General features: G+C 46.7%; 2 protein-coding genes across 2 annotated transcripts; both read right to left on the bottom strand.

Annotated features, from left to right (window-relative positions):
• Positions 1–36187: 36187 nt before the first annotated feature.
• Positions 36188–64513, bottom strand: LOC144124938 (glucose dehydrogenase [FAD, quinone]-like). Its single transcript, XM_077657903.1, has 11 exons — positions 64284–64513; positions 53900–54102; positions 50434–50620; positions 47885–48016; positions 47385–47509; positions 46480–46647; positions 43323–43470; positions 41672–41832; positions 41172–41349; positions 39408–39630; positions 36188–37986 (listed from the first exon to the last, which is right to left on the bottom strand). Exons 1-11 carry the CDS (start codon positions 64435–64437, stop codon positions 37848–37850), a joined length of 1818 nt encoding a protein of 605 aa, XP_077514029.1. The 5' UTR covers positions 64438–64513; the 3' UTR covers positions 36188–37847.
• An 8279-nt stretch (positions 64514–72792) lies between these two features.
• LOC144124133 (glucose dehydrogenase [FAD, quinone]-like) lies at positions 72793–109418 on the bottom strand. Its single transcript, XM_077656795.1, has 11 exons — positions 109277–109418; positions 102702–102904; positions 99054–99240; positions 84044–84175; positions 83795–83919; positions 82116–82283; positions 80310–80457; positions 79833–79993; positions 78451–78628; positions 74057–74279; positions 72793–72952 (listed from the first exon to the last, which is right to left on the bottom strand). Exons 1-11 carry the CDS (start codon positions 109416–109418, stop codon positions 72793–72795), a joined length of 1827 nt encoding a protein of 608 aa, XP_077512921.1.
• Between the last annotated feature and the right edge of the window lie 23335 nt (positions 109419–132753).

The following is a 132753-nucleotide window of genomic DNA, read 5'->3' as shown; positions in this document are numbered from 1 at the left end:
GCGCACGATAGAGCTAACTGGAGAGAAAATGCGGGGCTTTTCTCCTGAAATGGACGCAGTTATATTGATGATGCTGATGGTAATGATCACTTAAGCCTATACAGACGCTTTCTTCCAATATGACTTGTTTCACGTTCTGACAGACTTAATTCACAACCCAAAGACGCTGATATATGATCACACAGTTCGGGAAAGAAGCTGCTTTGATCGGTACATTTAACCCCTGAAAAATCTTCAAAATTAAGTGTCTGCTCATTGTTTTGCTCCTGCATAATGAGGTACCTTCTCACGATAAACCGCAAGGGTATCTGTTACTCAATGCGGTTTTCTGTATTCGTTTTGCTTTTGTATCGTTTCCACATCAAAACACAACTTCCCCAGTGTGTCCCGCACTGATTCTCCAGACTGAACAAATTCTAAATACGGGGCCATAAAGCATAGCAACTGTGGATGCAGTCCACTGCACGCCTAATGACATACTTCACATGACTAAGGCTAATCTTAACAGAAGGCACCAGTATCTCCTCCGAAGTCATCAGTGAGTGATAAACATATACAATTTGGTCAGTTTTAATGCTTTGTTCATCTGAATAAGGCGCTGAGAGTGACACACTATGGTTTCACTACAGAAGAATAAGACAGTTGTCTATTTCGTAGAATGGATTTTTATAATGCGGATCTATCTGAATTGTTATAACTTATCTACATCAAATAGAGCCGATTAGCATCGCTCATCCCAGCACATTGTCCGTTTAGTCCACGATGTCACTGTGTAATCCCAGAAACACTTTGTTGTAAATCCGATTAGATACTTTAATAGAATAGCCACATTTTTATCGCATCATTGCAGAATAGACGGTGTTACAAATCCGTGAGGAGGAGGTAATACTATATTTGTACGAGATATCCAAACATTTTCGCGTACTTCACCTATTGTGCCACATCCTCTGTGCCTTTATTGTCCCTGCGCTATCCTTGATGTATTGGCTTGCATGTATTATGTACTCGGTGTTGCAGGTTTACGCTGCACACTACCATAAAACTTAAATCATAAATAATTCGCTCTCAATGCCCAACCGAACACAACAGAATATTTCTTTTTCACTTATGTCCAATTTCATTACGATGCTTAGCAGAATTGTATTTCTGATATGACTGGTAATCGCGTTTTGCGCGCGCACTTACCGACTATCTCCTCTTCAGACAAGCCATCGAATGTGTTCAACCTTGGAAGTGCGAAAACTGTGGGTGAGAGGCCAGCTTTGCTCAGCTGGGGTGCCTTGTAGCGGATCTGCTGTCTATTGTCTTTCATGTAGTAGCTCTTCGCAATGAACTCAAGGAGCGGCTGCGCACAATATACAGAATTCGTTAACATCAAAACTGCCAATCAACGAAGGATGGGTCATTAGCGCTGTGAATTAAGCTTTGATACCAGGTTTCCTCGAATGAATTGTCCTGAGCCCAGCACAGGTTACGGCAGCAGGTTATAGAAGAATCTGTTGCATCGTGCCTTTCTTATCCCTTTGACACGCAATGTACGCAGTTGTATAGAAAGCGAACTCGCAGCTTTTTCTAAGAGGAAGCTTCCCCTAACAGCGGTTTATTTGTTTCGGCTGAATCTCTTATCCTTCCTCCTGCGAGTAAGCTGATCTTGTAAGCGTAATAGCGAAAGCAGTAAATCACTTTCGCGAAACAGTCAGCCGGATAGCACGGCGTACGCCATTTTTGTGCAGTCATCTTTTGTCACCAGTAGTGCCATCATTTCTTTCTCCTAATTTCTAGCTCAATGTGCACCATCGAAACAAAAATCCCTTCTTTCGGGTATTCATTTGGTAATTTAGTCACGGCAATTTCATACTGTTGTCTTTATCAATTAAGAAAAGTGTGCGAAAATAAAAAAAAAATTCCTGCAAAAAATTAACCACTAGTTTTTTGCACTGGAAAATTGAGAACTGATCTTTCTTAAAAATTTAATATATTTTTTTAGCTGGAAAAACGTTTGATTTCAGCAGAAACAAAAAATGGTGAGTCAAAGGGTTAAGGGGCGATCAATCCCCCCCCCCCCCCCTTTCTACCTCCTGCAGCTATGAGACAGGTAATATTGTCCTTGGCGCCAAGCGAAAAAAGACTGTTACATAAAATTGCGAACCTTTGTGTCTCGCCACCTTTGCTCCCTTTCTATGTAGTAAAGCACACGATGGCTACCATAAGCTGACTGCAGAGAATTGTTTTAATGCTGCCCTAGATTACGATTATAGTTTTACCATTGGGCGGTGACTGATCAACTATAACATTGTTTTTTTTTAAAGAGCGACTGCTAATGAAGGATATACGGGTTTACGGTGCCGTAGTTGTCGAGATCTGTAACCGTGTTTTCGGACATCTTTGAGTCGTTCATCCCACATAAGAAGGGGGTCAGGCGGAAGCAGCGTTTGTGTGATGGCGTCACAAAATCACGCGATCACCTGCGCATCAAGAGAGGTCGTCTGCCCCTGCCAATCATTCAGTGAGCTCACGGTGGCGAGCAAGTCGCGACTCGCGACAGTCCTTGAACTATCATGACTTATAAAACAACTCCGCGATTTACCTCGGAATACCTTGCCTAGCGATCTATCCTGGCCAGGAGACTCCAAACAACGGCAGGCTGGTGTGGTGCTGGGAACAGCAGAAGGCATTCTCCGCCTGTTGTGAGAAACCTGGATATGTTTTTCAGTGCAGCAGCTTTATCCTTCAGCCACTGAAGACAGTAAAAAAAGTAAGCCAGATCGAACTGGCCGAAGACATGGATAAAATCGCTGACGTCACGGCCAATGTCGAGTACATAGTGTTCGACCTTCTCGTGAGCGAAGTGTTGCTTCGCATGCTGTATCATCTCCTGGGAACAGTCAGTGGCGACAATCCTCCGGCATGGAAGGCATCGTGGAAGAAGGCAGTCACGCGTGAAGTTGCCGGTACCGCACCCAACATCCAGGAACTGCATGGTGGCCTTAGGCTCAGTGAAGAAGGATGGTTGGCAGAAGTCAAGTGCGGTGCTGCTGTGGTTTCTTTAGGGGCTGTTACTGGCGAGCGCTTAAACGGAGTGGATCCATCTTGAAAGGCCTTGAAGGCAATTGGCGGCCCTCTGGAATATCACTGCGCCGCACCTCCATAATTACTCGCGTTGCTTTTTTGGGACAGGGGACGATTTAATAGGTATGGAGAAAGAAATAAGAATATTTGAATGAATATCGCATCATGATGCATGTATGCTTTTCAGCAAAGAGGACAAGAGCCAACTGGTGGCCGTCAGCCGCGAAGGCCAGCCACAGCCGCCAGTATGGAAGTCAAAGTTTGTGCTAATGGGCTAAGCTAGTCGAAGTAAAGTAAAGATGGTGGTCGCAGCAAACAGTTAATTGAAAATAAGTTGGCGAACCATTTGTCTAACAGTAGATGCAACATAATTGGAAATTATTAGGGTTGTTGTGATGCATGTGCACCAGCAGCGCGAACACAAACAGGAAAAAGATGCAGATAGGACACAGCGCTGAACTTCCAACTTTATTTAAATAAGCTTAACCCGCAGTTATATACACACGCCAGGTAAACGCCCGTCAGGGGGAATAATCAAGGTTACGTGACAGTCAGGACACGCGAACGAACTGGGACCCACACGTTGTCCTGGGTATTAAAAGGTAACAAGATGAGCGTCATTGCTAAAAACCACACTATACGATAAGTTCCATGAAATGAAGCACAAATGACATGTTGAAAAAGAAAGGAGAAAAACGAATGGAAAAACAGAGTTGAGGGCGCACGAATGACAACGAAAATGCAAAAAAAAACAACGAAAAAAAACATAGTTTAGGGCGCGATTTCGCTAAAAAAAAAACATGGCAGGGCGAGAAAACGGTGAAAAGATTAGCGATACGAAGGATGAGCGCCAACAATTAACACGCCTAGAACAAAAAAGCAACATGTGAAGTGTGCCTCTGAAATTCAGGTAAAATCAGCTAAAACCAGAGATAGAATTGATTTCTTTTTCAGATAATGAGATAGATGGAGTGCTTACGCAACCTTCCCTAAACCCTGAGATGTAGGCGGCATCAACGATTTCGCGCGAAAGTTCATTTTTATGTTTCTTCAAGATATTCCTTTTCTTAAGACGAGGAATGCATTTCTTTTTGCGGTCACATATTCGGCACTGGGCGGGCCAATTCCTCAATGGCGCCCCAGATAAATCTTTCTTATGTTTTTATTAGCCTTTCATTTAAACATCTTCCTGTTTGGTCAATGTAAGCCTTACCGCAAGTTAAAGGAATGGAATATAGAACGCCCTTCTCAGAAGTCACAATAGGGTCTTGGTAGCGGCGGTGGTGATCCTGGCTGTGATGGTGAGGCTGATTTTCCTCTCGAGCACAATTCAGCGTCAATTCGTCCAACGCGTAGAGATTATCACAGTCCAAGTATCATGTAGGAAGCTATCAGGTTTAAAGTCCGCATCTCGCTGGTTCGCGGTCTTCAGAAAGAGAACCGCGATTTCCGAGGCCGTCGGAATGCAAGGTTCTAAACAATGTCACGGCCAGTTCTTGGCAGCACAGTGAACAAAACAGCATCAAGCAAATCGTCCTGAATTTAAGTACCGAATCAGTGCTAGAGGTGAGAGACGAATCTAACAACAAACCACCGGACGGTACGTTTTTCGCTTTGCTTATACCTGACCGTGCTGATATTGCTAATATTACTGTTGCAGTTGCTACCACGAAGAACACAAAAAGACCAGAAATGAAGAATGACGGAGTCTTGTTAATCTAGAGGAGCACAACGTCCGTCTGCAATAATATACAAAATGCTATTAGCAAATGTGAAGAGGGGTTCTGTGAAAGTATACCACACCAATTCCTGCCGTGTACTAATTTTTCACCAGGTACTTTCAAGCAGTCTATTCCGTGCTTTTCGAGTTGTGACCCACATTTAAATAAGGTTGCTTCAAAAGAAACATTGCTCCGTCTATCAATCCCTCCCCATCAGTAAAGCGGTTATAACTGCAAAAAATAATGCTGACATCTTTACGTAACACGTGCGAGACGAGGATGAAGCCTTCGACGCAGTTGTGTGCGCTTACCGAAATGCCAACAGTCTGAATCACTGTCAGGAACTTCAAATACAGTTTGAGCCGGTTGAGTTGGAATAGAAAGAGTACAGCGTCCGCGTCTGTCAACGGCAGTGTCCTCTTAAGCTGAGTGTATAAAGTACGAAAATGAGTCATTTAGGGTGATGGCCAACGAGGATCTTTCTTCTCAGATTAACTCTAAGCTTTACGCAGGCTCGTTACTTTATTTCTCCTATATTTTCGGTCCGCTATTCTCGCCTAATAGAATTTCTTGTTTGAATCCTTACCCTGAGGAAGGGAATAAACAAAGGGTACCGTAACCGCTGTCATTACGAACTGCAGCTCCAAGAGCTGCTTTTTAGTTATAGCAAAGCAGCAAAGATTGCTAAAAAAAAAACGTGACAGAGATGTCAAGGCCCGCGATATCCAAGAATTTCGGATACGAACCCCATTTTTCCAGTTTCCACCATCTGCCGGACAGCGCTTTGTAATAGGCATGCTCTTCAGTCAAGCGGGGCTAATTCTTAGGAAAGAAATTTAATAAAAGCTCAAGTTGTGCTCCGCAATGCTTCTCACTGCATTGATTGTGCTGCACCCTGTAGCGCTCCGATGATTCATTGATTTTTCTTTTTTTTTTCTAACGTCACGCCCGGATGCGCCAGTCACGCTTAGAGCAAGTTCAATGTACACCAGAGTTGGACTGTGTTTCGGCCTACTAAATCAATGCAGGGCAGACATTTAATGATTATTCCACGTTTTTGTCAGAAATAGGTCCGGAACGGACGAAAATATCGACCAAGGTTACTGCTATGTAAAGTGTATATCCAGTTTATTTTTTTACTTCTCTGCTCATGGCTTTTAACTGGTCATTTAAGGTGGCAGCCACCTGGTAAGATATTTCACCTTGTTTTCTTTGTTTCCTCACAAGAATATTATTAACCTTGTTTTGCCCTGCTCAGTCCCGAATTGTTCATATCGTTTTGAACGCCCGAAAAACAGTGCAAATGCTATGTACTGCGAAGCGGTCGAACAAAGTACAGCTCTATTTGCTCTTTTATTTCTACGCCATCCTTGCGCTGCATTCCCGGTGGCCACGAATAAACCAGATCCCAACACAACTCTCCTTTGGTCCTCCGCTGGTTAGAAAAGGTATCCAACATACACCAGATTATTTGCACCGCAACAGATGAACATTATTCAAGAGCAGTTGTTTTGGTCATCTTTTTAAGGGTACGTATACATGCGCAAGGAAGAGGGGGCAAACGAAGTAACGCGTAAAAGATATTTAGACTCTTTGAAGAAATAAACCAACTCGCACAAGTAAAAGTACTAATTGGGTGATCCCTACTTAAAATGGACTTGGAGGAGATAGTAAGCTTATTCATAACCCTCATCATAGTGAGGCGGATAATGACGGGTTGGTATTTTTTGTTTTGTGGCGCGCTCCAATATTAAGAAACTCTCTAGCTCTCTTTCTTCAATAACCGCGCCTTGTTGGCGCACTTGCTCTGGCGTTCGGCTGCTGAGAACGAATTCGGTGTTCTTGACCGCGGCTACAATAGCCACATTTCAATTTAGGCCAATATATAGAAACACACTTGTAATGACCCCTTCGCGCACATTAAGGAGCCCTGGATAGGGCAGCATTGCTCTAACGGGGCATCAATGCCAGAGGCGGCATAACTAGAAGTCGGACGGGTTGGTGAAATTGCATCTTGGAAATGCGCAGTGCATCATATGGCAAATAGATTTAAAGAATTCATGGAGCTAGGTGCTATGTCAAACGGGAGAGGTCTTAGTCCTCCAATGAACGTGACCCGCAGAGCTCATGCGCACGAGTGTAAGCCTTTAATTCAAGACTTAGATCCGAATCTAATCTTATTGCAAACATAAAACAGGACTGCACTTCCCAGCTGACGTATTGCGTGTGCACGAACCAATCAGATTGAATGACACTCCAGACTTATTGAAGATTATAGGCATTGTTGGTACCAAGCGAGAACTGTATGCACAAACTACCAGAGTGTTGCGAGAGGTATTAAGCGCAACTTGCTTTATTAATTTTGCCAAGCGTTAGCTCTGTGCACCCGCACAGTGCACCTCCGCGTTTCTTTCGGCTTACTTTTACTGCGCTAACAGCTGCAGCTGATAATGTTAGAGTTGTATCGATTGAATCGTTAACCACTCAACCACTCTGCCACCCCTACTAAGAGAGTTGTTCCTAACAGAGTCGCGAATGCCTCGCGGCATCAAATTTCGGACGCGCCGCGCTCTAAGCATGCACTCTCTTACTCTGGGAATCTCCCCACACCCACATGACAATGATCTAGCGACGCCCAGCCGCACGCGGCTGTGACAGCGAGCATGGGGGAACCCAACACGCTCTTTCATTGTTCTGACTGGGGCGAGCGGGGTTGGCTTTGTCGCACGCCGACTATAAGCGTCGATGCATGAAGCGTGTGTGGAGAGAAAAGAGAGAAATAAGTCTGCGGCATGGACGGTCTTCATGGCTACCAAGCATCAGAAGAACCCGTCGCCGACTCCTCGACTGTCCTCAAAATGCAGCCATAGAAGGACAGCGGCGTACCGACCTCTCAACTTCAAAATAAGTAGGCTTGCCCACAGAAGCCTCCTTTCGTTCTTTACCGTTATCGTGGCCCCCGCCCCACTCCACCTCTTCCACAGTTCTCCTCTGGTGAGCTAGAGCTCTGGCGTCTATGGCTGCCCTCTCTCGATGTTCCTCGCTCTGCATGTCTACTACTTCTGCAGCTTATCATGCCTGTGGTGTCTCTTAAAATCAAAATCAAAATCAAAGCATTTTATTTTCAGGGCGCGTCTTGCAGAGACAGACTAAAGGCTGATACAGCCTGACAAGATTTCTGCCCCCGTTTTGTTCGTACAGAGTATCAAAAAGGTGCACTTAACAGACTGATTTCAGGTTTCCATTCGAAATCCAAAAAAACTAACTTACAATATACCAGGAAAAGAAAACAAGCCGTACAACACTTATACACAGTTGACAAAAATCATGTGCCCAGGCAAACTTCTTAAAAATTTTAACGCGTTACAGGCATTAAGTGAGCACTGACACAGCAGTACACACTGCGCATAAAAACAAAAAAAATTAATCAGAAAGAAAATGCTCATATTATAATAAAACCATCTACATAACGCATGTGGTTGTCACAAGAAAAGTATACATTCTTTTTAAGTTAGCAGGGCTATCTGTCCACTTTATTATGCCTTCATGTTTACTTTGAATATTGATTATCTGGTAGGTCAATGACTGTTTACCGCAATTTCTTCTAACCTTCGGAAGCCTTCTTGTGTGATGTCTGAAACCGTACTGGTGATCAACTGTTACGCCCAGATCTTTGTATATGTGTGTACCGTGTATGTGTTGAATTATTTTATATAAGTATATTTGGCTGGCCATGATCATGTCGTGCTTTACAAATAGGTCCCTAGTGCGTAAATAGCAGATGTATTCTATATAATTTTCAAAAATGCGTAGCATTCGTTTTTGTAATACCATCAACTTATTAAAGGTATGTTGAGTAGGGGTGCCCCAAACCAGCGAACAATAGAAAACCTTTCAATAACTTAAAGTGTAATAAAGAAAAAAATTAACGAGAAAGATATCATTGTCGAAATTTTCCTAATGCATCAGATCGATCGGGCTATATCGGTGACCAAGTGCTTTACATGGCATGTCCATGTCAAAGTTTCCTGGAACCAAACTCCTAGAAATTTCTTCTCGGGTGTTTGCTGAATGTTCGTTGTTCTTTACATAATTTGCGTCACGTGTTGATAACATTTATTTTTAAGAGAAAATATGATATATTTAGTTTTAAAGCCGTTTAATTGTAGACAGTTTCGATTTAGCCACTCAAACAGTGTGTAGATAGCCATTTGTCATTTCTTCTATTTCACGTTTCGTACGTGCAGGAAAGAACACGTTGGCGTCGTCCGCAAACATAGCTATATCGGGAGTGTTGGAAATTGCAATAATGTCATTGGTGTATAACAAAAACAGCGTAGGCTCTAATATTGATTCTTGCGGTACTCCATTTGTTAGGCTCAAACAAGTAGACGTCTAATTATTCACATTCGTAATTTGGAAGCGTGTGTCAAGATAATCTTTTATTAATTTTAGTGAAGCGGCAAGTGGTCCATGGCATTCCAGCTTATGAAGTAGAATGCTGTGATTAAATGAGTCAAAGGCTTTTTGCAGGTCAAGAGACAGCCCTAATGTATAATGCTTATTTTCTATACCCTATATGATATTCTCCTTTACGTGAAATAGTGCTTGTTCAGTGGATTTCGATTTTTGAAATCCGAACTGGGAGCTAGATATAATACTATATTTCTCTAAGAACTTTGTTCTACAGTCAATAATAGCCCACTCAAAAACTTTCGATAAACAGGTAATACTGATATTGATCGGTAGTTTGTAAGGGCGTTTCTTTCTTCTGACTGGCATATCGGCACAACCTTTGCAATTCGCAATTGGTCAGGAAAGATACCAGTGTCGACCATTAAGTTAATAATATGTGGGAGAACATATTTGAACAACTGGGACACATACTTATGGGTTCGGCCTTAATTTCACCATATCCAGCAGCCGCATCACTTTTTATTTTACTAAGTAAATGTTCAGTGTCTTCCGGTGAAATATAGTGGGAAACAAGCGAATTCAGCACGGGACTAATGTGCCTTGCCGATTGTCTACTGCCTGCGGTTGAGTTATTTATCCTCCCTGATCTAGCATTCCTTGCAGCCGACATACAGCCGTGAAGTCAACACAAGCGCACATGTCTTAATGCTGATTGTCCTCTTGCATCATGGCTGCAGCCTTGCTGCCAAGCATCATGGCCGGAGCGTGAGTATGGCTGCTGACAATGTCGGGCATAATGGAGGCGTCGGCCACTCGTAGGCCTGTCACGTTCTCCTGAACACTGCAGAGACGAAAGGTAGGGAACTTATGTGATTCTATAGGAAAGCATGTCCAAAGATTATGACAAGGACCTCGCGTCTGTCGGATGCTTACAGCTTCATAATGTCAGGTCATTTTCGTCGTGAACACATAGAAAATGCTAGACTCTTCACTCCGGAGGCTGTCAGAGTACAAGGCTCATCAAAGGTCAAAATATGAGGCGTGTGTCCTCAATAGAAAGCATTGGTAAAAGCACATGAAGGAAAATAAAGGCGCCACACTTCGCTGACACGTAGTGCTAAGTCAGCAGGGCATGATCTTTCTCGCGTTGGTTTGTGCCCTTTCCTGTGCGGCTCAGTGGTCATCAGAAAAGTAGTACATCAGCTGCTGTAGCGGTACTCTCCACACCACAAAGCGGACGAAAAACTATTCGTTCGTTCAATAAAACCACCCCAGTTTCTGACAAAGCGAGAATTTATTTGCTGATGCAACACGGTTCTCGTCTTTTCGTGCTTTCTAACTTCCATTGTGCTGAGTGCTTCTAACAGGTAAAATCGCACTAGTTACATTTGTAAAGAAGGCATACTATGTTTAAGCTTCGCCAGATTACATGCGGTGTCTATTTGTCATGCTAGGAGGAAATGCGCTTCAGCTAGCTGCGGGAACTTCCGATTGTTAGTCCAAGCGTAAAGCCATCGGCAGGTAAATGCGCTGTGATGCTTGAAGAAAGATAAATTTCATAACATGTCTGGCTTTTCCCAAGACTATTAACGTTTCACCTTAAAGAGTTTACAAGCGTTATTTCAAGCGTACGGCCTCGCTGAAAATTTCCCGACACAGATAGTTTCTTGTTGAGCCGTGCAGTGAGGCACTTGCGACACCACTGAGGGTCCTTATCACTGACGATTGTCTGAAGAGCTCTCGTTCTAAACGCGCTCTCAAGTCTTGGAGATTCAGCGGAACTTTAAATCGCCCACTATAATTCACAACCCCGGGTCTTCTGACAAAGGCTCTACATGTTTCCATGAAGGCAGTGTTCAACTAAAGCGGAGCAATAAAGGAAAGTAGTCATGGTTTTTGAAACTATATCTTAAATGGACACGGCAAAAAAAAATGAGTTCGCCTGTTTTGATAGATCACCGATTGTAACAACAGAGGCGCTAGTTTTACTGAAAAGGAGAAGTTAATAACTAGAATAGGATAAAAAAATATTTGATTTATGTGTTGCCATTACCGGCCAATTTCACAAATAAACTTCGGTGCCTCGATGTAGTTCTTTAGTGGCGGATCCCAGACACTAAGCCACACCACCATTTACTGCGAAACGGTTATCACGGAGTCATTCTCAGTGTAGACATCACGAATTTGAATTTAGGGGCTAGAAAATTTGTAAATTCGATTATTTCAACAATTAGTATGCCTTTGACAGCCAGTAAAACATCAACGTCTCCAGAAAGGTCCATATTGTCAACTTTTACACAACAAAAATTCGATGGTGCTGTCCCTAGAGATTCTTCAAAAAAGCATACTCGGGAACACGATCTTAGTTTAAAGCGTAGAAACTTATACCCCTATCACACGGGCATTTCAAAGGCCCTCGGACCGATAGCCTATCGAATCAAAGGCGATCGAGCGCTGCAACACGGGCAGTTTCAATGGCCATCGAGTCAATAGTCTATCGAGTCAACGGAGCAGCGCGGAACTCCATCGAGATTTCGAGGGCCTTCGAACGCTGCCCAAGCGGCGCCAAGCGCACTTTCGCGCACGATACGTTCGCGGTACAAAAGCATGAACGACCATTATCCGCCTAAACTTTAATGTAGGCACACTGTACAATAACATTAAAATTGTATCATACTGGTTTTAAGCGCATTAATTTCGCGTTGCGGTCTTTGCGTTGCTTGCGTACATTGCGTTGGCAACATGGCGGCGCACTGCCCTCCCGCTTCACGGCGATAACAGCTTCGTCGCTAATCCCTCAAAGCAAGATCGTGTTCTAAGCAGTTGTATTCGCCTTCGATTTTCCCATTCTTACCCTCGCACAAAGTTTCAAGAGACAAATAGCTCCTGTTTTTCAGATATCAAGGCGATTTCCCAGGTATTAAGCCTGGCGAAGCAGCGCTCCGACGCAGTTAGACTGGCTTGGTTTTGGCTCGTCTTGTATTAAAGTGGCTAAAGCAGTTTTTTTTTAAACGGGAAGATGCTTGCTTTCGTGTTCATTCCTCGCCGCGCTAAATGTCGACAGGCTCTAGACCTCCCGCAAGGTGATAGCTGTGTGTGTGTGTTCTATTTACTCTATTCACAAAAAGAAGTAACAAAAAATTTTCATTTGCGCTCCTTACGCGCAGCACTTAAACGATGTAACCCCAGTCAAATGTTTGTATTTGTTAGTCTTCATGATTTATTATTGTCACTCCGAGCTTTCTGTTCTACTGAACATTCGCTTGAAAATGCCGCAGGCTAGATATGCTCCGTGTAAGCGCGCTACCGGGCTGACTCATGTGGACCATACCTTGAGGGAGCGCCTTGACATCGTCGGGGTGCTCAAAGATACGAGTATTGAGGCTTCGGTAATCATTGACGTTCCAAGTCCGCAACCTGAAGGTGCCGCTGGACTTGGGTAGGTGGTTGATAGCTGCCACTCGAAGCCTGGTTGGCCTGTTCCGGGCCCAAGGTAGTCGTCGTATGCCTGCAAACACCGATCCTCTTCGAAATCACTACAATAACTTGGCGGGAGACCTAAGCTCCGCCTTAAGAGTATCACACATAGCGTTAATGGGTTAATGTCCACTTATGCGAAATTAGTAACCCTCTACTTCACACTCAGAGATCTCTGGGGCTCCTATACCACTTCTGGCGCACTGGGGGAGAGGTTAAGCGATGCGCCACTGCCCTGCGATGCGGTCGCAGGCGCAGCTACCGGTGGGGCATGTGCCACTCAGGTTGCACTTTACGAGCAACCTCTCGTGACCAATCATCAATTTTGATCAAGGTCGCGCGACCTTGGTGGCTCACCTATGTTGCCGGAGTGGCCGGTTGCGAGGCTTCAAACGGTCGACGCCAGCACCGAAAGATTTTTTTCAGACAAGGGGCTACTAATGTTGTCGTGTTAAAACATCTCGTCGAGGTCAAGGTCCGGATGTTGCCGCGTTCGTGAATGCGCAATACATACTGTCGGAGAATTGCTCATCATACTTCTGGCGTGAAGCCCAAGCTTAACAGCTGCTTCTGGCCAAATCGTTTGCAGGCAGTGTTGAAACTAGAAGAATCTCGACATCCGGGATGTCTGGAACCGAAGCATAGTCACTGGTCACGAACTGGAGTGCTTCGGTGCCTAATGGAATTGCGACAAAACCTGGAACAATAGAAGGAAATAAACAAAAGTAACTGATATAGCAAGAGGAAAAAATATCAGGCTGAAAAATATCCCTATTTGACGTTTTTCTTTTTTTCGCGTCTACTTCATTTGGCTGTAAAAAGATGTTAAGGACACGCGCATGTTTAGGGACTTAAAACGCAGAACGAGGATAGGCAGCGAGACAGATATGCGTGAAATAGACACCGGTATAATAAACCAAGTTATTTGACTATACGGGGCTCAACGGCCCCTTTTTATTAATGTAAACTGCTCGCGCTCTATGTCCGTCATCTAGGTGCGTGCGACCAATCGACCAATCTGGATTTTTCTCTCACAGCCACATAGAAAGCCGTGAGATTTTCTGCAGAGCGCTTTAATATCAGCGTGAAAGGATATCGTGGACAAAAGAAAATAAGGGGCATCTATGCAGCAGTTAACGGCATGAGTATATACTGGATAAAAGCGAAGTGTGATAATTTAAAATTGTTTGAGGTTGATTTGAAAAACAATTACAGCTGAGAATCACGCACCAAAGATAATATATTGTTACGGTGTGGGATGCCACGGGGTGGCCACGGGCCCGCCCAGAGAAATATAGCAGCAGTACGGAGGAGAGCCGGCGAAGCACGACCGGCGGCGGCCAAGCTTTCTCGTTCTATCTCCCTCGTGCTAGAGCCGCGCGCTCGCCGCTCGCGCTCGCTCTCCGCCTCTTCTTTTATTCCCGTATCACCTTTCCACCGGGGGGGGGGGGGGGGGGGGGGGGGCGGAGAAGTCAGGCCGTGCTTTGATGCAGGGTTTCCTGGGGCGATGCAATGTGGGCTCGCAGATAGGAAACGGTCACACTCTTCGTTGAATTCGAAGTGTGTGAGCTGGGCGAAGGTGTCTGCAGTCGCCGAAGAGGGTCCCACACCGGTTAGGCTAACTTCAGGGAGTTTTATGCATATTGAGCGGCGATCCGTTTATGGGACTGCATTGCGTGGGGAAGGCATGGAGCCAGCAGGCGACGACGGCACTGATGAGGACCCGGTAGCTAAGTCGGAGTCACCGCAGGCGCCGTACTGCACACGGGGTTGGACCAAAATATCTCAATTTTGCGGTTGGACCAATTCAGTGTTTTTGAAAATGACACCTAAAACGCTGCAAAGGTATGGAACTTTCCAACAAAACAGGCAGGCTTTAAATGAAAATTTGCATACTGTTGCAGACTGGAGAAGCAATCTAAACACATTTAACAGTTGCGGTAGCAAGGCTCCCAGGAAGAGTGACAGCAATGGTGGCATTAACCTAACATGTCAAATCCTGTGGATCAATGCAGGCAATCAACAGTTCCCACAGCTACCAACACTACTTAATTTTTAACATAACTGAAAAAAACAGCCATCCCATCAACGAACACTCCACGACAGCTTTTGCATGTTTACAGGGTTACAGATGTGTCTGTCTTGCATAACTAAAAATGTTGCAAAGCTGCCAAACTGAACATCAAACGTGTTTTTTTTTTCTGGAAAATTCATCACCCCAAGCTTTTGATATTGTGAATGCCAATATTATGACAATATATGAATCCTTCTCCTAAATCATGCAGTAGCATAACATTAGGTGATACGGTAATAAAAGACGAGGCGGAGAGCGAGCGCGAGCGGCGAGCGCGCGGCTCTAGCACGAGGGAGATAGAACGAGAAAGCTTGGCCGCCGCCGGTCGTGCTTCGCCGGCTCTCCTCCGTACTGCTGCTATATTTCTCTGGGCGGGCCAGTGGCCACCCCGTGGCATCCCACACCGTAACATTTTGGTGGCAGCGGTGGGATCATGCCGCTCACCCGCTCCCAGAATCAAGCACCCGACGTGCCAGACGACAGGAGTCCACCACCAGCCGATAGCGCCGATGACGCGGCGGCCGGCGCCGCTAGACCTAGGCGCTCGGAGAGGCTCGGCTCTTCGCAGCAGCCGGACTCCGGTGTTGAGCGCCTCCTGGATACAGTCACCCAACGGATGGACGCATGGGAGGCCCGTCTGACTGCCCAGGCTGAGGAGATGGAAGCTCTCCGGCGCGAACTCCGTCGCCTGGTGCCAGCCCAGCCGAGCACAGGTCAGGTGCCTTTGGGCGTCCCCGCCGCCGCTGTTTACGGCTTTGCCGTCGCTGGGCCTGCGGTCGTGGCCGCCAATGGCGTGCTCGGCGCGGGTGCGTCCTCGCCGCAGTGTTCGTTGGACGTTGTGGAATTGCCCACATTTGACGGCACCATCTCGTGGGATGCTTACCGCATCCAGCTGGACGGTATTGCGGCGGCGAGAGGCTGGGACGAGCAAATGAAGGCATGGATGCTCGTTGCAAAACTGAGGGGCCGCGCCACCGAGCTGCTGCAGAACGTGCCGCCCGACCAGCTCGGCTCTTACACTGTTCTGGCGGGCTTCCTCGCCGACCACTATGGTGCCTCAGGTCAACCCCGATGATGCGGAAAAGACGGCTTTCGTGACTCCCGACGGCCTTTACCAGTTCAACCGTATGCCCTTCGGTCTCTCGAACGCTCCAGCCACCTTCCAGCGTCTCATGGACCGAGTCTTAGGCCATTTGAAGTGGACTATGGCGTTGGTCTACCTGGATGACGTAATTGTCTACGCGGCTACATTTGAAGAATACCAGAGACGCCTCAAACTCGTCCTCGAAGCCCTTACCTCTGCTGGGCTTCGCTTAAAACCAAAACAAATGTTTCTTCGGTTTCGCGGAGGTGACGTACTTGGGTCACGTTGTGAGCCGGCATGGCATCCGTCCCGACCCTGAAAAGCTAAAAGCGCTTACAGCTTACGAAGCTCCCACCACCGCCAAGGAGCTCAAAAGTTTCCTTGGATTTGCTTCGTATTTCCGTCGTTTCATTCCGGACTTTGCCAAGCGCAGCGCTCCATTGACCGCCCTGCTGAAGAAGAATGCACCGTGGAGTTGGACGCAGGCCCAACAGCTCGCGTTTCTTGACGTCAAGCACGCCCTCCTCGAGCCTCCTACATTGGCCCATTACGACGAATCGGCCGCCATCGTCCTCCACACGGATGCCAGCCAAGATGGGCTCGGCGCTGTCCTCCTGCAAGAAGACGAGTCTGGTGACCACAAAGTCCTAGCTTATGCCAGCCGCCAGCTTTCCGACGTTGAGCGCCGCCGCCACTCTTCAGAACTCGAGTGCCTCGCCGTTGTCTGGGCCGTCGAGAAGTTCCGTCCCTACCTGTACGGCCGTCACTTCACCATAGTCACGGACAATAGCGCTCTCACTTGGCTGCAGTCCGCCAAACATTTGAATGCCAAGATTGCACGCTGGTCCCTGCAACTTCAAGAGTACAATTTCACAATAGTGCATCGGCGCGGCTCTGCCCATCAAGATGCCGATTTCCTTTCTCGCCACCCTTGTTCCGTGACGGCTTTGACGGACCTGAGGACTGCACAAACGCAAGATCCCGCCATTGCTGCCATAATCCACTCCCTTGGCACCGCCGCCGGCGCAGGCCTCCGCCAACTACGCCGGGTCTATCGAATGAAGGACGACCTCTTGTGTCATGTGAAGCGGCTCCGTGGTCGACCACCCGTCTGGTTGCCAGTTGTGCCGGCAACACTGCGGTCGCAAATCTTGCGCGGCTTACACGACGCTCCCACGGCTGGTCACCTTGGTCGCGGCAAGACCTACGCACGAGTGTCGGAGCGGTTTTGGTGGCCTAATATGTCCAGAGATGTCAAGGAACACGTGGCGTCCTGCCAGACATGCCAGTACAGAAAACCGTCCACAGGTGTAACCAAGCCACCCCCGCAGGCTTTTTTGCCACCAAGTTCACCTTTCGAGCTGGTTGGACTGGATCATTTGGGCCCGTTTCCGAAGACGCGTGCTGGCAACCGGTATGTTCTGGTTGCGATCGACTACTTCTCCAAGTGGGTCGAAGCACTGCCCGTTCCAGACACGTCGTCCGCTCATGCCGTCGCGTTTGTGGAACAGCATCTCGTTCTTCGGCACGGTGTTCCCCGGCGCCTCATCACGGACCGTGGGAGCTGCTTTATGTCCCATGAATTCGAGCGAGCCCTCCGCTCCTTCGGCATTGCGCATTCCACTACATCCGTCAATCATCTGCAGTGCAATGGCCTCGTGGAGCGTGTTAACCGTACCCTCACGGATATACTCGCATCCTACGTCGCTCCGTCCCACACAAACTGGGATCGTTTTGTTTCTGCTGAAGCTTTTGCAGTCAACACTGCAGCGCAAGAAACAACGCATGTGACGCCGTTCTCAGTCGTCTATGGCAGAACGCCCTCCATCCCTCTCGACGCGCAGTTGGGCCTTCCCCATCCTACTGCGTCACCAGCTGAATCTGCTCAACGACTTCATTCCGCTCGCTCTCCGCCTCTTCTTTTATTCCCGTATCAATATGTATCCCGAAAAATAACAAAAATACATATTGAGCGGAACATTTAGCTATGGGTACGTGTGTATTAACACTGGAGCACCTGAAAATAAATGACAAACGATTTAGCATCCTTAAGCTAAATGCGAATTAGGTGCCCTAGGACTTCAATTTTCACTTATATAACGATGTATTGGTTTCATTCGTTCTTTCGCTTAATGTTCGCCTGAAAGGTATGACACGACGCCAATAATAGATTAATGCATGCCCGTATATGCGGAAATCATAGACCCCCCTGGGAGTCCCCATACCGCTCCTGGCGCAGTGGTGCAAAGGTTAACCGATGTGCCACTGCGCTGTGATCCCCTAGCGAAAAAAAGGCTGTGCTAAAAATGCATTTCCAATACATTCCAATACACTGTATTAATTTCGTATTAATTTTGCATTTTTGTCCCCATGCTTAAACTGCCACACGAATGCTTTCTAAGTATGCTAGGAGTACTATTCTGAACATTTTTACAAATGCATCAAAAATGCAATTTCTGGCCGCTTAGTACATTTATTACGCTATAAAAATATACTAAAATACACATAAATACATTAAAAATATACTAAAACTCTTTAAATACATTAAAATATACTAAAAATATGCAATTCATACATTAAAAATATGCTAAAAATATATAATAAAAGTATAATATAAATACACATTAAATGCATTACACAACATTAAAAATGCACTAAAATATACAAGTAATGCATAAAAATATATTCACTTCGACTCGGCTTACAAAAGGTGTGCTAGTCGGATTCACCGGATAATACTGATCAATAATGTCAACAGCAGAAGTAATGACTGAACTGAAAGAAAGACATTTGTAAGGTGGGGCAACCTAAAAACAAAAGAAAGCCGTTGACAAACCCAGATAAACCGCGTTGTCATAAGGCAGTCAATGCTAATGCAAGTTCACGTAACTGGACCTGAACGTGAAAGATCGCGCCATGCAGGAAATGCCGACGGAAAGGGACGTCAGCAAACACGAACTCTTCCGACCCGCCTTCTTCTTCTTCAGTGATTGTTGGGAAGGATAAAAAGGAGGGAGACACGGGCTTGTCTACTGGAGGACTAGCCTCCACGCCCACTGCCGGCGTGTCGTAGAAAGAGGAGGGGAGGGGAAAAAGATTGAAAGGAAAGGGTAGGCGCGCAGCCGCAATGATAATGTCGAATGACATACGCAGTCCCCTGTGGCCTATAGGCGGCCAGAGAGGCCGGAGGCCTCCAGGAAGTTGAGGAGGTGCCGGAGGGCTTTGGCAGGATTTTGACAGCCGGGGAAGAGAAGGTGGTCCGCTGATGTGCAGGGGAGGCCCAGGGAGCGGTAGCCAGCCTCCATGATAGTCCTTGCGGAGACAAGGGCAGGGCATACACACAGGAGGTGTTGGGCAGTCTCTTCCGGGTAAGTGCAGAAGGAGCAACCCGGGGAGTCAGAGAGGCCGATGCGGAAAAGGCGGGAGCCGGTGTTGGCGCAGCCTACCCTGAGTCTCAGTAGGAGGCTGCGCTCTTTGCAGTCCATGCCTCGGGTTGGGAGTGGATGGGGGGATGGCCGTTTGCCACCCTGGGATCAGGGTGATCTAGGAGGAGGAGGCGGTCCACTGTGTTCCTTGCCAGATCCAAGGGGCACAGGTTCCTGGAGAGCGGAGTACCCGGAGAGTGGGCAGATTTGGCAAGGGAGTCCGCTTCTTCATTGCCCTGGACACCGATATGGGCCGGGACCCAGGTGAGACGGATGCGGGTTCCCCTGGAGCACAGTGCGTCGAGCCGCCAAGCAAGCCTGCGGGCGATGGGAGGACCCTTGAATGGCCTCAGGAGGAGCTGGAGGGCTGCCCTGGAGTCGGTGTAGATGGCTGGCTCCTTGATCTCAGGGCGTTGGTTTAGGATGTCAGCGGCCAAGTGTATGGCGGCAAGTTCTGCGGTTGTGGACGATGCCACAAAAGGAAGCCTGGCCTGTCTGCTCAAGTGGAGCGATGGGGCTGTGCAGGCTGCAGCCGCAGATGAGCATGGTCCTGGGAGGACGGAGCCATCCGTGAAAATTGTGACGGTGCCAGGGGGTTCAGCATGAAGAACCGCAGCGACCTCCTGACGTAAGCCCACAGCGGGAGTGTCCCGCCTCGTCCGGGAGCCAGGTAGAGAGAGGTTGACCTCGTAGAGGTGTCCAAGGCCCGGGCGAGGAGGTAGGGGGAAGGACTCAGGCTGTCCCCCCACGAGGTCTTCGAAGAACTGGGCCATCTGACCCATTTTAGAGTTGGGCCTCGTGAGAAGGCGGTCCACAAGGGGGCGGCCATCGGGCGCGTTGTGGAGGCGCTCGATGTGGCGGAGAGAGGTGCGCCTGGATAGCAGCTCCAGAGGCCATGTACCTGCTTCTGCCAGGGTGGCGGCTACGGGAGAGGAGCGGGGAAGTCGAAGGCATAGTCGTATTGCCGCCCGCTCTTTCCGCTCGATGGCCAGGTATTGGCTCACAGTGAGCCGGATGAGCGGTAGTGCGTAGGTGAACTGCAGGACGGCCATGCCTTGGTATAGCTGGAGTCCCAGCCTGGGGGTGATGCCATTGTCCTTGGCTAGGAGGCTACGTATAGCCCCCTGGATCCTGGAGGACTGGGCCAGGAAGTGGCTTACTGCCGGGTTCCAGGTGAGCCGAACGTCGATGAGCAGGCCCAGGTATTTCACTTGGCGGCTCCAGGCTAGGTGACGGCCACCAACGTGGAGGAAGGTCCGGCCAGGGCGGGCGCCAACCCTTGTGTTGAGAAGCATCGCCTGTGTTTTGGAGGGAGAGATGCTGAGGCCTGCACGTTCCAAGAAGACGGCGACAGCATCGATGGCCCGCTGCACGTTTCTGATGGTTTGGACCCTGGATCTGCGGGGCCCACGGCACCAGATGGCGATATCATCCGCGTAGATGGCCACGTGGATGGGTAGACGGAGATCCTTGGGCAGGAAGTTGGGCAGGAGGGCCAAGACGGCGTTGAAGAGTAGGGGGCTGAGGACGCTTCCCTGAGGTACGCCACGGAAGATATGCCGGGGGGAGCTGGTGGCATTGCCCAGACGGACGCACCCTCGGCGGTCAGCAAGGAAGCCCCGGACATACTGGAGGAGGTTGTTGGAGATTCTCATGATGTTGAAAGCCTCCAGTATGGCCTCGTGGCGGATGTTGTCGAAGGCGCCTCGTATGTCCAGTAGAGCCTGGCATACTATATGGCGACTGTGCTTCGCGTCCTCCAGGGTTGACACCTGGTCCGCGATGGAGTCAGCGGTACAGCGATGGTGACGGAAACCCGATTGCTGTTCCGGGAAGTGGCAGGTGACGTTGCCCACCCAAGACAAGCGCTCCAGGGCCATGGCCTCCATGACCTTTCCGGGAACAGAGGTGAGGGAGACAGGCCGGTAGGAGCTGATGGCAGATGGGGGCTTGCCTGTCTTCAGGACGGGAACGACCAGGGCAGTTCTCCACGCATCGGGGAAGATACCTGTCCGCCACACCTCGTTGAAGGAGGACAGCAGACTGGTCAGGTGGTCCTTGCCGAGGTTACGTAGCATCTGGTAGGTGATGCCGTCTATGCCGGGTGCAGTGCGACGCCTGGAGCGGTTCAGCACTGCCGAGAGCTCCCGGAGGGTGAAGGGCGCAGTGCAGGTGGAGATTATGCCAGCTTCCTGAGGTGAAGGACCTTCGGGTGGCGCAGGTAGGGCAGGAGCCTGGGTTGGTGGCCGGGAGTCCCCGGAGGGGAAAAAGGCATCAGCCAGCCGTTCCGCCAGCTCCTGGCAGGTGATTCCCAAGGAGACAGCAATGGCCAGGTGGGGGTGGAGTTGGGTCCGAGGGGCGAGGAGGGAGCGGAAGAGACGCCAAGCCCTGGCTGGGGTGCGGGCAGAAACGAGGGAGGCACAAATGCCTTCCCAGGATTCGTTTCGGCGCCTGTTGTGCTCGCGTCTGCAGGTGGCGTCAAGACTTGTACGCCGTCCAGTCTTCGGCTCTGTCAGTACGGAGGGCCCTTCTCTCTATCTGCCGTAGTTGGGCCCTTAGGTGGAGCAACATGAGATCAGGGACGGGCTGAAGAGGGGGGACTTCGCAGGTGATGGTTGCTGCTGCCGCGCACCTTGCCACATGTGCCAAGAGATCGCCCTGGAGCGGTAGGCTGCCAATAAGGTCCCGGAAGCGGTCCGAATGGGTCACTTTGTAGATGCGTCCGTCCGCCCTTCTTCCAGGCTTGGGGCTGAGGACGATGGGGTAGTGGTCAGATCCCCATGTATCCGGGGTAGGGGCACCACTCATAGACGCACCGTTGAGACACGATGCTCAGATCGATGCACGAGCGAACACCTCCCCTCCGACGAAAGTGGGAACACCAGAGTTGAGGATGTGGAGGGAGGTACCACGCAGGGCAGCGGTAAGGTCACGGCCGCGGCGATCAGCTCTGCGGGAGCCCCACCTCGGATGCGCCTGACACTAGGCTGGGCTTATATATACCCCTCCACAGTGGCACATTATCTTACCCGGTGAGACGCTTTTTGCGCAAATACTGTGGGCCCCCAAATTGTTGCACAAGCGTCGGGGTGGTCGCGTTCGAATCTTCGGTCTATCTAGAACCCAATTGTTAGTCGCAACTTGAGTCAGGCATCGGTCAGGAGTCGAACTGTCAACCAACAATTACATGGGCGTCTAAGGGAGCCGGTCGGCATTGCCAGTCGGGGTCCTTTTCGCTGGCATGTTCGGGAACGGAGATGCGCATGGCGCCATTGCCGGTGCAATGATATCACGCTGTCCACACGTAATTTCAATAAGTGGTGATTGCCTTTCTGCAAGGAGTTAACATACACGAATGGAAGAAAAGGGAGAGTTTTCACTTCCTGTAAACGTGATTTTGAGCACTAGGTTGTTCCACGTCAGCTTGAAGTGTGCTGCAAATATGCTGACGCGGGCTACCCATTGTTTAGAGTTTAAATATACTACGCACGAATTAATTTCGTATTTACGAAAGTACACTGTAAATGCATTGCCAGCATGTTATTTTTCGAAACGCGATTTCGAGCATTAACTGTTCAACGGCAGCTTGAAGTTTGCTTCAAATATGTTTAAAAGGACTGCCCGTTTGTTAAAATTGAAGTATACTTGAGATGAATTATTTCATATTTACGAAAGTAAACTTTTAATACATTGACAAGATGCTAAAACCGCAAACATATTTTTTTCACGTCTTTGAAACGTGCTCGAAACATGCTATAATGACGTATACTTCTAATGTATTAATTTTATATTTACGAAAGCACACTTTTATTATATCGGCAAGATGGTAAAACCACATTCATATTTTTTCAAGTATTTGAGATGCTTTAAATGACGTATTTAGGCAAATATTATGAATATATTTCGAATACCAAGCATCAAATTTCAGGAACCTATTTCCGGCATATTTTTAGTGCATTCAAGAATACAAAATATTGTTGCTTGGTCCAAGGCGGGAAAGACGCTAGAACACCCCGAGCTCAGCACACAGGCCGAGAGCTCAGGACCCGCACAGAGTACAGAACACAGAGCACCCAAACCCAGAACTCGCGCACCTTTGAGACACTTCGTTCACCTTGTTTTCACCAAGAATATCCGTTGCAATATGTTTAAAATACATTATAAATATCCCGAAGTATATTCCAAACGTATTAGTTTTCGCTAGGGATGGCAGGTGCTGCCACCGGTGGAGCTTCTGAGACTCATGTTGCTCTTCCCGAGCAACCTCTCGCGACCAATCATTAAAGAAATTGAATCCTGCCAAGGAGGGTAGTTTGCTGACAGTGCGGTGGACAGGTTGTGATGACGTCACAACGTGACCTGGGCGCCCCACCTTTGTTCGCAGATCGGACGGAGCTCCGACTGCGACGGTTCGATTGCCGACGCCGAAGCCAGACAAAGCTTTGGTGCGAACGCACTACTAGGCGCCTTTTTCGATTTCGTGCATACGTACTACGTCGTGTCTGAAGCCGGCTTTGTGGCAGACAGCCCACCCGCCCACCAGGTTGTGGACAACCTGACAGCCCTTCACCTGGGCGAAGGCCTTTAGAAGAAGAGTTTTATTTCAGCAGCATGGGAGGAGCTGATAGAAGAGAATTTTTTTGTGGTTATAGATCTGCTGAGGTACCACAGGCGGAAGGCGTCCATACGACGCCTGACATGGCATCATGACCTTCGCAAATCAAGATAACTGACTTTATGGTAAAGGCCTTTACGTCAAAGGCCTGTAGCTCAAATTCAGCACGTAAGGACGTTGCGTGTCCACCGCAACAAGTGCTACCGCGCGATATCGCGCGCTTAGCCGTGCTAAATCATCTGCTATTTTGTTCTGACATTGAGGTACTAACGCTGTCGCGTTAAAACTGGACGGGACAATAAAGTTGGGCCTTGAGTGTATGGCGCGATCGCGTTAATGGAATAATGCCCATGCATGCGGAATTGGACATTCTAGGCTTTATATTGATACATGCCTGGGAGTCTCGACATCAATCCTGGCGCCGTGGTGCAGCGGTTACGCGGTGCTTCAATGCCATGCCATGACAGGTGCTGCCAGAGGTGGGACCTGTGTGACCTAGGTTGCTCTTCCCGAACCTCTCGCTACCAATCATTAACTTAACTCCCACCTGCCATGGTGGCCAGCTTGCTCACAATCCGGTGGGCAGGTTGTGATGACGCGAAAAAGACTCATGACCTATCTGGCCTACCTACCTCCTAGGTTGCTTCACTGGGAATTTTTCGCTCAAATCGGCGACGATGGCGGCGGATTTTCTGCAGAACAGGAGCCTTAACACTTTCGCGTTAATACGTGCTACTCATTCGGACATTCACCGTACGCTGCCGTAGTTTATTGCGTGGTATGCGCAGTAAGGAACCAATGTGTTAATTTGCATACGCGGCAACTGGCAGAGCCGCATTGCTATAAATAAATCAAAGCTTGTGCGGCAAATCAACGAAACAAATGATACGCAAGTAGACTTGCCGAACTTCCCGACCACCTGAATGCATTTCGACCGCTCTTTTTCCTGTGGCGATGGCAGAAGAAAGTATATAGAAACACTTAACGTAGCCCTCTTCAGTGTGCCACTTACTGACTGTGCGATATGCCGACGGTTTCAACGTTTTTCGTTCACCCTCCGCACTTGCAGCTATGATAGTAAACTTCGTCCTACACAGTAGGTGCGCGAATAGCCGCTAAGCAGCGCTAGTTTTTTCCCGGGAAACTCCGGTGCAAATTCTTTATACGCGCAGTCTAGGCGACGTTCATTATGAACCTAACTCTTTCCTTAAATCAGAAATAGGAACAGGGTCTAGAGCCTTCAACGTGGATCGTCAAGCTGAACTGTAAGCATACATCCGTAGTGCATCTTTCAGCTAATCAATGTGACCCATATAAGCGGAAACTATGTGAGCAATCCGTGCCTTGCGCACAAAACTTCGCAGATATTTGTCGCTTTTTGTGCGCGGAGTTTCAACTCTGTTATGCCAAATGTAAACTTTAGTCAAGAAGCAAACCAGGAAACCTTTGTTGTTTCCACAGTGATGATTTTCTCCTTTGGGCTAATGGATGATTACGAAAGCAGGCCTCGCTTGCGTGAAAAACAAGCTCGAACGATTTTTTTTGTAAAGAACATGAACCTGTTCTTTTCTAATTGGTTTTTGGGGAAGGGAAATGGCGCATTATCTGTGTCACATGTATCGGCGGACACCTTAAACGCGACGTAAGGGAAAGCTTAAGGGAGGGAGTGAGAGAAGAAATGACAGAGGCGCCGTAGTGGAGAGCTCCGGAATAATTTCGACCACCTGGGGATCTTTAACGTGTACTGACATCGCACAGCACACGGGCGCCTTTGCGTTTCACCTCCATCGAAACGCTGCCCCCGCAGTCAGGTTCGAACCCGGGCGCTCCGGATCAGTAGCCGTGCGCTTTAACCCGTTTTCATCAGCCCATTTTGTAAGGTGGTGTAAAGTTACAACATATGAAACTTACTTGAAAATCGTCTACGTACAACGAGTACTGCACGGTAAGCGGGATGATGTTAGGTACTGAATTTATTTACAGAGAAAAGGGCGTCTCAATTAACACACTGCCTTGGCAACTCACTTTCCTGCAAATTTGCTGAAGTAATCTGCGAGGCTTCAGAAAAATATCGCCATTTTTAAGGATTGCTAGTGTAGTAATGCTTTCGCAATAAAAGAATATTAAATATTAGAAATGTCAGCACCATCACAGCTAGGCGAATACAGCTAGCAGTCCGAATATGGCGGTTCGTGGACAGACCATTGCAAAGAAACTGACTCAAACACACACAGAAGTTGAAACAGAAGCTGCGACAAACCTGAAATGGGATGCTATCGCATTCCGTTGTTAATATGACTTAAATACCGCTTAGATTTATAAGTAAATTTTAAAACTATCCGAATGCACAACAAGTTAGATACTGGCTTAAATGAAGCCTTGTGCGTTATAAACAATTAAAAGCCGCAGACTGAAAGCAACATATGCGCCACACACAAAGGGCAAAAATGTTTAATTTTTACTGATAAAACAACCGCTGTATCTGAAGCCAAAAGCACCCCGTCACCCTTACCACTCCTATTGCTTTCGTACTGGGCGATGTCGCCCAACGTGAAAGGCGGAACAGCGAGGTGCTGTTCCGTGCTGACTGGCGCAGCGGTGAGTAAAATCGCTTGATCCTGGAGGCTTTCACCGACTGGGAGGTCAGCTACCACAGGAATCTGTGCAGGAGGAGAGCGTATTCACCTGTTTGTCAAAACTGGTGCTAGAACTCAGGTCTCGCAACTAACAAGAAACGGATCACGGTGGCCGTGAATACCTTTACGAAATTACGATGAAATACTTTCGAGCATTGTATGAACGTACAGGTTTGGTCACAAGTCTTCAGGCCCTATGATAGCACTTTTCGGCAGTACCGCAGGGAATGTATCGCAGATCTGAAGGTGTGCATCTCTACCAGGTTAGAAAAAACCCTGACTTTCACCTTTCGATGTCTTTTATTACTCGTTACAGCACCGTTATTTGGCTCTGGTCAAATGTTTAGGGGAATCCCCAATGTGGAGTAGGCTTGTAATAAGGGAGTAATTACTCATTGGCATTCTTCCCAAGCGCAGCCATATGGCTACAAAGGAGAGGTATACAGCTTTCTCAGAAACTTCGTAGTTGAAGAAAATTTCGTCCTGGTCCGGTGCTCGAACCCGGGACCACCGCTTCATCGGAGCAGTTTCTGAGAAATCTGTATAGCTTTCCTTTGTAGCCATATTGCTGCGCTTGGGTGGATGCCAGTGATTAATTACACCCTTATTATTTGGCTCTAAACACGTCATGTGGCCCGAAGAACTCTTTATCATTGTTGTTCATAAGAAACGCAAAAAAATGAGGCAGGCATGCCTTTTTTTGTAGCACACCCTCGCCCCAGACCCTACGCTCATCTGGGACACTCCCTTTTCTGCTGCCCCGTCGCCATTCAATCCCCCATATCCGTCTGCACTAACGTGGCGAGCCTAGCTAGCCACGGACCAGCTGACGGGCTGTGTTGTCACTAGCGCAAGATGTACTTGTCGGCTAATGCTTCGTAGTAACTAAATTGTGTCTCTATCTTTCTGCCTTTTTCCTTCTATTTTTTACTCAATGCCTATATTTACAAAACGGCTAAATGTGGATGTAAATCCATTAACGCTGCAAGCATAATGCGGCAAGCTCGATACGAATACCATTTAGCATGAGTGCACATGCTTCAGTCGACAAGGAAGCCCTTACGAAAATTCTGATTGACTTCAAGAGCACAATGCAGTTAACAAATTGTTTGGCTAAAGGAACACGATAATCTTTAATTTATAAGGGGGATGCTAAAACGCTGTTCTGAACTTGAACCTGAACGTAGTGTTGCTATTAAGTTACCGGGTTTTGAAAATCATGGTAAAATTATAGCAAAATTATTAGGCCTACCGCGAGATACAAACATCAAGCTTTAAAATTTAGCGGAAACGACTTTTCAGGAAACGGTCGAATATTTCTGTCACTTAAGTGCGTCACATCAGGCTCACCTAGCTGACATTTCACAGACTTAATAACGCCTATTGAACGGGAAACATTTCTGCAAACATAGTCTATATATTGTGTCCAGAGAAGTTCTTCTAAAATTATTGCTCGAAATTGCATGCAGCTTTCCTGAATAAGACATGCATCTTCAGAAACGAGGCGGAAGGTTCTGTCAACGTTTTTGCTTTTGGTTCTGAATAAAACGTATTTAGTTTTCTCCACATTTAAAACAACCTCATCTGAGTTAGCCATCGAGAGAGTTCTTTTAACAAAGAACTTTCAGCATGCTCAAGGACTAGGAGGTAATAATAATAATAATAATAATAATAATAATAATAATAATAATAATTGGTTTTTAGGGAAAGGAAATGGCGCAGTATCTGTCTCATATATCGTTGGACACCTGAACCGCGCCGTAAGGGAAGGGATAAAGGAGGGAGTGAAAGAAGAAAGGAAGAAGAGGTGCCGTAGTGGAGGGCTCCGGAATAATTTCGACCACATGGGGATCTTTAACGTGCACTGACATCGCTCAGCACACGGGCGCCTTAGCGTTTTTCCTCCATAAAAACGCAGCCGCTAGAAGGTCCGATCCCGTAAAAAACACATTCGTCTCATCGGTGTAGATAACTGCGGAAGTTGTATAAGGAATAATGAGAATGTCTCTTATGCATATGAAAAAGAAAACTGGGTCTAAAACTAAGCCCTGCGGCACACCTGCAGTTATGAATCTCATTTTAGAGTGAATGTAATTTGCCCTAGTGCACTGTTGCCAATGACTAAAATAATTTTCGACCAGTTTCAAAGCTATATCTCGTAATCCATAGAATTCCAGCTTTTTAGTAATATTTTATGCCTAAAAGAATCAAAAGCTTTGAGTACTTCCAAGAAAATACCTGTCGTTAACAATTTTTGCTCTATGTTATCTATTTTTTTTTATCTGAAACATTGCTTATTCGGTGGTGCAATATTTCTGAAAGCCATATTGGTATGGAGCAACTATTTTTTTTCAAGGTAATTAATGAGTCGAGTATTAATTACCTGTTCTGCCGGTTTAGAGAACACTCTGAGTACGAAAATTGGGTGCAATTTTTTGAGGTGTTAGAACTCGCCCCCTTTATGATTGGTGCTCACACGGCCTATTTTCATTTCATCGGGAAGCCATCCTGTGTTTATTATGCTATTGCATACATGAGCAAGTGGCTTAGAAATCATGTGAACAACAGCCTTAACAGGTCGCATTGCAATGCCATCTATACCTGGAGATGTTTCGTTGTGGAAAGATTCTATTATAAAAATTATATCAATTTCTGTACATGGCGCTAGAAAAATCGAATTTGAATATGCCCCAGATAAGTATTTTACGAGAACTAAGCAAAAGTTTTTGTATTCAGTAGGACATGATAACAAGTGCTCATTGAACTTGTTATCACGGCCCACTTTTTCATATCCGAGACCATCAACAATAAATGTAGCCATTACACACGTCCGAAAAGGTCGTTTAATAAAGCCAATATTCCGGTTGTACTGACAAGGGCAAAGCATTTCCTCCTGTAGTACTCTGTCCGTGCTTGCTTAATGGCTCTCAACTTGTTACGGTTTTATTTAACTTCTGCAACACACTTAAATCTTTACTTTTAATAAATCTTGTAAACATTGTTTCTAAACTTGAACCTATTAAGAGATATTCAGTGATCCATGGTTTTCTCGATCGTTTGTGTATCCTAAGAAGTCTTGGACATGAGGATGGTTGGACAATAGGTTTATATTTAGGTCCCCTATCAATACGGCTTTCTTTATGATCGCCGTAATATATTCCAAGATTCTTTAGCGAAAGCTTCTCAAGTTATCAACGGTGCCGGCTGGAGGGCGATAGGTGGGTGCAAGAATAACATCAGCGAATCCGGCAATTATAACGTCGTAGTCTGGGTTTATACGACTAAAGTCTGATAAAGAGTAAAATGAAATTGCTTTTTCACGTATAGTGTGCTTTCGCCTCCTCTTTTGTTGGCCCGAAACAGAGACGAACGTGTGTAATTTGTAAAGAAATAAGACCTCAGATACGCAGTTATAGCAGGTTCCAGGGAAAACCAGGATGTCAAACTGCACATTTCGGAAATCCTGATTATGACCACTTGATCATATCTGTATGTAAGCTGCAGGAGTTCAAGTGAAACATGGAGGAGTAACTTTATATAGTTGTGCCCAACCCATTAGCACGAGGAGCAAAAGAATCTATATCATAATGACAGGACATACTTACGACAACGATGTTGTCATTGCAAACAGTAGGCCTAAGAAATTCTTAGATGCAAAAGGCATCGCGAATGTCCAGCACAGCCTTATACAAATTTCAACAGTTCTGAAGAAGCAGTTTCTCATCTTAGCAAAATTACATGCTTTAAACGGTGGGCAACGTTGCAGAAAGATATGTGGAAGCGGAAATAACGCAACTGTAACAACAGGCGCCTGGTAGTAATAGAATTTCTTTTCCAGAACCTTATTCCTGGAGGGCGTGTGAGCAGCAAAGCAGAAACGATTTTGTGTGGTTTCCATTTTACATGGTATGCAAGTGCTGAAAGGCCAACATGTGTAAAGGAACGATCCCATATAGTGAAATGTAGATAGCGCCAGCATCTTTGCATAAAAACTCACCTAGAACAACGGTGGTGCACAAATGTGGGCTGGCCGGTAACATGCGGTCAACGTCATGCAATAAGGGTATCCACAAGATCGGTGATGACCCAGACTCGCTTCTGTAATGAAGGCCTCGCCTTCTAGGAAACGGGGTTCGCGAGCCATGGTCTCGCCGGACGACTGACACTCCCACAGCAGCATAAAAGACACCGATTCAACGAGGCACAACCGCGAGCGCAGCAGAGCATGCGGTCTAGGTTCTCGAAAGCGCAATGCTCGGACAACAACAAAACGGGCGGTAAGGCCTGAGCGCGGCAAAACACGCCCAGGTGTGAATGGGACCAAGCGACAAGGTTAAAGGGGTGTTCGAAGCGGTATAAAAAACCAGGCTTCTTTGCATATCAGACATTCACGTCGAACGGGAACCACGCGACAAGGGACGATAGTAAATGAGGAGAAGGAGGGTTACCTTAAAAGGAGGGCATGGAGAGAGCGGAGGAATTAGCGAGCAGAAGGTGGCAGCCACGGGGATAGGATGGATTTGAAGAAATTAGAGGTATATCATCTGTCTCAATTCTCGGTGGACACCTCAGCCGCCTCATGAGAGAAGGGAGGAAGATTGTAGTCAATGAAGGGGAAAGAGGTGCCATAGTGCAGAGCACCGGACTAATTTCGACCACTTCGTGCACTAACGTCGACCAGCCCACGGCCGACTTCTACGTGTCGCTTCCATAACCCAGAAGGTGGTTACCGTGGAATACAGGAGGAGGGTTGCCGTAGAAGTAGGGGGTAAAGTGAGAGCTAAGGAATGCGCAGTCGTAGGGTCGTTGCTGCTGCAACCACACGCGCACGGCGGTTACCGCGAAAAGAGGAGGAAGGGGGTTACCATGAAAGGTTGGGTTTTGGTTTTATAGGGATTTAACGTCCCAAGGCGATTCAGGCTATGAGGGACGCCGTAGTGAAGGGCTCCAGAAATTTCGACCACCTGGGGTTCTTTAACATGCACTGACATCGCATAGTACACGGGCCTCTAGAATTTCGCCTCCATCGGAATTCGACCGCCGCGGCCGGGATCGAACCCGCGTCTTTCGGGCCAGCAGCCGAGCGCCGTAACCACACAGCCACCGCGGCGGCTGGTTACCATGAAAGGAGGAGTGTATGGTGAGGTCGGAGGAACGCGCAACAGTAGAGTGCTTGCTATGGGAACCATCCGGATTGCGGTTTCCGCGGAAGGAAGCGGAACAGCATGGTGAGAGGAGAAGAATGTGCACGCTCCTTCTGTGGCGGCTGCTGCGAAACGAACTGACGGGGTAAAGGCTCAGCGGTGGTTGCGCCGCCCGCAGAGTGCAGTAAACTGGAAAGGAGTGCTAGTCGAAGAACAAGTCTGTATGGAAAACTAAACAGAGGGTTCTGCAGCTATGCTGTATGCATGTAGCTCTGAGGTTATTTACCTCTACTTTGTCAGTACCCTAGGAGCCGTACAGGCAGGCGTAGGGGAGAACCCAAGAATGAGGTCTGCTTTGATCACCGAGCCAAGACTAGCCCGAGCGCTGCGCTCCTCAAGCGCTAACAGCCGTTTTGTCGTCATTACGGCGAAGCGCGGAGGCCGCCCGTTTCTGGACACGTGGCATTATTCCCCTCTCCAAAAGGAAAGCGCCGTCATGATGCGAAACGAGCTATGCGCAAATAAAGAAAAAAAAGGAAGAGGAAAACAGTGGCGAGCTGAACCATGCAATCTGGGCTAGCAAGGAAGCCGGGAAAGATATGTCCAGTCCGCTCTTGTGGCTAGGTGATAAGAGTGCAAAGCACAGCATAGATAGCTCTAAATCACACGAAAAGTAAGGCTTTCAACGAACCACGTGCACTATTTCGGGCCGCAGACGCCGATGGTAGACGGTCACGGTTCTATCAGGAACAACTTCGTAGCTCACGCTGCCGGTGCGGCGCAGGACTTAGTGCGGTCCGAAATAATGATGGAAGAGTTTTTCACACAACCCCTTGCGGCGCACCGGGATCACGTGGTTCCTCACTTCGTCGCCCGGTTCGTAATGCACTTCCCTGTGCCGAAGTTTATAGGGCCTGGCATCGGCGGACTGCTGTTCCATAATGTGCAAGTGGGCCAGCTGACGGGCTTGCTCTGCTTGTTCGACGAAGTGCCTGCATCCAGTGGGGACGCGCGTTCCCCACACGGGAGCACCTCGTCCAACACCATGCGGACCTCCCTGCCATAGACGGTACGGAACGGGGTGAGCTAGGTGGTTTCTTACTGGACTAGACGCAAGCAGAGAGAGAAGCTCTTAAGCTGAAAAACAGACAATTTAAACGGCGTTTAAATTCGTTCTCTTGGGAAGCAAGGACCAAAATACATGCTGATACAAATAACAACAACACCGGCTACCAAGAAAGCGCGCTGAGTAATTGAGGTCATCCGGCTTACCAGTAGGGGACACAGTCTGGGCCAGAGGGTGCAGCGCTGCGCATCTGTCAGCGCTCTCTGATGAGAGAGCCGGATAGCCGTATCGCGGCGAGCTGCTGCGTCGTCTGCTACGCGCAGGATTTCGGTGTTTTTGTGCGCAGGCCCCCGCCGCTCCAGTCCGCTCGTGCCCTTTCTTCCTCGATGCTTGCGGAGTCTTTAAAAAATGCTACCATGATCAAATTACATGTGCGGAAACATTTAGTTCCGTTGACCTTTTCGGGGCTGCTACAAAACATCTGTCATGATAGAGATTGTAAGTAGGCCCTCTCCAGCACCCACCGTTGTGGCGAACACACACATCAAAGGGTCGTCTGCGAGTAAAGACTGGACAATTCCCTAACGCTGAGCAGTAGGAACAGGGATTCCACCGCTGCTTCGGCATAACAGGAAACGGTGCCTGGCTGTCACAATTTGTTGTTCCTCCGCCACCTTGACAACACATGAGATGACACCTCGAATTCCCTTAGCAGCCAAAAGGTCTATAACCGTTATCACGACGACACGCCGTCCCGTGTTCATCACTCTGTGTGTGTACATTCCGCTATCATTCTTGTAACTAGGTGCCAACACGCCCAGCTCTCTACTCTACCGAGTCTCGAACTTTGTCTCCAGTATTAAGCGGAATACTACCTAAAACACAAAAAATTAATGTGGATTCAATTAGAGTAAAACTTTCTGTATGAGTTTAATTAAATTTCAAGAAATTTTTTGCCAAATTTTACAAGTCTGTGTTCATTCCGGTAGAAGCATAATATGTCCCTTAATACAGTGTTACTTAAGGGGACAGACTAAGGTAAGCTAGCTGAAAAAATAAATAATTTTTAGTTTTGTTGCATTTCTGAAAGTACGTTAATTTCCGCATTTCTAGTATTACATTTCATGGTACGCAATATGTTTCTCTTTATGAATAGATTTGAAAAGCAGAAACCAAGTGGCCGGTCTCGCTTTTTTTTTTTTGTGGAGGCAATGTGCAACCTGACGAAGAGTACTGGTCACTGGCCAAAGTCAATAAAGATGGAAATACGTTTCGGGAGCACAACGGCTCCCTTGTTCACAATGAAGCAACCGGCGCACGAATCGGTTCTTTTGTATCACCCAGCTGCGTTTTTAGTGATTTAGCATAGATATAGGATGTAGAGTTCCGTCGTTCCTGTTTAGTGTGTTAGACGATGTCTGTATGATAAGGGACTCAAGATTCTGCCGTGCTGATGTGTTCTTTTCTGTTGTCAATATTTTTACTTGATCCCAGTTAATCTCGTGGCCGGTTTCTTTACATATTACATATTACGTATTTTACATATAATGGAAACTTTTACCAACAGTCTTTCGGCGCAGCAATGGGAGCAGCAATATCGGTCACAGCAGCGAACATCACGACGGAAGGCATCAAAAACAAAACCGTAACCACTGCCCAGCCACAACCAAAAATATTTCTAAGGTACGTGGACGACTTTGTCTGTGTACTAGAGCGCAAGCACATGGTCCTTTTTCTGGACCACTTGAACGTCATTGAACCCTCAGTCAAGTTCCCTGTTGAGGAAGAAACCGACGGCTGCCTCCCATTCCTGGACACCACGGTAACCCGTACTCCGACTGGCCTTATACTTAATATTTACCGCAAACCTACGCACTCTGCAAGATGCTTACATTTCAGTTCTGTTCACCTAGTCGCTCACAAACGGTCTGTGGTTGTCTCCCTGATCAGCCGTGCCAGACAAATCTGCAGTCAAGACTCCAATCTAAAAAGCGAAATGAAAAGAATAGAGTCCGAGCTGCGAAGAAACGGCTACCTTATTTCCTTCATCAGGAACACCGAAAGAAGAATGCCAGCAAAACAACCTGCCTCCTAAGAAAGCGAGAGCACGCGAAAACCGAAAGAAAAACGAGCTCCTGTCCCGTACGTAGCGAGAATTAGCGAAGTGCTTGCACTTATTTTCTGCAAGCATAGCGTCAACATTGCGCACGTCCCTGCTTGCAAGGTGCGAACAGAACTGGTGAACGTGAAGGACAAGCTCCCTCGTGAAAGATTTTCAGGTGTTGTGTACGAAATTGGCTGCGCAGATTGCTCATCAATGTATATTGGTGAAACAAAGAAGTTCAGGAGACGCCTGAGAGAGCACCAGAACGACGTCGGAAACCAAGGATAAACAACTAACGCCATCGCCGAGCCTATGCAAGAAATCAGCCACGAGATTAACTGTGATCAAGTAAAGGTATTGACAACAAGAAAGAACGCATCAGCACAGCATAATCTTGTGTCTCTTATCATACAGACATCGTCTTACACACTAAACAGGAACGACGGAACTCTACATTCAATGTATGATGAATCATAAAAAACGCTGCTGGGTGCTACAAAATAACGGATCCGTGCGCCGATAGCTTCATAGTGAACAAGAGAGCCGTAGTGCTCCTAAAGCGTCTTTTCATCTTTATTGATTTTGGCCAGTGACCAGTACTCCCCATCACCATGATTCCTAACCAGGTGGTATGCCGTCAAACCCTCGACTAAATTTGCAACCTCCCATTTGACACACAATTTATAGATTAGAACAGAGTTTTCAAGTTCAATTGGAGCAAGAATCCTTACAGCTCTTAGACTCCACGTTTGCTTCTTGGGCCTTCAGTTGCTTCTTCTGGAAGAAACTCCAAGAAATGCCTCTCTACTATTGCATATATATGAAGGAAGCCAAAGTCATGGAAACCAAGTAGGAGAGGGGTATATTTTTGTCTTATTTTATCTTTTGCGGGCTTAATCAGTGGGATAATAATCGAGTAATTATTTCATCGTTTCGAGATAACTGCTTAGAAAGCGGAATAAAAATAATCACATGCCGCTGGTGGGATCCGAACCTACGGCCTCTAAATTTCGTTTCGGGTGCTCTACCAACTGATCTACGGCGGCAGCTGTCCCGTGCTCTGCTCACGGGGATATTCATGTTGTATGTAGCCTAACCTTGAAAGTGTTCACGAACGCGCCCTCGGCCATAGCTGCGGACGTAGTACGTCCTGTATTGCCTCGAGCGTCACATTGAACGTGATCGAAAAGAGCGGCCGGAAGCTGTGCGAGAAGCCTCTTGTACTACCTATGGCATCACCACTGCCACAACCAAATCCCTCGTCGAGCTATTAAAGGAACTAAGGATATCAACATTAGATAATGTCATAACATTTTAATGGCAGCAACATGGTAAAAGAGGCAAGGTTCTAACACCTTTGGGATAAGCTGAATCCCTAACATTCTCCGCCGACTGAGAAAGAAAGGAATGGCCATCTCGACCGAGCAGTCCAGGAAGCTGAGCTACTGGTAAAGAAACGCAATGACGAGATGGATGATTACCATAGGCATGGTGGCTATGAAATATGTCGACCGGCAAATGTTTTCAGAGAGGAAAACATCGCGACTAAGTAACTTTTTGCTTTAAACTCTCAAAACAAGGTTTTTTGCTTACAACGGTACCATTGTTATGAAATTTAGAATAGACTGAAGGCCAGTTGTTTGCCTGTACTTCATACGAACCTGTGGAAATATACGGCACCAAAACTAAGTATGTGCTAGAAGCGGTTATGATTTTATCGAGTGAGACAACTACAAAAGGAAGCGTAAATCTACTCACGGAGAGAAAAAAATTGTAAAATAATAATGTTTTTATTTTGACATATAGTTTTGCTTCAGTAAAAAGATAAATTGTTGATAATTGTGAAAATAAGTGGCGGCTATCTCTATTGGGTATTGAGAAAACTGCACCGAAACATGGCCTAAAATACACGGGAAAAAATAGGGTTTACCGTTTGCCCTTAAGAAGTCTATCGTTTTATAACAATACCTAAATTTCTGCGTATTCTGTGTAATGTAGTAGTAGAATTTCCAACAGCAAGGAGGTTGCGCAGTCACGTTCCCACGTTTGAGTTTCTGCAAAAAGAACGCTCTTTGAACATGGGTGGTGCTGCCCTTGCTTCCTTTTTTTCAGTGGTCTCGGAAATTTGAAGTTTTCTCTGTAATTTGTGATAAATATCAAATAACACAGGTTATAGCCTCCTTGCTTATAAAGTTTCAAAGAAGAGGTCCACTGAGGGCAGGTTGCTGCTTGATATGAGATCATTTTGCTGCAGGCACAGTTTCCTAGAAGAACAGGAAATAAGAAAGCGAATCCCTCAAAGCTAACTAATTATGTCACCGTTTTTTTCCCTCTTGGGGCCAAATTAATGAAGGAATCAAACTTTAGTTACGCAAAAGAAGGAGAAAGAAGTGATGGCGCTCTGAAACGTCCGAGCCTGAGGAGCCTGTCCCCCTAGCGCCCGAAACGGTCGAGCCGTTCATGGCGCTAGTGCTGCTTTATTGCTGCTGCGGTGCCGGCGACCTCCATTGATAGTCACGTGACTCGGAAGGATGCGACCTCACGGGAAACGAACCCAAGGGTACAGAGCAAGGCAAGTCCCCATAAACCGTAACCTCAAACTGACCAACGCGCCTGCCAGTGCATGCAATAAAGGCGTCTTCATGAACTTGTGGCAAGTCTTGCAACACAGGTCACGCCGATGATGAACATGGACTCCAGTGCAATGCGCGCCATCTGAAGGCTGGTCCACGCTGACTTCCTCGCCGGCGTTATCTCGAAAGCAGATGCTGACGGTGATCGGCACTTTTATTCTGAAGGTTCATGACATATCGGGAAGATTTTGATAGATCGATCTAGAATTCTTTTCGCCTCATCAGGCTGCGCTTGTTTCTTCAGAAGATCATCTCTTGCCAGAAAGTGACAGCAGTACGCCGTTGTACTGAATCTTGAAGCCGTGGTCGTTGGTTTTCATGAAACGCTAGCTATTTGTTTCGCCCCCACATACAGCCGTGAAGTCAACATAAGCGCGCATGTCCTAATGCTGATAGTCCTCTATTATCATGGATGCGGCCTTGCTGCCAATCATCATGGCCGGAGCGTGCGTGTGGCCGCTGACAATGTCAGGCATCACGGAGGCGTCGGCCACTCGTAGGCCTGTCATGTTGCCCCGAACCCTGCAGAGGTGAAAGGTAGGAAAGGTAAGTGATTCTTTCGGAAGGCATGTCCAAAGAATGTCACAGCCACCAGCTAAGTTCAAGCGGACAATGATATCGCACCTGTTGCGAGCGTACAACTTCGTATCATGAGGTTACTATGTTCAAAACCACAACGACAATTCTAGATTCTTGTGCAGAGGGCTCTCAGTACACGGCGTGTCAAAGGTCACATATGAGGCGCATGCCATCAATAGCAAACATCGCAAAAAAAATAATAATAACCACACACTTCGCTAACACGTAGTGCTAAATAAGCGCTGTATGATTTCTCTATATTGTTCCGTGTCCTTTTCTGTACCCTACAGTCATGATCAAAAACGTTGTAGCACATCGTCTGCTATTGCGATAATTTCCACACAGTTCGGACGAATAATAGAGTAACTTCATTGACTGAATAAAAAAAACAGCAGTTGCCTACAAATGAGCAATTTCTTTGCAGACCTTCAATGCTGTTCTTGTGCTTTCGTGATTTCTAACTTGTGCTGTGCTGGAGAGTTCACTGAAGGATAATCGCACGAGTATTTATGCAGAAGACATAAATAAAACTACTTAAGGTTGCGTTAGATGAAGAGATGTGCTTCAGTTAGTAGCAAAACTACTTTCCCTTGTGCTGCCAAGTGCACAGTCATCTGCAGAGTCATGCGCTGTGACGATGTCTGATTAAAGGTAAATATAGTAATATGTAGCCGTGTATCTGTGTAGTGAGACACTTATGGCCCCGCTGAAGGTCTCAATTTCTGATGGTTACGTGAAGTACTGTGCACGGTTCTATACGCGCTCTCAAGCCTTGGAGACTCAACGTTACTGTAAGTGCACGATTACACTGCACAAATTGGGAAAAAGGCTGAACATAGTCCCATCGAGGACATTTATTTTATGAAAGAAGAAAAAGAAAGGAAAAGAGCCTTGTTTTTAAACCATGCCTTAAAAGAACCCTGCGAAGCAATGAGTTCGCCTCTATAAATAGGTTACCAGATTGTAACGACAAACGCGGTTTTATAATAAACTTTATTAAACTAGAAAAAAGAAAACGTCGCCATTACTGTCAAATTTGACTAGTAAATTTAGGTGCGCTGACGTGGTTCTTTGCGCACCGATCCCAGAGAATAGTTTACACGATTCACTGCGAAACGGTGATTACGGAGTTGTTTTCGGTGTAGACGTCACGACTTTGAATCCAGTGGCTGGAAAAGTTGTAAATGCAAATCTTTCACCAATTAACATCTTTTTGGCTGCCAGACAAACATCAACGTCTCCAGAAAAGCCCATACAGTCAATTTTTACAAACCAGAAAAATTGGGTGGTGTTGTCCCTAGAGTCCCTTCAAGAAAGCACGGCGGGCAACACGATCTTGGTTAAAAGCGCCGCATCTTACAAACCTTAAGCGCTCGTCCACTACTGCTCCTGGATGAGAGCCCATGGGTGCAGTGCAACACAGATGCATGGCCGGCTGCGACAAGTGCCGGAACAGGCACTCGGTGTACTTCAGGCTCCACAGGGGTCCTGCTGTAGCACACGGGGGAAATGTCACATTCCAGGCCTCGGCGCCGATCTTCTTCATGGCTGGGGTATCCAGCATCCTGTCGATGAACACCTTCGCGCCTGCGATGACGCACATCAATATAAAATCCACTGTGGATTTAAGTATATACAATGAAAGAGGACACAGTAAACTGGATGCCAATTTTTCGTTCTTATTCAAAACAGATAGCGGTGGTATTTGGTTTTGGCTCAGCAGAGAAGTCATATTGAATACGATAAAAGTACGACACGGATGAGAGGACAGCGCAGTATCAACACTAGCAAATGCAAGGTCTACCATAGGAAACATATCCTTACCAAGCGCATTCGCCGCAGAGAGAAAGAGACCACAGCGGTCTGAATGAATTGAGCAACCTAACATCACGAACATATTGTTTTGTTGGCATCAACAGGAGAAAGAAAAATGATGGTCGATTTGCACAGTTAGGCCAAATGCGAATTAGGTGCGCTAGCAGTTCGGTTTTCACTTCACACCCAGTGTTGAGATCCAAAATTCACGGATGGCAGTTGTTCGGATAGCGATAATGAGTTAATATTCGTGTAAGCCGAATTGGTCATTCTCTCTATTTATAGATCCCTGGGAGTCCCCCGCCGTGGTGCAGCGCTCAAGCGATGCGCCACTGCCCTTCTGTGGCAGGTGCTGCCATCGGTGGGACTTGGGTTGCTTGGGTTGGGCATGCGATTCAGGTTACTCTTTCTGAGCAGCCTCTCACGATTAATTGATCTGGCTCCTGATACGATGGGCAGGCTGCTCACCACTCCAACTCACCACCAGGCTGCTCACCTGCCCACCACTCGGTAGGCAGGTGAGCAGCCTGCCATAAAACTTGCTTCAGACAAACCAGCACAAAAAGTCTAAATGCGGGGAATGGCCACTATAAGTGCTAGTGCACTAAAATAAATCTCTTCTTTAGTCAATAGAGAGAGAGAGAGTGAATTTGAATGAGTGAGCATGAGTGAGTGTGTAAATGAGTAAGTGAGCATGAGCGAGTGTGTAAATGTGTAAGTGAGCTTGAGTGAGTGTGTAAATGAGTAAGTGAGCATGAGAGTGTAAATGAGTGAGTGAGTGAGAATGAGAGTGTAAATGAGTGAGTGAGTGAGCATGAGAGTGTAAATTAGTGAGTGAGCATGATAGTGTAAATGAGTGAGTGAGCATGAAAGTGTAAATGAGTGAGTGAGCATGAGTGAGTGTGAATGAGTGAGCATGAGTGAGTGTGAATGTGCGAGCATGAGTGAGTGTGAATGAGTGAGCATGAGTGAGTGAGCTGAGTGTGTGAATGAGTAAGTCAGCATGAGAGTGTAAATGAGTGAGCATGAGTGCGTGTGAATGAGTGAGCATGAGTGAGCGTGAATGAGTGAGTGAGAGTAATAGCTCTCTGAGTGCCCAATTTAACCTATTCACACCAGAAAGAACCAAAATATTTTGCTCCTTACGCCTAGCCTTCGGACGATATATAACCCCATTAGTATGTTCCTATTTGTTAGTCTTGATGATTTATTCTCGTGACTGTGGATTTCCTTCTGCTGCACATACGCTTGCTAATGTCGCAGGCTGTCATAAGTTGCACGCGCGCCACTATTCTGTCACATGTGGGCCATACCCTGGGCAAGTGCTTTCACATCGTCCGGGTGCTCAAGGAGACGTGGGTTTATGCTCGGGTAATCATTGATGTTCCCAGTTCGCAGCTTGAGGGTGCCCCTAGACTTCGGTCGGTTGTTGATAGCTGCCACTCGGAAGCCTGGTTGGTCTGTTCCGGGCCCAAGGTAGTTGTCGTATGCCTGCAAACGACGAACAATTTGCGTATCACTAAAGAACACCCCATCGAGATCATGGTCCAGTTGTAGCCGCGTTCGCGCATGCGCTATTCATTCCGCTGGAGAATAACACCTGCAAGTAAAAATGACAATACTTGTCTTTATATCACCACGCAACACTATCTGCCAGCAATGTATGGTTTCTGCACATACGGTGCTAATTTATGTACCGCTGCGGCGTTTATCACGTGAGTTTCATCACATGCGTTATACGCCCCGTCCATGTTATTAGGTTAAACTTTTAAGCCCTGATGCGCTCTTCCCTCGCACCAACGGCTGATCGTACCTCTGGCAAGAATCCTGAGCTTAACAGTTCGGTCCTGGCCAACTGGCTAGCAGGCGCCGACGAAACTAGAATGATTTCGACGTCCGGAATGTCTGTAGCAGGGGCATACTCAGTGCTCACGAACTGGATGGCTTCGACGCCTGCAGGAATTGAGACAGGCCCTGAAAGAAATGAAGAAAATGAGCAAAAGTAGCTGATCTGACTTAAGGAAATAATATCAAGCTTAAAATGTTTAACTACTTCACGTTTCTTTTTCTTCCCCCGTTCATTATGTTCTAATTTATTGCAAGGGCACCCACTGTTTTGAGTATTTCGAGTTATACACAGGGTAAAACTTGAACAGGAACAGATAGGTATGCACGAAATAGCAACTGGTATAATAAAACAAAGTATTTGATTTTTAGAATCCTACCACATGACCTGCATTGTGGCGTTCAGTGCTGGAAAGAAAAAAAAGAGCAGGAAGTCGCAATTCACAATTGTTGACCTTTATACAGGCTATTTGCGAACAGTGCATTCTTTTGAACGGCTCCCCCGCAGACATTCCCACCATAATCGATACCGGTGCAATGGGCGAAATGCGAGAGTCTTCGTCGGCGTGTGCATGCGCTATTATGAATGTGTCAAATGTTTGTCGTTCACTCATATCCCAGAGGTTTCCGAATATGGCAGTGTCTTCTGAATCCAAGTATTGTTACCATACAGCATGTTCCCTTGAAATCGTGGATGACTATAGCCATCCCCTTCATTTCATTCCTATAGACACCTTTTGAGAGCTGAACTTCTCCCGATTTCACAACCGACAATATTTTCGTAATAATTATAGCTCACAGGTAATTTGGCTACGTGGCTGAAACAGAATGGTTGATAATTACAGGAAGTTCAAGCGGTTGAGCTGAAAAAGGCGGGTGCAATGAGCTAAGCTAGTCTCTGCTATATCTTTTCCAAAATCGCTTGGTTCTGAAAGGCGTGGAGATATTTAAAGCATCTTGTGCGTTTCTTGGTTATAGTGTACGATCGTACCAGAAAAACCCAGCAAATAAACATCCATTTTGGCTTTACTATTCTTTCAAGAATTTTTACATTAGGAGCTACGTTTTTATACCGTCAAAGGAAAAACCTCAGAATGCGTCGTTTAGCAAATATCTATGGACGGATGTCAAAGGAATTATAGCTCTTTGGAAGCCCCCGCGGTGGCTCAGTCGTTATGGTGCTCGGCTGCTGGCCCGAAGGATGAAGGTTCGATCCCGGCGACGGCGGTCGCATTTCGATAGAGGCGAATTGCTCGAGGCCAGTGTTCCTTGTTTTGTCAGTGCCAGTTAAAAAAACCCAAATGGTCGAAATTATCCCACGCTCTTCACTACGGCGTCCCTCGTAGCCTGAGCCGCTTTGGTACGTTAAACCTCATTAACTACCACCATATTTTATTTTTTTACAGCACGAAGTATTTAGATGACAACTATTCTGCAAACTTGTAAGCGCATCTGAATATCCGATAAGTTCCTTGCGAAGAATTACTGTGCGCTATAAGCGATTACAAGGGCATATTGATGAAACGTTTTTCAGCACATACAAATCGCAAGCGTGTTTATTCTATACTCATCAAACATCCGCAGTTTTTAAAGCTAGACAACACTATCGCCGCGCTTACCTGTTCTATTGCTTGCGTGCTGGGCGATGTCGGCAAGCGTGAAAGACGGAATTGCGACGTAATCAGTTGTGGTGACTGGCACTGCAGTGATTAAGAGCACGTGCTCCTGAAGATTTCGCCCAACCGGGAGGTCGGCTACCACAGGAATCTGCGTAGAAGAAGAATGCATTCTCACGTCCGTCAAAACTAGTGCTAGAATTCCAAGGTTCACAATTTAGAAGAGGTGGACAATGCAGGCGTGTATATCCTTACAAAATCGTGATGATACGTGTGAATGCATAGTGCGAACTTACAGCCTATAGATTAGAAGTTTTCGGGCCATACGATTCGCTTTTCGGCATTTTAGTCTGGATCCTATCGCAGCCCTGAAGCTCTACGTTTCTGCAAGAGTGCAGAGAAAGCCTCATCTTTTCATTACTCTTGGTCTTAACCACATCACTAATGGGCGCTAAAGCAAGCGGCGTGGCCTGGAGACTTTCGAACAAGGTCGTTCATGTGGAATGTAGGAATAAAAAAAGTGGTAGGGTTTTTACGTAGTTAAACTGAGAAGACATGCGAAAACATGTATTTAGCCTGGTTGGCTCATGGTTTTGTTTGCTGGGTCGTCGGCACGTCTGGCGACATTATCGTAGGCTAGGGTTAAGCTCTTATCGAGGTTAAGTTGATCTGAGCTGTTCGCGCCGCAGATGGAAGTTGATGAAGACGACCATGGGCAGTCCAGAGCGCGAGAGGGTGTTGCAGTTTATCGTGAATCCTGGTGTGGCGAAAGCATAGTCTTGTCGACGCAGGCAATAAAGAAAAAAAATTGCGCCGATAGCACAGTGCTTTCGTGGAGTGGCCAGCGTAGGTGATCTGTCCGCACCGCCGCCAGTTCAAAACCAAGTAGCGGCAATAATTATTTTATTTCTGAATGTGCTGTTGCTATGCTACGTTTGGCCAAGGTCACCCTCAAGCTAATCCTCCCATTGGCTACAGATCATGCGACAATACTCCGAACTTACCCGAGCTTCCTCCACTTGGCGGCAGCTTGCTTGTCGCTCCTCCGAACTGACCCGAGCTTAGCCGAGTTGCTCCGAGGCTTCAAACAAGATTCTTGGTTGGAACCGCGTTAAGTAATTCTTTCGCACTAAAATCAGGCTGGCACGTCTCATTTGCAGCAGGCCCTGCGTCGGTCCACTTATTCGACACCTATCTTTTTAAAACCGTCAACATCTCTTTACTGCTGAAGCAGGAGACCTTGTGGAAGTTTCATAGAAGACACTGCGCTGCCACGTTTCGACATTCAATTGTAACCTTCCTAGGTTTGGTTCAACACGCGTTTAATCGTACCTACTTTCTCAAGAAACTAAATTTGTCGCGCATTGTCTGCTGTTTTGTCGCCGCTTGTTTTCATGCGGGGATCCCATATTTCTTTATTCGAAGCTGCCATGGTTATGCCCACCCACAGCGCGGTTACCGGGCCATTAAAAAACTTCAGGTTGGAATTGTGTTAGTTCGGACGGTAAAACAAAAAATAATGGTTTTGTTTTACCTGAAAAATTAAAATAAACGAGTGTATCAGGACACAGACTGGAGCTAATTATGTCATGTCGGAAATCAGGATGAGCAATCGGGTTTGATCGGGGAATATAATGTGCACAACCATTAAGTTATCGCTCCTCAATGTGAAGGAGTGTGCCACATGGGGTGAGAGACGCAGGCGAATGCGGCTGAGAGTCAGGTAATAAAGTGTGATAAAAAAGATTGCAAGAATGGAGGGTCGCGGCAGGAGCTAGATACTAGATATCGATGGAAGAGGTCATTGCCTAGGAATAGAAAGCTTTTTTTTGACTGCCTTGATGGTGACGCCTGATTCGTGGCCGATCTCTAGGAGTCAGTTTGTACCATTGCATCTTTAGACTAGAAAAACAAAAGTAGTGTGGCTAGCCAAGAAGCAATAGTTATAACGCTCAGGCTGCCGGCTAGAGAACTCCTATGCTTCTTTCAAAGCTTCATCAATTTATGTAGTTTCGCTTCTGGAAAACATGTCATCCAGTGACTACCGACTGAAAATTCCACAGCTCCTCTAGCATAATATATGTATTGTACCCTCCGTATATTTGTTAGTCTAAGCCTTTCCTGAAAAATCACACAGTAGTGAATGTGAAACCATCACTATTACTCTCAAAACAATGCCTCGAGGAAGATACGAATATCATTTAGGCGCATTTCGATAAGCGAGTCATTATACAACAGTCCCTCACATGGATTTTTCGAGCCTATAGAAGTGAATAAAATGTGTGGTCAAAAAAAAAAAACCTTAAGCTCCAGGAAATTTAACTTAAACTCCTCCTTAAGACTATGAAGCGATAGTGTTAATGGATCCCTTGAACAGCTTAAGGTCTTCTGTGCACATCCCTTCGCAGACACGGACACTTAAGAACAAGAAACTCAAGGCCTTCTTTAACGAAATCAATCGAACGTGCCTTAGGGGCCTAGATGTCGCGTGTCAGACTTGAGAGCCATCTTGCCTCAATTTTCTTTTCAGCGAAATTAATTTACTTAACATTTTTACATGTCATAATGACGTTTTAGTGATGTTGCGACCTTATGGTCACAATGTCTATGATGTTTTCATCACTTTTCAAAATCTGCTGCTCCACGTGTGACGTCAGCACCAATCCGCATATCTCTATTTTCTGGCACGCCGGGTTCTCCGCAGAACTGGAGCATTAACGCTATCACGTTAAAGCAACACTGCAATTACTGCTACAGAACGCGACCCATACTGAGGTGCAAACTTCTAGCTTTTAATTTAGTTGAAATGACTCTGCAGTATAAATAATCGAACATATCGATGCCACTTTCAGGCGAAACATTTAGCTGGCCCTCCTGACAGCTGACAAGGCTTACAAAGGCGACAGATGCGAACACGAAAGCCCGTTCTTTAGCTGGATCATGACAGGGATCGAGTACATATATTAGTGTGGGCAAAAGAAAAAGAACGAAAAATAATGTTGCCCAGCCTGCATCGCCTAGGAGAGACCGAGTACAGGCAGGTCGTTCTGCATCAGAGAGATGTGTACTGTGAACACGAAACAAATCAGTGTGCAAGCTTTCAGCGCGGAAAACACAAGATGGCAAGGAAGAATATAGTGCTAATTTCAGCCGTGGATACTTGTAATCGTTCGAGGTCCTCTCTCGGTCCCACACCGGAAAGCATCAGAATCTGGGCCGATCCCACGGTCCCCGCTGACAGGATCACCTCGCGCCGGGCGTTGACTTTATGGGTTTCTCCATACATTGTGTAGGTCACGCCCACAGCACGGCCTCCTACGAAGTTCACCTGCGTCAAGGGTAATCAAAATTTTGAAGGAAAGACCATTTTTGTGCCAGGCAGTAATCGTCGAAAGGCTTAAAACAACGATATGTCCAACCAAGGGTCGCCGCGGTGGCTCAGTGGTTGTGGTGCTCTATTGCTGAGGCGAAAGGCGCGGGTTCGATCCCGTCCGAGGCAGTCGAATTTCGATGGAGGAGAAATTCTAGAGGCCCGTGTACTGTACGATGCCAGTGCCCGTTAAAGGGCTCCAGATGGTCGAAATTTTCGGAGCCCTTGACTACGGCGTCCCTCATAGCCTGAGTCGCTTTGGGACGTTAACCCCTTATAAACCATAAACCGTGTCATACCAAGGAGGTAAAAATAACCTCAAGCATAACATTTAGTGCTGAGAAAGAGGTTATGGAAAACTGTAGTAGACCTTGTGCAAACGTACACGGATGCACTATTACGAAAATATGTAAGGTGGAGATGAGTACTTGAGATAGCGACGAGGCCTAAGTTTCTTGAGCGTCACAGCTGTCTGCAAGCTCCGAAAGATCCCGTGCAAGAGTTAATGCAATGCACAGCTGGTGCTTCTTTTTCATTCCTCCCCTACACATTGTAATCAAACTCGAATTACTAAAGTACTCGGCTTTTCAACCACGGACGCATTCATGTCACAGTTTCTCAGCGCTGCCATTGTAGAGAATATTCACCACTTTGGGAGCAACTAAATGGGCCTGAGTTCATTGTTGTGTGCGTACCTTGGTGGCCACGCTGAAGAGAGCCACGTGGAGGTTTTTGCGACTCCGCAGGATTGGTTGAATGAAAGCCTTGCTGGCGCTGACGCGGGTGCCATCCCTCAGGTTCCCCTGCACACGAGAACAGCCTGCAGAATACGGATTACAAAGAGCTTTATGAAGTAGATGCGTACAAAGCATATGAAATCCCGTGACAGGATATCGCCTGTGCGGTCGATTATATCAGCTTTCTACTTCATTTTAGTTTTTATCACCATTATATCATATACCAATGGTATTAGTGAGCAGAATAAAAAGCGTCGAAAGTAGATCTTGCACATGGTACTGATGGTGATTGTTTTTTTCTTCGCTAAGGTCCAAATTAAGAACAGTTTGACCGTCCTGTAAACGGTCTTGCTTGTGTTGCTTCGTTTTATATTCTTAAGCATTGAGGTTTCGTAAACAAACAAATACTAGGCTTCTGAGTTTGTGCCGGTGAACGCGCATAACACCGCGTTAGTCACCTGACTGTGATGCGCCATTGTAGTCGACGAGTGGATAGCCGGATTCGCTGCACGCTTCCAGGAATATCTGGCTCACAGGTGCGCTGCCGTTGGCGTAGTCCACTGGCACCTCGCCACCAACGCCATGGTACTCTGCCGAAACAAGACAATGATGGTTGATTCGCGCAGTTAAGCCAAATGCGAATTAAGTGAGCTAACAGTTCTGTTCTCGCTTTGGTTCCGATGGTCAGATCCCATGTTAACGGATGGCAGTTGTTCCGATAGCGATAATGAGTTAATGACCCTATATGCGGTCATTCTCTGCATTCACAGAACACTGGGAGTCTTCCTACCACTCCTAGCGCAGTGGTGCAGCGGTCAAGTGGTGCGCCATCAGTGGGGCTTGGATAACTTGGATTGGGTTGCGATCCAGGTTGCTTTTCCAAGCAGCCTCTCAAGAATAATTGAGCAGCCGCCTGACATGGTGGGCAGGTGAGAAATCTGCCACAAAACCAGCTTTAGAGAAACAGACAGACAAACGGACCAACACACAACGGCTAAATACGCTATAAGTGATAGCGCACTAAAAAGGAAAGCACAAGCGTGATATTATGCACGACCATTATATTGTATACGGTCAACAATTTGTGCTTACAAGGACCAACGCCGGGACAAACAATGCCTGGCGTGGCGTCCCATGGCGTCCGGCTGGTAATGAATTCATGATTCCACGTCCTTCGGGGCCTTCCCTTTGCCGCCGCACCTCGCGTCCTCGCGATCTCCACATCGCTGTTATGTGTTCGATATATGGCATACCTTAGGAAGGCCACACAGAGTTTGGAGCCCCTTTAAAGAGACGCAGAGGGTAAATTGTAGTTAGCGTGCATGTATCGATAAAGCACCGCTTTCTAATCACAGACAACTCCCCTCGATAACGGAGGTTACGTGTGCTGGAAAAAAACAAACTAAAAACTAAATACAGGTGCCGACATCACCGGCCTATTCGTAAGTAAAATGCGTACGACGACACCGTTGTTCAGACGCGGATCCCGGAGGACACACTACACCGCCATTCACTTCAAAGCAATCGCATTTGGTTCTCTTCGGTAAGGACGTTATGAGTTGGAATCGATTGGACACAATATCTATAAAAAAATTGTTTTTCGGCGATAAATTCGTCTATTGCTGCCGGAAAAAGGTGAACATGGTTGTCCTAAGCAGTACAAATCAATTTATAAAAAAAGAAGACAGAATTTGGTAACAATAGGTGATATTTACGCGGCGTTCTGCGGACCAAACAGTACTGTAGGCGGAAGTTTATTTGGCATGGCTATGGATATATACTTCTTATAATCTGTCCTTTTTATAATTTATTGTGTCCTCCTGTCTTGGGTTCTTATTATGCTCCGAGCTTTATTCTGTTCTTTTTACAGCGAAAGCTGTAATAGCTTTGGTTGAGCCATTTAACCGGGCATGTACTCTACCGTGTAATCTATAGCGTCAGCCGTAAGACTTTATTTACTTTGTGGACTGCTTTAATTGAACCTTTGAAAGGAATTTGATTCCATTTATCTTACTTTAATCCAGCTACCACCTGACCAGTTCAACTGTCAACTGCCAGCCCAAACTCGCAGGTGGCAGAGTCTCTCTCCTCCTTTTACGAAGGAGGAGAGAGACATAAAGTGCGACAAAGAACAGAGAGAGAGAGAAAGTGAGAGGCAGGTCTGGCAGCGTGGTATACAGCGCGCAACCGGGAAAGGACGATGGCGAGCCGTTACATATTCATTAATCAGGCGGGTTCGACTCCCTGCTACCGCCCACCAGATAGTGCGCACGGACGATATGCAGCAGGGCTCCTCACCTCGACGGCTTGTGCAGCGTGCCGGTGGCTTTGTATATACAGTATTCTGTGGGGTAACCTCATCCACATTTGGGAAAACGGATGGATAATGTGATAGTGGGAGTCGAACCCACCTGCTTCAAAAGCCGATGTGTATGTTCTATCTCGAAGCAAGGCTAGACGTAGGTGAGCCGAGTGCTCGGGACCCCATGGTGTTGCCACTCACCAGCACCTCCACACGGAAGCCGCGTAAATCCTGTCCATGTGTATTTCTTGTCTGTTCATGTAGCGCTTCGCCACGCCAGTCACGGAACCACAACGTTGTAGAACCGCATCGAGTTATTTTCGGAGAGGCTTGCATGCATGTGTATCAGGAACTTTCTTATACAGGGCCATTTACGCGTGATTTATATAAATCTTGGCAATTTTGGTGTTGGTTTGGTAGTAGTTTTTATATTGCGAAATTAAAACGAAAAGACCCCAAGAGGATTACAAGGTGCTAAACTTGTTCGCTGGATCTCGCGATGCCGACATAATGTAGAAGAGGGGACGACGGGGGAGAACAGGCGCGCCCACGCTTTCGCAGAAACGTATTCACGTTCGGCCGACGCCAACTCCCTCTGTAATATCAGTCACCATGGGTCAGATCAAAGCGACAAACGCCAATGTCGCCTATTTATCGAAACCGGCTGTTGTATAGCGCCCTCTGCTTGCGCTGGGGACCACTCACCGTCCGGCTGTCCAGCACGATAGTCCTCAATATCCTTGAAGTGCGGCAGGACGTCATCGTACGCCCACCCCGTGGCACCATACTCTCGGGCCCAGCGGTCGTAGTCGCCTTTGTTGCCGCGAACGTACAGCATGAAGTTTAGCACGCTGCTGCCTCCAAGGACTTTGCCTCGCGGCACCGAGCATTGCTGTGCGCGAAAGAGACAAGGTAAGCATCCTCTTAAGCAAGTGCAGAAGCAGAAAAGCAGTTCGTGCACCAAGTGCATAAACAACAAATACATTCTCGAAGCGTTCTCTTACATTCTTGTGATTACATATGAAACCACAGCCCACTGAATTTGAACACTTACTGCTGACCACTCAAATCTCGCGACACCGACTACAAATGGTATTCTTGGCTTCAACGTATGGATGGTGCGTCACCATGCCAATCACCGCAACAAACACACGCACGCACGCACGGAGTTATAAACATGCACGAACAACTGCGGAGCTATTGACATTGTTGCGTCTAATTCACAAAGCATATTGTATACTTAACATCAGTTTGTGAGAGGTCGGCGCCTGTGCGCTATCTAGATAGAAGGGACAACGACAATGCCGGTACGGTTTCGCGACACCGACTACAAATGGTATTCTTGGTTTCAGCGTATGGATGGTGCGTTACCATACCAATCACCGCAACAAACACGCACGCACGCACGCACGGAGTTATAAAACATGCACGAACAACTGCGGAGCTATTGTCATTGTTGCGCCTAAGTCACGAATCATATTGCATACTTAACATGAGTTTGTGAGAGGTCGGCGCCTGTGCGCTATCTAGATAGAAGGGACAACGACAATGCTTGTACGGTTTCAGTCAATCGAAGAGAGTCTTATCAGGCTCTCAAACTTGAACGCATTTTCACTCTATTAATCATTTAGGGCAACAGTTTTGATTGTTCAGCCGCCGCGGTGGCTGAGTGGTTATGGCGCTTGGCTGCCGGCCCGAAAGACGCGGGTTCGATCCCGGCCGCGGCGGTCGAATTTCGATGGAGGCTTAATTCTAGAGGCCCGTGTACTCTGCGATGTCAGTGCACGTTAAAGAAGCCCAAGTGGTCAAATTTCTGGAGCCCTTAACTACGGCGTCTCTCATAGCCTGAGTTGCTTTGGGACGTTAAACCCCTATAAACCAAACCAGTTTTGATTGCTCAGGGAACAATGGCGCCTGCCAGGCGCAGCTGGTACAGTGTTACTCGCAAAACAAGACGAAAACAGCGCGGAGCTACGTTCTATTCGAAGCATACATCATTTTATCCCCACTCTTTTCCACAGGAAGCTAGAACAGTGTAGCAGAGTAAGGCGCCGCGGCCTACAAAAACAGGTGGCACGGCTCAGTCTTAGTCTTGGTGCGTTCGGCATGATCACGCAAGATATATTTCCTCAGAGGTGTACTGTGCATAGCGAATCAAAAGTAAACATGAGTGCTTATGGGCGCTTTGGAACATTGAAAGACTCGGTGCTCCAACGCTCAACAACGACAGCTTGGGAATCAGCACACAATTTCTCTTTCACGTATTTTTGAGCCGACTGACTATGACCGCAGCCAGATAGAGTGCACTCAACGTTATTCGCTGGCGTCTTTTCTGAATACAGAGATCCCGCTGGTGGTAACATAAACAATGTCAGCTGAATTGGCGGCTTGTTTTAGACATAAATTAGTTTGATTACTGGTTCCTTCATGTGTCATGCTTTCCAAATGGTTTCCGGGCACAGAGTTCCTTCCTGTGTCGTGGAGTGCGGCTCTTTATTCCTCCCCAGTGCTCCCAAATTCCTAAAGCGGAGAAGAACTTTCCTAAAGCGGAGAACTTTCCTAAAGCGGAGAAGATTTTTGCTAAAGCGGAGAAGATTTTTCCCCAAGCGGAGAACTTTCCTCCTCAATAGTTTTACGTGACCAAAGCGCTATTAGTAGCTCTACACCTAGTAACTATGATGGGTGGAAAGTTGGGCGAGTCCGTAACTATGATCCTTGATATTGTAACGTGCTTCCACAGAACCTCGACGGAAGAAGCAGAAGATGAAGGACTGACCCGCGGAGAAAGAGGAAGAAAAAGAGAGAGCTGAAGGACGCTGCTAGGCTTCCTGCTTCCATCCTGTTTCGACCGGTCCCCTCTTTGAATAAACCCCCGTGCGTGCAAAGCACGTAACAGGTTGGTGAGAGGTGCCGGGTATCGACCACGGAGCATTCCATCTACCGAAGGAGCCGTAGACTCGCAGGCTTCCCACCACTGCCATCGGACATGCCTGGAGACGACAATGCTGAGCAACCCGGGCTATCCACAGCGAACAACTGGCCACATTATCGAGAGCCCCGCACATTTTTTGGAAAACCTGAAGAGGACGTTGACGAGTGGCTGAAACACTACGAGCGGGTGAGCAAATACAATCGATGGAACGCTGCTACTAAACTGGCTAACGTTGTGTTTTTCCTTGCCGCCACTGCCCTTGACTGGTTCGACAATCATGAGGATACACTGAGTTCATGGGCTACCTTTACGACCGAGATAAAGAAAAATTTTGGGGATGAATCGGCAAAGAAGAAGCGTGCGGAACAGACATTGCTTCACCGCGCGCAAGTACCCGGAGAAACTTGCACGGCATACATCGAAGCCATCTTAAAGTTATGCAAGCTAGTTAACTCCAGAATGCTTGAAGAAGACAAAGTCGGCCACCTTCTAAAAGGAATTGCGGAAGATGTTTACAATTTCCTGATTAGCAAAGAGAGCCTGAGCACCACCGCTGACGTTATAGAACATTGCAGAACATTTGAAGCTCTTAAGCTGCGTCGAATCATCCCTAAATTCGGAAGATTGGCCAATGTCACCTCTATAGCCAGTGTTGAAGCCAGTCCTCCAAATTCTATGGCTGATATGATTCGAGAGATTGTGCGAGAGGTGCTGGGTCAGTCCTTCATCTTCTGCTTCTTCCGTCGAGGTTCTGTGGAAGCACGTTACAATATGTAACGTGAACAGGACTAAGGACAACCGTTTCAACCTTAGTCTCATTAGGTTTCCTTCAGTCGGAATTAAGCGCCTGTGTTGTGTAACTCTTCCTTTGTACATCGTCCTGTTCGCGCCACACATCACTGAGCCTAGTAACCTTCCGTTTCCAGTTTATTCAGCCATTTTCGTGAGTTTTTTTTTTCTTTCAAGCGGTCGTGATTGAGACAGGATAAATGTTGCGCCAAACTCCTGCTTCATACTCGATCAGCGTCTTTGCGACCTCACTAAGCATCTCAATATACATTGAACCATCACAATGAGCGAGTTGAATTCACCCACGTGGACGCCAGGGCATACGTATTAGTAAAGGTCAACGGACCGCGAAACCTGGAGGTCTCCGGAAGCGAACATTCGCGACAATCATTCATGGCAGCCGGATTTCACGATACATGCTCTCGTGTCAGCTTTCCGAATTCATCTTACTTGCTCCCGGAACGACAGGCAAGCGTTCTCCTGGGGTACGGTCCGGTAGGCCCAGTCGTCATGTCCGCCCAGGTTGAACGGAGCAGTTAACGGAATCTGACGGGAGGCTGTCTCCAGGCCGCCAGCTTCCAGGAGCAGTACCGAGACGTTCGGGTCAGCAGACAGTCGGTTCGCGATCACACAGCCAGCCGAACCACCGCCCACTGCATGGAAAGACGTAACGAACCTTTAAAGAGCATCAAGTGAAGTTCCTAACTTTTTTTTTGTACGATGTTCATTTTCAGTGCCGCAGCAGACGTAGCAGTAGCAACATAAAGAGATCGCCGAGAGGAATCTAGGAGCCTATAGACCTTTTTATCTGAATTTAATTATTCAACCAATAAAGTTTTATAAATACAGACAACCACAAAACTCCTTGCTTCTCTTGTCGTTCGTACTCTGTTGAGAATGTTCGTGTTTCTAATGAGGGGGGGTGCCCAGAATTTCATCTTGGGTTGGACAGTAAAAAGAGCTGTGGACCAAAGCAGGTAGCCAACTCACCTCTCGTTCGGCATGCTGTTACGACTAGCAGGTACCTCAACACTTTTTCTCGAAAATATCTCTCAGACGCCACAGTTTCTTTGAGATGGAAGCAAGCGGAAATTCTCTCTGTACAAATCCGGTAATATACAGATATTGCACAACCTGTTTACCCGACATGCCACTCACGCAAATTCCTAAACGTATCATTTTCGAGTGCATGATATTTTTTTTAGGCCTGAAATGTGCTGAGTAACCTCCAGCATGACTTTCTTCGTGCTTTCAGCCCTTTCCAATATTAGCTGAATTGCCATGATAACTCCCATTTTCTTGACATGGGTTAACAGGTAGACTACTTATTTATAGACTTATCGAAGACGACGCTGTTCCTTACTGCAAACTCATGCAAAAGCTTAGCTCTAAAAAATCCTACTCTTTCTCCTAAACTGTTTTCATGCTGTTCTCCACCAGTCTGACTGGCGTCAGATTTTTCTTGTTGCTCCACTAGATACGAAGTTACTTACAAACAAAACTATAATCTGGTCAACCATGAAATGCGGCTGCGCCGTTTATAATCCCCTCAAGTTTCTGAACATGAAGTCGGAATTCTTTCAGAAAAATACTCCGCTTTATATTTTCCACAGACATAGCAAATATTTTTGGCCTTCTCAACTATGTGATGTGAGCCTCATTTCACTTTCCTGAAGTCATGGTACTGAATCTTTAAAGTTCTTGCGCACGTTAATTAACGCACCCTCCGCGATTTGAGCCACTTGGAAACTATTTAAAATTTACAAAGCTATAAATATTAATGAGCTGTAACGAAGTAAATAAATGGCACCTTTTAAGCCTCGTACCGACTTGCTGATAGTTTTTTTTCCTCGCGTATTATAGAACACTGGAACTTCTTTGGCCCTACTAATATACTCCTACTATAGAGCTCCAATTTTGAAACAATTTTTACATCATGCGATTTTTTGCTGACCTGTTCTTATTTCCGTTTCTCGCTATGCTAATTATGGTAAGCGTGTTTAAATATTATGTCTTAAGCTGCTTATTGTTACGATTAAGTTCGGGGGTTGTTTTTTCACCCCTTCCTGAGAGGAGGTGTAGTAGAGGCTGCAGTATCTGAAGTGTTACTTTGGTTGTTGTTTGCATTCTTTTATGATTTCATTCTTTGTTTTGTGGCAGGTTTGTTCAGCCACAGGGGTTTTCTAACTAGACGCACCTACATAGGAAATAAAAACTTTCCGCCTTTCCCTTCCGCCCTTCCCGTGTACCGTACCCAGCATCTTTCACTGCTCCGTCCATTCATAAACGCCGCATTGTCGTCTTCATGGCCCTGGCACTTGTTCATTTCAATGGACAGGTTTCCTAAACACGCCTTCATTAGAAATCTCTGGTGAGCCGCGTTTTTTGAGGGGCGTGCAGTAAGCGGCACTTAAAACGTTAGCGGCATGACGCAATTTTTGCGAGCTAGACAAGATCGGCAGCCCCAGTATATCGGAAGCGAAAGACCTTACCCAGGTAGACTTGCACCATAACGGCCAGGGATTAAGGGAGAAGCAGCAAACAATTGTCAATTTAGCTAAAATTTCAATTTATCATTTTATTTTTGTTTCGTAATCCTCAGATCTTCTGGTTCGCTACGAGAAGTAAAAAAAAGCAGAATTAAATTTAAAACTTCATTTTTTAATGTACAGTCGTTGAAAATATAAGATCTCGCATTTTGCAGGTTCCCAAAGGCGGAGCACGAACACCTTATTATCCCCATGAAGGGCAGAGATCAGAGCTTCTGCTGTTTGCAACAAAAATATTCGAAGCGATAAAAGAGCAAACAATAGGGAATAAACATTGAGGTGGAATTTCGCACCTTCTAATTTTTCTTCGATTATTACCACTCATCCCTTCGGCATTTCGCAACGAATATTAGTAAAAGGATTCTGTTTATAGTGAACGAACCTTGAGATAATTTGAAGCGCATATATGCTCCAAATTTTTTCGCTGTACACGTGTATAGGTTCCATGTACGGGAGCCGGGACCTCTTCAGGCCAATTGGTTTTTGTCCCGGGTCCCTCTTTCTCTTTTGGAAAGAAAATACACTTCAAACGAAGTTGTGAAAGTTTTTTTTTTTTTGCTAGAAACATCTGGTGTAATTTTGAATGCTTGAGTTGAACTTCTATTTACATTAATACTGGGCTTCTAAGAAAAAAATTAATAGCTTTATTGTACAGAGCAGGGTCTTGTAAACATTGCGATAGAAGAGGCTCGGGCTTGTGCACATTCTCTAATTATTTAACACACCTAAAGTTATTTTACGGGGGTAGTAACTCTATTTACTCACAAACTATAGCAGCTAGCTTGAAATAAAATGCAAGTGTAAAATCAGCAAGAAACGTTGCACATGTGTGCCTCATTTGGTTGCATTTATTAATTTATTTCGGAGTACGCCTCAAAGGCTCCAGCTATGGAGCATTACAAAATAACGAAAATAATATTTGTCGCATCCCCTCTTAAGGGTGGACAGTGGACGCTTCAGAGAATAGGCCACGCGGAGGTCAAGTGGTTTAAGTAGGTTCGTGAAAGTCACGAAGCAGCTAACTATCACTTCACACTGCGAGGGATGACAAATGAAAAATCTTGAGTGCCTCTTTCCATGCCCAACTCCGTTCCTCGAACGACAACTAAGAGCCTCAACTTTCCGCTTTATGTTTCACCACTGAGTGGCCCCTTTAGCTCATCGCTAAAACTTGAAGGATATATTTCTCTTTTTCTATTACGTTCTAATGCAGCTTGGCATATCTGAACACTTCCTTACGTGACACGTATCGCAGCTCACGTTACAAAGTTTTCCTGTGGAACTAGACGGAAGAAAAAATAAGCATGAAAAGTAACAATTTCGCGGCAGCTAAATAATTCATTCGCCTCCGCCGACATTATCCTCTCGACTGGGTTCGAGGATCGCTAGTAGACGATCGTGTTGAATGAACTGTTTTTGTTTAGTTCTAAGACCTAAAAGAAAGGAGACGCTCCTACCGGCGAATTTTACGCTAACAATATCCCTAAGTCGAAATTTCTTTCTTCGCGCGGTATATTAGGGGCGTACTACAGTCGCGAGTAAAAAAGGTTAGCACATTGACGTCACCGCAGTGAGGAAAATAGAACCACGCAGCTGGCGCGGCACCGTACTTTGCGAACACACCCGGCGCTTTTGTTATCGGCGTGTTCGTAACCGCAGCGCGTTGCCGCTCCTGTGGCACGTCACTTGTGCTAATATTCTTTGCTTGCGACTGCACGACAGGGTTTCCTCGGCACGACTCGCCGGTGTGGCCGCCACGTGCTTTACTGTGATTGCTGCCGTCTCGGTCACAACGAGCATTTAATGTTATCTTGCTGGGCTACTCTTTCCTGTAGGGGGTCATGAGCCAAATATAGCCGATAAGTGCTTTCACGCATGCCAGTAATCATCTTCCCTACTGCGCGCATTTCCCCTTGTCACTGTAATTGTCTAGAGGCCTGTCTATAAAGGTACCCTTCAGACGTAGCGCTGTTTTTCGTTGTGCACACAGAAGATAGACCGGTGTTACGAGGTAAATAGTCTGATGCAGCAGTAACGACCCTGAAGAGTGGCAGCTGTCTATGCGGCGAAGGTGGTCGTGACAGCTGCCCTGTCACCGTTTCTGAAACGCCAGACGCTTCAACATGTATGATATAACGGCACTCTGCAGGAGGCGAAATGGCGGCCTGTTTTTTGTTTTTTGAAAGTACGTTTAGAGAAGCTCATTCGAGGCTGGCACATAATGGGGGAAGGCAGTAAAAATTGCTGATGGTTTAGCGCCTGTTAAACCTAGTGCCTACGCAAAAGCTGACCCGGAGGAGACGCGGCTTGTCGCTGTCGATTCTCCGCATCTTGACGGCGGCGTTTGGCGAGCCGTTCCTCTAGTTTTTCCGGTGTCTCGGCCAGACGTTTGGCATTCCTGGCTTCTTGGGCTCCTATACTACGCCACAATTTCGGGATCCATCGAAGGGGCATCTCGTAGTCCCCGTTGATGTTGGTCGCAGTATACACGCGGATTTTCCGCTTCTTCGCCCATCGTTCATCTGAAAAACGAGCACTTGGCACCCTCTGATTATAAAGTGGCCTATCAGTGACGTGTATCTGTTGCCCAACTGCGCATGCGCTGCACGCCTGTAGCTACTGCGCATGCGCGACGCGCGCAGTGAGGCTGCGGAGTCGGAGGCGGTATCGGCGACGGCGCAACTCTGACGTCACATGCGGCGCGCCTGTTGGTCAGCGCATGCGTATTGTCGGCTGCGGCTCGGCCCCGGTGACCTTGGCTTTACATGACGTAGTGAAGCTATCGCTTAAGAAAAATATCACTGCAGTCACAACCTGACTCTCAAAGTCACAATATTCGAATTAGCATTGCGGAGAAATGCAAATATTACGGACGCGAAAACTAGTATCAGAAAAAAAAATGCAATGACGACAAGTAATCACTAAATCTATGCAGAAATGAATGGCAACTCAGTTCTGCTGGTGTGCAATGAATCCCCGCAATAGCCGCATTCACACAACAAAAGAAAAAGGCGCCGCTAGGACTAACTTTTATGAGATATTAAACTGTGGAGTAGGCCTTTAAATTTGCTTCTGTGAGACTTGATAGCGATATTAGGTAGCAAATTGTTCCGTTCGATGATTGTGCGCCGCCTAAATGACTTCGTGAAAAGGGATGTGCGACATGCGGCGCGTTTTACGTTACAAAAAGGATAACGGTGTAGAATACTGCCAGGGCGGGTTCCAGAATGAAATCTTCATAAAGCGATGACGGAAGATAAAATTCGTGATAATGCGAAAAACGTGAAAATTTGTGGCGGGGACAGACTTCTGGTAACTTAGCACTGGATTTTAAAAATGCGACACTTCTGTGACGTGAGTGATAAGAATAAACGAATCGTATACCACATAGTTTTGCAAATCTTCACTGCTATTTGTGGCGTAAGTTCGGTCAATAATAAGATGTCAGATGCGTATTCTAGGTTTCATTAGATTAAAGGGGTGACGGAAAGTGCTCTTAAGTGAGCACGAGCGTATTGAGGAATGTGTTGAACAAAAAGCCAAGGATCATTTAGCAGACTCAAGCGTGTGATCCAGGATACGACTGGCAGCAAGTAGAATCCAAGTTACTCGCATGAACCTATAAGTTCGGTACTTCATTGTTAATCTTATAAGAGCTTCGTAACCGCGTTAAGTATTTAGTGAAACTGAAGGAGCACTTCTTACCCGCTCTATTATACGCGCAACAACGTCGGCAGTCTAACGTGTCAGAAGCGCACTTTCCAACATTAGTTGCGTATTTATCGACCACCGCGGCTCTTCAGCTGTCATGTTGACTAGATAATAGACAGGGAGGCAGGGCGTTTAAAGGGGCCATGACAGCCTATTTTCACGCATACCCTGCTTATCGCATTTAATTCTCAACACGTTAAATTAAAGTTCCCCCAAGTTTCAGTTGATTGTGTGCGGTAACTATTTTTAAAACGAGTTTTTTTTTCGTTTCTTCTGCGAACTGCTTGCTGGTTTGGCAACCTCTGATCACTGACGTCACAGGGACATACCCGCCCCGCGTCGTCTGCTGCTCGCTGTTGAAGTTCTTGCATGTACAGCGTAGACGGGGGTCACTCGAAAAGGTTTCTTTTTTTAGCTTATAGAAATAAAATGCATTTTCCGCGTTTTCTTTCCGGAAGCCTTCAGCTTAGTACGCGAGCTGAGTGATCCTTGGGAAAGCGGACTTGCTCGTGGCACCCCTTTTCCGATTGTTGAGGAAACAGAAATCGATGGACCCCTTCTTTATCATTTACGCTCAGAAACATGTTATTTTTACGTTATGAGTGTGGTCTCTTTTGAGCAGTCAAGTGCTCCCGTATGTCAAAAGCGGAACGTGCAGTGCATGCCTTCGCCGATGTGCGCCGTGAACGCCGCGGCGTTTTGTAGCTGGCTACGAATTTCTTGTACGCTATTCATCGGCTGGATATTTAAACTCAAATTATCACAATGTGGCGCTAGAGTAACCTTGAAGCACGAAAGGAGGAGGGAAAAGTGCCGAATGAGACGACTTCCACGCTGCATGTACGCGTTTGTAAGTCGAACATGCATTTCCTTCGAGAACCCTTTCACAGGAACCAAGCCACTTGCAAAACCCTACGCGACTCGAATGCTTTCACTGCCCACACCGATGAATTGTCGCCGCCGTCTACATGAGTGCTTGAAGATAATAGTACATCATTTAGCGTTTACTGTGCGCGCGAATTGTGGCCCAGGAATGCGACGATTACAACTGCAGCCCCGCGCTGGGGTTGTTTACATATAGCTGTGCGCAAACAGTACTGCTAGTTTGCGTGGCATAAAACGCAAGGTGGGCCCTCCTTATCTAAATTATTGCGTAGTATTGCTCACAAATTGTAGTTTTACTCATTTACACACTATGATAACACTGCAATAATTAAGCGCCGCTGATGCTATATCGGCTGCTTGGGAAACGCTTCGCGTACGCAAGACCGGCACTTCCCGCTTAATTGTATCTGCTGCCCCTTATGTCAACAATATTTGATTTTAAATCGCTTAAGCTAAAATTACGTTCGGACATTACTTGAATTAATGAAAACAACCAGATTTGTTGAAACGGTACAGGCCGATGGCTGCTGCCGGCTGCCTTCAGCACATGCTGTGAAGACCGGGTCACATATCGAGACTTCTTCCTTATTGTAATCGCGCCCTGCGATGTAGACAGTCGTCGCTTTGGGAGCACTATAGCCAAAACTACGCTCGACAGCTATTTTCAGCCGCTAAAACTTGCGAATTTGCTCTCCACAATCGCCGAAATCGCACACACGAATCCTGCGTACTCGCTAGGCCTCGTCACGAAAGGGGCCGGCGGTGCACCGTCGAGCGAAATTCAAGAATCTGTAAAGAGTTCCCCGCTGATTAGTACGACAGTGTGAAGATATGAAATGCAGCCGCTCGTTTCGCTTTTTTCGATGCGGATAAGGTACACAAGCGCAGTTTTTCGGGCCGTCTATACACCGGGCGTGAAGATTTCGCTCCGCCGCACAAGCCCATGGAGGCGACGGAGGCGAGCGACGAGCAGCACCGTCGTGCGGTGTTTTCTGCCCGTGTCGCTTGCCTCGCCGATAGGTTCTATGCGCAGGCACCGAATGAAGCATATCTTCGCTGGTGCACGCACATCGCGTACGTATGTCGCCGTAGCTATAGCATGGTCAGGTCCAATAAGTTTTAAAATTCTTAAGTTTATAGACTGCCATACCAACTAGTCCGCCACCACACTCTGCCAGTTCCCACTAAGTTCACTCTTTACACTACTGCGACACGGGGTCGTTGGTCGTGCTAGCGTCGTCGTCAGTCTAGCGTGACAGACCGGTGCGTCAGCGACGACATTTGCATACCGACCAGCCAACCGACCGTCGATCGCCGTTGCATCGGCTTAGTGTAACCGGACCCTACCTATACCGAAGAAAAACTGCGCTATACTGTTATCGCTTTGGTGGCACCAGTTATTCATATATGAGGGACGGCTGCTACTTCGATTGCCCGCGAAAGTACCGGGGGGAATGGGACCTCGCTGCACACATTGCAGCAACGATTGCAGACGACGTTGCTCCGTGTATTCCCTAGTGACGTCACGATAGCATTCAATATGGCGGTCGCTGCCGGCGGGAGGAGTTCCCCGTTCTCAATGTCGATCGCATTTTTTTGGAATATACAGCGCGTCCAGGGCAGCCAAATTTCTGAAACTGATTCATAAGCTCTTGTTTTAGTTACTGAAGCACAAAACTGCAATATGAAGAAGGACCATGTCATGGCCCCTTTAAATGCTTGTAATCATCACCTGCGTTCCCCAAAGCTTCTGCTTCACAAAGAAAAGGAAACCTAACAAAAGAACATCATGCATGGTGACGAATCTGTCGGCTTTCTAGGACATGCTATGAGGGGTCCGGCCATGCCCTGGTTTTGTTCTCCCATCTCGCACGTTTCATTCCAAAACGCAAAAAAGAAGGGAGTTATACGGGCAACACTCAACACAGAGAGAGAGCATGAGAGTTCACCTCGTAGATTTTTGTTTCCGCTCAATCTACTAACGTGGGGATTGAGGCTTTTTAAGTTTATTTCTTCAGCTGTTAAACAGGTTTAGTATTTCAACAGAAATTCTTGTCCTTTAAAAAGAGCTGAACTTTTTGTTGTAACAGGGCATACTGTCGCGTCGGTTGCTGTTTCCAAAACGCAGGAATTTGTCGTCAATTACATCACGGGCGGTGTATGAAACAACGCAAAATGATGCCGGTGGCCTCAGTCTGCAGCAGGCTCAGCAAAGGCCATTAAGCAGTGACGTACATCAAACAGATGTCGTACGCACGTTGCACATAGCGAGACGGTAAAAGCATTGAGCTTTGCTGTTCTCTCTCCAATGATGATACCCCCGGAGCTTAATGCTTCTCGCGTTCTGTCGCGAGCACGAAGCGCAAGTCATACGGATAGGGGGAACCGATGTGAAGATTGTTCGGGTGATTTGTCTGGTACCTGTACCGCCCTTCGTTCCGCGATACTCTCGCAAAGCCCTGCCTAGTTGTTCACCTCCGTGCATTTCTGACGTTGGCCAGTCGTGCGGAAAGCCACACGTAGCGACATAACCGCGTCACGGCCACTCTAAATGTAGTGAAAGCTGCGCTTCCGGATTACCTGCGAAACTATCGCATTCGTCCGTGCTTCGAAGTTTTATGTATTGCAGTTCCCTGTTAGAGTTTACTAAAATCTCTTTCCCTCTTTAGCCAACCGGAACCCCTTTCTGGTTATCATCCCTGCCTTTCCCTCCTCCTCTTTATATATATATATATATATATATATATATATATATATATATATATATATATATATATATATATATATATATATATATATATATATATATATATATATATCTTTCCCTCACTTTCAAGTCACTGCCTTGTACAGTGTGTTCCCACGTGGGCACATCATGAGGTGATAACTGCAAAGCTGGCACCTACCAACACGAGACATGACACGTGTGCCGTCAGCGCATGCGCCAGCGACACTCCGTGACACATACAATTTATATTTCGAGCGCTGGCTCGCCAAAGCTACTGGTGAGGGCAGTACACAGTAGTGCTGATAACCCGCCGCTCGGCGGTAGAGTTCTGTGAAAGGGTGATAGTTTATCTAAAGGCATGAAAGAACTTATTTCTAACTTCAGCACGGGCCGCGTAGCCATGCTGCGCAATCTGCACCTTGTACAAGATGAGCGCGGCGGCCTCGTTCCGGTGGAGGCGAAACGCAGAGGCGCCCGTCTGATGTGCGATGCCAGTGCAAGTTAAAGATCACCGGGTGGTCAAGATTATTCCGGAGCCCTCCACTGCGGTGCATCTTTCTTCCTTTCTTCTTTCACTTCCACCTTCCTCCGCTTCCTTACGGCGCGGTTCGGGTGTCCACCAAGATGTGATACAATTACTGCTGCATTTCCTTTCCTCAAAAACCAATTTTCAAAATTTTTTTCTTCAATATATGCTAAATGGATTAACAAAGCGGTCTATTGTAAAGCGAATTCTTTTGTTCCATACTTCTGTGAAAGATGGTTGCGCATAATTTTTACACACAAACTCGAAAACGCGCACAGGACAATTGGGAGGCGTAAGCCAATCCGTTCTTGCCGCTTACTTAATCCCGTCCAATAGTTAGGGCTGCTCTGCGTTTGATACAAAAGGCGCAAAAGCGTTCGGGACATTTGACACCAAAACTGAATGGCGTTATCATGGCAGTGTCTTGTCCCTCACCGATAACGTAGTCGTACTCCTGCCTCAGCTCTCCGAGCTCGTAGTCCTCCAACACGGGAAGATCAGTGAATGGCACGTGCACAACGAGGTTGATCAGGGCGAAGAAAAGGGCCAAGGCACTCTGCGGGGACGCTCCCCGACCCGCGATGTCCATGGCGGCAAAGTATCCGCCGCTCGTATATGTCTGCTTGCCTGCTCCTGAATGAGCGCCGACCTTGCTGCTTCCGCCGTTCCTGTGTTTGTACCAGTAAGTGAAAGAGCAGTAGCGCGGAGGGTATCGGGAGACGGAAAGTCTGAGCGAGCGTAAAAACCCGCCCGGCGGGTTCGATTTGTGTCGTTCAGCTACTGCAATTGACTGCAACGGCAAAATCGCCGCTTGACAAGATAATCACCAGAGTGACGTGGTGAAGTGCATGAATTGTCTGAAGACTGTCAGTAAAGCCTTTTGAACTAACCCAAATGAGGCAGCAAAATGAGACAGAAAGAAGACGACACAAGCATATAAGTGCTATACATAGCCTTGAAACTGCACAAATGGATTTTATATCGGAAATGAGGGGAACGCACTGCTTAGCCTAACCAAAATAATATGACATAACGAGGGAAGGGAAGTGAAGCGGAAATTTATCACAAGTACAACACACGCACAATTTCTAGTCGGAGTAATCGCAAAATTTTTGTCGGAAACGCAAAGCACGGGTGAAGATGTGCAGACATATATGTCGGTGCACATAAAGAAGTATTCCACCTGCGTTAAAAGTCCCATAAGTTTTTGTATCCATTTTTGAGGCTACGTTTGCAAAAAAAAAAAGAAAGAACTGCATCAGACTACAAAGCGCAGAAATGTAACCAGCAATCGAAAATTACAGCGTTGGCAGAGGAAGTCGCAAAAATATTGCAAAAGCGACTTCACTGACAACAAGTAGCTATAGAAGTGTCAGCAATCAAATGAGTTTTTACGGCACTAGAGGGCAAGCCACGGGGTGGTACGGTGCGGTGAGGTCGGTACAGCATGATATGGTATGGTATCGTATGGTATGGTATGGTACGGTATGGTATGGTATGTGGGGTTTTATACCACCAAAGCTACCCATAGGCTAAGAAAGATGGCGTAGTGGTTGCCGTAGTGTCGTTGCATACTGAACTCAGCCATCTCGCCTCCTAGGGATTAACAGAAAAATGCTACAGCCCCTAATCTATCGCCGCGGCTAAAAGGGTTTTTAATCGACTAAATGTTAACAAAACCATTTCTCATTAAATATAATGTGGCTGTAGCATAGCTGCAATAGGTTTCACCAATAATGAGCGAAAAAAAAAACACCAGCCCGAGCTCGTTGGTATTGCGGTTCTGCTTGCATGACTTGTTCATCCCTGCCAAGGCAAGCGAAGGAAATGTTAACATAATTTATGATGTCGCACTCAATAAAAAAATTTTGACCTTAAACTTTTACGTAGCATCTTTTTCTACCTTTGATTTTTTGTTTCCACTTAAGCGTTTTCAGACCACGCAGCTCTCTGAAGGGCTTGAAAACTTGTGCATGGCGCATGGGGAACCAGCGAGGACTCGAGCATGACCGCCCAGCATACACAAAATTTTTCATTTCTTCTCGATCGAACTAAAACCATGCGATCTGGTTTCGATTCATGGTCCTTGGGCTGAGCAGGCCAATACAACAACCAATGAGCCACCGTGGCGGTTGCGGTATCTGGAATAAAGCCGCGCGCCGTCTACTCAGTCATCATCATCATCATCATCATCATCATCATCATCATCCTCATCATCATCAGCCTTACTACACCCACTGCAGGGCAAAGGCCTCTCCCATGTCTCTCCAATTAACCCTATCCTTTGCCAGCTGCATCCACCCTTTGCCTGCAAACTTCTTAATCTCATCCGCCCACCTAACCTTCTGCCGCCCCCTGCTAAGCTTACTTTCTCTTGGAACCCACTCCGTTACCCTTAAAGACCAGCGGTTATCTTGCCTTCGCATTACATGCCCTGCCCAAGCCCATTTCTTTCTCTTGATTTCGACTACGATGTCATTAACCCGTGTTTGTTCCCTCACCCACTCTGCCCGCTTCCGAACTCTTAACGTTACACCTATCATTTTTCTTTCCATGGCTCGCTACGTTGTCCTTGACTTAAGCTGAACTCTTTTCGTTAGCCTCCACGTTTCTGCCCCGTAGGTGAGTACCGGTAAGATTATGCTGTTGTACACTTTCCTCTTGAGGGAAATTGGTAAACTGCCACTCATTATCTGCGAGAATTTGCCATATGTGCTCCACCCCATTCTTATCCTTCTAGTTTTCTCCCTCTCATGATCCGGATCAGCTGTCACTACCTGCCCTAAGTAGACGTATTCCGGCACAATTTCTAGGCTCTCCCTGCCAATTGTGAACTGTTGTTCCCTTGCTAGGCTGTTGAACATTACCTTGGTTTTCTGCATGTTAATTTTTAGACGCATCGATCTGCTCTGCCTGTCTAACTCGTTGATCATGATTTGCAATTCACCTTCTGAGTGACTCAGCAAGGCAATGTCATCAGCAAATCGCAGATTATTTAGGTATTCTCCATTTATTCTTATTCCCAACTGTTCCCAATTCAGGCCTCGAAAAACCTCCTGCAAACATGCGGTGAACAGCATTTGCGAGATCGTGTCTCCTTGCCTGACACCCTTCCTTATTGGAATTTTATTGCTGACTTTATGGAGGACTATAGTAGCTGTGCAGTTGCTATATATATCTTCCAGTATTTTGACATAAGGCTCTTCTACCCCCTGATTACGCAATGCCTGTATGACTGCTGAGGTTTCCACTGAGTCGAATGCTTTCTCGTAATCAATGAAAGCTATATAGAGAGGTTGGTTATATTCTGCGCATTTCTCTATCACCTGATTGATAGTGTGAATATGATATATTGTGGAATATCCTTTACGAAAGCCTGCCTGATCATTTGGTTGATTAAAGTCTAACGTTGCCCTGACTCTATTAGCGATTACCTTAGTAAATACTTTGTAGGCAACGGATAGTAAGCTGATCGGCCTGTAATTTTTCAAGTCCTTGGCGTCTCCCTTCTTATGAATTAAGATAATGTTTGCATTCTTCCAAGCTTCTGGTACAGTCGAGGTCGTAAGGCATTGCGTATACAGGGTGGCTAGTTTTTCTAGCACGATGTCCCCTCCATCCTTCAACAGATCTGCTGTTACCTGATCCTCCCCAGCTGCTTTTCCCCTTTTCATTGCTTCTAAGGCTTTCTTTACTTCATCTTTCGTTACTGGCGGGATGACGCATTGCTGTGCACTGCTGTTCTCATTAGCGCTCTGATTACATTGGCTACTGTGCAGGTCTGTGTAGAACTCTTCGGCTACGTTAACTATCTTATCCATATTGCTAAAGACATTGCCCTGCTTGTCTGTTAATGCATACATCTGGTTTTTACCTATGCCTAGTTTCCTCTTCACTGTTTTTAGGCTACCTCCGTTCTTTATAGCATGCTCGATTCTCTCCATATTAAACTTCCTTATGTCTGCTACCTTGGCTTATTTATTAACTTTGATAGCTCCGTTAGCTGTATTCTATCGGTAGTGTTAGATGCCTTCATGTTTTGACGCTTCTTAATCAGATCTTTCGTCACCTGAGATAGCTTCCCGGTATCTTTTCGAACTTTCGTACCGCCTACTTCTACTGCGCACTCCGTAATTATTGATGTCAGGTTATCGTGCATTGAATGAACATCAAGATCATCTTCCTCAGTTAAAGCCGAATATCTGTTTTGCAGCACTATCCTAAACTCCTGTGCTTTCCCTCTTACGGCTAACTCGTTAATGGTCTTCTTCTTCGCTAGCTTCTTCCGTTCCCTCTTCAAGTCTAAGCTAATTCTAGACCTTACCATTCTATGGTCGCTGCAACGCACCCTTCCGAGGACGGCCACATCCTGAATGATGCCAGGTTTAGCGCATAGTATGAAGTCTATTTCATTTTTAATCTCACCATTGGGGCTCTTCCAGGTCCACTTCCTGTTTTCTCGTTTGCGGAAGAAGGTATTCATGATCCGTAAATTATTTCTATCCGCGAATTCGACTAATAACTCTCCCCTGCAATTTCTAGAGCCTATCTCATAGTCACCTACCGCGTGGTCGTCAGCCTGTTTCTTGCCCACCTTCGCATTGAAGTCGCCCATCAGTACAGTGTACTGCGATTTTGCTTTATTCATTGCTGATTCTACGTCCTCATAGAAGCTTTCAACGGTCTGGTCATCATGGCTGGATGTGGGTGCGTAGGCCTGCACCACTTTCAGCTTGTACCTCCTATTCAGCCTAATTGCTATAGCTGCTACCCTCTCGTTAATACTGTAGAGCTCCTCTACGTTACCAGCTATATCCTTATTAATGAGAAAACCCACACCTAGTTCTCGTCTATTCTCTAACCCGCGATAGCACAGTATGTGTCCGTCTTTTAGTACTGTATACGCCTCACCGGTCCTCCTAACTTCGCTAAGCCCTATCACATCCCATTTAATTCCCGCTAGTTCCTCAAAAAGCACTGCTAGGCTAGCCTCACTAGCTAAAGTTCTAGCGTTAAACGTTGCCAGGTTCAGATTCCAATGGCGGCCTGTCCGGAGCCAGAGATTCTTAGCACCCTCCGCTGCGTCACAGGTCTGACCGCCGCCGTGGTCAGTTGCTCTGCAGCCGCTGGGGATTGAGGGCCGAGGGTTAACTGGTTTGATCATAGAAGGTTGTGGCCAAGTACTACACCAGGGTGGCCAAATCCTGCTCTGGTGAGGGAGTGCGTTGTCGGTTTTCGTCACCGAGATCAGGCCGCACTCCAGGCCTGGTTATGCAATTCCATCGACACGCGGATTTTTTTTTTTTTAAACCCGGTGGAGAATTGCGCGGCACCAGGATTTGAACCCCGGTCCTCTTGCACGCGAGGCGGATGTTCTACCTCTACGCCATCGCTGCAAGTCTACTCAGTGCATTCAAACAAACATCAATTGTCTCTCTCTGTAACAGCCGTTAATTCCTGCTTGTGTGAATTGTAATTCACGCTTTGGATACTATTACATGTCAGTGTATGTTAACTAACTCCTTCTTCAGTCTAGCCTAACTTCGCTACCGTCTGAAGCGCGCGCAGGTTTTCACGCACTCTAACTTATGTGCGCACTCATCGATGCCTAAAACAGTCTGTATTAATTTTTGTTCCTCCTTTACAAGTCCCGGTTCGTTCATTTATTCGTCTACCCATGTGTAGATTGTGTGCTACATGTCAAGTGTTTTCGTACAAAAGTTCAGTGCTTTTTCTCGAGTAAAACAGAGTGGTTTGATAGCCGATTCTCTAGCCGAGATAGCCGATAGCTGTAGCCGCGCAGCCGTAATAGTATGTGATAACCGAGGACGTAGCTTCTAAAGCACTGCGCCTTACGAGTCTTCCCGATGACACGCGGCAGCCGCCGGTCGCTGCCGTCCATGGTCATGTACAAGGAACGGTAACGCAAAGGTTTCAGCACTTTTTACCACTGCTAGGCGCAGCATTTAAGTGCGCGTTTTTAAAAGCCGCATCTAGTAAAAAGTTTCGTCGGCTTTCCATACATCCCTAAACTTTTGTTGTCGTTGTTTTTTTTTGAATTTTGGGTAGTCGCGCTCTTTCTCTAGAAAAGAGAGAAGGGTGTGTCACAGATGCTTGCAGGTGCTCGCTACTCTCTGCTCCCGCCGTAAACTGAAGTTTTCGAATCCAGGAGAGAGTTTACAGCGCCTCCTCATTCACTGTAACCGAACAATGCGACCACACTTCTTGGTTTTATCTGACACTGCAATGTGAACGAAAACAACCTCGACGGAAGTCCGTCTGGTTGGATACTTGAGATAGTTGAGAGAAAACTGACGCGAACCAATATTTTTAACTTTACCCAACGTTTCGGGACCAACTCGGTCCCTTCTTCAGGGGTGACTAAAGTGTGCCAGCAGCAGCAGGTTGCTGCCTTCACTCTCCCTTTGTTAGCACGTGGCGCAATCCACTAACGTACGCGGAGGAAAGCGTTCCTGGAGTCTTATTCATCGCATCCTTTGTGAGCTGGATGTGCCATGACTCCACATGTCGCCTCTTGAACAGGTTTGGTTCCACGGCCAAGACGCTCACCTCCTCGAAGGCTATCCAGTGGTCGGCGCGCTCGCAGTTTTCGGCGAGGGGGTTGGAATCTGAATTCATTAGCCGGATGTCATTTTTGCGCTGCCTTATTCTTTGGTGGAGGTTTTTTTGTTTAGCCGATGTATGAAGCCGGGCACTCTGAGCATGGAATTTTGTAGACGACACCCGGTTGTTTTTCTCTGGGGACGCGGTCTTTCGGTCGTGGTAAAAAGCGGCTTATTATCGAAACAGGTATGTGAACCACGTGGATTCCATGTTTTCCTAGAATGCGTGCGAGTGCCTCGCTGGTTCCCCTCACATATGGAAGCACAACGCGCGCGCGTTTCGTTGTTTCATTGTTGGCTGGTCCCCCTGTCCTCCGAGCTTGACGGCGACCAACGCGTTGAATAAAGTCACGTGTGTAGCCATTCTTCTGTAGGTCGGCGAGAACAGTGGCTTCTGCTTTTTTCTCCGCTTCGGAGGAGCAGATTGACTTTGCTCTTCTCAGGAGAGAGGAGACGACGGATCCCTTGTGGCTAGTAGGACGGTTGGAATTAAAATTTAGGTAGCGGCCGGTATGGGTTGGCTTCCTATAGACACCAAACTTTAGCGGCATCACCACAGGTCGACCGACGAGCAGAATAGAAGGTACGGTATGGTATGTCAGGTTTCACACCCCGGAAATACACCTTGGTGGCGATGAACGCCGTGGTACTGTGTTCCAGATTAATTTTGGCTGCATGGAGTTTTTTATTTGCATTGACTTCGCAAAGCACACAGGCATTTTTCGCATCTCGCTTCCATCGAAATATTGCTTCTGCGGCCAGGGTTCCATCCCACAACCTTGGAGATCAGCAGCTAAACGCCAATGCCCTTGAGCCATATGACGCCCCCCCCCCCACACACACACACACGCACACACACGCACACGCACGCACGCACGCACAACCTTCTACAACACTGTTAAACATGTATTGTAAGCACAGTGCGCTACCCTCGTCTTCGTTTGTAAATATTCATCATCATCACGCATCATCGTCTTCGGAGGAGTGGCCGCCATAATTGCGAGTGACAATAAAAGCTCGCCCCGTCCACAATCTCACAAATGTTGGAGGCTGCTCTCCATCCTGCGTCCTCTCCGCCGCAACACTGCAGCTATGTCCCCGGTCGTCACCTGGTCAGACCATCTCCCATGATGAAAACCGTCGACCAACATCGCAGTGACGCTTCCACTGGCCTTGCCGGTGCCTCAGCAGGTGCGCTTCTTCATGCTGATCCCTCCGCCAGCCGTCCTGACTCCAACGTACCCGGTGCCCCTCCGTCTTCTGGACACCCGACATGGACCGTCACCACCCTTCAGCGCGAGCCTCTTATATTTGCGGGTCTTCGTGGGGATGACGTCGAAGAGTGGCCCGACGAGTACAACCAAGTAAGTGCCTACAATCGTTGCGACTCTACCATGAAGCTCATCAACGTCTCATTCTATTTAACCGCCGTGGCAAAGACTTGGTTCATCAATCACAAGGATGCTATCCCGGATTGGACTCACTTTGCCTCGCAGCTTCGCCAAATTTTTGGAACTGTTGGTGCAAGCCCGGCCATCTGCAAAACAAAGTTAGATGCGCGTGTCCAGCTGCCCGGCGAATCCTACACGTTTTATTTTGAAGATGCATTGGGCCTGTGTCGACGTGTTAACAGTGCAATGTCTGAGTACGATCGGGTCCATCACATTCTTAAAGGCATCGGCTCATATGCTTTTAACACGCTTACCAGCCAAAATCCACCTCATTCCATGATGTCCGCACTACATGTCACCGTCTTGACGACTTTCAACGCTCCGCTTACCAGACGCCTGGGACCCCCGCCTTTCAGCCGATGTGGACTTGCGCTCTCTCATTCGCTCCATGTTCCGAAAAGATATAGAAAGCAACTAGTAAACGATATGCAAGAAGTCTAGGTGGCAATTCAACAGAATTGATTTCTAACAGGTAATTTGCTTGACTGCAAACACAACGCCGTGACAAGAGATGAAGAAGGAAGGACAAGTGCTAGTAACAACTGAAAGTTTATTTGAAAAGACATGGATAATATACACAAAATTTACAACCAGGAGCACATGCGCTTCCCCAACAAGATACAGAATTCGTCACTGATAGGAATCTAGATGCGTAATTTCACAGTTATAAATAACAACATAATTTGCTATTACGCGCAAAGTCTTAAAGTCTTCGAATGGATAGCCCTTCTACTCGCTTGTGAGGCTGCGTCGACTCCGTTATCGTCAAAAGGTCGAAGATGCATGTTGACGTATGGAAACAGAGTCCAAGGTAATTGAATAAAGCGGAGGCATCAGCCTGTATTGCACATCCGAAGCATGGCAGTATGGTCAGCATGAGTTGGAGACGCACTCATGCCGGTTGTTTTCTAATATCATTGCCGCCGCCTTGCTGCCAATCATCATGGCAGCTGCGTGTGTGTTGCCGCTCACAATGTCGGGCATCACAGAGGTGTCTGCCACTCGTAGGCCCTCCACTTTGCCTCGGACCCTGCGTGCAAGTAGAGTAAGCCAATTCTTGTGCGTATTTGTTCAGTTCAGCGCAAAGGAGCAGCCACCGCCTCCACAAGGTATTAGCCTCTCTCCTGATGTGTTCGTGCCAAAAAAATAAGAAGAAAACGGAGAATTGCGCAGCTCTGTGTACAAACGTACACTGTCGTAGCGGTAATAAAGTGGGACTTCTGGAAGTACCCTTCATCTGTGACGAAGTTGGAGACATTTAAACGAGTCCATAGCTTCCTGATGCCGCACTATTCTTGGGGACGCTTGCGGGTATACGGAACTAGTCCAAAAACTGACAAAGTCAGGTTGTGTCTTTTGTGCCTCATAATTCGTCAAATGCAAACCAGTGGGAATAGAGGTAGGCAGGCCAATGACACCAGTATATTCATCACTTTATTTTACTGACTTAGCGGTTCCGCCTGGCTTCTTCATCATGTAGCGTAGACAGGCTTTCTGGAAGCTCCTCTTTATGTCACGGACTATCTCATAAGCAGATTTGTTTCATCTTATTAAGAGGTCATTCCTGGGAGTGTCTAGCCTCATGAAGTACTATATGTACATGACCACACAAAATTACTATATGACGTTACAGTGCGCTGTTAGGTCACTAGAATTAGGGACGCCGTAGTGGAGGGCTCCGGAAATTTAGACTACCTGGGCTTCTTTAACGTGTACTGACATCGCACAGCACACGGGCCTCTAGAATTTCGCCTCCATCGAAACTCGACCGCCACGGCTGGGATCGAACCCGCGTCTTTCGGGCCGGCAGCCGAGCGCCATAACCACTCAACCACCACGGCGGCCCCGCAATCGTTACGAGATGACTTACGTTATGTTTGGTGTTATGAGCCGCACTGATGTCTGATCAAACCTAAATGCGAGCCGTTTCATTTATTTGACTTTGTGTATCAAATGATTCCATTGACCAATAGGTGTTTGCAGGCGCGGCTTTAGATGAATGGCCTTTCATATGACATAATCAGTCCGGGATGCAGACAAAAAAATACGCCCAACGTAATTTTCGAACAACACCATCCAAGCAGCGCGTTGCAAGACTCGAACTTCATCCTGCCAGTCTTTGATCTCTACGTACCTAAGGCGTTCGTCTACAACAGCCTCGGGATGGCAGCCCATGGGTGCCGTGCAACACATATGCCAGGAAGGCTGAGACCAGTGCCGGAAGATACACTCGATGTACTCCAGGCTCCACAGGGGTCCTTCCTTGGCGCACGGAGGGAATGTGATGTTCCAGGGCTTGGCGCCGACGCTTTTCATAGCCGCCGTGTTCAGCATCTTGTCGATGAACATCTTTGTACCTGCGAAGATACGCATCTTTACGCGGTGGTGCCAAGAAAGAAGTGAATTTCAACTGACTTTCCATTGCAAACTTTTGGAACAGTTTTACTCTTTAGCACAGCGCTGTGCGCATGCAAAGATGGAAACAAAGTCGGAAACTTTCTGACATTTTCTGCATAATGGACTTAAAACTACGAGCGATACTTATCTAATGGACCTCGAACAAGTCATAAAGCGCTAGCTAGACAGCTAAAGCTTCATTGACACAAAACTGATAGAGCACTGCTGTACAAAGTGTTCTGACGTTGCCGAAGCAAATGAGGAGCAAAAAAGAAGTTTCGCTTACTCACTTGGTGTAGCAGCAGTACCTTATACTGTTTTGCAAAGGTTACTGATATGTTTATACGTTCCTTTCTCGTTTTATGTTCCACATTAACGTGGAGTAGACGGTGTCGCAAGAACAAGGGTGCCAACCCAGAAGAGATAGCAGTTTTCTTTATTAATTTTTATAGTATAACATGGCGACCTCATACGCGCGCTATTCTGTCGCGCCACGCAGCGAAGAGAAAGTAAGTCATAGTCGAATGTTTGATGTGCATTTCAATGCAGTAACGCATATAACGGATACATTTGCGCTTGTATTTGTCAGAAACTTCTGTCCGTTCAGCTTCCATCCGTCCAAAGCATTGTGCACTTATACAGGTCCTTTAGGATCCTCTAGGACCGGCATAAGGGCGAAAGGTGATGAGGACGAGGTTAAAAACTCTTCTTTTCCTATTCCTTGTATTAGTTCACAATGTCGTCAGTTTGAGCGGCGCCAAATACATAGTTCTTTAAATTATCTTCTACAATAAAATTCCAGATCACTGCGGCAACCCGCATAGGGGTAATGCGAAAGCATTGACGCCTCCTCGGCACTCGTCGCCTCTCTTTGATTCTCTTTGCCCCTCTTTGCCCCTTTCTACATGTGGTCTGGACGTTGAAGCTGCACTATGAGATGGCACAGACGTCTTAAATATGATATCACATGCCCACACAACGCTCAATAAGCACCACGGCATCAGCGCGCGAACACCGCATCTGCGCGCGGCAACAGCGAGAAAGCATAGTGTTTCTTACTATTAACTAGAGGGAAAGCTGGCGCCCCGCCTATGGAAGTTCGCATGGAGCTTCCTCGAGACCACCTGTACCACAATGGGCGCTCTAAGCATCATGGGGCGGAGAGCTACCGACTGCAGAACTACAACTTTTGGCCAAAAATAATGAAAAAAAACAAACGTTGTTCCATAATAAAGAATGTTTTATCAGTCAATATCCTGTCTATAAATAGCAACAAACAAGCAGAAAAGCATGTAAATTCATATTTTGCTCAAAATAAGCGATGGCTTGCTCTCCTATTGGCCAAGCATTGCAGACCTCAAAAAACAAATTTTTTTTCTTAACAGGCGCATGTTTAAAAAGAAATATGTTTTTGAAAAAAGGTCACTTCAACGTTTTAAATGGTTTTTCCACAGAATTTTGTAAAACAAAAACCTTTTATTGGCGTCGTGTGCTGTTGCGTTTTCGCTACTATGGCTTTTGCGCACTATTTTTACGCTGAGGTTGTCTGCGCGCGGAGCGCGCCGTGGATACGGAATGGGTCATCTCAGTAACGCCACTCTGTGTTCCTGAAAAAAACCTACTGTCCCGCACCAAGTAGCTCATCGCCCCATGATGCTTTGCGCGCCCATGGAGGTTCAGGTGCAGCGCTGCCAGCTTCACCTCTAGTTAATAGTAAGAAACTCTATGCGAGAGAGTGACTGGCGTACAAGCGGCACGCCGAAGCGGAAGGGGCTGTATAATCATTTCAAGTTGCTTTTTTGATGCGCCGTCGCTCCGTGTGTCTCACGTGATCGTGACGTCACTTCAGCAAACCGCCAATGGCGTAGGAGCGACGCGTCGAAGGGGATGGGGCCGCATACTCATTTCACTTAGGCGTGGCATTGCTGCAAGCCGCATTGTTACAGCAATAATTCCCCTTAATTCACCAATAATTCACTTTATTAACGTTTAACACTGTTTATTATTCATTTATCAATTGATTTTATTTCTATTAACTGCGCATTTTCCCTCGTTTCATCTCAGTATTCATTTCGGGTGTTCAAATTTGGCGCCCCGCGTTGGCTCCGCCCACACTTTCGGGCACGTGGTCCCACACTTCCGGCGTTTTAAAATTTGGCGTCACTTTCTGGGCATTTTTGGCTCAAATTAATGAACTATTCATCCGATGTCGAATTTTTTTTTCCGCAGCATCCTTGCATCAACCTCTTCCGATTACAACCAGTCGTTTGACGATAGCTCTTTTGATTTCCTCAAAACTGCTGCGAACACGTTTTTGCAGACGCGACCTCGTCAACATAGCCTAGTGCAGCTTTCGCCTTAATAAAACGTCACATACGCACGGCATCTAAAAGGACATTGTTGTAACACCAGGCAGCGGCAGTTGAGAGGAGCTTCCAGCGCGAGCGCGCTATAATCGCACAAGAGTCTCGACATCGGCGGAGCCTTCCACAAGTGCCGCGACCAATCTGCGAGAACTCGATCGCCTTCTGAAGCGACAGGCGAGAACAGAAAACCAGTATTAATTACGTGATGCATTTAAGCTGTCACATGCTTTTACTCGCCGTTTGGGGCGACAGGACAAAACACACGCATGAATGAAAATGCATTTTCTCAAACTATTTTTCTTTTTGGCGACGAAACACGGGTCAGCAGGCATGCATTCCTGCATTGGGGTAGTCTATTCGTAGCAAATATTACGCCGCTACTTTCTTATTTAGACCTGCAAAGACTCAAGATGGTTTATTCACTTCCAGTGCAGGCTACTTTATAACGCTCTATTCAAGTTTAGCTAAAGCTGCAAGTCAGTAACAAAGTAACGAGTCGTCAGCTATTCGGAAAGCTGTTGGTTACGCTTCTACAGCCGTCCCTTCAAATAAACAAAAAAGTGGTCCCCTTCGCATCTACCTCAGACCGTTGCCACCAGTGCGCCGTCAAGAAACGGTGTACTGCTGGTGAGTCGGTTTTATTGTTACGCTATGAAGCGTTTCTACTGACATATATACGCTTTTTAATGTAGCTACGAGCTTTAGAAATCAGGTCCCACAAACAGTACCAGTACCGCCTAGTAGGAAGGATTTGGCTTGGTATATTAAAGCTATTCCTTTTTTTACTCTATTTCTTTTTTTTTTGTCGTTTGGGATTGGTTACAGCAATGGCACACTCTTCCCATGGCTGGATTTGAGCCAATGCCGCATAGGAAAAAACGGACTGCGCCGTCGCTTGGGCCAATCAGAAAGAGCAAAAGAAAGAAGAATGGAATAGAATCGGACCGTAGTACTTATATGACACCGGACCCGAAGTCTACTGTGGTGACCATGACCGTATCCTGAGCATGATGATAATTTTTTATGGCACAAGGCATCTGTGGCCAAAGAGCGCCATGACACAAGGTTTTTCTTTTTCTCAAGATGGGGTCAAAGACGCATATTTTCTAAAGGGACACTGAGGAGAACTCTATCAATTTTTTTTTTGTTAGCAAAATCTGATAGTTCGGCATTTCATGGCTTTGTTGCCCCTTGTCTGGGCACTAAAGATGCATTTATTTCAAAGAAATTTGGATTTGAAGTTTAAAAAGTTTTTCCCGCCCCTCTGATTCAAACTCAGGGAACTCTTATGACGCCACGGCAACTCTTATGACGTCACAGAACGCAGTGACGTGTATCGTGACGTAAACGCACACTCCGTGATTTCTGACGGCTAGCGGTGCGGTGCGCAACCTTCCTTTGCAAGCCTCAGAGATTCGTGACATCCATGAAGTAAGGAAAATTCCTCCACGGTGACGCCTCTTGTCCTAGGAAGTCATCACGCTTGTACTTGCGAGATTGGCCTGTGGCGGCAATACCTGCATTTTGCTTCTTGCTATTTTCTACCTTACAAGAGCTTTGTTTTCAGGAAGAGCGGCGTATTTGTGATGAGGAGCTGCTATTCTATGGATACAAGCCAACTTCAATTTCTCCTCAGTGTCCCTTTAAGCATTTCACCCTAAAGAAGCCGAGCACCAGGCAGGAGAAAGCTTGTACCCATTGTATCACCTGTGGGTACCCGGCGGCACTGGGGATCGACCCCCGCACTTCCCGATGCGAGGCGTACCCTGAGCAGCTGCTTTCACGTCGTCCGGGTGTTCGAGGAGGTGGGGGTCTATGTCAGGATGATCATTAGCGTCCGCAGTTCGTAGGGTGATGCGACCTCTTGACTTTGGCCGGTTGTTGATCACTGCCACTCGGAACCCTGGTTGATCCGTTCCAGGGCCGAGGTAGCTGTCGTACGCCTGCAAATAAGAACTTGTTCGGAAACCATTTTTGTGAGAGCCCATATGCTATCCTGAGCGTTCCTACGCCTCAGAAATTCCCATTACGCGGTCTCGCGTGCATTGTGTCAAAGGCCAGTCCATCACACCCAGGGCGTTTCGCGAAACGCGGTATACTCTGAGTGAATTTGATGATCGCGCACAAAAACATACCACGCCTAAAAGGGGTCGTTCGGGGCAGCAGAAGAAACTGCAGGCACCAACATATCCATTTGCCAGGTTTCAGAAACACAGGCGTACGCAAGTTCCGTACAAAAAGAGCAAATATCTCCTGCAATCGCGCTGATTTAATTTCGGTATTGCTTAAATGAAAGAAACTTTCTGCACAACATTGCACGTTTTTCCACACTTCTAAGTGCGAGTATGAAAAATAACTGTCTCGCCGTCTACAGGGGTACTAGTGACGGGAAACGTACCTGCTGAATGGAACAATCCGCAAGCTAAGCATCTCTACAACTTATGGAATAGCCTACAAGCTACTTAGGAACTGCCCTTGTAGTAGTTTATAAAAAATAATGGTTCGTTGTTAGGGCTAAAATTTAGGGCTAGGACTCTTTTTTTTTTTTGCTTTCGTTTCTATGATATCTTTATTTTGTGGTTTCTTGGCTTTGGTCGCATTTTTTCTTCGGGTGTAGACGCGCACATTTTATGTGTACTTGTTTTGGAAGTTAAGTTACTTGACGAAAAAGTTGTATGTTACGTTGTTTGCGTTAATCTTTGGGCGCTCCCTTTGTTACGCATCTGCCAGTAATAACATAGCACAGTTCTGCACTGTTGAACATGTGCAACATTCTCGGACAAAAATTTCGAACACTGAAAAATTGTAAGATATACTGTTATAAAAATATTGCAGGTAAACGTCCATTCTTCTCATGTGTAACAAAATCTTTCTTTTAACATGCCTCTAGCGATCACATCGAGCTGTTAAAACTGCCTTAGAAAACCAATGGCGAACGTTTTTGACTATAGCAAAAACGTTAAGAGCAAAAGAATATATATATACACACGACTGCCGTCTGGTAGTCTGCGGATTTACTTGTTATACTGAAATATTACATTATATGAAAAAACTGCGTTCATAAAATATTTTACGCTTAAAAATGCGTTTGTTCAGAATTGTTCGGTATGAGTGCCCCACATGGGAACCAAAAGCCACTGACCCTACCTCTGGCAGGAAGCCTGTATTCACCAGCTCGCCCTTGGCCAATTCAGTGGCAGGCGGTGACGAAATGACACCTATTTCGACGTCTGGGATGTCAGGGGCGGTAGCATAGTCGGTGCTCAGGAACTGCAACACTTCGACAGCTGCCGGGATGGCAATCGGACCTGTGCCAAATTTATCAGACACAAAGGCCCGAGAAAGAAGCATCTTGCAAGTCGCTGCGCATCATTCTTACTCATGCGGCGTTGCGTCTAAACATTGAAAACACCTTAAAGGATTAATATCCTCCCAGTGCGTATCTCGATCATGCAATGTAGCCCACATTAGCTATTAGCATGAAAGTTGTCGGAGAGTATTTCTAGCTCTGAGCACAAAAAGATGTGCATCACCTACAGTAGACTAGTCCATCCTTCTTTCTTTTAAATGTATAGTAACACAGACACTACAAATCCAAACTCGACACACTGTCAGAACTCTTACCAGCCCTTTCTCTATCGTACTTGGCGATGTCGCTCAGCGACGAAGGCGGAACGGCCACATAACTTTCCGTGCTCACAGGAACTGCCGTGAACAAAAGTACATGGTCTTGAAGACTGCGGCCAACGGGAAGATCGGCCACCTCAGGAATCTGCGCAGCATAGCACTTACACTGAGAATAGTTGCTGAAGTCACGACACTATTTATATTTATATTGTAACTAGCGGAAAGTGTAGTAGGCTCACAGGCGAGACGATATGCTCTGGAATAAACGCAAATGTCTTATGCGATTTCACGCTTTTCTGCCCCCGACGAGTTAGCTACTCATGGTAAGTTCAGGAAAGCAGGCAGCCCCCGATGGTGTTTCCAAAAACAACAGTGCACCCATCTACTTGACTTCAGTATAAAAGTGTTAGCTAAACAAGTGAAGAAAGGGCACATACAAGCGTGGCACTGCCCGCGAAGCACACCGCAGATGCCATTCTAACTCAAAGCATTGTAGTGGAGTCTGTTCGGCATGCTCAATCCCGACAGTCCTGCCAGGAACTAACTAAGCCCGTGTTCTATCACTGATCCGTACAACTCTATTTTCGTTTCCTGACGTTACTCATTCATTTTTCTTTTAACTGCTTCCTCCGCGGTCCTAAATTCAGCTTCAAAGCCTTTTCATTTGCCTGGAAGTTTCTTCACCATTGTTGATGTAACATTGACCATGTAACATTTATGCCCTCTTTGAAAGTTAGTTGTAAGACACTCTTCATAACCTGAAAATGTCCGCCTAACCAACTGTTAATTTCCTGATTATTTGTCATGAGTGGCAGCGTACTTTATCCTCTGACGTAAAACCCCTTTTGGCATGAGGTTCGGCCTTAGTGAATAGGTGACAGGCAAGTGAATAGCTAACGAAGAACATGCCGCAGTTCTCGTAAGCATTCAAGAGGCACCGAAGTTCTTAACAAGGCGAAAAAAATGTATTACTGGAAGCTCAGCGTTGAAACTGCTTCTGGGAAGCCCAACCGTCAGACACGCTCTATGGCCACACCATGTAGTGAAGGCTTTGGCCGCGACATGAAGTGAACTACTTCGAAGTCAGATTGGCTTCATTCCGAGCTGTACCCTAACTTACGCTACGAAAGTCCCCTATATCGAAGCAACACGCTAATCTTCATGTATATAGAAAAAAATTTTTCACACGACTTTTGTGACACTGAAGTAGCATCGTTGTACACAGGGTATTCAAGGGGTGCAAAGTCGACAATTACCTCTCGGTAATATCTATCGTGACGCAGTCATCGAACACACTTGTGGGCGAAACATATCTGAACGCAAATGTGCTAGAGCCATATTCTATAAGGACCATCTTCCATTTTATTTGACTTGACGTCAGCGTGACGGCATCATCAGACGAAAAAGCAAGCGGCCAGTCACAGAAATCACAACGCAGCCCACATCAATGGTGACGAAGGAGTTCATCAGAAAAAGGTCAAATGAAATGAACTAAATCAAATTAATGTAATACGAAAAATTTAACAACAGAGTAATAAGAAAATGAAAATAAATAACACAAATTATTTACACCGTCATCATCATCGCCGTGCACGAGCTCATCATTCGCTGCGACATGTAGCTAAGATTGCCTACAAACCATTACGCCAGAGGGCCAATTAAATGAATCCGAAATGGAAAATGGATAATGGACCCTTATAGAGTACGGCTCCTGCTTGAGAACTTCATTTTCGTGAATCAGAGTACCGTGAAAAGGTAAATTGTTTTGAGGCTTCACACATGACACTCTACTTAAGAGCCTACCTTCAATCGCTTGAGGTCCTCTCTGGGCCCGACGCCGGAAAGCATCAGGATTTGGGCCGATCCCACAGCCCCTGCGGACAAGATCACCTCACGATGGGCAGCGACTGTCTGGGTTTTGCCGAACCAGCTGAACGTCACGCCCACAGCGCGTTTCCCATCGAAGTTCACCTGCGTCGTGTCACGGCACGATAAGGACGCGACACACATTCTTTTGTGGGATATGGTGAACTGAAATTGCAGATATGGAGCAGTGTGCCCTGTCCGCGACACAGTGCTTGGTTTCGGAGGAGATCACGCACCCTTTTTAGTTGAACTGTTCAATAAGCATTGATGCGAATCTGTATGCACGGTGGCGACAGTCGCGGAGAGTGTTTCCTGAAGAAATATTGGATGGAGACTACGAGGCGCATGTAATCGTCTCGCAGACTTTCCGTTGACTCCGCCTAAATATGCGGATCAGTTTGACTGCTCCAACCAACCGACCGACTGACCGACTGACCGTCTGACCGACTGACCGACCGACCGACCGACCGGCCAAGTGTGCTGCAGTTTAACACAAGGCGTGATCGGCTGCGGAGATAGTATAGTGCCGTCGTGCAGTTGGCAGCGAAGCTTATTCGTTCGCGCCACCGCGGGTTGGAAACCCAGTCGCGGAAAGATTTATTTTATTTCTCCATTGGCTGTTGCTGTGGTAGATTTTGTCAAGGTCACCTTCAAGGTCACGTCTCGCACAAAACCCGGCGAGCCGGTTAGACCTCATGAAGTAGTGCTTTCGCACTAAAACCGATAAGAACCCACAACTGGGGTAAGACAGGCACCTGAAAACTTTATTGAGATGCTTGCAAATGTATGTGCGTGTAAGCATATGGACACCATTCATCAAAAGGAAAGGTCAAGGCTTCTGAGTATAAATACTGTTGGGGGAGCATTACCAGGAATAATGAACAGTACTCAGCCAGTTACGCTAAGCCTAGTGGTCTAGCATGTTCTGTTCTGCAGCCAATCAGTCATTCTCTTTCTTTATTACGTCACGGATGACGTCAACGCGCTATTTTTTAATGTTCAACGTCACGCCCCACGGGGTGGCAGTCACAGGAACTGGAAGTGCTTGTGCCGAATTCCTGGTAATGGTCATAACTTAGGAAGGGGTGAAGACATATCTACCACTCGTCTTTAAGAGGTTTAGAACGTTTTCGTTGCATAACGTGCTACACAGCATGGCCCAGAAGCCAACCTCGTGGTCTCTAAACATTTTTCAAAGGCTATATACATATGAGAATTGCATACAATACTTGTTTTGTCCGTGGGAAGAGTCCGTGGGAAGAGACAGCTCTTCCACGTGTTATCCAATTCGTCGTTCCCTTGTTTCAGGTTGTAAAGCGTCACAGTAAAGTGAATGTTAGCAGAATCCATCGCGGGATGCTGATTTGGAAATTTGGAGCCCGTACCATTGGTATAACTTCCTTTGGGGCGAGTTTAGTTCGGCATACATGGCTACATGACAGTCTGGTATCACCGGAACGACAATATTTTTTACTTAAGCGCGAGCTCTTCAAACTACTCCTCCTTCTCTGACAGACTGGCTCGGTGCTGCCACGTATCGTAGACACACCGAAATTTCAGAGCAACTGGGACCCTCTAAGACAAGCTTCTTTGCGCACACTAAGGCCCACGCATACCTTGGTGACCTGGCTGAAGAGCGCCACGTGGAGGTTCTTGCGTGTCCGCAGGATGGGTTGGATGAAAGCCTTGCTGGCGCTGACGCGTGCGCCATCCCTCAGGTTAGTTTGCAGGCGAGAGCATCCTGCGTGCGGGGAAGGGTACTGGGGTCATCTCTGCCAAATTTGGAACGAAAATTGCAGTGACCAGCACTACACATAGGCTAAGCTAACGACCAAGATGGACTCGCGTAACACCGCGTTAGTTACCTGACTGTGATGCGCCGTTGTAGTCTACGAGTGGATAGCCGGATTCTTTGCACGCGTCCAGGAATATCTGACTCAGAGGCGTGCTGCTATTGGCGTAGTCCACTGGTACTTCGCCGCCAACGCCGTGGTACTCTGCGGATCGAAACACGCCAACGAAGCGTGTGAATGTATTCAGGCCCACAGCTGCAGTTCTTCTGTACCCCTGAGCATAAGGGTCGGTGGTTAAGCCGGTGTTCTACGAAGCAGTGCGTTCGTACAGGCGGCTGTACAATCGAAGAGGAAAGTTCCGGAATAAAACGAATGAGTAATGCAATAAGCTCTCAATACTTCATACCAAGGGAACTAGACACGTGAGCTACAAAACATCTTAACTTTATTAAATAAACATGTGCACTACCTTTGTTTCACATATAGTTTTTTGTCCCACTTTTACCTTGTAACGGCCCCGAAGCTTTCACATGCTTAGCGTGAGACAAGGGCTGGCGCAAGCTTGCAAGTGAGCACCTTCCCTTTGCTTGCAGACGTGCTATTTTCGATGAGTTGAGGAAGGTGACATAACTGACTGCTAAACACGCATACGACTCTAAATTTTTAAAACGAAATCAAGGTTTTCTCTTCTTGATATGTTTTCGCTGCGTGATAATGTTCTAGCCTACAGTTCCTCTAGCAAGTTAATGCAGTAGAATCAAGTCTGCAAGGCACTTAATCGGGTCCCAGGACTAAAAATTTCTCACTGCAGCCCGAAGACACGTAGGTTTAGTTCAACTGCACGGTACGCTGTAGATTACTTAATTGAGTGGGCTCTTCTATAGACTGGCCCTGGTCCTGTATCTATAAATATTCTGTTCAGTTTTTGACAACCTAGTTCCCTCCATCTGACGCTTTCCGATATTTCATGTGCAGCCCGTCTTCACAGCGCGTAGTCTTGTCCACCTTTCTTGTGGTTGTCTCTTATTTTTGCGCTAACATTTATACATAGAATTCAGAGTGATCCTGGCCACGTTCATCCGGCCGGAGACCTCCAGTACGGCGTCCTCCGAAGCTAACGAATAGCTTCGGGGACATTAAACCTCAGGTGCCATATCATACCTCTGCAATGCTTGCTCCCGCGCCTGCCTTGATAGATGACTTGATGCCGTGCACTAGCAACTCTTGGACGCCTCTTGGAACATCTTTTACAGAAATTGCGGGATTTATCCAGTACAAATGGGCACCACTTGCAGAAATTTCTTCAAACGTGATTTGCAATCGCCTCTCAAAAATTACCCCCACCCCCTCCCCCGCAGACAACACGAGGCTTTCCCTTCACTCTCGAAATTTTTTCTGCTCTGAAAGCTACACGCCGTCACCATGCAGCACTGGTAGACGCCCTCGATATCCCAACCTCTAACAGCGCTTCATACTTTCTTTTTTTTTTACTCATGTGTCAACCCAATCACTGCGCGATTAGACCGATGTAGTGCTGCCTCGGACAGATTTTTCATTCGCTCTGCTTTTCAGTGGCGCACGCCGTTCGTGATAGGAAAGTAATCCGCCTAACAGCTTCCCTTGGCCTGTCTAATTTTATAGCTTTGAAGCTGGCAGTGTACCGAGGCCGTGGATTTCAATCAGGCGGATGAGTAGGATTGGATTGGACTGTGGAGTTTAATGTCCCGAATCGACGCACGTGCTGTGATGGACGCTCTAGTGGAAGACACCGGAATAAGTTAAGCCACCTGAGGTTCTTTAAGGTGCGCTGACATCGCACCGCACACGGATGCCTTTTCCGTTTCGCCTCGATCGAAAGGCGGCCGCCACGGCAGGGATTGAACTGACGTCCTATGGCCCTGTAGCCCAGCACAGGAATCAGAAAGAAATATATTGCCTGTATCGTCGTCAAAGGTAGATGTTTGGTTGAAATGCGTTGCACAAAAGGCGTAGCGCATTCTAGGGCGGCTCGCAGATGGTGGTAGCTGCACTAGGGCCCTGAGGATCCTACGTCATCAGCAATTGCTTTTCTTGGCTGCAAAGCGCGCTATAGGCTTCCCTCGCCGATTTTAGCGTGTAGTGACCCGCAAGATCAGAGCCGTTCACGTGCGGAAGAATAGGAGTGACGCCAGCACACGCCCAGCAGCGCTGGCTCAGTGGTTAGGGCGCTCGGCTACTGATCCTGATTACTCGGGTTCGAACCCGACCGCGGCGTCCGCTTTTCGATAGAGGCGAAACGCTAAAGCGCCCGTGTGCTCTGCGATGTCAGTGCATGTTAAAGATCCCCAGGCGGTCGAAATTATTCTGGAGCCCTCCACTACGGCACCTCTTTCTTCCTTTCTTCTCTTAGTCTCTCTTTATCCCTTCGCTTACGGCGCGGCTCAGGTGTCCGCCGAAATGTGCGACAGACACTGCGCCATTTTCTTTCACCAAAAACCAATTTTCAATTTTTCAGCACGCGCTACACAGAATACTGGGACCTTCGCCTCGGCCGGACGCCGCCGCTCCGTCGACCGTCATGTCGGCGCAAATGCAAGAGATGTGGTCACGGTGATGCAGTCTACCGTGGCCTGCGCATTCTGTCGCCACCTTATTTTTGGACACGTGACCGCTGCTGGTCACGAGGACCGCTACGGGTGCTTTAAGCGCCGCCGCTTCCAGCCGCTTCTCTTTTTCGCCCTGGGCACCGCATTAAACGGCTAATGCTTTATTCATAAGTTCCATTTTGCTCTGTGAAGCTCCTGGCGCTCGCCCGGTCTTCAGCGGCCGTGAAGATTTTCAGGGCGCAGACCGAATGAATGAAAGATGATGAAGACGACGATATCTAAAGCACAGCGGGAGAGGCACACTTGGGCCACTCCAACAGAGGGCAACAGCGGACAACAACAACGCAGGAGGCTGCGGCGATGGTCCCAAGGACATTGTTTTCAATTGCTGCTTTGTCTCTTTGCGTCGTTTAGCTAAGTTAGTTTTGTTTGTTTATGTTTTTGTCAAGTTAATGCAGTACAGTCACTAGCTAGATGCTTTTTATATAGCTGATTCCTGTATATAAACGCTTGTGGTAAATACCTTATTGAAAATATTTGCCTGAGTAGCCTAAAGCATCAAGAAACTAAGCGGCTGTTTTTGCACCTACGCTTGGTTCGTATTTCGTCGGGGTTGAACTTTTTTCTACTGCCTGCCTTCCGAACCAGTCTTGCACGTGTTACAGGAAAGAAGTAATCAGTTACAATCCAACTACTTCATTTCAAATGTAACTGATTTCAGTATTCAGTAACAGGGCCCAAGCGCTAACCAACAGTTGCAAAAATTAAGTAATCGATTAGTAAAGCGCCATTCCCTTCCAGATTTTATTACCATAAAACAAATATACATGCACTACAGAATGAGCCGACGCGGATTCCATGATCTGCTGATTTTTAGCAATTCATAAGCACCTAATGTTCACCGGGAGGTTTTTTTTTCTTTTTCTTATAAGTATTCATCAACATGCTGTCCACGTTTCCATGTCAAAATATCCGGAGCGCCACTAAGAATTCTCTCGGTGTACGGGCTGGAGTGCAGGACGGAGTTGTAATTGCCGGGGTTCGTAGCTGTTCGTGTCCTCAGCGGACAAAGCTCAAGCTCACTAAACATGACATTCTATTGTGCCGTCATGAAGAAATGCAAACCGTGGAACACGGCGCTAGTCAAATGCGGGCATCTCGGGCTTGCATGTCCTAGTGTTTCGTAGTGCATGTCCTAGTGGCCTTGCATATCCTTGAATGTCTTGGTCGGGCTTGCATGACTAGTGTTTGCTACCAAGTACGAGTTCTCGAACTTGTACCCTTCTTACAACTTGTTTTTAGAATCGAAACTAACCGATTACTCCCAATTTATTAGTGAAATAAAAAAATTACTCCTTGCAAAAAGTATTCAATGAACTACAAAATTCGAAGGACATGTAATTTATTACAAATAATCAGTTATTTGTAACGCGTAACGTACAACTCTGATTCGGACGAAAACATTCGGAATATTGGGATAAGTTCGGTTCACGTTCGCCCCCGTCTCCAGCTTCGTGATCGCCGCGGCTTCCGGAGGATATTCGCCTTAAAGTTCTGCAAATGAGAGCTAAAAGGATTTCACGTTTCATGCTTGAACAATGTTGCCGGCGCCTCGGTGCTTGATGCTTCCGCAACTCACCCACATATTCGTCCGCTCTTGCTCTAACGACTGTTTTCATTTGCGAGGTTCGAAAGGTACTTCACGTCTCCTTTAGTACTCTGTCTCCGCGATGGCTCATTCGCTGGAATTTGGCACATATCCAGTTAATGCCTTTTAGGCTTAACCGAGAAGGGATATCATGTTTGTTTTTGGCTGAAAACTGTGCGGAAAACCTTAGAAAATATACCCTTGTATACCTATGTATTTTTTAGATCTGTTTCCGCTCAGCGATCGGTTTTTGTGCGCTGTGGCGTAGTTACTCCAGTAGACGGAACGACCAAAGTCAAGCAGGGTAAGCCCGATTCCTTGAATCGGATCATTCTTCCGGGGCTACGAGCGATACCTTTGTATATTTAGTGCTTCTCACTAATTTGGAGGCATAAGAGGTCGGCGGGATGTTGTCTGACTTCAATATCTGACCACGAAACCGAAAAGCGCTCCAAAAATATACCGCTAAAGCACTCCAAACGAATTCTACATTCTGCTGGAGCACACGGGCGCCTTAGCGTTTTTCCTCCATCAAAACGCTAAGGCGCCCGTGTGCTGTGCTATGTCAGTGCACGTTAAAGATCCCCAGGTGGTCGAAATTATCCCGGAGCCCTCCACTACGGCACCTCTTTCTTCCTTTCTTCTTTCACTCCCTCATTTCCCCTTCCCTTATGGCGCGGTTCAGGTGTCCAATGATATATGAGACAGATACTGCGCCATTTCCTTTCCCCCAAAAAACAATTATTATTATTGGAGTTTTCTCAGATTACCTGCGGCTGGCGCGAATCGACGCACCTTTGTCGAATATGAGACTTACAAGAACTTATGCGTTTGATAACAAAGCTAGATTTTTTTCTGGATAACCGCCGTACATAGCGAAGGCCGCACCACTCGTGGCGGAATTGCATATACTCGGAAAGGGAACCGTACCGCACCGACTGCTCGCCGTACGTATCAGAGCAATCGTGTGAACGTGAATTTATTTTTGTCGAGATATAAGCAAGATCCGTTTCCTGCAATACGAACCTGAAGGCATGTACTGCAACAATTTATTACTAGTTGTAAGTTCAAATGCCCCCCCCCCCCCCCCAAAAAAAAGGCCGCCACCGTCTGAAGGCGCTGAAGTAACGAGCGTTAGCTGTTTGGTTTACTAGAATTGATATGAGTGAGATTAAATGGAGGTTTCGGCCACCCGGCGTTCTCGGAAGTATCCGAGTATGTCTGATCTCTTGGACTTATTTCCCGGATCTTCTTCGGTCACGGCGTAAGATGTCGATGGCTTGGGATCATCAATGTCCTTCTTCACACAGACTGCGATAGTGAACGTATCGGCGAAACGAGCGCATCTGAGAGGAACTCCCGAGGGAGACGGCTCATTACGGATGGATGGACGGAACATAAGAGCGTCACCTTTGAAACGGGTTGGATTGCCGCCATGCTCGGCTACGCGTGCACGCACGCCGCCTAGCGGAGCGATCAACGCCTAGCGCCATCTATCAGAGAAACTGCGATGCACGTCTACCCGTTGTCGAGTTACACCCCCTCAAGATACGTCCCAAACGGAATTTCCTTCGTTTGAGGGATGAAGGTGGCCTGGAATTCGGCTCGCTGTGCGATATGGTAACTCTTCAATTAGTAATTGCATGTATTGTTACGTTTCGCATACGACGCGCGGTATAGCCGGCGCGGATGCAACGGACGCCGGGGCTTCGTTCAAAGTGGCGGTCATTTTGGCCCGTTCAGTGCTGCCGCAACGCCTCCCGCCAAGCGCGTCCAGGCAGGTTTCAATGCCACGTGTCTTCGTGTGTGCGTGTGTGTGTGTGTGCATGTTGGTGCCCACGCTTGTCAAAGCGCGGCAGCCGGGGAGAGGAGCTCCCCAACTGGGAGGCGAAGAGGTCTGACCGGCGCCGGCCCGGCGGACGCGACACGTCACGTCTCAACATGTCCGTGCGTCGCCGTCTCGTGCGCTTCATCCCGAGCCGTTCCTTCTTGCCCTCGACTCCGAGGGTATAAAGGCAGCTGCCCCGGACGCCAAAGAGAGACTTCGATTTCTTCCGTCGAGTAACGTGGTCGCCCTGACCGGCTGCTCTTTTGCGATGCTAGAATAAACAAGTTGTTCGGTTGGCAGTCGACTCATCCTTTGCCAGGACCTTCGGATGTTTCCAGCTGTGCCCCACGCCGCCAGGCCAACGCTACCCTTGGGGCTTGCGACCCATTTGCAACAACTGGTTGCCAGCGGTGAGATCGCGACAACGGAGGCCAGCAGCGAAGATATGCGGTCAACTGTATGCTGAGCAGCACAACGACCATCCGGGAGCAGTGCAACGAGCCCTGTGTGATGACTGGTTGCCTGCAGCGGAACGACTGCGCTGAATTCTTGGCTGCGAGGTTTGGTGAGTGCGGGACTTTCTTCTTCTGAGTTTTTCCAGGCTTTTGTTAGTGTCAGATACAGAGCTGGTAATTGTGTTGTCGTTGCTGCCGGGTTAGTTTGCGGCAAGACAATAGTAGGCAGTAGAGAAAGCAGCATTCGGAGCAGCCATGGATTTGAAGTCGTTGCGCAAACCGAAATTGCTGGAGCTTGCAAGAGAGTTGGGTCTGGATGTCTCAGACAAACTCAGAAAACCAGAACTGCTAAGGGCTATTCTTGAGTTGGAGGCTGAGGATGACGAGCTGTCGGAATGCCTTGAGACCATTGAGGAGAGGGAGCAAAAAGAGAAAGACGAGCGCGAACGTAAAGAGCAAAAAGAGGAGCGCGAACGTAAAGAGCAAAAAGAGAAAGACGAGCGCGAACGTAAAGAGCCAGAAGAGAAAGACGAGCGCGAAAGTAAAGAACAAAAAGATAAAGAGAAAGAAGAGCGCGACCATCAACACGCTTTGGAAATGAAGCGTCTCGAGGTAGAGATGGAACGCACTCGTAATGGAAGTCAGGCACACGGTGCAGGAGAACGAGTATCGTTCAAAATGACTGACCTGATGCGGCCGTTTAAGCTTGGAGAGGACATTGGTTTGTTCCTGGTTAACTTTGAGCGAACGTGCGAGAAGCAGGGGTTCTCTCGGGAAACGTGGCCACAGCGCTTGCTCACTTTGTTACCCGGCGAGGCGGCCGACGTAGTCGCTCGCTTGAAGAGAGAGGAGGCAGAGGATTTCGACCAAGTGAAATCGAGTCTGCTAAAAAAGTACAGGCTGTCAGCGTAGGCGTTCCGTCGGAAGTTTCGGGAAAATGAAAAGGCAGAAGTGAGTCATATACAGAGTTTGCCTACAGGCTTATGTCAAACATGCAGGAGTGGCTCAAAGAAGAGAAAGCGTTTGGTGACCACGAGAAAATTCTGCAGTGTTTCGGGCTAGAACAGTTTTATAGTCGGTTACCTGAGAACGTGCGGTACTGGGTCTTGGATAGGCCAGACGTTAGTACAGTGGCTAAAGCCGCCGAGCTAGCCGAGGAGTTTGTGACGCGTCGGGCTCGCGGAGCCTAGGACGGTCAAAAGGGTGAATTTGGCTCCAAGTCTGAGAGGCCGAAGTTCACACCCATGAGAGCAAGGGGGGACACACGAAGTGCGAATGCGAGTGAAAGCAGTCCGACCGAACGTAAGGAGACGGCGGAAGCCGAAGCCGAACGCAGAAAGCGGTTCGATACGAGGCAAGCGCGCGTGTGTTATACGTGCCAGAAGCCGGGTCCCTTTTCGGCGCAGTGTCCAGAAACAAAAACAAAAGTCGTGTTTTTGTCATTATGCAGCACTGACGAGAACATGAAGCTTCTCGAGCCTTACATGCGAGACTTCCTCGTGAACGGGAAAGAGTGCCGAGTGCTTCGGGATTCCGCAGCTACAATGGATGTAGTTCACCCCTCTTACGTAGAACTCGATATGTTCACGAGCGAGTGCGCATGGATCAAGCAAGCCGTGGAAGCTCATAGCGTGTGTCTGCCCGTAGCAAAAGTGCTTATTGAAGGACCTTTCGGAGCAATTGAGACGGAGGCCGCAGTGTCATCTATGCTGCCCCCCGAGTACCCGTACCTATTTTCGAACAGGTCCGATCACCTCCTGCGCGAGAAGGTGCTTTTGTTTGGTGAGGCTAGCGTTCAGGCCTTAACCAGATCGAGAGTTCGGGAGCTCGCTGCAAAGGCGGTAGTTGCTGCGCCGACGTTGTCTAACAATGAGAAATGGTCGGAGGCGCAGCAAGCTGATATTCAGAGCACGTCCGAACTGAATAAAATTGAGCCTGTAGCGTTGAAGGCCCCAGGTACTGGAGAGAAAATGCCCCACACGGGAAAGTTAGAAGAGCTATCTGCAGATTTGCTCATCGCGCCTACGTCAGATGGACTTAATAGGTTGCTAAAAGTCAGCCGGTCGGCTTTGATAGCCGAGCAAAAAAAGGATGGCAGCCTAGAAAACATGCGCTGCAATGTCAAGGAAGGTATCGCCAAGAAAAATGCTCGTTTTGTGGAAAGAGGTGGGGTCCTGTACCGGAAGTATCTAGACCGCAGAGGAGTGGAGTTCGATCAGCTGATCGTGCCTCAGTGCTACCGTCAGGATCTGTTGCGCTTGTCGCATGGCGGTTCGTGGTCCGGACACCTAGGATTTAAGAAGACCAAGGACCGTCTCTTGCAGGAGTACTATTGGCCAGGGTGTTTTCGTGACGCAGAACACTTTGTGAGGACATGTGACACCTTTCAGCGGGTTGGCAAACCAGGGGACAAATCGAGGGCGCCGTTAAGTTGGTACCTATCATTACGGAGCCTTTTAGACGGCTCGTTATGGATAAAGTGGGACCTCTGCCGGTAACAGCCACGGGGTACAGACACATTTTGACTGTGATCTGCCCATCGACAAAGTTCCCTGAAGCAGTGCCGCTTAAAGAACTCAGCTCAGTTGAGATAGTCAATGCACTACTGTCCATATTTGCGCGAGTTGGTTTCCGTGCGGAAATCCAGTCAGATCAGGGCACAGTGTTTACTAGCGCTTTGACGACAGCCTTTCTCGAAAGGTGTGGGGTAAAGCTGTTACACAGCTCAGTGTACCACCCACAGTCGAATTCCGTTGAGAAGCCCCACTCCGTCATGAAGCGCGTGTTGAGAGCATTGTGTTTTGAACAACAAAGTGATTGGGAGCTGTGTATGCCTGGGGTGATGTTTGCATTACGGACCGCGCCGCATGCGGCTACGGGGTTTTCGCCAGCTGAGCTGGTGTACGGTCGCTCGCTGCGGTCTCCGCTTCGCATGCTTCGAGACTCGTGGGAAGGCAGGGGCGACGACTCAGTCGTGGTCGAGTACGTGCTTAGGCTCCTCGAACGCTTAAGAAGGGCACAGGAGTTGTCAGGTGAAGCAATGGCAAAGGCCCAGCAGAGGGCCAAGGTTTATTATGATCGGACAGCCAGGGCCCGTCGTTTTGAGGTGGGCGATGTGGTAATGATATTGTGCACACCGCTAAAAAACATACTCGACGTGCAGTGGGAGGGCCCAGCACGGATTGTTCAAAAACTGTCGGACGTTAACTACGTGGTGAGTCTGCCAGGAAAACGGAAAGCATAGCAAGTTTACCACTGTAATCTGCTCAAACCCTATAGACAACGGGAAGCAGTGGTGTGTATGATGGTAAACGTTCCCGAAGAGCTTCCGGTCGAGCTTCCGGGACTAGGCTCAGTGACGAACAGGGAAGACACTGATCAGGTCATTAGTGACTTAATCATTAAAGCACCGCTGTCGCCTGAGCAGAAAACCGAACTACACCAGCTCTTACAAGAGTTTCAAGGTCAGTTCTCTGAGAGGCCTGGTAGGACTTCTGTCCTTACTCATGAAATAGAACTTACCTCCCCAGAGCCAGTGCGATCCAAGGCGTACCGGGTGTCACCCCGCCAGCGCGATATTATGGAGGCTGAGGTAAAGAAAATGCTACCGCTCGGTGTTATTGAGGCGCGTGAGAGTGATTATACCTCCCCTTTGATTTTAGTTGAGGTACCGGGCAAGGAACCTCGTCCTTGCGTCGACTACCGCAGGCTTAATTCCATCACTAAGGATCAAATTTATCCGATCCCTAACATCGAGGAGCGCCTTGAGAAAGTTAGTAGCGCTCAGTTTATTTCCACCCTAGATCTTGTCAGGGGTTATTGGCAGGTTCCACTTAGAGAAGAGGCTAGTAGGTATGCGGCGTTCATTTCACCAATGGGAACATTCCGTCCTAAAGTTTTGAGTTTTGGTTTGAAGAACGCGCCATACTGCTTTTCAAGCCTCATGGACAAAGTGTTGCGGGGACAGGTAGAATTCGCTTTACCGTATTTAGACGACGTAGCGATATTCTCCGCATCCTGGTCTGAGCATATGGCACACTTGCGGGCAGTGCTAACCCGCCTGCGCGAAGCGGGCTTGACAGTCAAGGCTCCCAAGTGCCAATTAGCACAGGCCGAGGTTGTCTACCTCGGTCACGTGATTGGACAGGGTCGTCGCCGCCCCTCTGAAATAAAGGTGGCCGCTGTGCGAGACTTCCCGCAACCGCGCACGAAGACCGATATTCGGTCGTTCTTAGGTGTCGCCGGCTACTATCACAGGTACATCCCCAGGTACCTCGATATCGCGGCTCCCCTGACGGATGCTCTAAGAAAAACAGAGCCCCAAACAGTCGTCTGGGGCGAGACAAAGGAAAGAGCTTTTAGCGCCCTAAAGAGCGCCCTAACAAGCCAGCCTGTGCTACGATCGCCGGACTACACAAAAGGGTTCGTTGTTCAGTGCGATGCTAGTGAGCGAGGCATGGGCGTTGTACTGTGCCAACGGGAAAATGGAGAAGTAAAACACCCCGTCCTGTATGCTAGTCGTAAGCTGACCTGTCGTGAGCAGGCGTACAGCGCCACCGAGAAAGAGTGTGCGTGTCTCGTGTGGGCCGTTCAGAAATTGTCATCCTACCTAGCCGGCTCGAGGTTTATCATTGAGACGGATCACTTCCCTCTCTAATGGCTGCAGACCATCTCTCCCAAAAATGGCCGCCTCCTGCGCTGGAGCCTCGCTTTGCAACAATATTCCTTTGAGGTGCGTTACAAAAACGGGAGTCTCAACGGTAACGCCGATGGCTTAAGTCGAGGCCCCTAACGTAGGAATCCGCCTCAAAGTTGTTTGTTACTGATGTTTTCTTCCTGAGGCAGGATTTTTAACATATTGTTTTTGTTTAGTGTTTCAAAGTGATGACGTGCTTTCTAGTGCAATTTTCCCATTTGTGGACGCGTTCTGAGTGCTGCTTGACTACTGTAAGGAACTAGGCAGTAGTATAAAAGGGGAAGGAGCCTGGCAGAGCTTAGTGAGTGTTGTCTCGTGCTTGCTGACTGAGCGGTTGCGTTTCGGCGTAGTTCTAACGCTTGCTGGGAACGAGAACAAAAATGGCAACTCTCCCGAAGTCACTTTGCAGTGTCCTGTGTGAACCCGAACCTGAGAACGAGGCCTTCTCTGTGCGCTGCGCTCAAGCAACGCCGAGGGACGACCGATTTCGATTACGAGCATCATTGAGCGACATCCCTCCGGACAGCGGATGCAGTCCCCTGACCATCGGGATCTCCTTCTCCCGGCGGGGCGGTCTGTTACGTTTCGCCTACGACGCGCGGTATAGCCGGCGCGGATGCAACGGACGCCGGGGCTTCGTTCAAAGTGGCGGTCATTTTGGCCCGTTCAGTGCTGCCGCAACGCCTCCCGCCAAGCGTGTCCAGGCAGGTTTCAATGCCACCTGTCTTCGTGTGTGCGTGTGTGTGTGTGTGTGCATGTTGGTGCCCACGCTTGTCAAAGCGCGGCAGCCGGGGAGAGGAGCTCCCCAACTGGGAGGCGAGGAGGTCTGACCGGCGCCGGCCCGGCGGACGCGACACGTCACCTCTCAACATGTCCGTGCGTCGCCGTCTCGTGCGCTTCATCCCGAGCCGTTCCTTCTTGCCGTCGACTCCGAGGGTATAAAGGCAGCTGCCCCGGACGCCAAAGAGAGACTTCGATTTCTTCCGTCGAGTAACGTGGTCGCCCTGACCGGCTGCTCTTTTGCGATGCTAGAATAAACAAGTTGTTCTGTTGGCAGTCGACTCATCCTTTGCCAGGACCTTCGGATGTTTCCAGCTGTGCCCCAGGCCTCCAGGCCAACGCTACCCTTGGGGCTTGCGACCCATTTGCAACAGTATACAATGTTTACCTATTATTTAATTGTGGTTTTATTTACATACCATAACCCATAGAGTTATAATTGCCTACCAAACTCGGTATACAAGTGTCCCCGGACTATATATAGTTGTCGGACTATATATAGCGGAACGAATATATATATATATATATATATAAATATATATTAATGCGATAATTTTTCCACCTGTTATAGGATATTTCTTGTGGGGTGAGAGGGGAAAGGGTTGGGAGGGCGCAACCAACTTTAATGGCTGCCATCTTAGATTCAAGAAACCTAAACTATGCCGCCATTTCGTCCCCTGACGTCATACTCACATAGTTCCACCTGTATCCACCATATTGGACCATGACGTCATCATTGGCATGCGGAAAGGGGTTGCTTACGCATTGAGACTTGTAGACGGCACTACAGGTCTTAATGCGAGATGCGCTGTTTCTTGTTGATGCCACAGATGGTGCTGTGATCTCAGGGGGGTAGCAGACCCCACGAAATATCGAAACGTGATGAGTAAGAGCTAACGCTCTTAAAACGCATCGTAAATATTATATTTGCTCTTTGTGCAGCCGGAAACCGGACCGGGAGCGCACAGTTTGATTACATTTCAGTTTAGTACCTGACTTTCTATTCCCATCTGTTTGTTCATTATTTCAGAAAATTGTTTGAAGCAATCGTATGAGTCATAAGTCTTGAAACGTTCTCTGCCCCTCGCGTTTCTGTCGGTAAGCAAATCCGTTGGTTACTAGGTATCGCTGTATGGAAGAAAAAGAAAGAGAGAAAGAAGGAAAGAAGGAAAGGGGGAAAGAAGGAAAAAGAAAGAAAGAAAGAGAGAGAGAGAAGGAACGAAGAAAGAAAGATGGAAGGTACAAAGAGAGAGAAGGAAGGAAGGAAGAAAGAGAGAGAAGGAAAGAATGGGAACACGCACACGCCGACCAACACTAACATGAGGAGCATACTATACCAGAGTCCTTCAATACAGTTTGTGGTCATGAAACTCTATGGGAGAGCTTGGTACGCTGCCAAAAGCGGCCGCACGGCAGCGCTGGCGTCAATCGAGGAGTGTCTTCGTGGCGCTGACGGCAGTCCGGGCCACGCGTTCCGTAATTCGTGTGAAGTCTGTGGGCGGCTGTACAGCGGCGGACAATTAGGATAACACGTTCCCGAGCAACCCCGCCATGAAGGACCCTAACAGCGAATGGCAGTGAGCCTCAGTGTCAACTCAGATTGCTCGCAAGTGTCAGTGCGTCATATAGCTTGAAATGCTTATACAAGGCACTGGCAGCAAAGACACAATGACAGCTTTCTATCTTTTTTTCATATGCTGCACAGAGTAGATATTCCAGTTTGGATTTAGCTGTAAAGCAGTTGCGCTATACCGAGCTGCACACCAACTTAAATTGCAGCTTTGCGACTGTAGGTGCCAGATGCTCAGCACGTCGCGGTAAAAAGTCGGGTCACTAAAAGCTGGTGTGGAGATGTTTCTTTTTTCGTTTTGCTCTTCGTAGTATATGTGAATAAATTGTTCATCATGTACTACAAGACGTTCAGTTTTTTTTTTCATTTTGTGCATGCGCACCGGCGAAGGCGTCGACGGGTTAGCTGGGAAAATATTTTTCTTTGTTATGCCTACTTGAGCACACCGGAATCGGGGCAGCTAGCTGCGCCTTGTCTTACCATTATCAGTTTACAAATAGGAGCGCCCTTCAGGAAAAAATGGCGAAGCTACGCCCGCCGAAATACGAACAAGCGAAAGTACCCACTTCTACGCAAGTATTGCGAGGGAAATCGAATGCACGATGCTTCTGAAGGTTGAACGCCATGATACAGCGCATAGCAACAGCCAGGGCGACGTTTTGACGTGTTCCTCGGATAAAGCCGCAAAGCCTTAGTGACGAATTCAATTCTTCATTGAAATAGCACGCTTGGTATTGCTACACGTACCGCTGCATGCTGAAACGTATATGCTGGTAAATGTGCAGCCATATAACGAAGCCAGGCAAGCGAGGCAAGCGCGGCATAAATCGAACGAATCCCGACTTCTAACGCTGCCTTTGCCATATCACGCACTGCGTTACGGTCACGTGTATATTGTAAGTTAATGAGCACACCGCACGTTGAAAGATGTTTCCCTGTCCCATTTATCATGATAGGCCTCCACGCGGCAGCCCGATGGTCGCAGGTAGAGAACCGGCCGTGGCACTTTTTCTATACACTCTAAAGACGAATACGGCATTATGGGAATAAAAATAGAGAAAATTTGCCTCTCACGCATTTCCTTTTATAAAATGGGAGTGCGCTGGAGGACAGCTTACTCTCTATTTTACTCTTTTCTGTTCAGAGTGTAAGCGCCAAGTGTGCTAGGATTACGGAACTGTAGCAGATTCTGGATCTCCCTTTCAGTTCAGAATAAAATAAAAAAATACTAAATAACAACCTGGGCGCGGATGCAGGTTTTTCTGGCGCAACCACACCACAAACCGCCGACACGCTCTACCACTCGCTGCACCTCGATCGACGGTGGCGCCTCTAGCGGCCTCTTTTCTCCGCAAACCAAACTTCGGCAGCAGTTTCATGAGCGTTAGAAGTATTGAAGGACTCTGGTACTACTAAGCCTTTGCGATAGTCGTGGTATCGTAAACGCTGCCGCCTGTTAAAGCGCGCGCTGTTCGCGATGAGCAAGAAGTGATTGAGGGCTTGCATTTGCATCCACTCACCATCTGCTTTTCCAGCACGATAGTCCTCTATATCCTTGAAGTGCGGCAGCACATCGTTGTACGCCCATCCCTTGGCGCCATACTTTCGGGCCCAGCGATCGAAATCGTGCTTGTTTCCGCGCACGTAGAGCATGTAGTTCAACACGCTGCATCCACCAAGAACTTTACCTCGTGGCAGCGTGACTCTCTGTACGTAGAAGGACAGAGTGCGAAAGCGTCTCATATACTCTTAAAGAAAAGGCACAAACACTTCCACTCCAAAGAGATGCCTTAAAGTAATAGCGGCCACATATGAGAATAGAAAACACCAGAAAAAAATTTTGGCGCCAAATCGGACAACACACAGCCAGAGAGACTGGACAGGTGCTGTGTGTTGTCCGATTTGGCGCCAAAACTTTTTTTCTGTTGACATGTACATGTAAAGTCGCATCGCAACTGAGACAGGACGAAGGTCTATCTCAACATCTGCCTACTCCCTTCATCCGGTCTCAGTTGCGCTGTGCCTTTACCTCACATTGCTCGAACAAAATTTCTTAAACTCGCATTTCTATGCCCTGCTCTTTCTCTGTTGTATTAGAGAGGAAAAATATGAGAACGTTTAAAATTCGCAGAACCCAAACCTGTATGAGACGCTGAAGCGACGTAATTAAGTCGGCATCACATTTTCGCGCGAGTGACATCTTTTCTCGCAGAAGTACTGCGACAATAGATCGTCTTTGCCCTCAGTAGTCTTTGGCCAGCATTCTGTTTCTCATCCAAGGTATGTCTCAGTTAAGAATCTTAATCATCAAAGGCACTGTGGGTGAAAAGGTGTTGTATAATGGGCCTACTACTCGAGCTTCGGTTAAACTACAGTACTCAGGGATTGAAATAGGACATTCGGAGCGCGTGGCCGTCGCTTCATGGAGCGCCGCCCGTAGACGCTCATGGAACCAAGGTGGTGCATTGTGGTATGGCGCGAGAGGGAGAACATCTACAAAGCAGAATTGTTCCTTCCAGTAGCCAATGAGCCGGCCTGTGGTTTACCACATGCCTGCGTGGCACTGCAAGGCTAGCGCTCCGAATGTCCTATTTCAATCCGTGAGTACTGTACCTTTGCACACCGCTTTCTTAAAGAGCTGCTGTAAAGACAGGTGAAGACGTTACCATTTTTATCTTCCACCTGGTAAAAAAGAAAACGCCGCCACAGGGCGCCGCAAGAGCAGCGGGACATGTAGTCATAGAAAGCAATGAGATACTCGTAGAACTTCATAACTGGTTCAGAAGTGGTAAGCGCTTCTAAAGATGATAGCCTGTTCGGGCTTACCCAGTGCATAGAAATAGCTAAGGCGGAAAACATACTTCCGCATTTAGCTTTCTTGGACATACGTGGTGCGTGCTACAACATGAATAGGGAATTCCTCTGGGACATGCTGAAAGATGAAGGTATCGGTCATGAGATAATTGATTTCCTAAATGAAATAAGTCCAAAAAATAAAGATGAAATGACATGAGAAGGGAAGAGAAGTACAAAATCTGTTGAAGTACACAAAGTATTAAGGCAGCGCGTCCTCTCTCAGTGCTGCTGCCCATGCATTATGTGATAATATGGAAAGAAGGCTGCAGGAAAGTAATCTAGGTTGTAATATATTTTACAGAAAGGACGGAAAAGTCGTAAAACAGCTGCTCTACGATTTAATGTACGCGGACGACATTGTACTTTAGCTGTTAGCTAGGAATATTTGCTCAAGGTGGGGTCAAAGACACGTTTCCCAAGCATTTCACCAACGAAATAAGCAAACGAAAATACCTTGTGCCACGGCGCTCTTTGGCCGCAGATGTCCTTGCGACATTAAAATTCACTATTATCGTCAGCTAGGAATATTTGCTGACTCTGTTTAACTCTTGTAGAGACAAAGGAGACGCTCTAGGCTTCATATTTAGCGCAATTAAGTCAGATCTCACGATTTTCAGCGATTCCACTGATTAGGAAATTACAATGCAAGCCCATGAATTAGCCAGAACGGCAGAATACACATATCTCGGAGTATGTATACATGGAAAAGCACGAACAGGCTGTTAGGGTGAAAGGGTGAAGAGATGCCGTGATAATGAAACATAGGGCATTATGGGATTACATCAACTATGAAGTACTGGCAGGTATTTGGAAAGGAATAATGATGCCAGGGCTTACTTGTCGGAGTGCGGTTTTGTGCCTATAGGGCAGATGTTCAGTCAGGACTAGAAATAAATCAGACGGCTGTTGGAAGTTTACCACCCGGTGCCCACAGCAAACTCACAAACGAGACAGTGCAAGGGGGCCACGCGCTTGGCGTCGTTCGAAGCACGGGAAGCGCAAACTAAAATACATGAAGAATGCGTGAGAAAATTGAACCATAACAGGTTTGCAGCTAATTTGTTTAAATACTGATACAGAAAAGAGCTTTTATTGTATTTAAGGAAAATGGCGAATTTGCAAACCGGTTTATTAAACTGACGACGAAGTGAAATAAATGTGAAGAGAAATAAAAACCGAGCCTGGTGGCACTTGCAACCATCCCGTTCCAAAGGGGGCGCTCCTGTCTTCCCTCCATCCAGCCACGCAACAACGAGTGGTATACACCAAATTTTGGCTGTTGTGGTGGTTGCAAAAGTAAAGACGGGATTATCCTTACAATGGCCTGACGGCAGTTGGTCTTCTGACAGCACATTTTGCTCCCAGAAGTACACATGTAATCCCCGCAAAACGTATCAGTAACAAAGAATGTGGCATCAGCAGAGATGTGGAATGCAGTCAGTGGATAAATAGTATGTGCAGCAAAGATAGGAAAGACAGTGCCGCTTTGTCCGGCAACCTGCACAGCCAGGGAAAACTCTTTCTACCTGAGTGCACGTGCTCTTAAGAGAGAATGGCTGCAACTGCCACGGAATACGGAAAAACAGAACCGCTGCTGTTCGATGCGCAGCTGCCGCCCGCCAACGTAATCTGCTGCTATAAAACTGCTAATGGGGATTCCACACTGCGGTATGCGGGCGAGCAACAATCATAAATTGCCCAATGTTTCTCAACTTTCCTGCGTTTGCCCAATAAATACTATGTCAGTCTCCGTCTGTCGTCAAGGTCACAATGAAAAGTAGCGCTGAAGACTGTTTTCTTTCTATCGTACGAACGCCAGGTTGATAGCTTGTTTGACGCACACATCTCATTTCGCCTCTGCCGCATAGTTTTCATGCCTACTTGCCTCACCCACCGGCTGGGCTGACATGCGTGTGAATTTCTGGTCTCTGGTCCATTTCCTTACTGGAAAACCCGTTGTACCTATTAGAATATTTGCAATCTACGTCTTGTCTGGCATCGCTTTAGCATTCGTATCGACTCACTGGATCCACTACTAGACGCCTTAGATGACCCGTTAATGCACCACGCCGTGCAAGAGAGTAATACCAACACACGAAACAACTTGACATACGCAAACAGAAAGCGTTTAGAAAGGCGTTGTGCAAAAGCACTGTGCAGGAAGTCAAGACAGCACGCTCTAACTTGAGCTCTGTCTTATTGGACATAGTCTAAGGTAAAAGGCGTTCGTCACTTGAATTCTTTCATGCTGACGCACACTAACGTTGACTGTCGCAAGTAACGCTGACTTCGGCGAGCAGAGGCGCGCTTACCTGATTCCGGAACGAGAGACATGCGTTCTTTTGGGGTACGGTCCAGTAATTCCAATCGTCGTGGCCTCCCAGGTTAAACGATGCAAGCAGCGGGATCTGGCGGGAGGCTTCCTCCAGGCCCCCGGCTTCGAGGAGGAGCACAGTGGCTTTCCCGCCAGCTGACAGTCGGTTGGCGACCACACAACCCGTCGAACCACCTCCCACTGCATGGGAAAGACACGCTTATGTGTCTGTGGCAGTTCTTTCTCCACATACAAAATATGGTCAATACCATTGCATCTTTATTGGCAACACACATATTCATGCACTGTGTATATCTCCGTCGAGTACCTCTTCATGCGTCTCTTATGTGTGGCTGGCCGAGATGTCGTCGACACCGTCCACCCATCTGATTCCAACATGTTTGTCTCACCCTTTCTTTGTTACGCTGGAAAAGGAAAGACCCGCATCTTGCTCACATTACCAATTGTGACATCATTGAATTCAGTCACTTTAAAACGGCGCGAAGGAGTTTTAATACTTCTTCGCTGCAATGGGGTCGCGCAGACCACACTGAGCTTTGTGTGGTCTGCTTGTGCCTCGTCTTGTCGTCTTAGAGAAATTCTAAAATGACCGAACTCAAGAACCAACTAGCCCAACTTCACGCCTGGCCTCACTGATATAACGACCAATCAGCGATCCTACCCAACCATTCTGGAGAAAAGCATTTTTAGCGAGAAAACATTTATAAACGCCAGTTTTGCATATAATGTAAGATTTCGCTGCGACAGTCAATATATCCGCAGATAACCCGAAAGCAGTTTTTATTTTTTTCTCTTAACGTTTTTGCTACCATCAAAAGCGTTCCCCAATGGCTTTCTATGGCAGTCTAAACTGTGTGATGCGATTGACGGAAGAACTTTAAAAGATTATGCTGCATATTGGAAGAATGGACCATTACGTTCAATGTTTTTAAAACAGCATCATACAACTTTCCAATCTTCAAAATTTTTGTCTGAGAATGTTGGACACGATTGCGTGGTGTGAGGCCTAATGGTATTGCATTAAAGTTTCAGGGACTGTCAGTCCATTTATTGCTGCCGATTATGCGTTAGCATTGACGCTCGCCCAGTACGGAGCAGCCTCTGCCGCTAACGGATTCAGCCCGCGCGAACGGCGCGATTGATCCAGTCAATCATCCACCCTTTGAGACACACTCCACTCTCTCTATCCAATCCAGCTGTCACACTCTGACAGGCCGTACTCCCTGTACATTCTCCCCACCCCCTCAACTCTGATTAGCGACCGACGCCACTCTCACACCACCCGCCATTCCCATCCTCCCTTGCCTCTCCCTCCCTCACCTTCCCTGAAAGTGCGAGGGCAATTTCTCTCTCTCCAGTTTGCCTCCTGCCTACCGAGACTTCACACGCGAACTGCAACATCAACACCGAACACTTTCTAACGCGATAGCGTTAAAGGTCCCATTCACCAGAAAATCCGGTGTCGGCATTGTCGACGTCGGCGACGTGAGCAAAAATCACGAGCATGACTCTGGCAGGTGGTCTCCAGAGAGCAATCTAGGAGGCAGGTAAGCCACCTTGGTCACGTGACCTTGTGATGTCATCAAAACCTACCCAGCGTGGGAGGGGGCAGTTGAATCGTTACTTTGATTTCTGGACGCATTTAAATACAATAACGGCTCTATCTTATCTCTACTCGCCTGTATGGAGCAGAAACGTGGAGGTTAATGAAAACGGTTCAGCTTGCGTTAAGGACACAAAGCGAGCTATGGAAAGAAAATGATAAGTGTAACGTGAAGACACCGGAAGCGGGACCAATCATCAACTTAGCTGCCACTGTGGTCAGCTTGGTCACAACCCGATGGCAAGGTTGTGATGACATCACAAGCTCACGTGGCGCCCTACCTGCGTTGCTTCTTCGCGAGTTTTTCGCTCACAACGCCTACGACAACAACGACGACGACGCCGGATTTTGTGCACGACAAGAGCATTAACGCTATCGCGTTAATAAGAAAATTAGAAGAGAATACAAAATAAAGAACACTGTCCGCGAATGTGAAGTGGTACGCAAAGAGGATCTCAGTCGGCTAAAGGAACCCATTAACGCTATCACGTGACACGCTTAGGGCGGACCTTAAGTGACCTCGAATTTGGTATTTTTTTTTCTTTCATCTGTTACCTTCTTAATTACAGCACCCACGTAGGTACGCACTGTACGTCATCACTGTGTAGAACACGAAACAGTTGGCTCAAGGTGTAGCATTGGAGGCTTTTGCTTGTTTTTACTGGTATGGCAACTCTGTAACGTCCGCGCTCAGCGGGCAGATGCAATAGCGTTGTGTAGGCCCGAGTATGAGCTGGCAGAACGGTGTCACTTTGGCCTGACATCTGCAACGCCAAAAAAAATGCGCAGCTCCAGACACCGTTTTGATCATTCGGAATGAAATCATATAAGTCCAGCTCTTCGAACCGAGTATTCTAATTCATGTTACACGGCTTTGTACACTTCTGTTCATTAATACATTGTGAGGTTCATTTCACAAGGCAGGGCTCCCTTAATTGTGCAACGCAAATAAAATCTCTGACCTGTCTGACCCTCAAAGGCGAAACTCCGGCAAGAATGCTTTTTTTTACTTTTGTGCAGGAAATTCTGGTGGCCTATGCACCGCAGTTCTGCAGTGTGGTGAATTGGAAACGCTGATCCTTAAGGTAAATTCCTCGTTTTTCGGTACAAAGCAAGCACCTCCTAGACGCATGTCGAGTGTGCACCTCAAAAGGAACTACGCTTTGAAAAAAAAAACCAACGCCGATGATGCTCTTTCAGGCCCAACTAAGTTGCTATCAGCGACATAGAAGCCAGTTATTTGTATCCAAGAGCACTGAGACAACATAACATGCGCCTTCTTTTAGAGCTGGCAAGTTGCGTTTACCCGCGGTTAGTTGCTTGCTATAAAAAGGATGACGTCTTGCAACGATGGAAGCAGCGTAGAAGGTTGGCCCGAAACACTTCGAGCGCCTCTCTTCATGCATTCGTGCCACGGTGGAGGAAACAAATGGCATTATTCCGGGCGCATCATCGCGAATGCCGCAAATGGTTCGCTCTATCCTTGAGCTGCAGCCCATCGGGAGAGGTCAGCGTTTTTATTGTACTTAAATAGCGCCTTCGCAAAACCTGCTCTGCGACGTGTCCTCAACGCCTGTGCAGTCGCACTCATGGCACAAAAGATAATGCCTCTGCTTTCGTTTTCGCGTATGTCTTTTCTGTTTTCGTCATAGATCAATTAGATTTTATAATCACAATTTGTCCAAAATTTAGTTTGTTTGAGGTGATGCATCTCAGAATGTATCTTCTTATCGACTGCAGTATGGGAATTTTATGCTGTAGTTGTTGTTGTTGCCTCAAATACGGTGGCACATACCCACGGTGGGGGATTGGCCAGGGTTTGGTGCAGATCCAAACAGGAAAAAACTCATCCAGGTTTATCTCGAGCGGCTCATAAATATAGAGGAATCTGAGAGTAAAAGGAAATTACCAATTTTGTGAGATCTTGAGGAAATCGGAATGCAGAACGAGGAAAAAAGCAGTGTGGGAGGAATTACTAAATTTCGAAGAATTAACCAGAAAGAAAATAATTTTAGGGGAAAGTAAAGGCATCGAGAAGTTAACAGAAAAATCTCCCGGTTTCAATGATATACTCGTGAAGAAGCTGACACACCTGCCTAATGGCATGCCCTTTGACGGTTGCACCAAAGGAGAAGAGGACGGGAAGAGTAAACGGCAGCCCTAATTGAGCGAGAAGATTTTCCAAAAACTGAATTCTCTGCCGTGCAAACCGCCTGCAGTGGAGGATGAAAGGATCTGTCGTTTCAACTTCCCCGTATGGCCCACATAGATTCGATGGCGTGAACCCAGAACGGCATAAATGTGTCTTTTATCTTATTTCGTTGGGCTTATCGGCCTACGCAGTGGCCGGTGTTTTTGTTTCTTGAAAATCCGAGAACACCATTTATTTCTTGCTTGAGGAACGTGATGTTAGAGTACCTTGTATGCGCACTAAACAATGTGTCCTAGCTGTTACTTCATAACAACTGCGCCCGATGACGCCTCTCGTAGAAAAAGCTTTTCGTTTGGACATTATCCGCACTTCGTCTGTGAACGTGTAGCATCGTTTAAGAAGGAAAGAAGCTCCACTTGGCCTACTCACCTGCGCCATCGCCGTTCTTTGTGATTACGACATCACTGAAGTGCTTATTTGAATTATTTCACATCACATGGCTTCTTTCGCATGTTGAATGATTACATTTCCTTTGAATCATTGAATCATTCGCATCTCGTCGGTCTCAAGAGTTCACTTCTGAACTAACGTTGCCATCCGCATGCCTGCAACTACTTTCACCGAAATTGCAGCCTTCCATCGACATCGCTAAAACTATAATACTGCGTATTCACTATGGTTAGTTTCAAGCTAACTGGTGCACCTGTCACATCGGGCTCGACAACTGCCACAATTTTTCTTCTGAAATATGCTTCTGAAATGTTAAAAATCGTGTTTCTTGTTTGTTTTTTAAGTACAGATGAGAAGAACTCTCAAATTACCCTGCCTTTCATCACAACCCAAGTGTGCTAATGTCGGCCTTTTTCACCGTTAAATTCCTGTTAAGAAAAAATTTCTGGTGTGGACACCACCGCCACGTGCCTGAAAGCGCGACTGAGGTGTCCACTGACCCAGGGAGCCGGTTATGCGCGTCTTCAACTTTTTCATCGTCAATGGCAATATGCCCAATCTATGCCGGCAGTCTATGCTCCGGTGCCGCCTTTCTGCAGTAATGTTGTCAATGCCAGCGCGTATTTCTCTAGCACCTTGTTTCTGCCACAACGTTGTCCATGCCAACGTATGCAGCGCACCTCTCTGTCCCTACCAGCACATAAATCAAAGCGTAAGTATTAGTTTGATAGTATTATTAGTGGATGAAGAAGATAAAGTGCATGCAGAGAGCGTGAGTGTGTTGCATTTTAACACGAGGTGTTTCCGGCCTCCCACACTTTTGATGTTTTGGAAAGTTGGGTCGTGCACGAGTATGGTGGCCCGGTGTCTGGTGGCGCAAGCATAGTTAAATATTTCTTTCCGGCAAGATGTCTATGCAATAAAGAAAAAAACTGAGGCGTTAGCCTAGTTATCTCGCGCAGCGGCCTGCAAAGCTGATCTCTTCGCGGCGCGGCATGTTCGAATCACTCTCGAGGTTAGTTATTTGATTTGATTTATTATTAATTTTCACATGGCACAAACCCACAAACACCGCAAGTGTAAAAATAACCCAAGGCCTTGTTCGCGGTTGACTCATTAGAATAGTGCGTTCGCCCTAAAATCCTTTCCACTCACTCTGCATATATTCATAGCGCAACAATTAAATAGCCTGAAAGTTTGTGTATATTTCTACCACATCAAGTTATAAAGTGCCTGCTTTGGAATTGGAAACGTTTCCTTGCTGCATCGGTGTCCTTCTGAAGACCATTAACTTCTAGGCCTCTGTGAAGGATGAGTTTTGCGAATCTCGGCTCTACTGTATATACGTTGGATCCACATCGTTTCTTTCAGCACTGCCTCCGTACCTTGAAAGAATTTGAAAAACAACTTTACTAAACGTGTACAGCTTGTAGGTGAAAACATTAGAATCTTTGTTCGGCAGTCAGCCAACAAAAATCTACGTCGCCACTTCCAGGGTAGCCGCCGCGGTGGCTGAGTGATTACGGCGCTCGGCTGCCGGCCCGAAAGACGCGGGTTCGATCCCGGCCGCGGCTGTCGAATTTCGATGGAGGCGAAATTCTAGAGGCCCGTGTACTGTGCGATGTCAGTGCACGTTAAAGAACCGCAGGTGGTCGAAATTTTCGGAGGCCTTCACTACGGCGTCTATTATAGCCTGAGTAGCTTTGGGACGTTAAACCCCCATAAACCAAACCAAGCCACTTTCAGGCAGCAGTGTTAAATTTTAAATCCTTCTACAAGCTCCGGAAATTTATGTACCTCATTGTTTTTTGTTTCCCCGAAAATTTCATTCTATGGGGTAGAAAAATGCTGCTTGGAGCAGTTTGACATGTACGTTACCAGCTAAATTTTTACCTAAGAAGAACACTGCAATCAAATCCCGCATCCATATAAGTACGCTATTAGTCTACAATTGTTCACAGGACCACACTGAATTTCAGATTATTTTCAGTTCAGTGGCTGTAATGAATGAAACCTTTTAACAAAAGGATAACCTTAGCTCCCTGACTATTCCCTCACTGCGTTTGTGGTGCCCCGAGCTTATCACGCAGAAAATCCTGAAGCATTCCTGGAGCGCTTTAAATTCGCCCCACTCCCTTGGCCAATAAGTTTTCTGCTGAAGATAATTGTCTTCCCCGCCTCGTCTTTTTGTTTTGTTATCCTGCGAATGAAGTTTTAAATATAATGCACAATGCACGTGAGGTCACGAGGTCTAAGAGTTTCTTGTAAATTCACCCCTGAAGTGTAATGACCGTCCAAAAAGCATCAACACATTTCCGCGACCAAAACAAATACCGTGGCCTCTCACCGATTATGTAGTCGTACTGCTCCCGTAGCTGCTCCAGCTCGTAGTCCCTGAGCACGGGCAGGTCAGTGAAGGGCACGTGCACCAACATGTTCATTAGCGCCAGGAGCAGGGCCAGCGCACTTTGGGGCGCCGCGCCATCCATAGCGTTCAGGTATCCGCTCCTCTCACACCCACTGCCAGCGGCTGAATAAGCGCCGCTCACGTAATGCTACGACTGTCACAACTGCCCCATGCTTTCTCTTAATGATGAAAAAGGAAGAGGAGTAGGAGCAGTCGTCGCTCAAGCTACAAAACCGGTTTGGAGCACTGCAGGTGCGCCGATAACATGCGCGTTATTCACCAACTGCAGCAGATACACTGCTCTACAGAGTCACTGGAATGTTTCGCCATATACAATGTGGCCCGGTGAACTCGGTGAATATCTAAACCTCACCTTTTACTCGGCTAACATGTTGTCAGTCAGCCGCGGCGTATCCTGTTCAAGTTCAAAAGCTGCCTGAATGTGATGGCCGCAGTTGTAATAAGTACGACAGTGGCTGGGTTCATTAGACCGTACATAATGTTAGTCTCGTCCAGCAGATCTTCAGATCGGCCTAATGAAGCTGCAGCAGTTTCCACTGAGCCTGTTTTATTGTAAGCAGCACAGTGTTCGGGCATAGTTGTCATGCGTGACAACGTTATTATATTTTTTTCTGTACATTCCGCCCTTGCAATAAAAGCTTTATTCACTCATTCATTCATTCTTTCATTGACCTGTGTTGTCCGCTAAAACATCTTGTTGCGCCACGAAGCCTCCGCTGAACACTTTAATTTCATCAAATTGCTCGACAACCATAATTCCAATGACCGCCCTGAAGCAGCTTCGCAGGGAACGATCATTAGGAACGGCTCATTGATTTTTATCGTTTGTCACCAAAGTTTTATGCCCCCACGATTTCTCTCATACGTTACTTGTACTTCATGAATCATCTGGGGCCATATTTTGCAAACTGTCCATTTTCCTTTGTCCGTTTCGTGTCCATTCGGTCTTCTGTCAGTATTCACTCATATATCCCCGCGACATTCAAGCGTCTGGGGCAAGGGACCCGGCCATTGGGTTACTGGCGACCAGACCTTACCGCTGGCTGAAATTAGATCCGATATGCTCTCAATAGTGAGGTGTGTCGCAGCGCTCTGTCAACAGCAGGCGACCGGGCCTCGAAACGGACAACGGGAAATGGACAGCTTATAGAATGAGGTCCCTGGTGTCATTAACATTATCGATTCTCTTAAACTAATTTCCCCTTGAAACGACTCCATCTATTCAGGTATCACGTGGTTCGGGCCGCCACACGAACACCGACGCGGACGGCAAACGCCACACTGAAGGTTCACTCATGCTGTTTATTGGGAGGTCTTGAGCTCGCAGGCAGAAAAAGCAACTACGCAGCCGCGACGGCAGGCATTCGGCTGGGAGGTTATCGGGTAATGAATCTTCGTAGCTCTCGCTAGCGCTCATTTCAAAGATGGCGGCCAACTTCTGAGATAAACCGCCTACGACAACCTCGAAACATCTTGGAAGCACAAAGTGATACGGCCGCGTGCTGGCGTCCTTTAACATGATACACGAAAAAAACAAACGTTACAAAGCTTCGAGGCACTACGTTCTTGCAGAACGTTTGCGGTCATTGTTTTATTACACTAACTAAACATCGTAAACAATCGTTTGACGCATATTTTTCTCGCTCTAACTTTTAAGTGCCTTTTAAAGAGGACGGATGTCACCATGTTTGTCTCCAATGCATTCGCTTCAACGATGGCGTATATATGTAAGATCCAACAACTGGAAACTCCGATGGGTCACCACGTTCATCATTCACTTAAGCACAATCTTCTGATGACCTTACACAAAAACACAGCTTAAAAATTTAGTATGCGATTCGCATCTGCTGTCATTTTACGTCCTTGCGTCGCCCATTGAAAACTGCGCTTAGGCTGCGTCACGATTCTTGACTCAAACTGGCGAATACTCTGACATGGTAAAATGTGGGCCCTGCTGCGCTCTCGGCCGCCAAGACAGCACATCGCACCCTGTGTGCGTGTGCTTGTGTGTGTGTGTGTGTGTGTGTGTGTGTGTGTGTGTGTGTGTGTGTGTGTGTGTGTGTGTGTGTGTGTGTGTGTGTGTGTGTGTGTGTGTGTGTGTGTGTGTGTGTGTGTGTGTGTGTGTGTGTGTGTGTGTGTGTGTGTGTGTGTGTGTGTGTGTGTGTGTGTGTGTGTGTGTGTGTGTGTGTGTGTGTGTGTGTGTGTGTGTGTGTGTGTGTGTGTGTGTGTGTGTGTGTGTGTGTGTGTGTGTGTGTGTGTGTGTGTGTGTGTGTGTGTGTGTGTGTGTGTGTGTGTGTGTGTGTGTGTGTGTGTGTGTGTGTGTGTGTGTGTGTGTGTGTGTGTGTGTGTGTGTGTGTGTGTGTGTGTGTGTGTGTGTGTGTGTGTGTGTGTGTGTGTGTGTGTGTGTGTGTGTGTGTGTGTGTGTGTGTGTGTGTGTGTGTGTGTGTGTGTGTGTGTGTGTGTGTGTGTGTGTGTGTGTGTGTGTGTGTGTGTGTGTGTGTGTGTGTGTGTGTGTGTGTGTGTGTGTGTGTGTGTGTGTGTGTGTGTGTGTGTGTGTGTGTGTGTGTGTGTGTGTGTGTGTGTGTGTGTGTGTGTGTGTGTGTGTGTGTGTGTGTGTGTGTGTGTGTGTGTGTGTGTGTGTGTGTGTGTGTGTGTGTGTGTGTGTGTGTGTGTGTGTGTGTGTGTGTGTGTGTGTGTGTGTGTGTGTGTGTGTGTGTGTGTGTGTGTGTGTGTGTGTGTGTGTGTGTGTGTGTGTGTGTGTGTGTGTGTGTGTGTGTGTGTGTGTGTGTGTGTGTGTGTGTGTGTGTGTGTGTGTGTGTGTGTGTGTGTGTGTGTGTGTGTGTGTGTGTGTGTGTGTGTGTGTGTGTGTGTGTGTGTGTGTGTGTGTGTGTGTGTGTGTGTGTGTGTGTGTGTGTGTGTGTGTGTGTGTGTGTGTGTGTGTGTGTGTGTGTGTGTGTGTGTGTGTGTGTGTGTGTGTGTGTGTGTGTGTGCGCGCGCGCGCGCGCGCGCGCGCGCGCGCGTCCGGCCTTTATTTATTACCTGGTTAACTTAGTTTCACTTGATTATTAAGCCGCACACTTTGCGGCCTTTAGGCAAATGGGAAAAGTGTGGTGGCTGCTTTGGACGCAATTTTTTACCCCACTCGTAAAAGGTGCTAAGAAAATTCGTGTACGCTGTAAGCTAAGCATACACTTGAAGAGAAAAAAAAACAGTCTACTACTGGAAACGGCAGTGAGACGATATTTAAAATTGCCCGAGAGGGCTACAAGCTACGTCGTATAAGGTGGTCGTTGCTACTAAGCTAGCGAACGGCGCGTGCAAAAAGAACACTTCCACCAAAGCGAAACCTTGCGTTTGCCGGTCAATGAACCGCCACTTTTGCCGAGACACGGTGCCTCTCAAGGGCGTTTTTTAAAACAAAACTATTAAATAGCCACCGCCCGCGTGCGTATGAGCGGAAGGCAGGGTGATCATGATTCCTTCAGCCGCATTCGTGATTGAGAGACGTAGCAGACAATATAGACTAAAAGAAAATGATAAGTTTTGAGGACTAACCCCAGCTACGCCAGCGCAATTGTCCAAAATATGATTACAAGGCACAGTCTTGGCAGAAGTATTAAGGCCAAAGGCTTCTTGCTTATGCCGCATAGCAGAGCCATTACGGCACTATTAAGTACCGAATGACCTTGAAACGCTAGCAGAAGGTTTCTTCTTGAGGTAGATAAGCTTCCTGCTTGACTTGTTTCGAATGATCCGCTGCACGGAGCATTCTAGGAACATTCATTTCGCTGCATCTTTATGCTGTGGCCTTAAGATTTTTGACCTAGACTGCACCTATGTTTCAGAACATTAAGACGCAGCTTAGCAGGGCTGTTCTCTTCGTGGTCTTAGTAATGTAGAGAGCCAGTTTCCCACTTCGTTCCAAACAGGTAGAAATTCTTGCTTTAGGATGATGCCTACTGGGAGGCATCGTGACTGCGTCCTGTGTTGACTTGCATTAAGCTGTCATGACATCTGTGGCCGCATAGCGCTGCAATCTTTTTACCGTCTACGCCCAGTAAAAAGAGTATAAGCTCATTCATAGGATACAATAAATTATGGTGCGAGTGCAAATCGCGCGACCATCATTTTTCGACGAGTGCGGACAGGTTGACATCAAAGGCGTCCCCACGCTCTTTCATCTCAGTCTAATTTTGCGTTCCAACCACAGATGGCGTTGCCGGTCCGGCACTGAGCCCTTACAGTCTCGTTTTTAATTATCCGTATTCTGGTGCGTCGGCATTTCGTTGAGTAGCAGCTGCGACGTTCATCGTTTGAGCGGCGCTCAATGATTTTTACATTCTGTGTTTCCCCATAGCGTCCGCACTGTTCAGTGCTCGTTACGTTGCATATGGTTGTGCTGCCCTTTTTTTTTAGTGATTTCCTTTTTCTCAGTCATCGCTGTGTGCTTTTGGTTTTGTCCTTCCTTACAAGTGCTATCTCATAGCGCATATTGCATGGTAGGCAGTAAAAAGACTTAGGAGGTAAATATCCACGCTGGGAAAATCCACTTTTCGCAAACCCTCCCGCTCATGCATTAAGAAGGGAATTAAGTTACAGAGCGAACGTCGGCGCGTCTTGTCTAATAATGTCTAGAGCGGATCAAGCTATACAACAGGTCATGCTTAATCACCCACCAGTACAACCGTGCTTTGCGTTGGGGACTAGAAAGCCGTTCCGATTAACCTTCAATATGTTTACAGTTCTTCCTCTTTATTTCGACTAGGATGTAACTAACCAGCGTTTGTTCCCTCACCCTCTCTACCCGCTTCCGGTCTCTTTACTTTACACCTATCTTTTTTTTTTCCATGGCTCACCGCGTTGTCCTTAACTTGAGCAGAACCCTTTTCGTTCGCCTCCACGTTTCTGCTCCGTAGGTGAGTACCGGTAAGATACAGCTGTTGTACACTTTTCTCTTGGGGGATATTGGTAAACTGCCATTCATGATCTGAGAGAACCTGCCATGTGCGCTCCAACCCATTCTTATACTTCTATTTATTTCCCTCTCATGATGCGGGTCAGCCGTCACTACCTGCCCTAAATACACGTATGCCTTTACCACTTCCAGAAGCTCGCCGCCTATTGTGAACTGCTGTTCCCTCGCCGGACTGTTGAACATTACTTTGTTTTTTTTTGCATGCTAATTTTGAGACCCACCGTCTTACCCATGTCAGGGAATGTAATGCGAAGTCAAGATAACCGCTGGTCCTTAAGGGTAACGGAGTGGATTCCAAGAGGAGGCAAGCGTAGCAGGGGGCGGCAGAAAGTTAGATGGGCGGATGAGATTAGAAAGGTTGGCAGGTATAGGGTGGGCGCAGCTGGCAAAGGACAGGGTTAATTGGAGAGAATTGGGAGAGGCCTTTGCCCTGCAGTGGTGTAGTCAGGCTGATGATGATGATGTTTACATTTTAAGCCCGGAATAAGCTGCTGGTGGAAGGAACTTGACCGCTCGAGAGAAACTATGAGCGTACGCCGCTGTTGCAAACGACGCGACGGCTAATGGGTAGCATCCGATGTCCGCGAGTCTGTAAAGCTGTTTGTGAATTGCAGTTCACTACACAACTCAAGAAGAGTTATAGAAGAAGAGTTGTTGAAAGAAAAACTATAGGCATGTACAGTCGGAGACAAAAGTCTCTGGACCATGCGTTCCTCAAACGCAGCCGACAGCTTTACTATTAGCTGGCGGCCGAGGATCCCACTTGTAAACATGAAAGAACAAAATGTTCCCTTTCACCTCCACAAGTGTGGTCTTCAGCCACTGAATAATAGCGTAGCTATCGGCTTCGTTTGAGCAGCACGTGGTCCAGAGACTTTTCAACCTTACTGTACTGACCTGACTGCACAGCGGAAGATATGCATAAAGCTGGGCAGCGCGCTAGCAGTTATGCCGCAACCAAAATCTGATTATGTGGTTTGCAGTGCCACTAATTGCCTTTGTCTTTCTAGATCCTCAACATGATTAGTGGTACTCTTTACTACGTCTCCTAGCGCTCTAAGCGTAAAAAAGCAAATCCATGCTAGAATCAGATCCAGCCCCTAAGTTGGCGGCTAATGTTGGCAGAGACTGTGACGAGAAGAAAGTATGGGGAAGGAGATTACCGAGAGCGGTAGTAATCGATTAAACAGCAGAATCACAAGGTTATTATGCTTTTTCGCACTAATGTGAAATGCCAAAGAGAAGTCTGGGCAGTATCCTCAAGCATCATCATCAGCAGCGCACTTGAGCACGCCTCTTTATTTCGTGAGGAGTTTGCGGACACAGCAATGCGTTTTTGAATGCCTCACCTTACTTGAAGCTCCTCATTTCAAAGGCTTCTTAGAATCCCTGCTATGAACACCTGCTACAGAGCACAGGTGCAACCCTTATCTCCACACAAGCCCGCAAGCTGCAAACAGTGCTCGGTAAGGAGATGCTCGAGGTTCGCTGCCCGTTGTTTATTACTCCCCGAACTGCACATATAACACGCTGGATGAACTCCTCGCCATCTATCTCTATCCATATCGCCCGTGTACGTTTGGAGATATGGGCTGGCGTTTTACTCTCCGACTCGATATGGGCGCCCGGATCATGGTCAGGGAATAAATGTTTGCTCTATGCCTCTCTCTACGGGCTCAGCACCAGCGCTTGGAGGGAAATGGCTGATAAATCAAGGGCGTTTGGCTTCTTGCGACGGCAAAAGTAAACAGTACGCACAATTGCTCAGAGCGCGCTTGCGCACGAAGAAAATTCTTATGAAAAGGATGCAGTATGCCACAGCTGTGAGAGTTTGATGAGAAAGCGAAAGAAAGTATTCGCAACTAGACAAGCCGACTAAATAGCCGTTCACCTTGGAGGTCGTTGAAGCTGTAGTGCTTCACTTTGCATTTGTCTGCTTCGACACTTTCCAACGTAAAGTGTTCGCTATATAGCAAAGGTTTTCGTGGTGGGTAAAAAAAAATTCGGTGTCGGCGTACCGTCGCATTATGTAACGATCGAAGGCTTCCGCGCTCACCAGCTAGCCAATCACAATGGCAGCCATAAGGTAACGGATGCGCTACAGATGAGCTTTGATCAGGTGGTTCTTAGAGCAGGGTGAATGTTTTAGGAGAATTTACTGTGTCATTTATTTTCTTTCATTCTTCTTTCGTCAGCAAAACTACGTATATTTCGCCGCATGAGTAATTGCGCTTCGGTATTTATTCATAAGAGTACGCTGCATTTTCCGAGGATTACTGCATTATGGCGTTAAGATTATTTACTTATTTGATTTTTTTCATCTACCATCAGGGCCGAATGAATTACAGAGGGGAGAGGTTACATAGAAATAGGAAACACAACTAAAGAAAAAAAAGTGGAATGGGACTATTCTTATTAAAGCACTTACGGATTTATCTACTCGTGCAGTGTTAAATAAGGCATTATTAAAAAGCTGATGATCTTCGATGTCTACTCTCGATGAAGGAAGGTGTAAAAACGACTGAAAGGAGAGGTTAGTTCTGCGAAATGAAACACCGACTTTAGGTATGATCAAATCGCGAGAGCAGGTGATGCGGGGCAGGGATGAGTTCAGTTCACAAATGCCGTTAATGAAGTGTTTTATGCAACAGACAGATACAAAACGTTTTCTAATGCGTACCTAAGGACGGCCGATTAAGGCCTGGCTTCGTCGAAGATACGCTAGCTGTCATGTTATAGTTAGAAAGAATGACACGGGCTGAATTGTGTACCAATCACTATACCAAAAATGGTCCGGTTTGTTATAGAGCGGATAGGAACACATTAGTTTGTTAGGTAAGCAACATGTTCGACGAACATAGTTCAATTTGTTCCTGATGTACGACTGCCATGGCCCTCCACAAAATTTTGAGCAACAAACAGAACTGCTTGTGAATTGCGTCAGAGTCTGCGATTTTATAATTACGTATACCTACTGATCTTATTCACAAATCTACGCCATGAACAAAATACGCACTTTATACATTTGTCGTATGTAGCATGCACGTGGTACACGCATAATGTCATGCGCAATATTTATCCGTCACCTGTCTTGAACTTACAGTCTCTGTGACTTTATTTTCTTCCATGAGTCACCCATAAGTAATCCTTCTCTACGTAAAGGGGTCAATATTGGTGGCATATTAGTCGGCGCATTCTGGGGCTTCTTCCACTGCTTCCTACGCGACAAAAATCAGATGACAAAGACAGCAAGTGCATCCTCTGAAGAAACGGACAAACGGGGAACAAGAAGAGGTACCCGGAAATGGGGCCGAGTTGGGGGCAAAGATGGCTGGAAGGGCTGTGTTCACGTCGCGAATACCGTGTGTGCCGAGGAGCCGCATCCGAACATCGGAACGTGACCAATTTTCCCGGTTAAAGATAATGGGGCCACGGACACTCTCCTGAGCCTTCACTCGCACCAGAAGCCGCAGCAAAGCGCCACAATAAAACGCACGGTACGGTGAACTAAGAGGGGAAATGGATTGGGGAAGAGACGGGGCCTGCGTTTCGAAGAATGAAGTTCCCATTTATTTTGTTATAAGGGCGGGAGGTCGGAAGTTGGGTTCGAGGATATTAACTTACAGCTGCGTGAAAGGAAGGTGGGGGGTGGGGATGGGGCCAAAGCAGGTGTATTTTGTTCGAATCGCGCAGGAGGGGGGAGAGGGGGAGGTGCTCGTTTCCTTTGCTAAGCTCCCCTAAAGTGAATTTAGAGCGTTGTGCTTCAGGGGTGTAAATACTACGCCGTTTCCAGTGCGCATGGGTCCATGGGCGCTGAATGTTGCTTAAGCAGAAAAAGATTAATGGACACGATTGGCTCATTCCTGTCTCTTTTGTCAATTACATTTATTGGTTCGAGGTGCATGAAACTTTCTCTGTGGTCGTTCATTCTTTTTTATGTGTAGATTTACACTCCTGCTGCGCCTCATAACTTATCGCTCGTGATTTCCTCGGCACTACCGAAATCTGCCATCTTTCCAGTACATCTTTCAGCATAAACATTACACTCTCCGGATTTGCTCCAAAAAAGAAACATCACAAAACATCCCGAATATGTTAATGCGAGAAGTATCAACTTATACACACTTAGCACACACTTAGCACACACTTAGCACACACTTAGCGCACTTAACTTTTAGCACACATACACACTTACACACTTACACTTACGCACTTAGCAGGAGGTTGATGCCATATTCTTACTCGACAATATTGGCTTCAGCAGGGCGGAATGTGGGCGAATAAAATCGCCGATAACTGCCTTCACGTGCGGTACAATGTTTGTTAATCATTCCCAAACTAGAAGGCCTGCGCTTCGGGCAATAGTAGGGCACTTACGGCTCCTGTGAAGCTGTCAAACTAGTCAGTGGTTAGGATCATACCAGTGCTCACCCTCCAATGATTTTTAGTTTGGTTAGTGTCGTAAACGTCCCCCCCCCCCCCCCCCCCCCAAGGCTCAAAAGCAGACTCTGTGGCCTGGAAACTTTTGAGTGATGGACCTATTACTTACGGCCGTTTCAGAAAAGTAGAAACGAGCAGCCAATGAAAGCTGAACTTCAGAAACATAAAGGCAAGCGGCGACGTGATGAACAGTTCGAAACAATATGAAACGGAACGCTTAATTAGCGCGCAGGGTAATATTACTCCCTTAGTAGGAATAAGAATCGTAATTTTTTATTTAAAAGTAGTGTCGTTTAGAAGAATCACTCTCTATTTTCGTTTGGAGTTCGATGCAGTGGACCCTGTTGCTTGAGCGTGAACTAAGTGTTCTCTTTCAAACTTCTCATAGCTGCGCTTTCATTTATAGGTTGCAGACAAAGCATAATAGACGTATATACACAAACACACACGATGCAAGCAGCTCCAAGCGCTGTTCGTGTCTTTTAATTATCTCTGTGCCTGAGGCTTCGTCATAGAATACACTTGACCAGTCTCATAGTTAGGAGCAAATTCACTTAGTCCATTTGCTCAATCAGCAACTCTGTCTCTCTTGTTTGATTACTTCTTCTTAGTTTTTTTGCGCTTACTTTTCTTTCTTTTTATGTCGAAGTAATGGGTATGACAGCCGGCCAGTAGAGCTGTCGCAGGCTCACAGTCGCATCAGCTTTTTTTCTCCCGTTCGTTTCGCACTCTGTTTTTCTCGAGCATGAAAAGCAGCCAGCATGCGCGCCGCTTTTTGAGCCGCGAGCCATAATTTATCATGAGTTTTCTCTGGATTCTTCTTTCGTGAAGTCTCTCGGCCGCTTAAGCGACCGTGCCTAAGAGCGTCCCCTTCCTCTCTGCCATCTCGTACGTTTAATCTGGGTGGCTTTGCAAGGTGAGGCTTCATTTATCTCCCGTCTACCTCTCAATTGGAGGCGCCTTTCCGCGCAAGCTTAGCCGAAGCTGGAACAGCCGTTCGATCTTCCTCTGGCACGGCCTTTCAACTCAATCTGCGAGAAAGCGGCAGTGGAAAGCCTCCGGAATCAGCACTGCTGCCGGGCCGATTGTTCCCTTTGGCCGGCTAGGTTAGTGCCGGCACGCGGCACTATCTGAAAGGTAGAAATGGAAAAGAGGATTGGTGCTGTGGATTCTTTCGTACTCTATAGAAAACCATTGGTGCAGTGCAGAAACGGTTCACACTGTAATCGGGGAGAAAGCCATAGGCTTAATTGTGTGGCTCTAGTCTCAAGTCTGATTCAGTGAAGTTCATCTCTTTCGTTAGCATCCGCATGTTGACTTTCGAATTCTTTTTTATTTTGTTGCTACTTGACACAGAGAGGATCGGGAAAACATGAAGATGCTTGCTTGTCTGGGTTGGCTTCTTCCTAAGTCGTTTATTTCACTTCTCTCTTTTTCGTGAGCGCAAAAGAAAGAAAAACAAAATTAAAAAAACTGAGCTCGTTGGTTCACGTTCAAAAATGGTGGGACACTGATATGAGAGCAAAGCAAACACACAGCTGATAATTAAAGCATGAGCTGTTCCTAGTCGCAGTTCACTTTATTTTCATCATCTGCGCCCCGTCTAGCGTTTCGTTGACACACGGCGCTGCTTTAGGTCTGACGGGACATTTGATTGCCGTTCTTCTGCAAGATATTGTCATGTAGTGGTGACGGCCGTCAGGAGGGATGAAGACGACAAAAGTTCTTCTAAAAGAAAAGTGTTTATAGGCTGACTTGCGCCCACAATGGACTGAATCACTCGGCGGCGGTGAAGCGACAAGCGTGCTCGGCGGTCGTCGAACGGTATGCCCGCCGCTGTCGGCCGTGCTCAATTTAAAGCTGATAGCGAAGTTTCTAGATAAAGCGCGCAAAGCTACTATAGATCATTCTGGAACAACGTAGAATGAGTTCTGCCTGGATGCGATCAATCGAGATAAATCTTGTCGCGTCTTTCATCGCAAAACAAAGCGATAAAGCGGCGTGGTGGCAGATTTGAAGAATGACAAACACTGCAACGATTCGCGGCAATATTTAAGTGCGCTGTGGCTTTGGATTTACTAACGTGCAGTTCAGTAATGAACTCTCACTTCGCCCTGATCTTTCACTTCCTATCGTCTTGCGCTTGTTCATAGCGTTCCCTTGACCCTCCACCTTGGAAGTGTATGTGATCCTGTGCTTACCACTGAACCACTGTGGCTAGCAGGCAGTCGTTGAGGAAATATCAGGCCACACTCTTGAGACATGGTCGCAACAGATGTAATTAATCACTAATAAAACAAGTTACCTTAATCTAACACCAATCAATCAAATGCATATTTTATAGAAAGAAATTACGTTAGCTTGAAACGGTTAAAACCGTGACGCCTTGTACTGTACCCACGACTGTGCAACTCTAACGCTGTACCCTGCTTCTCCACCGAGCTCAGCAACGCCAAGCAGCAACCTGCGGCGGGCAGGGGAGACAGTTCGACGGCAACGATTGGGTCCAGCCGCCGGCAGTTGGCGCCGGTCAAACGGGCCGTGATTAACGGCCATTAGCAGCATGAAACAACTGTCATCACTGGCGTAACTACCTCGGCTTTCAGGACCCGCATGCCAGCCGGGTCCAGTCATAAAACTGATGGCCTTGCTGGACAGTTTATTATGAGTATGAAAATACTTCCGTATTCCGGTAGATCTTGTGCCACGGTGTTAATAACGATTACAGAAATCCGAGTTTTGGCAGTAATTCATATTTTAAGATATCAAATAACGTGATGTCTTAGAGGATGGTAGCGCAAGGTTGTGTTATCTCGTTGCGGTTAACGTGGCAGAAGCCTCGAGTGAATATGTACTGCTTTTTATTAATATATGCCCCAACACGTCCAGGCAGGAGCGAACATTAGAATAATTTAATAGAAATGTTGCGTAAGTTGCAGTAACGCTGTATGTTGCATTCGAGCGTTGCAGTAACATTCAAGATTAAAATATAACGGTATACGTTTTACCGAAAACGTTAGTTGAACATTTAAAGTAAATTTCATTCTAAAGCTGACTTTTAAATGTGATTATGGGGCTAAAATTTACAAATAATGTTGGATGTAGTCGATGGTTTCACGGTACACCTTCTGGCCAGGAATCATGGCTGACGAAGTTCGCTGGCCACTGACAACGGAAACGACAAAGGAAAAGAATGTGCCAGCCCGCCGAAACGTCGAGTTATTCATCATCCAGACAACGCCCAACACACTAAACAAGAACGATGGCACCCTGCATTCTACCTATGCCAAATCACTAAAAACACTGCTGGGCGGTGCAAAAAACCGGGCCGTCCAGCCAGTAGACTCATTGTGGGCAACGGAACCCATACACAGCAATTCTGGGCAAAAGCATTTCTGAGCGCAAAACCGTTTATGAACGCATTTTTTTTCATATAATGTAAGATTTCACTGCAACAATCAATATAGCCGCACATCACCCAACGGCAGTCTTCCAGTATGTTTTTCTATATTTGCTAGCTTCAAAAGCATTCCCCATTGGTTTTCTATGGTACTCCTAACTGCTCGATGCGATCGATGGAAACACATGAAAAGAAACATTTGCTGCATAGCAGAATAATGTGCATTACCTTCAATATTTCCGTAACAGTGACTTACAATTTCCCAATTTTCAAAATTTTTGCACGAGAAACGTGGATTTGACCATGGTCACTGACCAGTGAACTTCATCAAATATGGTTGAATGTTGCATCATATACATTTTCTAGAGTTAGAAGTGAACATAGTTTTATTATGACCTTTTAGGTGTTATTTTAATGTTTGAATGATAACTACGACACAACAATAAAATTAGATTACAAGTGCTAGGTACCAAAATTCTTCCCACTTTTCTTATAGTAAAAGTGTTTTTCCACAGCATACTTTGCAGCGAAATCTCTTAGATTTTTCTGCCGTAATTTGCACCAATAGCCATGAAAACTTTGCGTATTACCCAATCGCCATAATTACTCATGGGGCACTCCTCAGTAATGGGTACATAACCTTGTCTCTAAAGTGTCTGGGCGTAGGTGAGTCTATACGAGCTACATGTTGTGCTGTATAGTGGAGTTGAAGTGTCTCCCTCGTTACTGGATCTTGGTTTGGTTTATCGTTTATTGGTTTTTAATGTTCCAATGCGACTCGGGTTATGAGGGGCGCCGCAGTGAAGGGCTCCGGAAATTTCGACCAGCTGGGGTTCTTTATCGTGCACTGACATCGCACAGTGCACGGGCCTCTATAAATCTCCTCCATTCCATCGAAATTAAACCGCCACGGCCGGGATCGAACCCTTGTCTTTCGGGTCAGCAGCCGAGCGCCCTAACCAAAGAGCCACCCTGGCGGCCGCTGGTTATTGCAGAGCGTTTAAATTGCCGTACTGTCACAAATGCCGGTCCTGCATGGTCGTGCAGGGTTCCTTAACCATTATCGAGGTTGTTGCAGTCATGTTCTGTAGCTATTGTCGGGGAAAAGTTAATCGAACGTTTATTTGAAACATTAAAAAAGGTTTGAAAAACTGGACAGCCAGAACATTGAATAAAGACAAAAAACAAATATTGTTTTATTATTTCAGTGCTGCCTGCATGGTTCATACCGAAAGTAAATTTTTGTTCATATAAACTTAAGGCAGTGTACTTTCCGCTCTTTCCGTAAATTGCAGCGACTTTTATCGCTTATAACCTTGCTTGATCATCTTTTAATATGTTTTAGAAAAAAAATCAAACAACCTTGCGGCGCGGTTCAGGTGTCCAACGATATATGAGACAGATACTGTGCCATTTTCCTTTTCCCAAAAACCAATTATTATTATTATTATTATTATTATTATTATTATTATTATTATTATTATTATTATTATTATTATTATTATTACTAACCGACGCCTCGTATATGCTAGCAGCGGCGCTGCCATCTGTGTCTCCTCTGGGGACGACGGTGGTGTCTCCCGTGTGGACGAGACGCAATTACCACTGTGCAAATTGGTGGCCACTAATAACTCGCTACAAGGGCGTATTGCTTTGGACCTCGCTCTCTCATCATCTGGTCTCATCAGATATTTTTTTAGAAAGGCAGACTACCACTATGCTGCCAGTGATGCTGGCGTCAGCAGCGCTGCTGTCTGCAAAAGCGGTTTTTCGCACATGTGATAGGTATGGGTAGTATTATTTTATTGACATTGTTTTAAAATCAGCTCTGCTCTCACCTATAGTTTTAATAAAAACTATGCAGATCGGTAAGTGCCGCCTTCATTATCGCACTGCATGCTGCGTAGGCAACGCGGCGGTCATCCATAAATATGTATACACTCACTTACCTGTGACTGTACCTGTATTATTTTAGTCTCTGTTCTGTTTTTTCACGCGATGTTTATTTAGAACCACGTACCAACCGGTCTAGCTACTTTCCGTAAAATCTCTGTACCGACTACATTTAATGTCACCGATATTAGGTTTCTCGGACGCCGCCTGCCATGCGAAAGCACGACTACCGTGACATAAAAATAAGGATTTAATTTCCTGTGATCTGCTTCTCAGCGCAGTAGCCGGGCATTCATGTATTTGAATGACAAGCTTCAAATGCCGCACAAACAAGAAGTGAGTCTTTAAAAGTCGGAATGAAATCGCGCTATCAGAGTTGGAGTAAAAAAAAATAGCGGTATTTCCATAGATGCGCATGCGACTCGAATACTCAAGTACAAAATATTCAAATAATGATAACCCATTTAATAATTTATGCGCTGCACGTAATGCCGGTAGATTAGATCGCTGCAATATAGTGTGTTTTGTTGTGTCTTATAGTACATTTGCAGTTAAGGCTATCAATAAAATTTATGGAGGTCGAATATGCTTGCCGTAAATCTATTATATCATTTCAACGCAGCAGTAAAAAGGACTGTTGGTTGCCTGCCAACGGCTTGCAGGTTTATACGTCTTTTTGCGGGGTCTAGAGCAAGACGCTTTAAAGAGGTTTGGAATGAAATTTCCAGGTGCATACGTTTACGTTACACTTGGGTGTCACGAACATGCTTGCAGACATTTATAGCCTTGTAAAGACGCCTTGTGTTTTTGTGGCTTGTCATGTACACCACTCTAACGTCCTATTTCTCTTACAGCGCATACCTCGATAGTGCATGCCAGCGATATACTAACATGACGTGATGACCTGCTGTCACACCAAATTTAGATCACGCAGTTACCTCATCATGACCATCATTATCGTCAGCCTGACTACACCCACTGCAGAGCAAAGTCCTCTCCCATGTCTCTCCTATTAACCCTGTCCTTTGACAGCTGCGTCCACCCTATGCCTGCAAACTACTAACATCCTGTTGTGTTCTTGTGCCTCTCTTGTCCTTGTTCTTTTCGCGCCGTCCTGACATCAACTACAGCTATGAACCAACTAGGCGAAACCAAAGTACTTATTGAAATACTACATCGTCATTCACCTAACACTTAGCGGCAGTCGGCTGCTCAGCGTATAATACGCCTACTCTTTTAAGTCAGTGTCAATAACCACCCATTTTTTGTCAGGTTTTTGCCTTGCCGAGCTGAGCTTTTCTGGTCTTGTGATTCACGTAGTGCGCACTGTTGCAACAAACAAAAATTGGTAGAGTTTAACTTAGTTAAACTACGTAGACGTGCGAAACCATGTGTTTGGCCTGGTTCCCTCATGATTTTTGCGTTGCTGTCGTTGCTGTGTAGTCGACACATATGGCGACAGTATTGGACCCAGGTTAAGCACGATCGAGGTTAAGCTGATCTGATCGGTTCACGTCGCAGGTGGACGTTTATGACGGTGACAATGTGCAATGCATAGCAGGAGAGTGTGTTGGAGTTATCGTTATCGGCTTGCGGCGATAGCGTAGTGCTCTCGTACAGCGGCCAGCGAAGCTGATTCATTCACGCCGCCGCGGGTTCGAAATCCAAAAGCGGCAATATTTAATTTATTTCTGCACACTAACGGGCAGGGATGCCACAAAAGTTTGGGTAGGGTTTCGCCTCGTGAAGCACAGCTTGTGGACTAAAATATGACACTACCAAGCTTTAATTTGACTATTTTGCAACCAATGCGACCCGTTCTTTGCGCCTCCAGATCTGTTTGGTGTATACACACATGCACAAGGCATGCAGATCTAGAGAATCCTAAAAAAGAAACTTTTGTCGCCCTTTACAGGTAGTGGTGACGGAGAGATCCTCTGACAGTTACGCAGATGGACGACACCCAAACCTGAACTGGGAGGTGGCTGCCGCTCATTTTATCTTACACCCATAGCCTTGTAAGTGTCGCCGTCTGTCTTTCGGTCATCGCTGGAAGTAGAAGAATGCCTGCGCGGCACATTCAATAGTCAGTGTGTGGCTCGAACCGGCAATGCGTATAGAAACATAAGCTAGTGCTGTTTTTATTGCGTTTCAAGGCACGTAGAAGCCAAAGCAATAGCTAAACTACAGAAATGAGACATATTGACACAAGGGCGATAAATTTCATCACGCTTCTTAGTTCATCATGTTCGTGTTCCTCTCAACGCAGAGACGTATTTTTCCACCAGAACGTTTTGTTTTACAACTGAAAGTTTTAGGGCTTACACTCAAAGCCTTACAAAGAGCCTGAGGGCTTCCACCAAAATTAGATCTAGCTCCCTTTGCCCCAGCTATCGGGACCTCACTGGCGTCGTTACAATAGTTATGCTATACAGCGAGTAGACCAGGACATCTCGAAGTCCCTCAAGAGAGAGCAAGCACAGACAGGAACAGACTCTTGAACGAAAGCAACAGCAGTGAAGAAAATACACCGATTCATGTGCAAGAAACAGTAAAGAAGCGTAGGAGTCGCACCTCTGCGTCGTAATAAGCTAATGTACTCTGCTATAGTGACCGCGGGGCAATTCCCCCCTCAAGAATGGCTTGTGCAGAAAAAGAGAAGTATACACTTCAGTTTTCCTTTGCCGCCGTATGGCTGTGAGTTGATGGCTGCTAATGAGTAATTGCTCGCCTATTACACATGCACAAACACCTTTACTGTCGACAGTCCAGCTCAAGTATTAAAATATTACACACTGTGAAGCAAAACGCCAGCTCTCTTGGCGAGCTGCAGTGCGAGTCTAAAGGCGTAGCAGGAATTGACCACATTCGTTATACTTTTCAACCCCCTCCTCACTTCATAGTTATTTTACTGCGAAGATTTCGCCGTGGTATCCGTAGCTACAGATTTAATAATGTATGCGACCATAAATTTTTGATCATGTCAACGTTAAACTTTATTTGTGCGACGTTAATAAGACTAAAACGCGGAAGGCAAACGGAATGTTACGATTGACGTCAGCGCACATAAAGACGGGGACATGAAATAGACAGGGCATAGCGTAAACAGAACTGAATTTTGTTGACACGCATTTTCCTTATCCGAAAGATTAACTGGGCGTGTACTGACGCACTCGGCTGCCGTCTTGCGAATCATACGTGCTTCTATAATATTACGCTCTTAACTGTTCTTGCTCCTCGCTTAAACCATGCACTCGCTGAACAATAGCTTGCACGCTTTGATGGGAGACTCATGGCTCTCCTCTGGCACGTGGCAGTTTCTTGGTTGTGCCTCATTACGCTTGAGTCCTGCTAGTCTTTCATTTAGGTTAGACATCTGCTAGTCTGCCCCATGTAGGCCCAACCACAAGTCAATAGAATACTATATACCAACCCTTGTGTGCACTCCGCAAACTTGTTCCCATGCTCCCTTTTACACCCCCTTGACCCACCGGGAAACGGGTTGGTCAATCTACATAATTTCGACATATTGTCTGGAGCAGAGAAAACCAGCCTTTTATTTGCTCTATGGACAACCCTCTTGAGCCTGTGCGAAATGCCGTGCATGTATTATTTATTTATTTATTTATTTATTTATTTATTTATTTATTTATTTATTTATTTATTTATTTATTTATTTATTTATTTATCAATACTGCAATCCCCTCTGGGGATTTTAGCAGGGTGGGATACAATAAATACATAATGAAAACAATAACACAGACAAAGCATATAATACAAATTAGATCCATGGAGCGTATAAACAGTTAAAGACAACACATTTCTAAACAATACCTGAAATAAATGCCGATAGTGATGATTTTGAAATTTGATCATTGGTTAGTAGATTCCATTCAGTTACTGTTCGGGGAAAGAAAGAATACTTAAAACAGTTATTATGGGTGCTAAAGGCGGTTATTGTGCGACTGTGTCTCTGCCTTGTAGAATACCCAGATGAAAAACTAATTATTCCCGTGAGGTCGGTTTTATAATGACCGTTAATAAGTTGAAAGAGGAATTTTAGTCGTGATACACGGTTTCTTTGCGTTAATGGTGGCAGGTTTGCTTTCATTAGTAGTTCGGTTACTGATGTACGTCCAAAGCTATTATATATGAAGCGAACTGCTTTTCTTTGCACCATTTCCATCTTGGTGATGTTAGTCTTGGTGAAAGGGTCCCAAATTACACATGCATAGTCTAGTATCGGCAGAATTACACTTTTGTATGCGAGCAGACGGACAGAAGGGGTGGAAAGACTCAAAGCCCTCCTCAAGAAGAATAATTTGCGGTTAGCATTAGCTACTACATATTCAAGGTGCTTAGTCCAAGTGAGATCATTAGTGATCCAGAGTCCTAGATACTTGTAGTGTGTTACTTCGGAGAGAAATATGTCGTTAGTAGCATATGGATATTTAAGTTTGTGCTTCTTGCGTGTAATGGTCATAAAAACAGTTTTTTGAAAATTAATTGACATTTGCCAAGCTTTGCACCAGGCAACAACTTGTCCTAAGGCATTGTTCAGCAGTTCCTGGTCAGCGGCATTCTCTATTTGCGAGTACAATACACAGTCGTCAGCATAAAGTTTAACCTTAACGGGAATACCATGCAGTACATCATTAATAAACAAAAGAAACAAAAGAGGCCCAAGCACCGAGCCCTGCGGGACGCCAGAGCCAACTGAAAGTCGTTCTGAATGGTGGTCATTAAAAACAACAAATTGTTCTCTGTTCTCAAGATAAGCCGCAAGCCAATTAATTAGTTGAGAATTTTTCAGTATTGCGCCTAATTTGTGAAGTAACTTTTTATGAGACACCTTGTCGAAAGCCTTTGAAAAATCCATAAAAACAGCGTCTATTTGTTTCCCATTGTTAATTGCTTTAGCAAAGTCATGCACTGTTAGAACCAATTGGGTACTTGTAGAGTAGCCTTTTCGGAAACCATGTTGATGCTTCGTAAGTATATTATATTTCTCCAAGAACTCTGAGATATGATTATGAATTATGTGTTCCAAAAGTTTACATACCGTAGATGTTAAAGAAATTGGGCGGTAATTTTGAATGCACTGTTTTTTTCCTGCCTTATGTAGTGGCTTCACTGTGGCAGTCCTCCAGTCGCTCGGCACTTGTCCCTCGCACAATGATCTCGTGAACAGAACGTGCAGGTATTTTGAGGTCCATTCTGCTTACCGCTTTAAAAATGTGTTTGGAATGTTGTCCGGACCGCAAGACTTTTTAATGTCCAGATTTAAAAGCATGTTTAGTATTCCTGTTTCACTTATTTTAACATCGGGTATAGGTGACGTAGGTAATTCGAAAGACGGCATTACGCCATTATCTTTAGTAAAGACGGACTTAAAATGTTTATTAAATGCATTTGCTATTTCCTTGCCATCGCACACATCTTTACCATCAACATGAAACACATCACATTCCTTGGAAGTCGGAGAAATAGAACGCCAAAACTTTTCTGGAGCTGTAGTTATGAAACTGGGCAGTGATTCACCATAGTAGCGTTGTTTATCGGCATATACTTTATTTTTAAGGCGGGAGGAAATTTCGTCAATCTTGTTTTTGACCGCCTGTGCAGCATGGATTTTCAATCTTTTCTTAAGACGCTTCAATTGCCTTTGGAGTCGTAACGTCTCACGGGAGATCCAGGGGTTCCTGCCGTTTTTCTTTTTAGTTATCAGCGGGACAAAACGGTCAATGCACTCTTTTACTAATTTTTTAAACCTGCACCAAAGCGAATGCACATCATCTGTGCTATCTGAAAAGGCATCGAAGTTAAGCGAAAGTATGTCAATGATTGATTTATCATCGGCTCGAGAAAAGTTTGGGTAAGATGAATATTTAGGCTTGCTATCCAAGACGGCATCAGCAATGGTGAGTAGGACAGCTTCGTGGTCTGAAATTCCAGGTACTATTTCGTAATTTGTATCTGCGCCTATTGATCCGCTGACAAAAAATAGGTCAAGGACTGACTGAGAACTGCCCTGAATTCTTGTGCTTTGTTCCACAATTTGCAATAAATCAAAGGAAAAAGCAATGTCCAACATTGCTTCACCTCAAGCGTCATGTTTTTCAAGTGAGAACGTCGACCAGTCTATATTAGGTAAATTAAAATCACCTGACAATATAATACGATCACCAAGTTTGACATTCGTGTACAAATATTGTTTGAGATCGTCTAGAACGGAAACGGTAGAACTAGGGGGCCTATACATTGCTGCAATAACATATCTAACATTTCCATAGTATGCTTTACAAAAAATACACTCTACATTGGGTATATCAGACATTGGGAAAATTCGCAAGGTTGACTTAAAGAGTATGCTAACGCCTCCACCTCTACCATCACGGTCTTTTCTGTACGAACTGTAGCCAGTGGGTACAAACTCACTGTCAAATACTGTGTCGTTAAGCCAAGTCTCAGTCAAAACCACAATTTCTGGATCGTGCAAAAGCAGAAGAGCCTCCAACTCAGCAGTCTTGTTTAGAACACTCCTACAATTAACATTTAATATTTTCAGGGTCCGAGGTTTATTGGTGAGAAGTCCGTTTGATTTCTTTCTAAGCCGGAAGCGAGAACCTTTCGCTTCGTCCCAACCAAATAGGACGTTATCAACGCTTTGTTTATCGAATAATAACTTTGCTTTGGCTCCTTCGTCTCTCTCTTCTTTACAGCTTTTCCATAACTGTTTACGTATTTCTCGAACTCGTTTTGAATAATCCTCAGCTATTGATATGCCGGAGTCTTTGAGCTTGTGACATGATTGTAATATGGACATTTTTTCACGGAAATCGAGCAGTTTTAAAATGACAGGTCGCACCTTGCTTGCTTCCTTTTTACCCATTCTATGGCATCTTTCGACGCCACTTACCGTTAAACCCAGCTTTTCCTGAAAAACGCCGTTTGTTACTTTCTCTTCCAGTTCATGGTTAGACTCAATGCTGTCCTCCTCTATACCGTAAAGGATAAGGTTATTTCTTCTACCCCTGTTTTCTAAGTCATCCATCTGGTTTCTAACTAAAGTAAGCTGCCCCTGAAGTTCTGATATGGTAGATTCCATATCTTTCACCTTCGTGGCTAAGACATTTAGGCCAGATAACTGTCTCTCAATACCGTCAATCCGCTCAGTTAAAGAGGAAAGCTTGTCTTCTATCTTGTTTTGTGATGCCTGTAGGCCCTCCATTGTTGAAGTAATCTTACCCTGGCCTGCTAGTAACTCCGATAGCATCTCTTTTTCAGTTGGACCAGGATTTGCTTCAATATCGCCACAAGACAACAGATCTTTCGATAATGTAATAACACAAGACAGAAAGCACTCAACGCTCAGTGGGCAGGGCAGCAGCACTAAAAAACGATCGTCACTTCGATAACAATGTTCATATTTGAGATTACCAACCTGAAGTGCAAAGCAAAAGGGATTGCTTAGCAAGTTGCCGTGTCTGCTGCTGACATGCCCACTGGCGAAGAAAAGCTCCGGTGGTGGATTTATAGTCGATGGATGAGCCACGTGACATGACGTCCCCGATGTCGTCAAAGGTGTGGAAGCTGATAGCCAAGGTTGGTCTGGTTCAGTGATGACTCCGTCGGAAAGCAGTACTGCTGATACGGCATCGAATCCTTGAACATGGTTCGCACGTGTCGCTTGATACCACTCACGCGGCGCTAGCAGGGCTCCGAGAAAGACCTGAAGTGCAAAGCAAAAGGGATTGCTTAGCATGTTGCCGTGTCTGCTGCTGACATGCCCACTGTCGTCGTCTTTCGTTCGGTGGACTTCTTGGAATGGCTCTCTTCACACTCTTCAATACAACATCTACTGAAACCAGCACATCCTTAGGATAACCAGCCGAAGTAAGGTGACTGGCTTGCTCACTGAGGCTCAGGACTTCATAGATGGGGCATGATTTCCCATGACGTTGGTTAAGCACATGTTCACTATTGCCATTTTGACAATCTTCGTAAGGGACGATGGATAAGACAGAAGTGGTTTGTTAGCCTGGGCTCGTAATACCAATTCACGTAGGTTACCGCGATTTTTAACGTAAATGTAAAAACTGCAATCTGTTCTGTACCGGTAGCTTGTGGGTTAATTTAAGTTAACTAAAGCACTGATGTAAAATGGCTCAAAATGGACTTAATGTCCCGTAAAAATCATCAACGTATCAAAAACCTTAAAAAAGCTTCAATTCTTGCAGATGGGTGGCCATAACACTGTCACAGTCGCTAAGAGCCGGTCCAACTTAAAGTTACGTAGCTTCCTGAACGAAGTACTGCCAGGGCGACGTTAGTTTAAGAGAGGTCAGCATGTCAGCATATTTTCGTCGCTGGGAAGGGTGGATTGTCATCGTTATTAATGGCTGTTGTCCTCAATTATGAAGGCTGCCGCCTTGCTGCCGATCATCATGCAGGGTGCATTTGTGTTTCCGCTGACCATGTCGGGAATCGCTGAGGCATCAGCCACACGCAGACTAGTCACGTTGTCTCGGACCCTGCGAACCGAGGTAAAAATGGCATGTCAAACGCTGTATGTAAAACTCTGCATGCTCAAGTTAATGCCGGGATATTAAGTGAATGTTCTGTGCAGGAATAAGCCGCTTGCAGCCGCAAGTTTCGGTCACATGCTATTCAGACAGATCCTCACAG

The sequence above is a fragment of the Amblyomma americanum genome, chromosome 3, assembly GCF_052857255.1.
Source record: "Amblyomma americanum isolate KBUSLIRL-KWMA chromosome 3, ASM5285725v1, whole genome shotgun sequence".
In the NCBI taxonomy this organism is placed as follows: Eukaryota; Metazoa; Arthropoda; class Arachnida; order Ixodida; family Ixodidae; genus Amblyomma; species Amblyomma americanum.
This window is presented reverse-complemented; position numbering and strand designations above follow the sequence as displayed.

Bases quoted from the DNA above. Each gene is read 5' to 3' on its own strand.
- LOC144124133 (XM_077656795.1), bottom strand. From the start codon at position 109,418: ATGGATGGCGCGGCGCCCCAAAGTGCGCTGGCCCTGCTCCTGGCGCTA. The intron at 84,176-99,053 runs GTGAGTGGATGC...TTCGATCCGCAG, and splicing joins TCGTGCTGGAAAAGCAGATG to AGTACCACGGCGTTGGCGGC. The intron at 80,458-82,115 runs GTAGGCTCTTAA...TATGCTGCGCAG, and splicing joins AGGACCTCAAGCGATTGAAG to ATTCCTGAGGTGGCCGATCT.
- LOC144124938 (XM_077657903.1), bottom strand. From the start codon at position 64,437: ATGGACATCGCGGGTCGGGGAGCGTCCCCGCAGAGTGCCTTGGCCCTT. The intron at 47,510-47,884 runs GTGACTAACGCG...CGTATTCTGCAG, and splicing joins CAATGGCGCATCACAGTCAG to GCTGTTCTCGTGTGCAGGGG. The intron at 39,631-41,171 runs GTATGGCCCACA...GCGTCATCGCAG, and splicing joins TGTGAAAGCACTTGCCCAGG to GCGCGAAGGTGTTCATCGAC.